Source organism: Oncorhynchus nerka, linkage group LG22 (assembly GCF_034236695.1).
Source record: "Oncorhynchus nerka isolate Pitt River linkage group LG22, Oner_Uvic_2.0, whole genome shotgun sequence".
Lineage (NCBI taxonomy): Eukaryota > Metazoa > Chordata > Actinopteri > Salmoniformes > Salmonidae > Oncorhynchus > Oncorhynchus nerka.
In genome coordinates, this window is record NC_088417.1 from 38,453,789 (window position 1) to 38,597,967 (window position 144,179).

Sequence of the window (144,179 nt, forward strand, 5' to 3'; positions counted from 1 at the left end):
AGAACATCTCCCATTCCTCACTTCCCTCATCAACTCATCCCTGATCACTGGCTGCATCCCCTCAGGCTTCAAAATGGTCGAATTGCTCCACTCAAGAAACCAACACTCGACTCCTCTGACATCAAACACTACAGACCGGTATCCCTTCTTTCTTTTCTTTCCAAAACTCTAACCAACTCTCACTCTCACACTATCACTCTCAGAATGATCTTCTTGACCCTAACCAGTCAGGCTTCGAGAAGGGTCACTCAACCGAGACTGCTCTGCTCTGTGTCACTTAGGCTTTCTGCACTGCCAAAATGGACTTTCTCTCCTCTGTTTTCATCCTCCTACTGTGACAATACAGAGGCGGATGCAAGATGCAAGCAACGATGGTTTAATGAATACAGTTTACAGCAGCAACAGGACAGACAGACAGTACTCAGACGGAATCCGACCCAGGGACTAGGGCGCATCTTCCGATGATAGCGTGCTGAGAAATCCAGGGGAGTGTGTCCGGATGGGTAGGAAGGAGCACAGCAGATAATCCACACGAGGGCGGCGAGAGATGAGCACGGACACACGACACAACCTCAGGGAAGTAACAACGATCTGACAACAATAAACACTGGTTACAGAACATATAAAGGGAAGATAAGTGATTCCAGCTGGCGCAGACAATCAGGCCGAGATTGGGAACCACGCCCACACAAACACGGGAGAGAGAGAGAGAGAGAGAGAGAGAAGGAGGCAGTGGATTCATGAACCGTGACAATACCTCCCCCCCTAGGAACGCCTCTTGGCGTTCCCAGGCGAATTTACCTGTCGATTGAAATCATCGATAAGGGAGTGATCCAGAATGTCCCTAGCAGGTACCCAACTTCTCTCCTCCGGGCCGTAACCCTCCCAGTCCACCAGGTACTGGAATCCGCGTCCCCTCCTTCTAGAGTCCAAAATACGATTGACAGAAAAGGTGGGTTCCCCATCAACAAGTCGTGGCGGCGGGTGAACCGAGACCGGCGGGTTAATGCGTGCCTGAAACACAGGTTTTATTTTAGACACATGAAAGGTAGGATGAATTCTCCTATACGCCGGAGGAAGCTTGAGCCGGACCGCCACCGGACTAATGATCCTGGTGACTTTGAACGGGCCGATAAATTTGGGGGCAAGCTTGTTCGAAACGGATCGGAGTGGAATGTTCTTAGTAGAAAGCCACACTCTTTGGCCAACGACGTATACCGGAGGCTTCGACCGGTGGCGATCGGCCTTAGCCTTGGTGCGCGCCCCCACCCGGAGAAGAGTCTCACGGGCTCTGCTCCATGCGTGACGGCACCTCTGGATGAAAGCGTGAGCGGAGGGAACAGTGACCTCGGACTCCGTACTGGGAAAGATAGGTGGCTGGTAACCTAAACTACACTCAAACGGAGAGAGACCCGTGGCTGCCACTGGCAACGAATTGTGAGCGTACTCAACCATAGAGAGTTGTTGACTCCAGGAAGAGGGATTCTTAGAAACCAAACATCGCAACACTCTCTCCAAATCTTGGTTGGCCCTATCCGTTTGACCGTTGCTCTGGGGATGAAACCCTGAAGACAGGCTAACACTCGCTCCCAGTAACCTACAAAACTCTTGCCAAAACTTGGACACAAATTGGGGCCCCCTGTCAGAAACTACGTCCATCGGCAGGCCATGTAAGCGAAAGACGTGATCCACGACAGTTACCGCTGTCTCCTTGGCAGATGGTAATTTAGGCAAGGGAATAAAATGAGCCGCCTTCGAGAACCGGTCCACCACGGTCAAAACAACCGTCTTGCCCTGGGAGGGCGGGAGGGCGGTAACAAAATCTAGCGCGATGTGGGACCAGGGTCTCGAAGGGACCGACAGCGGTTGGAGTAACCCATCTGGGGGTCGATTAGAAGTCTTCCCAGTGGCACAAACCGAGCAAGCCAAGACAAAACTGTGAATGTCACGAGCCATCAGTGGCCACCAAAAGCGTTGCTTAACCAAAAGCTAGTGCGGCTGACTCCTGGATGACACGCTACGTTGGAGCAATGCCCCCACCGAATAACATCGGACCGACACCCCTCCGGCACAAACAACCGATTAGGCGGGCAACCGGGCGGAGGCGTTACCCCTTCTAAGGCCGTTTTCACCCTCGATTCAACCTCCCATGTGAGTGTGGAGACCACTAGGGTCCCGGGTAGGATGCACTCGGGAGTGGATGGGCGTTCGGAATGGTCAAAAATGCGAGAAAGGGAATCGGGTTTGACATTCTTGGAACCCGGGCGATACGAGAGAGAGAAGTCAAAACGTCCGAAAAAGAGTGCCCACCGCGCCTGCCTGGAGTTGAGTCGCTTGGCGGTTCTGATATATTCCAATTTTTTGTGATCGGTCCAAACTATAAAAGGTACCCCCGAACCCTCTAACCAATGGCGCCACTCCTCCAGTGCTAACTTCACTGCCAACAACTCTCTGTTGCCAATGTCGTAGTTGCGTTCCGCAGGTGATAACCGATGGGAAAGGAACGCGCAAGGGTGCATCTTGTCGTCAGAAGAGGAACGTTGGGAAAGTACCACACCTACCCCCACCTCTGAAGCGTCCACCTCCACCACGAACTGACGCGAGGGATCGGGAGCTATGAGGATGGGAGCGAAACAAAGCGGCTCTTGAGTTTGGCGAATGCAGCCTCGGCTGTATCGGACCACCTGAACGTCACTCTGGGGGAGGTTAAGGCGGTAAGAGGAGCGACTATCTGGCTAAAGTTGCGAACGAAACGCCGGTAGAAATTGGCGAATCCCAGAAACCTCTGTAGGGCCTTACGGGAATCTGGGCTTGGCCAATCCACCACAGCCTTAACCTTGTCAGGATCCATGCGAATACCTTCAGTCGAGACGATGTAACCTAGGAATGGAACGGATTGTGCATGAAAAATGCATTTCTCCGCCTTGACAAAAAGTCCATTCTCCAACAACCTCTGAAGCACTCGTCTGACGTGCTGAACGTGTTCCTGGAGAGAAGAAGAAAAAATCAGTATGTCATCCAGGTAAACATATATGAACTGATCAATCATATCTCTCAGCACGTCATTTACGAGTGCCTGGAAAACCGCTGGGGAGTTGGATAGCCCAAAAGGCATGACCAAATATTCAAAGTGCCCTCTGGGGGTGTTAAACGCGGTCTTCCATTCGTCCCCCCTTATGCGAACCAAATGATATGCATTACGTAAATCCAACTTAGTGAACACGGATGCTCCCTGTAACCTTTCAAAGGCTGAGGACATCAACGGTAAGGGATAGGTATTCTTCACTGTGATGTTATTCAACCCACGGTAATCAATGCAAGGACGCAGAGATCCGTCCTTCTTCTCCACAAAGAAGAACCCGCCCCCGCTGGAGAAGAGGAAGGACGAATGAATCCAGATGCCAGAGAACCAGAGATGTATCTCTCCATAGCCTCCCTCTCAGGAACAGAGAGTGAATATAACTTGCCTTTAGGCGGAGACTCACCTGGCAATAATTCTATTGCACAGTCATAGGGACGATGCGGAGGAAGAGAAGCAGCACGGGACTTACTGAACACCTCCTTCAGGTCGAGGTATTCAACGGGCACGTTAGACAAATCCACCGCCTCCTCTAGAAACACAGAATCAGACACAGACGAACAAGCAGACACTAAACAGGACTCAAGACATTTGTTACTCCACATGGATATAGAATTATGACCCCAGTCAACTCTGGGGTTGTGTTGGGTGAGCCAAGGGTGGCCGAGAACTAATGGTGCAAGGGGTGAGTCCATGAGTAGAAATGATAGTGTCTCTGTGTGATTGCCAGAAGTGATGAGTGTGATAGGTTCAGTGGTGTGAGAAATGTTGGGTAGTTCTTGACCATTGAGAGCGTTGACGGATATCTTGTACGTGAGTGAGGTGATAGGAATCTGGAGTTTGTGAGCGAGCTTGAAGTCCATGAAATTACCCTCTGCTCCTGAGTCCAGTAAGGCTTGGGTGTCGTGCGTGTGGTTGGCCCATCTTAGTCTTACCGGGAGGAGAGTAGATGATGAGGTCTTCTCTGTGGTGACACCACCCGATAGTAGCCTCATTCTTACTACCGGGCCTAATCTTTTACCGGGCAGGAGTGGATAAAGTGGCCCGCTCTACCACAGTAGAGACAGAGTCCTTGGGATCTCCGCCTCTCCCTCTCTTCCCGGGAGAGGCGAGCTCTCCCAGCTGCATGGGTTCGTGAGCGGAGGCTGAACTGGCCGTGTTCCCGCCGCTGGCATGCCAGCCCTCCGTGTCGTTATACGGTCTGTTAAGGCATGCTCGGCGGCCAACACGACTCAGACGAGCGTCGACCCTCAAGGCTAGTTCCACTAGTCCATTTAAACTCCTGGGAAGGTCCAGAACATAAATCTCCTTCTGGATCCGGTCCTCCAGCCCATGCAGGAACATGTCCCACTGCGCCTCCTCGTTCCACTGACACTCTGCGGCCAGAGTGCGGAATTGGATGGAGTATTCCGATACTGAACGGTCTCCTTGGCGAAGGTCAGCGAGTAGTCTGGCCGCCTCCCTACCCGCCACGGCCCGATCGAAGACCCTTCTCATCTCCTCGGAGAGTGTCTGGAAAGAGGTGCAGCATGGGTCCTGGTTCGCCCACACCGCCGTTCCCCAAAGAGCCGCTTTGCCTGATAGCAGTGTGAGTACGAATGCTACCTTAGACTGTTCACGGTTGAAGGTCCGTGGCTGCAACGAGAAATGCATGGAACATCTCGTAAGAAAAGCTCTGCAATAGTCAGGATCACCTGAATAACCCTCTGGTGTCGGTAGCCGTGGCTCTAGCTGGGAATCCGGCTCTGGCGGGGCGGGTTGAACTGCCGGTGTAGGTGGCGCAGCGAGACCCCTCAGATGTTGTAATTGTTGGGTCAGCTGGGATACCTGCGTCGCAAGGGCTTGTACTGCCCGACCTGTGCTGGAGATGTTCTCCTCTTGTTGATCCATTCTCGTGATACTGCGGGAAATGAATTCGGTCAGACTCGTTGAACTCGCTGCATCCATGGTCTGGTCAGATCGTTCTGTGACAATACAGAGGCGGATGCAAGATGCAAGCAACGATGGTTTAATGAATACAGTTTACAGCAGCAACAGGACAGACAGACAGTACTCAGACGGAATCCGACCCAGGGACTAGGGCGCATCTTCCGATGATAGCGTGCTGAGAAATCCAGGGGAGTGTGTCCGGATGGGTAGGAAGGAGCACAGCAGATAATCCACACGAGGGCGGCGAGAGATGAGCACGGACACACGACACAACCTCAGGGAAGTAACAACGATCTGACAACAAGAAACACTGGTTACAGAACATATAAAGGGAAGATAAGTGATTCCAGCTGGCGCAGACAATCAGGCCGAGATTGGGAACCACGCCCACACAAACACGGGAGAGGAGAGAGAGAGAGAGAGAGAGAGAGAGAAAGAGAGGAGGCAGTGGATTCATGAACCGTGACACCTACATCTATCTGCTGCCTTTGACACAGTGAACCATCAGATGTTCCTCTCTACCCTCTCTGGGCGTTGCTTCTCAGGCTCTCCACACTGTTGGATTGCATCCTACCTATCTGGGTCAGATGATTTAGACCCTTCGTTAAGGTCGCAGCCCCTAAAATCGCCAAGCCTTTCTCTAACTTTTTTAACCTGTCTCTCTTATCTAGGGAGCTTTCCATTGCTTGGAAGGCAGCCACGGTTTGTCCTTTCATTAAAGGGGAAGATCAAGCTGATCCTAACTTTTATAGGTTGTTTTTAGGCTGTTTATCGAAGGTGTTTATCACAACTTGTCAATAATCAACTGACTGGCTTTCTTGATGTCTATAGTATTCTCTCTGGTATGCAATCTGGTTTCCACTCAGGTTATGAATGTATCACTGCAACCTTAAAGGTCCTAAATGATGTCACCATTGCCTTTGATTCTAAGTAATGTTGTGGTGCTATTTTTATTAACCTGGCCAAAGCTTTTGATACGGTAGACCAATCCATTCTTGTGGGCCGGCTAAGGAGTATTGGTGTCTTGTAGGGGTCTTTGGCCTGGTTTGCTAGCTACCTCTCTCAAAGAGTGCATTGTATAAAGTCATAACATCTGCTGTCTCAGCCACTTCCTGTCACCAAGGGAGTACCTCAAGGCTCAATCCTAGGCCCCACGCTCTTCTCAATTTACATCAACAACATAGCTCAGGCAGTAGGAAGCTCTCTCATCCATGTATATGCAGATGATACAGTATTACACTCAGATTGCCCATCCCCAGATTTTGTCTCTACAACAAAGCTTTCTTAATGTCCAACAAGCTTTATCCGCCCTTAACCTTGTTCTGAACACCTCCAAAACAAAGGTCATGCGGTTTGGTAAGAAGAATTCCCCTCTCTACACCTGTGTGATTACTACCTCTCAGGGTTTAGAGATTAAGGTAGTCACCTCATACAATCACTTGGGAGTATGGCTAGATGGTACACTGTCCTTATCTCAGCACATATCAAAGCTGCAGGCTAAGGTTACATCTAGACTTGGTTTCCTCTATCGTAATCACTCCTCTTTTTTACGGACTGTAACAATCTGAAAAGTTTATCTCCATCTCTTCATTCAAAGACTCAATCATGGACACTCTTACTCCTGAACCCCCCACTCTTACTGACAGTTGTGGTTGCTTTGTGTGATGTATTGTTGTCTCTATCTTCTACCCTATGTGCTGTTGTCTGTGCCCAATAATATTTGTACCATGTTTTATGCTGCTATTATGTTGTGCTGCTGCCATGTTGTGTTGCTACCATGTTGTTGTCATGTTGTGTTGCTACCATGCTGTGTTGTCATTTGTTGCTGCCATGCTTTGTTGTTGTCTTAGGTCTTTCTTATGTAGTGTTGGGGTGTCTCTCTTGCTACTGCAACTCACGGATGGCTTGGCTCCCTGCTTCTGCCATCAAACTCCTGCAATTTATCCAGAACTCTGCATTCTTGGGAAGGTGTTCAACAGTCAGGTGTTCAACCTTCCCAAGTTTTCCAATGTCCCCCAACTCCTCCGCACACTCCACTGGCTTCCAGTCGATTCTCCCATCCATTACAAGATCATGGTACTTGCATACGGAGCAGCAAGAGGAACTGCCCGTCCCTATGCAAAAATCTGTAGTTCTGCCGCTGAGCAAAGTCTGTTAACCAACTGTTCCCAGAGCGCCGAAGACGTGGATGTCGATTAAGGCAGCCTCCTGCACCTATCTTATTTAGAGGGGTTGGGTTAAATGCGGAAGACACATTTCAGTTGAAGGCATTCAGATGTACAACTGAATGCCTGTCCCTTTCCCTACTTTCAGGCCATGCTCAAATCTTACACCCCAATCAGAGTACTCAGTTCTGCCACCTCTGGTCTATTGTCACTCACTACCTGGACAGCAGAGTCCATACCCATCTTCCAAACACATCTGAAACCCTACCTCTTCAAAGAGTATCTTATAGATACACTATGCAGAAATTGCTCCTCCATTTCCTGGTTGCTAAAATTATAATAGTTTGCCTAATTTCAGTTTGTGACAAAACAAGCAAGTATAGTGTAGAGAATCATTGTACCATCTAAACCGCTGTGAAATATATTTTCCATTACCTAAAATATTATATTTTTAGCTGTTTGCAGCTGGTGTATAAAACCGAAAGTAAATGATACAAAAACTAAGAATGTGGAGCATAGAAATAGTGCCGATAGAACAGAACTAATGCTTCTTAGACTTGCTTTCAATGAAAATTAAGCTTACTAGCTCTGAATTTGCTCATAGCTACTTTATTGAGGAAACATGTACTTACTATGGCTGATATATGGTTGTCCCATCTAGCTATAATGTCATGAATAGTCAAAATCATGTTTTTATAAAATGTGATGATATTTGAAGGAAACCAGATCCAAATATCATGACCAAAACATGAAAAAGAACTGTTGCTTCTAAATTGATAAAATTTGATCTTAAAGTTACTGGTCCCCTCCCCCATGTCAAACACTACGATTCATTATTAAAGGGACAAGGTCACCACCCCTTAACTCTCATTTTAATACACCAATTGTGACATGATACTCTTACCTCGTTTAAATAAGTATTGCCTTCTAACCAACCTCAAAGGCGTGTTTGCAGAGGGGCGTGGTTCACATAGCTAGATAGCTACTCTACTGGTGCCAAAATGTAACTTCAGAGTGTCAGAAAATATCATTAAAAGTTTCCCTATTTTTCTATGGCAAAGATACTTCCCATTTCATCTAGTCTGGTGTTAGTTACTGGCTAGCTAGGTCTTCAGCCAGCATGGAACAAAAGGGGGTGAAGGGTCGTTCAAAACTCAGAGTCAACCCATCCGTAACTGCTGCTGTGAACCGAGTCACAAGAGACATGCCAAACGCGAGATGTATAAAAACAATTTTTTTTGATGCCATTGACACAAAATCGATGTTGTTTGAGTTGCTTTGTGTATCACCAAATTTGCTTGAGATTATTTGATTGTAACACGGCTCACAGCCTCCAAGTTGCCTGACACGTGTGTATCAAAGAGCTGTCAGTCAAGGAGAGCTCATGAATAGAAGCTCCACGCCCACTCAGTTTGTCTTTTCAAACTTCCTGGTAGTTAGCCACGAGAGAAAAAGTACTTTCAGAATGACTGTTCAGGACCTTTAACTGAAGATTGTCTGCTAAATGATTAAAATGTCAATGTAATTTTTAGTTGAACCCTGTTATTAAACCCTTTGGAATGACTTTGAAAGCAACAGTGAATTGATGTAGTTAATAAAGGGATACCAAGTACGCAGTCTATGGACAATCCATGCTTTGGTTGCGTCTCTCTGTCACTGTTTCCACATGCTAATATTTTAGCATTTGGAGCACAAATCCCATTGAAGTCATGGGCTAGATAGAAGCATTTTTGCACATTTCATTTTTAAATAATCTATAAGTAGCATTGTGGAGCTTCCCAATCAATTGTAGATACTTTTTGATGATTTGGACAATCTAATATCGGTCCCATGGCTTCAATGGGATTTGTGCCACAAATGCTGAAAATAGACTGCTTACAGGGTGAGGAAACCAATATGTATTTTTGTAATTTGGGTGAACTCTCCCTTTAAGAGATTTCTCACCCATTCTCACCGCAGCACATTGGTAGTAGTCAGTAACCAGGTTTCCATCCAGCATTTTCATGCGGGTAATGTACATGTTGGAAATAAAAACACATTAATTACAGGCCTGATGGAAACAGAAAATGTGTCGGTAAACTTTCGAAATGTCGACAAAACAAAATACACTAGAAGAGGTGGGATTATTTTGTGTTATTAAAAATAATGATGCGTCGGCGGAAATGTCGGCGGAAACGCTTTTATGCGCAAATATTGATATAATCATCGAATCTAAGTACATTAAGAGTTAAGTGATGATATGCTGTGTGGTCCTCCCACTACGACTCGTTGGGAAAGCATGCAGTTTATTCTTGTTATTAGGTCAGATTCACTTTACAGGGTGGTGAAAGTGCAAGGTGATGAGTTTGATGCTCCATTCCAATAAATATCGAGGGTTTTATTCTGATCACATGATCATCGATGCTTGGCTGCCGTTTGACATATACACATAATGTCACTATTTTGTCCATAATAATCTCATCGTGTAGGCTATATGTATCTGCGAGCTGTTGGCTAGAGCGTACAGGCAAATACCAGAGTGGGCACATTCGCTACGTATATAACTGATCATGTCAATTTGATGGAATCCCATTTTGGGTGGGAAAATGTGCTTATTGTTTTGAAAATCTGTCACCAATTCGATGGAAACCTGGCTAGTGACAAATATCAAAGTCACGCAAGACTGGACGTGAGGCCAGATGAATAGCTGTAGATAGATCAACTCTCCAGTAGGAGGTGTTGCCCAGCCTTTTTTTTTTTTTGACAGTGGATATTGTTTCAAAGGTACAAATTCAACATATCTCATACAAGCTTTGTCTCTGTTGAAAATTTGTTACCATAACGACTTAATCATGTGGCTGATTTTTTTACCCTCAAAACAACAAATTATTACTTTCTTCAAATCCAATGTATTTTCCACTTTTCCACAAATGATGTTGAAAAAACGTTGATTCGACCAGGTTGTGCCCTGTTGGTGGCCTAACATGAAATCAACCAAACACAGTAGCAAGTGATTGATGCTGGCATATGGCTTTGATAATAATGTTATAAATACTGGGGGTAATCCTAATAAAGCATAGTTTAGGCATACATGTATGCATTAAGTGGGAACATGAATTAGGCTAATGAAAACTGCCAAGCCACATCGTCACTATTTGTGATCATAGTCCTACATTTATACACCTGGGAAACCGGTTTTATTTGATCAGTACTTAGAGTGGGGGTGCAAACCAAGTGACTACATACAGTAGTAGGCAGATGGTCTGGTCCCAAGGTGCCTAACCCATTCCGGGTTTTCCACAATGCCGTGCTCAGCCCAAGCGCAGTTCCATGCGATCTGTGATGCCGCAGCAGCTCACAGACGGTCAGGTACAAGCAGCCAGTATAGACTGGGACTTGACAACCAGTGGACCTCCTGTCGAGTTTCCATTGGCAGAAGAGAAAGCTATTATTCAAAGACGGTGAATTGTATAGGATTATACCAGGGAGTGCTTGCTGTTTTCTACCAACACACCATAAGGTACGTTAAATGCGCAAATTAATCAATCTGAGTTTGGTTTGTTTAACTCTAAGATATTTATATAGTTGTAGGCTATATTCCTAATTGTCTACAATATACATTGAGTGTACAAAACATTAGGAACACCTTCCTCATATTGAGTTGCACCTCTTTTGCCCTCAAAACAGCCTTAATTTAGTCGGGGCATGTGTCGAAAGCGTTCGACAGTGATGCTGGCCCATGCTGACTCCAATGCTTCCCACAGTTGTGTCAATTTGGCTGGATGTCTTTTGGGTGGTGGACCATTCTTGGTACACATGGGAAACTGTTGCGCGTGAAAAACCCAGTAGCGTTTCTGTTCTTGACACACACAAACCGGTGCTCCTGGCAGCTACTACCATAGCCAGTAAAAGGCACTTACATATTTTGTTTTGCCCATTCACCCTCTGAATGGCACACATACACAATCCATGTGTCAAGGCTTAAAATCATTATTTAACCGGTCTCCTCCCCCGACTCCAATTGAAGTGGATTTAACAGGTGGGATCATAGCTTTCACCTGGATTCACCTGGTCAGTCTCATGGAAAGAGCAGGTGTTCCTAATGTTTTGTACACTCGGTGTGTGTATATGAATGGACTGTTACTATTGACTGCTGGCTTCTCTGATTTATAAGGCTCGGCTACATTACTTTATGTTGCATGTTAATTAAACACATTTGTGGGGCATTTTCTATGGCTGATACACATGCAAGATACATTTTAGCTGTTACAAATATTAAAACTAAGGGGTTAAGCAAATAACGCATTATATGAGGGTTTGCTTTTTGCAGTTATAACCCATGATATAACCGATTTGTTGACGTCGAGTCCATCTGTTCACACCTATAAGTGCATCAACCCTTTTCAAGTAACTGTCAAGTTTACCATTTGGTTGAATTGCTTGTTTAGTCTGCTTGTTTGGTCTATTGAGTGAAATTACTTGCCTATCAAGTAATAGTAGAGTCTGTCCGCAGCGTCACTGACGCCCCACGATGTAATGTATGAGATATATGAGTGAGCCGAGCGCAGCGTTATGGGTAGCGTTACGAGGCAGCCTATGCATTCAACGTGCTTGGTTGGGAAAACCTGTGGGATACACATGGCTTCAGAGTATTCCAATGTAGACCCTGTATTGTCGATTAGCTATTTTGTTATTTCCATCATTGAGCAAGTACAGTGGTGTAAAGAAAACTTTCCTGAACCAACACTTGCACGTTGCTGCCAGCTACTTTATTGAGGAAAAGTGTAGTTACTAAGAGTGTGACATGTTGTTGTCCCACCTCGCTATCACAAGATGAATGCACTAACTGTACAGTAAGTCGCTCTGGATAAGTGTCTGCTAAATGACTAAAATGTAAATGTGTAAAGTAACTTAAGTAAAAATATTTTGAAGTATTACTGAAGTCGTTACAGTATCTGTACTATTTATCTTTTTGAATACTTTCTCTTCTAAACCCCAAGGCATTTTTTAAAACTCAAATACTTCTAGTAAACTGAACTCGAGGGTCAGTGGAAAGTCATTATTACTTCATATGTTTATCTGGCACTGACTCAAAACTATATATGTCACATCAACAACATTTTAAACGTTATGATAACAAATTACGTTCAATTGAGCACCTTTTCTATTAATGGCGGAGTGCAGTCTAAATCAATTTTTTCATTTCATGTATGCACTGAACAAAACTATAAACGCAACAATTTCGAAGATTTTGCTGAGTTACAGTTCATATAAGGAAATCAGTAAATCATTAGACCCTAATCTATGGATTTCAAATGACATGGCAGGGGCGCAGCCATGGGTGGGCCTGGGAGGGCATAGCATAGGCCCACCCATTTGGGAGCCAGGCCCAGCCAATCAGAATGAGTTTTTCCCCACAAAAGGGCTTTATACTACTCAGCTCATACTACTATTTTATTTCAGCTCATGAAATATGGGACCAACACTTTGCATGTTGCGTTTATATATATTTTTCCACACTGAGGTTGGAATAATAATGTAAACTTGTGAAAATTATGATAATTCCCTTTTAGTGTAACAACTGTTTGAAAAGACCGGCTGAAATTTCAGCCTGTTGTGGTGGGATGGAGTTTTGGCCTGCCCGGGCAGACATCACCAGGCAGTAAATTAGTTAATAGACCAATAAGAAAGAGAGTTCCAAACCTTTCTGCCAACAACTGCTAGTTTTCAGTTTTCCCCATCCCCACTCAGACCACTCCCAGACAGTCCTAGCAAAATTCTTGCTTGAGAAATTGCACTTTGCTAAGAAGCTTTTTTTGATTTTACTTTTGATAATTTTAATTGAAAACAATCACAGTAATGTACTTAATTGTCACACAGAAATGATTTGATATTGAGATAAAAGCTGTTGCATTGGACATTCAATGTATCTTTACTTTTACTCAAGTGTGACAATTGAGAACTTTTTCCACCACTGAGCAAGTGGCGATCAAATAGACATTGTAATAATGGATTGTAGGGGCCATGCAAGGACGAACTGATATTAGATAGACCGCATTGATAAAGTAATTGATAAACACTCTGACTGACATTTTACATTCTCCCAACCAATTGTGCAAGTTTGTAATTTTTTGGGGGCGTTTTCCGTAACTTATTTTTTTAACTTATTGTGTACATAATGTTGCTGCTACTGTCCCTTATGACTCAAAAAAATATATTCTGGACATCAGAAAAGCGATTACTCACTGCAGACTGGAAGAAACTTCCCTTTAATTGGGATAGGGGGCAGGTTGCAGAATTTTGGATGAAAAGCGTGCCCAAAGTAAACTGCCTGCTACTCAGGACCAGAAGCTAGGATATGCATAGAAAACACTCTAAAGTTTCCAAAACTGTTAAAATAATGTATGTGAGTATAACAGAACTGAAATGGCAGGCAAAAACCTGAGGAAAATCCATCCAGGAAGTGCTATTATTTTGAAATGGGTGTTTTTCCATTGAAAGCCTATCCACCATTTAAAGGGATAGGACCCAGATTCCGTTCCCTATGGCTTCCACTAGCTGTGAACTGTCTTTAGACATTGTTTCAGCCCTTTATTCTGAAAAATTAGGGAGAATGATCAGTTTCAATGAGAGGCCAGTGGAAAGTCCCCAAACTGTTTGGTGCGCAACCCCGAGAGCGCGCCTTTCGTTGTTTTTCCTTTATATTGACGACGCTATTGTCTGGTTGTCTGCCACGCTGATCCTCAACACTCGGGCCCCTCAGGGGTGTGTACTTAGGCCCTTCCTGTATTCCCTGTTCACCCACGACTGCGCGGCCAAACACAACTCCAACACAATAATTAAGTTTGCTGATGACACAACAGTGGTAGGCCTGATCACCGACAACGATGAGAAGGCCTATAGGGAGGGAGTCTGGCAGTGTGGTGCCAGGACAACAACCTCTCTCTCAATGTGAGCAAGACAAAGGAGCTGATCGTGCATTACAGGAAAAGGCGGGCCGAACAGGCCCCCATTAACATCGACAGGGCTGTAATGGAGCGGGTTGAGAGTTTCAAGTTCTGGTGTCCACATCACCAACGAACTATCATGGTCCAAACATACCAAACAGTCATGAAGAGGGAATGACAAAACCTTTTCCCCCTCGGGAGACTGAAAAGATTTGGCATGGGTCCCCAGATCCTCAAAAGGTTCTACAAGCTGCACCATCGAGAGCATCCTGACCGGTTGCATCACCAGCTGGTATGGCAACTGCTGGGCATCTGACCATAAGGTGTTACAGAGGTAGTGCGAATGGCCCAGTACATCACTGGGGCCAAGCTTCCTGCCATCCAGGACCTATATAATAGGCAGTGTCAGAGGAAAGCCCATAAAATTGTCAGAGACTCCAGTCTACCGCACGGCAAGCGGTACCGGAGCACCAAGTCTAGGACCAAAAGGCTGCTCAACAGCTTCTACCCCCAAGCCATTAGACTGCAGAACAATTCATCAAATTGCCACCGTACAATTTACGTTGACCCCCCCTTTTGGACACTCCTGCTAATCGCTGTTGTTTGTTACCTATGCATAGTCACTTCACCCCCACCTACACGTACAGATTACCTTTACTAGCCTGTACCCCTGCACACTGACTCGGTACCGGTGCCCCCTGTATATAGCCTGGTTATTGTTATTCTTATTGAGTTACTTTTTATTATTACTTTTTATTTTAGCCTACTTGGTAAATATTTTCTTCTTCTTGATCTGCACTGTTGGTTAATAAGGCTATGCGTACCGCTAGCGGGACAACTTCCGGTGAAACTGGAGCAACTTCCGGTGAAACTGGAGTGTGTTCAATTCAAATAAATAATCATACAAATTATGGATATTAAACATTTATGTACATACAAGTGTCTTATATCGGTTAAAAGCTTAAATTCATGTTAATCTAACTGCACTGTCCGATTTACAGTAGGTTTTACAGCGAAAGCATGGCATGCGATTGTTTGAGGACGGCTCCCCACATCAACATATTTTTCCACCAGCATAGGTTTCATAAATTCACAAATAGCGATTAAATATTCACTTTTTCAAAATCTTCCTCTGATTTGTCATCCAAAGGGTCCCAGCTACAACATGTAGTGTCGTTTTGTTAGATAAAATACTTTATCCTTTTCTTTATATCCAAAAAAGTCTGTTTAGTTGGCGCCATCGATTTGAGTAATCTACTCGTTCAACATGCAGAGAAAGATATCCAAAAAGCTACCATTAAACTTTGTTAAAACAAGTCAAAATACATTTCTACTTAATCCTCAGATACCCTAAAATGTAATTAAACTATAATATTTCATACGGACAGTAGTATGTTCAATAGGAAACCGATATTAGCAGGTGCCTGTCCTCTTCGTAGCTCACACATACACAAATTTCCAAGTCTATGTCCCTGTACTAAAACTTATTATTCTTCCTCGTTTTGGAAGAAACAAGCCTGAAACCTTGAACAAAGACTACTGACACCCAGTGGAAGCCATAGGAATTGCATACTGAGAGCTAGATTTAATTTTTCCCTTTACGTTCCATTGGAAGAGCATAGGCTCTCAAAAATAAATTCTGGTTGGTTTTTCTTTGGACCTCTCTTACCATATCTATTGTGTTACAGTCTCCTACATTATTTTAACATTTCTACAAACTTCAGAGTGTTTTATTTCCAATTGTACCAATTATATGCATATCCTGGCTTTAGGGCCTGATCAACAAGCAGTTTACTTTGGGCACGTCAGTCAGGAGGAAATTGGGTAAAATAGACCCTAGCCTGAATAATTTTTAAGAGCTTGTAAGTAAGCATTTCACGGTCAAGTCTACACTTGTTGTATTCGGCGCATGTGGCAAATAAAGTTTGATTTGATTTGAAGTCAAGAGGTCTTGGTGCAGTTGATTTGTTTAGGTGTTTCTTTACTTATATTGAATGATTCCATTTGTATAGAAAGAACAAGTCAATTTAGTTTTGGAATAAACATAATGAATTATGCAATGGTAGTGTGAGGGTTGCTTTTGTATCAATACGTTTAGTCTGTTTTTCTGAACAGCAGCAAACAAACTATGAGAGTTTAGGACCAATTGCACCTTTAAAGCTACCACAGCATGTGAAGCCTACATAAACTAAATTTACAGAAGTATGTGGACACCCCATCAAATGAGTGGATTTGGCTATTTCAACCACACCTACTGCTGACAGGTGTAGAAACTTGAGCACACCGCCATGCAATCTCCATAGACAAACATTGGCAGTAGAATGGCCTTACTGAAGAGCTCAGTGACGTTCAACGTGGCACGTCATAGGATACTACCTTTCCAACAAGTCAGTTCATCAAATGTCTGACAGGCTAAAGCTGCCCGGTCGACTGTATCATTAAATTTGAAGACTGTTATTTTACCAAATCAATTCTCTAGGTTGACTTATTACATGATTAAACAAATCATTTAAACATTAACTAGGAAGTCGGGGCACCACGGAAAATGTTGATATTACAAAGTTAGAATTTTCCGAATATAACTCTTCAGATATTTTAATATCTGATCAATTAGTCTTCTATTAATGAATTATTATTATTACCTCAATTCTCATTACTGAACATCGCAAAGCCTTGGATATCTGCACGAACCCTAGCCAAAATCACGAATCAGCGATATACAAATTGGCTTCATTATTTATTTACTAACTAACAAAATAATCACACAGAATTACATAACAAACAGTAGATATTGGTTACTAACAATGATAGAAAAGTCCCTAGTGGGGTAAGCCGATATGACGGCTTGGTAGAGAAAGGAAAGGATTGGGGACTGAGACAGAGCAGGAAAGACAAATTAGATTCACTACACACAGTCTATAATTATATTCATTGAAATGATAATCCTTTTTCACATTATCGGCCGCTCATTTGAGAATAATTGCAATTTATATATTTACGCCCATATGTCGATGTTGTCTTCTCTGTTGGAATCCTCAATCGTCCTGTAGAGTTCATCAGAGTCTCTGGATAACTTTCCCAGAAGTCACAATGTCTTTCGTTGTTAGTGGTTAGGATGGATACTTCAGAGTACCATTCTAAAAAACATCTCATAGAATAGATGCTTCGGCGGTTGTCAGTATTCTCATTCTTAGCTTCTAGAATTTTCTCTAATTCTGTAGTGATCGATAGTCTCAGAGTTGAACCATTTCTAGCCATGTAGCTAAAACTACAGCTGTCTGGTCTCTGTGGCCTATAGAATTGTAGCCATTCCAATGAGGGGACTCCTGACTCGGTGTCCTCTGACTTCTTAACCATTCAAAACATCTGGCTTACCGTGGGTCTCTTTGGCATGAAATGTAAGTTTCGCTCACGGGTGATTTTGTACTCTGGAGTAGAAAAAAGCGGTTCCATGATGCCGACGTGGGCGTGGCCACTGACTAGTTCATCTTTATTTGAAAATCCATACTCTCCTTTAGAAGGTTAACATCACATTACATATTTTCACAAATAGTTTGGCCAAGACCAAAGAGCTGTCAAAGGACACCAGAAACAAAATTGTAGACCTGCACCAGGCTGGGAAGACTGAATCTGCAATAGGTAAGCAGCTTGGTTTGAAGAAATCAACTGTGGGAGCAATTATTAGGAAATGGAAGACAAACAAGACCACTGATAATCTCTCTCGATCTGGGGCTCCACGCAAGATCTCACCCCGTGGGGTCAAAATGATCACAAGAACGGTGAGTAAAAATCCCAGAACAACACGGGGGGACCTAGTGAATGACTTGCAGAGAGCTGGGACCAAAGTAATAAAGCCTACCATCAGTAACACACTACGCCGCCAGGGACTCAAATCCTGCAGTGCCAGACGTGTCCCCCTGCTTAAACCAGTACATGTCCAGGCCCGTCTGAAGTTTGCTAGAGAGCATTTAGATGATCCAGAAGAAGATTGGGAGAATGTCATATGGTCAGATGAAACCAAAATAGAACTTTTTGGTAAAAACTCAACCCGTCGTGTTTGGAGGACAAAGAATGCTGAGTTGCATCCAAAGAACACCATACCTACTGTGAAGCATGGGGGTGGAAACATCATGCTTTGGGGCTGTTTTTCTGCAAAGGGACCAGGATGACTGATCCGTGTAAAGGAAAGAATGAATTGGCCATGTATCGTGAGATTTTGAGTGAAAACCTCCTTCCATCAGCAAGGGCATTGAAGATGAAACGTGGCTGGGTCTTTCAGCATGACAATGATCCCAAACACACTGCCCGGGCAATGAAGGAGTGGCTTCGTAAGAAGCATTTCAAGGTCCTGGAGTGGCCTAGCCAGTCTCCAGATCTCAACCCCATAGAAAATCTTTGGAGGGAGTTGAAAGTCTGTGTTGCCCAGCAACAGCCCAAAAACATCACTGCTCTAGAGGAGATCTGCATGGAGGAATGGGCCAAAAATACCAGCAACAGTGTATGAAAACCTTGTGAAGACTTACAGAAAACGTTTGACCTCTGTCATTGCCAACAAAGGGTATATAACAAAGTATTGAGATAAGCTTTTGTTATTGACCAAATACTTATTTTCCACAATTTGCAAATAAATTCATTAAAAATCCTACAATGTGATTTTCTGGATTTCTTTTCCTCATTTTGTCTGTCATAGTTGAAGTGTACCTATGATGAAAATTACAGGCCTCTCTCATATTTTTAAGTGGGAGAACTTGCACAATTGGTGGCTGTCTAAATATTTTTTTGCCCCACTGTAAATGGAAGGAAGACCCAGCAGCAATTTTCCAACATCTAGAGGAAAGCCTTCCCAGAAGAGTAGAAAATGTTATAGCAGCAAAGGGGGGACCAACTCCATATTAATGTCCATGAGTTTGGAAAGAGATGTTCGACTAGCAGGTGTCCACATACGTTTGGTCATGTAGTGTACAAGTAGCTTACTTCATATCAACATGAAGTCATTAGTACAACAAATATAAATATGCTGTACATATATGAACCAATTGTTCCCATTCTGCTTTATCCAGCCAGTCAGTTTGGCCTCTTTGTCAGCGTACAGAGTTTTGTTGCACTAATCCTGCCCCCAACGACCAGAGATGAAGATCGAATAAGACTATCGGAGTGTATGGGGAAAAACATTTTCAGTGGCCGAGGGTCCTAAGGGCTCAACCCCCCTCTCTATAGCCCGGGCATGGTGCTCTATGGGGCTAGGGGGTGCTTTAGCCATGTCACAAATCTGCATAGCCCCAGTTAAGCCCCCTCAAGCATTTTAGTATTCTTTTTTTTTTAAATAAAGAAATATGTAGAAGTTAATAACCAGCCATTCTGTTCCCAATCCGATCCCTGGCTGAGTGCTCGTGTCGCACGTGTACCCTATGATGTGTGTGTATTTGTGGAGGTCTCTGGTGTGTGTGTGCACGTTAGGCTATGTTATGTGAGCTAACTTCTAGCTAGCTAGTCGCCCATCTCACTCCGTTGCGATGGACCGGTTTCTGATCAAGAGAAGAGTGCTGGTAGAAAATGAAAATCCAGACCCTGTCTCCGTGGGGGCCAAAGAAGAAGCGGGAGATAAGAAAGATGAGTTGGAGAGAGAAACTCGTGAGCCACGATGTGAGGGAGCACCAGAGCAGTACGTCGCTGATAGCTGCTCCACAGCCATCGTTAGCTGCACCGTTAGAACAGCCATAGTTAGAACAGCCTCTGATTTAAGACAGTCACCTGTTGAGGAACCAAGGCACCTTCTTCTTCGACATTATCCAGCCACAAAAGTTGGACAATCGTAGATGGTATGAGAATTACAAATGGCTGGAATATTCTCTTTCAAAGGACTGTGCATGCAAGTGTGGTGCATAAATATTCAATGACAGCGTGGAACGAGTGGACCATTCGAAAATAGTCAGAGAGAACAGAGTATATGAGAGCAGTTGTGGAGTCATTGCGTTACGCTGCCTACCAGGGATTTTCACACAGAGGAGACATAGAAAATAACATGGCTGTCAACCAGGTCATGGGCAAATTCGACAAAACAGTTGCACAGGAAATCTCAGATTGTCCTAGAAATGCGAAGTACACGCATCACGATATACAGAATGGAATACTAGACATTATGGCAAATATGATCAGGGATCAGATAAGTGGTGAAACACAAGATGCTGAACTATTTGCATTGATGGTAGCTGAGAGTAAGGAGCTCAGTAAAACGGAACAAGTGTCTGTGGTGGTGCGCTACGTTAAAAATGATGTAGTTGTGGGGGAATATCCAGGATATCCAATATCCAGGGTCCAGGAGAAATTCAGTGAAGAGGTCCCTCAGGCAATCTACATTCATTGCCACGCACACAGTCCGCCAATCCAACGGGTTCAGTGCACCAGAATTGGCTGTGGGGTTTAGATAACAGGAAGACTACGGGAGCCTTGAAGTGCCCCCTCCAGCAAAATGTAAAGACTTAGCAGCTAAAGAGAGAGAAAGAAAGAAAGAAGAGAAAAAAAGAAAGAGAGTGAATACACTAAAACAAAGGGTGTCAAGTCCCTTTACAACGCAACACTCAGAAGGAACAAGACGCACAGGGACTCAGCGGTCCCCACCAAACATACATGATTAATCAAATGCTGTGTCACAAGAAAAAAGAACACAGCGTGGGATCTACTTAGAAGTAAAGTGTTGCAGTGTCACCAAAACAATCCAGACTCTGTGGAGGTCCAGTGTGGCTAAGTTGGCACAGCATGGCACTATCAATGCCAGGGTTGTGGGTTTGATTCCCGCTAGGAACACCCACATTTAAATGTATGCACGCACCACCGTAGGTTTTCTGAGATAAAAGTGTCTGCAAAACGGCATATCTTATTTATATCACTATTGACTAGAATGTGAAGAGGGCGTGTACAGTAGAGAAGCCTTCTTTCCAAGATGACTTGACCTTTGACCTCATCATAGAAGCCAGGAGTGACATGTCATGAGTAAAGGTTACAGGCATTCCCTCCGGACACATCGTTCTTCTTTAATAGTATGTCATTTTATATTGGGAGATATAGACCCCTCAGGGCCTGACCAAGTAGTATACATTTTACAGTATAAACTTTACAGTAAAGGTTGTTATGATATCACTGAGTGCTGAGCACGAATATTACCCACATACAGTTACACAAATCAGCAACCATTTCTATTTTACGTCATCGCTGGCTTCGGAAACGAGCACAAAACCCTTTAAATAAAGTGCGTTAACACATTATTACGCAATACATTATTCTGGAGTGAAAACAGCGAGACCAAAGAGAAACGAAAGAGCGTGAAAGGGCAGTAGCTGTGGAAGATGAAATATATATTTTTTTAATATTCAAAATCTCCCCTCCAAAGCGTTCTCTGCAATCCTTTTGCATCGGATATTTTGGCAGCACAGAAGACACTCAGGTTACCAGTTGACCACAGAACGGCTGGTGAATTTAACTACACACTCTTAACCTAAACACACCCAGGGTGTCTTCAGACATAAACTTAGATTAAACTCGGATGAATGCAGGCAGCTTAGCTATCGAAATATTGATATTTATTCAATGTGTTGCATTGGAGACATAAGAGTGTGCAGTGTCCACAGACATCAACCACAAACCCCTTTCTAATCAGGATAGGGACCTGGATGCACACAACCATCCTCATATTCCTGATCAGTGTTTAGCATAGAAGTGTAGCTGGCCAGAGACAGACGGATTCTGATTCCACTCTAGCTTCCTTTCCTGATCTCGATCCCAAAGGGAGATTCTCTGCTCTGTGTAATGCTGCCCCGTTGATTGCTTCTCACAGGCCTGATCCTAGACCTGTTATGGAGTGCTCTGTCATGATGACACTGCAAAACATGGAGGATGAAGAAACAGAACAGCATTGACCCCCAGAGGACCTTCTGTGACAGTTCTGTTTTGTCCTTTAACACCACCAGTAGTTGTGATGGTAATAGCGCCCATTGCAGCAAAACAGCCCATAGGCCTACACACACAATGCAAGCAGGATGAACGGAAGCTATTGGGAAGCATGTAGAAGACCATAGAGAGGAGGTTTCCGACCCAGTGCGTCATTAACTGATAAGCCAATAATAAGATAAGATAATTAACTGACAGGCTCTGATCAGGCCCTACACCCAAACAAGGGCACTGCGTTCATCCACCTCTGGCCTGCTCGCCTCCCTACCACTGAGGAAGTACAGTTCCCGCTCAGCCCAGTCAAAACTGTTCGCTGCTCTGGCCCCCAATGGTGGAACAAACTCCCTCACGACGCCAGGACAGCGGAGTCAATCACCACCTTCCGGAGACACCTGAAACCCCACCTCTTTCAGGAATACTTAGGATAGGATAAAGTAATCCTTCTCACCCCCCCCCCCCCTTAAAAGATTTAGATGCACTATTGTAAAGTGGCTGTTCCACTGGATGTCTTAAGGTGAACGCACCAATTTGTAAGTCGCTCTGGATAAGAGCGTCTGCTAAATGACTTAAATGTAAATGTAAATGTAAATAAGCCAGGCAAGACGAGAGGATGAGGAGAGTGGGTATTTGCTACATGCTACATCCCATGATGCCACAGCAGACAACAACATGCAGTGAGTGATAAATGAACAGACGAATGTTCCTTAACGGGGGAAGTAGCTTGTGCCTAGTGCTTAAGAGTGTTGGGCCAGTAACCAAAAAGTCGCTGGATCGAATCCCCAGGACGACTAGGTGAAAAATGTGTCGATGTGCTCTCGGGCAAGGCACTTAACCCTAATTGAGTGACTTACAGGCAGGCAGAGCAGGAGGATTCCACAGATTGTTGGGGGAATTGGTTTGCTGCTCTCAGAGATTTTCTCATTCAAATTTTTTTTCACCTTTATTTAACCAGGTAAGCTAGTTGAGAACAAGTTCTCATTTGCAACTGCGACCTGGCCAAGATAAAGCATAGCAGTTCGACACATACAACAACACAGAGTTACACATGGAATGAACAAAACATACAGTCAATAATACAGTAGAAAAAAAGAAAACAAAGTCTATATACAGTGAGTGTAAATTAGGTCAAATAAGGGAGTTAAGGCAATAAATAGGCCATGGTGGCGAAGTAATTACAATATGGCAATTAAACACTGGAATGGTAGATGTGCAAAAGATGGATGTGCAAGTTGAGATTCTGTGGTGCAAAAGGAGCAAAATAAATAAATACCGTATGGGGATGAGGTAGATAGATGGGCTGTATACAGATGGGCTATGAACAGTGAGGGAGATGGGAATCTCCATATAAGAGACTGTTAGGAAGGCCTGTGTTCTGCTAGCCGCGTAGAGAGGCGAGCTGGGGTTAATGGAAATAATTGAAAATATTATTAAATATGCTACTTGTTCTGGGCCAAATGAACTCAAACCGTGTGCAACCATGTGAGTGACAATACGGCTGCTGTGTCACGCACTTCTTCCTCTACGTGAGTGCTCACTGTTTCTTTATAACAGACACTGCGAAAGCCCTGAATAACTACTGTATATGCATGTGACTGTTTGTTAAATTTCGCTTGATTTTGTTTCCCCCTTTCTATGTGCTTATCTTTTGAGATTTTATCTGACATCCTGCTCTAGATTTTATCCATCCTTTAATTTTGTTTCATGTTTTCTCTCCTCATTGTCAAAATAATATTTCCTTCCTCTGGGTTCAGTTCTTCCACTTAACGCATGCTGCCCTTGCCACTCAGGCTATAGCAGGCACAATGCCAGGATTTATTCTCTCCTGGTGCTAAGGGGGGGCTTGACAAATACGTGGGGGTGCTAAGAAAACAGTCGAGTTTCATGACTTCAGAGTAATAAGGAAGTTATCGTTTTTTCAATAAAAGCAGATATGGCACAGGACACATTCAATATAAATGTATATTTTAATTGAATTTGGCCGAAGAATATTCAACAAAATGTGGCTCACCACCTGAATTCGGTCTTATGTCGCAACATTTGAATTTCTGTTTTTTACATTGGACAAAACTAGAGACTCAGAGCTACAAAATGGTATATCACACACTGCATTTGACAATGAGAAAGTCATTTTGCTTTGAAAGTTGATCAACTTGTAAACTCATTTTTGAGAAAACCGCCTTTCAATGTTTTGGTACTACTATTGGAGAGCCCTTCTTTGTCAACACCCATTAAGCATTGTTCACACCCTCTTAAGCCTTAGCCCCAGCCATCTCTTTAAGGGTTGATCCGAGCATACTCTACTAACTTGCCAGCTACTTCCAGACATCTAAGAGAGAGAGAGAGAACAGCTCACTGAACAGCTCACAGAGCCAGCTGTTACAGTGTGTTATCCAGAGCGTTGGTGACTGCAACTGTGTTGTCAGATTGTCCATTCGTAAATTCAGAGCGTTTCGCTTCAGAGTGCACACCAGACACTCTGGCCAATAAGTAGAGTTGTTCCGAAAGCTCTGACCTCACAACAACAGTCAAGCACCCAAGCTAACTGGATAACATTGGCTAGCTACTTCCAGACAGATAAGGAGAGAACACCCCACTCTGGCCATTTTACTCACCCCAGCAGAGCTGGTTAGGCAATTTTCATGTTATCCAGAACATTGGTGACTGTAACTGTGCATCTGGCGACCATTGAATTATGCTTTGTTGCCGACGTTTACTGACACAGGACATATTCAACGGGTGTTGAGCATTCAAACATTCATCAGTTATTCTGCGGTCTGGCACACTAACACAAGAGTCTTTTGTTAAGAAATGTAGCTAGATAGCTAGCTATGTAAACAATGAATCCCAACACGTGACGTAACGTTAGTTAGCAAGCCAGCCAGCTAACAGTACACTAACTTGAAATGAAAATACTTGGTAAAATTAGAGTGGAGTCTTTTGTTAAGACATGTAGCTAGCTAGCTAGCTAAACAATGGACTTTTATCACAACTCATGACGTTACTACCCTGCATGAATTTGCATGTACCTAACCAACCAGGTTATATGACTATAACTAATCAAGCAAATGTGTTAGAGATACGAAGAATAAGATCATACACATAATGTTAACTAGCGACCCAGCCAGCTAATGTTAGCTAGCTAACAGTACACTTGAAATGAAACCACTTTCTGTCAAAATTAGAAACGTGTAATATCTGAAAATGTTGCTAGCTAGACTATCTTACCAGTATACACCATGATTGGACGCATCTCCTGTGTGATGCCATGCATGGTTGCCCTTTGTTTGATGAGGTAATCCAGACGGGTGTTTTCTACATCTCATTAGCTATCATACTTGAATTCCACTGATTTCAAAACTCCAGAAAGTGGAGAGCATACACATAACATTAGCTAGCGAGCCAGCCAGCTAACGTTAGCTAGCTAACAGTACACTTTAACTTGACATTAGGTTTATGCAGTTTTACTACGCGATACATAAAAATAAAAAAAGAAGCTGTGTTTGGCACTATTACTTAGACATACTGACCAGCTCCGATAGACAGATGCGTGCTATATGGCAGACCAATCTAAACTCATCTCTCAGCATGTCCAGCCCACTCATTATCTCAGCCTATCATGGCTAGGGGGAAGGTTGCTTACTTTTTCTGTGGCTAAACCAACTAGGCTCGTAATTGAACAGTTTTATTCATATTTACAGATTGCATACAAATGGATTATTAAGGAACATGAAAGTTCACATGTTCGAGAACGCATTTCTGGCCAAAAAAAACATTTTGATTTAAAAAATGTTTACCTTCAAACAGCTCTCCTGTGACTTGCGACGAGTTTCCTGAATTGGGTCACAAATAGCTATAAGGCTAATACAAGGGACCACAAGGCAATGACAAAAACGTCTTTCACGTGCAAAAGTGAAAGACTTCAGCAGTGGACAGCGCTCATGCACTGTATGGACACTGTCCGGTGCTGAAGTCTTTCAGCAATAACAAAACAATACATCCAAAATGCGACAACGACAAGAAGTGCATTTATTCCATATGCATAATAAGACAACTGTGCATTGATAATAATGTTTCTGTTGAAATTGTTGTTACAACATCAGAAATGCAATTAATAATATCCAAAGTGCAGCCACAACGAGAAGTGCAATGCATTTAGCCTATGCATGTTAACTGTAAACACGCTTGTAAAACAAACTGGCTATCATCACAATCTTAGTGATTATATTTCTATAGCAAACTAAATTAACTTGTAGGTGTCACGGCAGATTTCCTCCTCTTCCTTTGAAGAGGTGAAACAAGGATCGGACCAATACGCAGCGTGGTAGGTGTCCATGGTTTTTAATAAGAAAAACTCAACATGAACACAAATACAATAAACGTGAACTAACACTGACACAGGAAACGTGAACTAACACTGACACAGGAAACGTGAACTAACACTGACACAGGAAACGTGAACTAACACTGACACAGGAAACAATCACCCACAAAATACCCAAAGAATATGGCTGCCTAAATATGGTTCCCAATCAGAGACAACGATAGACAGCTGCCTCTAATTGAGAACCAATCTAGGCAACCATAGACATACAATTTACCTAGACAGGAGCCAGCCCCATAAACATACAAAACCCCTAGACATGACAAACACATAAAACCCCCATGTCACACCCTGACCTAACCAAAATAATAAAGAAAACAAAGATAACTAAGGCCAGGGGGTGACAGTAGGCCGACGATATACAGTTGAAGTTGGAAGTTTACATACATTTAGGTTGGATTCATTAAAGCTCGTTTTTCAACCACTCCACAAATTTCTTGTTAACAAACTATAGTTTTGGCAAGTCGGTTAGGACATCTATTTTGTGCATGACACAAGTTTTTTTTCCAACAATTGTTTACAGATAGATTATTTCACTTATGATTCACTGTATCACAATTCCAGTGGGTCAGAAGTATACATACACTAAGTTGACTGTGCCTTTAAACAGCCTCGAAAATTCCAGAAAATGATGTCATGCTTTAGAAGCTTCTGTTACGCTATTTGACATAATTTGAGTCAATTGGAGGTGTACTTGTGGATGTATTTCAAGGCATACCTTCAAACTCAGTGCCTCTTTGCTTGACATCATGGGGAAATCTAAAGAAATCAGCTAAGACCTCAGAAAAAATTGTAGACCTCCACAAGTCTGGTTCATCCTTGGGAGCAATTTCCAAATGCCTGAAGGTAGCACGTTCATCTGTTCAAACAATAGTAAGTATAAACACCATGGGACCACGCAGCCATCATACCACTCAGGAAGGAGACACTTTCTGTCTCCTAGAGATGAACATACTTTGGTGCAAAAAGTGCAAATCAATCCCAGAACAACAGGAAAGGACCTTGTGAAGATGCTGGAGGAAACAGGTACAAAAGTATCTATATCCACAGTAAAACAAATGCTATATCGAAATAACCTGAAAGGCTGCTTAGCAAGGAAGAAACCACTGCTCCAAAACCGCCATAAAAAAAATGCCAGACTACGGTTTGCAACTGCACATGGGGACAAAGATTGTACTTTTTGGAGAAATGTCCTCTGGTCTGATGAAACAAATATATAACTGTTTGACCATAATGACCATCGTTATGTTTGGAGGAAAAAGGGGGAGGCTTGCAAGCCGAAGAACACCATCCCAACCGTGAAGCACGGGGGTCGCAGCATCATGTTGTGGGGGTGCTTTGCTGGAGGAGGGACTGGTGCACTTCACAAATAGATGGCATCATGAGGAAAGACAATTATGTGGATATACTGAAGCAACATCTCAAGTCATCAGTCAGGAAGTTAAAGCTTGGTCGCACATGGGTCTACCAAATGGTCAATGACTCCAGGCATACTTCCAAAGTTGTGGCAAAATGGCTTCAGGACAACAAAGTCCAGGTATTGGAGTGGCCATCACAAAGCCCTGACCTCAATCCTATAGACAATTTGTGGGCAGAACTGAAAAAGTGTGTGCGAGCAAGGAGGCCTACAAACCTGACTCAGTTACACCAGCTCTGTCAGGAGGAATTGGCCAAAATTTACCCAACTTATTGTGCGACGCATGTGGAATGCTACCTGAAACATTTGACACAAGGTAAACAATTTAATGGCAATGCTACCAAATACTAATTGAGTGTATGTAAACTTCTGACCCAATGGGAATGTGATGAAATAAATAAAAGCTGAAATATTATTCTGACATTTCACATTCTTAAAATTAAGTGGTGATCCTAATTGACTTAAGACAGGGCATTTTTAAATGTCACGAATTGTGAAAAACTGAGTTTAAATGTATTTGGCTAAGGTGTATGTAAACTTCCGACTTCAACTGTATGATAAACAGAGGAGCAGCAGCACACTGTACATGCTGATTGTATGTGAGTGTGTGTGTGTAGAGTCTGTTTAAATGTGTATGCATGTTATGTGTGTGTGTGTGAGCAAATTATGTGTGTGTGCTGGAGTGTCAGGAGTGTTGAGTGTGTAAAGTCTTGTGAGTGTGCATAACAAATTAAAATACAAGGGTTAACTCAGAAAGTCCGTGTAGCCATTTTGTTAGCTATTTAGCAGTCTTATGTCTTTGGGATAGAAGCTGTTCAGGAGCCTGTTGGTGTCAGTCTTGATGCATCGGTAGAGTTTGGCGTGTGGAACCGGAGAACAGTCTATGGCTTGGATGGCTGGAGTCTTTAAGAATTTTCCAGGCCTTCCTTTCACACCACTCGGTATAGAGATCCTGGATGGTAGGGAGCTGGGTTGTCCACGCCACCCTCTGTAACGCCATTTGATCGAGGTCGGTGCTGTTGCCTTACCAAGCAGTGATGCAGCCAGCCAAGATTGTCTCATTGGTGCAGCTGTAGAGCTTTTCAACCTCTGTCGCGCCTTGTTCACGACTGTGTGCGTGTGGACCATTTTAAGTCCTTAGTGATTTGGACACGGAGGAACTTGAATCTCTTGACCAGCTCCACTGCAGCCCCATCGATGTGGATAGGAGCGTGCTTACTGTAGTCCACAATCAGCTTCTTGGCCTTGCTTATGTTGGGGGAGAGGTTGTAGTCCTGGCACCACACTGTCAGGTCACTGCCCTCCTCCCTGTTATTCTACCACCATCGTTTCGTCAGCAAACTTGATTATGGTGTTGGAGTTGTTCTTAACCACCCAGTCAAGGATGAACAGGGAGTACAGAAGGGGATTAAGCACACACTCCTGTGGGGCCCACGTGTTGACGGTCAGCGTGGCGGAGGGGATGTTGCCTACCCTCACCACCTGGGGTCAGCCCGTCAGGAAGTCCAGGATCCAGTTGCAGATGGAGGTGTTCAGTCCCTGGGTCCTAAGCTTGGTGACAAACTTGGAGGGGACAATGGTGTTGAATGCTGCGCTTTAGTCAATGAACAGCATTCTCACATAGGTATTCCTCTGATCTAGGTGGGTGAAGGCAGTGTGGAGTGCAATTGAGATTGCGTTGTCTATGGATCTGTTGGGCCGGTATGCCAATTGGAGTGGGTCTACGGTGTATCTGGGATGATGGAGTTGATGTGTGCCATAACCAGCCTTTCAAAGCACTTAATGATTACAGATGCATTAGTCATTGTCTTAGAGTTCTTGGGAAAAGTAATGATGTTGGTCAGCTTAAGACATGCAGGGATTATATACTGGAACAGAGGGAGGTTGAACATTATTGTGAATGTGCCTGCCAGCTGTTCTGTGCACTCGAGCGCAGTGGAAGTCTCAACCTATTGTTCACCCATCTTGGAATACCTGATGGTCAAATGCAGACCCTTCTACCTCCCGAGGGAGTTTTCAGGTGACTGTTGTATACATTCCCACTCAGGGCAAGAAAAATAACAAGCTGGCACTCAAGGAACTGTACAAGGCTATAAACACGGAGGAAAACTTTTCGAACTGTACTGCTTTTCTTGTTTGCCGGCAATTTTAATTCCACGCCATTAAGTTGTGATGCCCAACTTCCATCAACACGTCACGTTTGAATTGTTGAACTGAGTTGAACTTGTTGTGAACTTGTTGTGAACCCTGTTCACAAAAAGACATACAGACTGCTTTGATAGTGGAGTAAACCATCGCCTGTGAGAGTAAAACTCCCCCTAGCCCAGCAGATCCCATCAAATCCATTCTATATAATATTTACACACTGTTAGGTTAATACTCAATTCCCTCTGAGGTTGTCAGTCTGTTTGTGAAGACTGAGCTTGTGGAGATCAATGCACTTCAGCTCTCTACGCAGTAGTCTGTAGACTTGCTAGGCAGTAGTCAATAGGCGCTCTAGGCAGTAGTCTGTAGACTTTCTAGGAAGTAGTCTATAGGCTCTCTAGGCAGTAGTCTATAGACTTTCTAGGATGAAGTCCCTCTCCGACCTCTAGGTCACCAGGCTGATCATTATGGCATTCACCTTTCACCATCGTTACGCGCACCTGCACGTCGTCAGACTCACCTAGACTCCATCACCTCCCTGATCACCTTCCCTACTGTATATATATGTCACGCCCTTTGGTTCCTTCACCAGGCGTTATTGTTTCTGTTTCATGTCTGTGTGCTGTTAGTGTTTCTGTTTTGTAATATGTTCCATTTATTTTATTAAAACACTCACTCCCTGTACTTGCTTCCAACTCTCAGAGCACATCGTTACAGTAGTCTATAGGCTCTCTAGGCAGTAGACTTGCTATGCATTAGTATATAGGCTCTAGCCAGTAGTCTATAGACTTGCTAGGCAGTAGTTTATAGGCTCTTGCTACTGTAGGCAGTAGTCTAGTCTTTCTCTGTGCTGCTGTAGTGAATCCACAGGCTTTAAATCACTGTTATTAAATGTCACTGTAAAGAGCTTGTTTACAGTCTCTGCTTCCCCTTAGTGTTCCCAGACAGACAGTGAGCTTCTGTGGGAGTCGCAGCTGTTTTCCGCCTACAGGTCTGACACGCCGGAGGCTGACAAGGCCCACAGAGGCCACAGAGATGCTATGACATCGTAGCGTAATCACATTCAAAAGCTACTATGACAAGTGAACTGGAAAAGTGGTGTTGTGTTTTGTTCTAATGCTCGTCTTCAATTACGCGGCTATGCTAATACCTGCACATCGTCTGAGTTCTCTTTCAACGCTGGCCTCTTCACAATGGTTCTATGATGAATCGTGACACTGGTTCTATACTGAACAAAAATATAATTCCAACATGGAACAATTTCTAAGATTTGACTGATTTACTGTTCAGATAAGAAAATAATTCAATTGAAATAAATTAATTAGGCCCTATTCTATGGATTTCACATGACTGGGAATACAGATATGCATCTGTTGGTCATAGATAGCTTAAAAATATAGGGTCGTGGATCAGAAAACCAGTCAGTATCTGGTGTGGCTACCATTTGCCTCATGCAGCACGACACACCTCCTTCGCATAGAGTTGATCAGGCTGTTGATTGTGGCCTGTGGAATGTTGTCCCACTCCTCTTCAATAGCTGTGCAAAGTTGCTGGATATTGGTGGGAAGTGTAAGAACCTGTTGTGCACGTCGATCCAGAGGGTGACATGTCTGGTGAGTATGCAGGCAATGGAAAAACTGGGACATTTTCAGTTTCCAGGAATTGTGTACAGATCCTTGCGCCCTTGGGGCCATGCATTATCATACTGAAACATGAGTTGATGGCGTGGATGAATGGTACGCCAATGGGCTTCAGTATCTCGTCAAGGTACCTCTGTGTATTAAAATTGCCATCGTTAAAATGCAATTGTGTTTGTTGTTCGTAGCTTACGCCTGCCAATACCATAACCCCACCGCCACCATGGGACACTCCGTTCACAATGTTGACATCAGCAAACCACTCGCCCACACAACGCCATACACATGGTCTGCGGTTGTGAGGCTGGTTGGACGTACTGCCAAGTTCTCTAAAATGACTTTGGAGGCAGCTTATGGTAGAGAAATTAACATTAAAATCTTTGGCAACAGCTCTGGTGGACATTCCTGCAGTCAGCATACCAATTGGACGCTCCCTCAAAACTTGAGACACCTGTGGTGTTATGACCAAACTGCACATTTTAGTGGCCTTTTATTGTCCCCAGCACAAGGTGCACCTGTGTAATGATCATGCTGTTTTTAATCAGCTTATTGATATGCCACACCTGTCAGGTATCTTGGCAAATGAGAAATGCAAACTAACAGGGATGCAAACAAATTTGTGAACAACATTTTTGAGAAATAAGGTTTATGCTTGTGAAACATTTCTGGGATATTTTATTTTCAGCTCATGAAACATGGGACCAACACATGTTGCGTTTATATTTTTGTTCAGTGTACTTCCACGTACAGTACCATTAATGTTAAAGCATGTTCGGCGGAAATGCAATCATTTCTGAGAGGTGGCTTTGTTGTTTTTTCCCCCCACAAATTAGGCCACTTATTTGTTGATATGAAGACATAAGTTTGCAGTGCCAAGAGACAATGTGATTTCTGTAGGGAGAGAAAGAGAGGATAAATGGATGTTTGTTTGCCTTCCAGCCATTGGAACATGCTCTGACTGTGAAAGGGCATGGCCATTGTTTTGTAACCTAATCGGTCAGCGAGGCCTTTGGCTGTGCCTAGACGCTGGGGAAGAAGGCTGCCTTAATAACCTCCTGGACTCCCATTCTTTTTCTTAAGATACATCCCAAATGGCACCCTGTTCCCTATATAGTGCAATACTTTAGTCAAAAGTACTGCACTATAAAGAGAATAGGGTATCATTTGGGACACATCCTTAGGCATGTCCTCTACACACTATAGCATGCTTACTGAGTTGGTGTGCAGCGTTATCAAGGATGTTGGATCTACTGTAGAGCAGCTTTCCGTCTAGATATCAAGGTTGATGGGAGAACTGGGATACCACTGCAGATGACACAAGTTCCCAGACACATTTGTGGTTCGTTTTTACTGTATTTGTTTTTTAAAGAACTTTCAGCTGCATCTATACTGGTGCATTATGGGATCAAATCCAGCCCACTGCTATTTCAGCACACCCTTTACTCTATCTCTATTTTATCCAATAAACATAGAAAAATAGGAACTGCCCTACTCCTTATAAAATCTAACATGGATAGTGAAGGCAGAAATGTACACAGAACCCCCAGCACATCAGAGAGAAGGTACTGTACAGTACTTCCTTGCATCAGCCAACCTCGGGAATGTAATAGTACCTAGTTTCACCCTGTGGCAGAATTTTAAGCTGTAGAGCAGTGGTCACCAAACTTTTCTTAGCCGAGATCCCTTTCTGAGTCAAAATGCAGGCCGATATATATCGCTCGGAATAAAAAAAATACATTCCTTAGGAAAACATAAACCTATACAACATGAACCTAGTTAAAGCGGTTCTGTAGCAATGGGATTTGTGTAGTAGGCTACAGGCCTAATACATTAGCGCTGCAAATATGCTATGCTTAAAATGTCCTGCCAATGCTGTTCTTATCAGACCAAATTATGATTCAAAACTTTAGGTATATGATCACACTGGTAATATGTCATCATTTGTTGCATTACTTGTGAGGCACAGCTGAGGGAGCATAAATTTTAAATAACTATCTTTCTTTATTTTACTGGACTGATGGTGCCTGCATCTGATGGTCAGTCTCAGCGGCGGGAGGGCATCAGAGGCGCCGCCTCTCACCGTTGGACTGTCCCTCAGCTCTCCCCCTCCACTAAGACTGACCAAAAAGCGAACCCCCGTCGTCTTCGAGCTGACGGCAAAACCTGGGTCACATCGCATTACTTCTGCCTCTTGCACAAATTCATGTTATTACTCCTATGACCAGAGAAAGTCAAATACTCCTCGATATTAAACAACACACATCTGCCAATGGTAACAGCGCAAGCCTATCGATCCACTTTTGCTACTCATTCATTGAAGCTGCGGATGCTGGTTGCAGCAGGAGTGTAGAATTCCATTTCACAGCGTGGAAAAGTGTTGACTAAAAAGTGTCGACGGTGCTGAATTAAAAACTCAAACATGAACTCACTCATAAAAACAGCCGCCATTTGCTGTGTTCATTGACAGTCTCTCCAGTCGTGTTTTTAGACGTTTCAAAGTCACTGTAGTATCAACTTATGTTGCTGTGCTCTCAAGGAAGCTGCAGACTAACACAGTGATCTGAGCAATCCGATTGGACAACGGTAGGTCTATATGTGCACTTCCTTTGCGCTCTCCGGGCATGCCAAGTAGGCCGGAGTTTGTACATTCAGACACATGAAATGGCAAAAAATTGGGATGACTTCGCCTACCCGGTGCGCAGGGCAATTGAAAGCTGTGTGCCTACTGCCAACGGCAAGAGACAGACAAAATTAGGAATGCAAGGCTTTATTATTATTATTATTTTTTATAGAAATGTTTTGTGATCGACTAGGAATGCCTTGGAGATTTTTTCCGTGGTCTTTTAGTCGACCACTGAAATAGAGAATGATGTGTCTGGGACCCTGTGGTATGTGAATCAGTCAAAGTAATGCCCCTCCTGACTGTTTGCAGACACACACAGACATATTCTCAAACGTTCGATTGCTTGCAACATCCTAACCTCAGGCAATACACATGCTGGACCACATGCAGAGTCAGTTGCAGCCTGATCAGTCAATGATCTGACAAGAAGTGTCATTTTTTTCATTTTTTATTGCCAACAGTGCTCTTTCACATCTATAAAAGCCCGATCAGATTTAATCGGCACTCGAAATATACCTTTCCAGGTCATGCCATGAATGTTGTTGTTCATAAACGATTCACAGCACGCTCTTCTCTCTTATGATTCAATTGTCTTTATGTTAGAAAACCACCAGAGAGCTTGAGAACAATCATTGCAGTATGGCTTGAGCTTCAACGTATTTGTGTGCGTAATTTTTTAAACTATTATTATTATTATTATTATTGTTGTTGTTGTTGTTGTTGTTTTTTCATATACAACGAAAACCTTTCATTCAGTGGGCCGCACGTCCGTCTGCAATTTTGCAATATGGTACAAGATAGACACGCACGGGTTGAAATTGTGAAGATTTGTAACCACAGGGCTTTATGTCGTCTACGCTCAAGACAAAACATGGTGTATTATGTCTGTTTGGCCCATGGCGGACTTTTTGTTGATGTAGGCCTATAGTACAGCTTCCGAGTCAGTCAGCAGAAACACACACATCAGCATTCAGTGCAGGGCTGTTAAATCTGTGTTAGCCTGCCCACGGTAAGGTCAGACTCATGCTGAGGAGAAGGGTCAGGGAGGAAGCCTATGCCCTCATTGCTGGCAATGTGGGAGGGAAGATCATTTCATGCAAACAAAGATTTAGAAGAGACCGACTTGTCGCATGGATGATCTAGCATTCAAGGCCGCTGCCGCCAGCACACGAGCCTGGTGTCAGTGTGGGTTCAAATTCGGCCCACTGCCTTTGTGACACACTATCTCTCCCACGGTCTCTCCTCTATCCGATAAAACATGTAAAAAATATACAGTACCTGTCAAAATTCTGGACACACCTACTCATTCAAGGGTTTTTCTTTATTAGTGAAGACATCAAAACTATGAAATAACTCATATGTAACCAATTAAAAACATTTATTAAACAAACCTAAATATATTTGAGATTTTAGATTCTTCAAAGTAACCACCCTTTGCCTTGATGACAGCTTTAAACACTCTTGGGATTCTCTCAACCAGCTTCATGAGGAATGCTTTTCCAACAGTCTTGAAGGAGTTCCCACATATGCTGATCACTTATTGGCTGCTTATCCTTCATTCTGCCATCCAACTCATCCAAAACCATCTCAATTGGGTTGAGGTCGGGTGATTGTGGACACCAGGTCATCTGATGCAGCACTCCATCACTCTCCTAGGTCAAATAGCCCTTACACAGCCTGGAGGTATGTTTTGGGTCATTGTCCTGTTGAAAAACAAATGATATTCCCACTAAGCGCAAACCAGATGGGATGGCGTATCGCTGCAGAATGCTGTGGTAGCCATGCTGGTTACCTTTTAACAAGGCACACCTGTTAATTGAAATTCATTCCAGGTGAATACCTCATGGAGCTGGTTGAGAGAATGCCAAGAGTGTGCAAAGCTGTCATCAAGGGTGGCTACATTGAGGAATCCCAAATTGAAAATATAGTTTGACTTTTTTGGTTACTACATGATTCCATATGTGTTATTTCATTGTTCTATGTCTTCACTATTATTCTACAATGTAAAAATACAGAAAAACCCTGGAATGAGTAAATGTGTCCAAACTTTGTACTGGTACTGCATACAGTGGGGCAAAAAAGTATTTAGTGAGCCACCAATTGTGGAAGTTCTCCCACTTAAAAATATGAGAGAGGCCTGTAATTTTCATCATAGGTACACTTCAACCATGACAGACAAAATGAGGGAAAAAAATCCAGAAAATCACATTGTAGGATTTTTAATGAATTTATTAGAAATTATGGTGGAAAATAAGTATTTGGTCACCTACAAACAAGCACGATTTCTGGCTCTCACAGACCTGTAACTTCTTCTTTAATAGGCTCCTCTGTCCTCCACTCGTTACCTGTATTAATGGCACCTGTTTGAACTTGTTATCAGTATAAAAGACACCTGTCCACAACCTCAAACAGACACACTCCAAACTCCACTATGGCCAAGACCAAAGAGCTGTCAAAGGACACCAGAAACAAAATTGTAGACCTGCACCAGGCTGGGAAGACTGAATCTGCAATAGGTAAGCAGCTTGGTTTGAAGAAATCAACTGTGGGAGCAATTATTAGGAAATGGAAGACATACAAGACCACTGATAATCTCCCTCGATCTGGGGCTCCACGCAAGATCTCACCCAGTAGGGTCAAAATGAACACAAGAACGGTGAGCAAAAATCCCAGAACCACACGGGGGGACCTAGTGAATGACTTGCAGAGAGCTGGGACCAAAGTAACAAAGCCTACCATCAGCAAGGGCATTAAAGATGAAACGTGGCTGGGTCTTTCAGCATGACAATGATCCCAAACACACCACCCGGGCAAAGAAGGAGTGGCTTCGTAAGAAGCATTTCAAGGTCCTGGAGTGGCCTAGCCAGTCTCCAGATCTCAACCCCATAGAAAATCTTTGGAGGGAGTTGAAAGTCCGTTGCCCAGCAACAGCCCCAAAACATCACTGCTCTAGAGGAGATCTGCATGGAGGAATGGGCCAAAATACCAGCAACAGTGTGTGAAAGCCTTAACTTACTTACAGAAAACGTTTGACCTCTGTCATTGCCAACAAAGGGTATATAACAAAGTATTGAGATAAACTTTTGTTATTGACCAAATACTTATTTTCCACCATAATTTGCAAATAAATTCAATAAAAATCCTACAATGTGATTTTCTGGATTTTTTCTCTCTAATTTTGTCTGTCATAGTTGAAGTGTACCTATGATGGAAAATTACAGGCCTCTCTCATCTTTTTAAGTGGGAGAACTTGCACAATTGGTGGCTGACTAAATACTTTTTTGCCCCACTGTATATATATATAAAAAAAAATAGAATAAGTAGTAGAGGTGGACCAGACTCGTAAAGGATTTCAATAGGCCCAACTGATGAACCAATAACCACCCATTTCCTGGGCCCCTGAACACCTTACTGATATGTCCTTAATCTTCCTTTAGACGTAGAAGTCTCATATGTTCATATCTTCCTCTTCGGATGTCCAGATGAATTACCCCAGTTTGACGTGATTGATGCGTCGCACACGCAGACGTTTATTGCTACAGTGAGTCAACGAGCGAGAGAGGAAAGGGGCAGCTATCGCCCATCACAATGACCCCGTTTATCTTCACAGTCCACAGGATTCGATGAGGACGGGTGTCATCCAAACGGAATGCATGACAGACATAACAGGCATCTTTCCATTGTATCCCAATGTATATAATAAAGGCCTAATCATTTATTTAGAATGGATAGAATAGATATCTGTGTTAATTGTGTATGGCTGGAGTCATACCAGTTGTATTTTAAAGGGTAAGGTTCCATCATGACACCCTAGCATGTCTGTCCATCCTTTTGACTGAAGCAAAACTCTGCAGTCCATTCTAGGGCCCATATTCATCAAACATCTCAGAGTTGAGTGCTGATTTAGAATCAGTTTTGCCTTTTTGATCACAATGAATAAGAATAACATTGACAGGGGGAACGTGTTCCTAGATCCCACTCTGAGATGCTTGATACACTCCATGACCAAAAGTATGTGGATCCCTGCTCATTGAACATCTCATTCCAAAATCTTGGCCATTAATATCGAGTTGGTCCCCCCTTTGCTACTATAAAAGCCTTCACTCTTCTGGGAAGGCTTTCCAGTAGATGTTAGAACATCTGAATGGAAGCAAGTCGGGGACTTGCTTCCATTCAGCCACGAGCGTTAGTGGGGTTGTGCGTTCCAAATCATCCCAAAGGTATTCAATAGGGTTGAGGTCAGGGCTCTATGCAGGCCAGTCAAGGTCTTCCACTCCGTTCTCGACAAACAATTTCTGTATGGACCTCACTTTGTGCAAGGGGGCATTGTCATGCTGAAACAGGAAAGGGCCTTTCCCAAACTGTTGCCACATTGGGGCAGGTAGTGTTCTCCTGGCGTCCGCCAATCCTAGATTTGTTCTTTGGACTGCCAGTGTGATTCATCACTCCAGAGAATGGTGGCTGCTCCAGAGTCCAATGGTGGCGAGCTTTACACCACTCCAGCCGACACTTGGCATTGCGAGTGGTGATCTTAGGCTGCTCGGCCATGGAAACCCATTTCATGAAGCTCCCGACGAACAGTTCTTGTGCTGACGTTGCTTCCAGAGGCAGTTTGGAACTCGATAGTGAGTGTTGCACCTGAGGACAGACGATTTTTATGCGGTCCCGTTCTGTGAACTTGTGTGGACACCCCACTTAGCGGCTGAATTGTTGTTGCTCCTAGACTTTTCCACTTCACAATATCATCACTTACAGTTGACCGGGGCAGCTCTAGCAGGGCAGAAATTTGACTGACTTGTCGGCAAGGTGGAATCCTATGACGGTGCCACGTTGAAAGTCTCTGAGCTCTTCAGTAGTAGTTGGTGTATGGAGATTGCATGGCCGTGTGTTCAATGTTATACACCTGTCAGTAAAGGGTGTTTCTGAAATAGCCAAATCCACAAATGTAAAGGGGTGTCCACATAATTTTGTATATATTGTGTTAATTTGGCCGCCAGACTGAAATCCCATGCTTCAGACAGGGACAGCAACAGAGTTGGGTTAGAACGGGTCTCGCTTCCTCCTGCTAGTCCCTTTAGTCAACAACATGTGCAGTCAGTGCCCTATCAGCAGCTTGCCTCTCTCCTTCCCTCCCTTCCCCTTTTCTCCTCTCTCCTCTCCCTCCTCTCCTCTCCTCTCCTCTCCTCTCCTCTCCTCTCCTCTCCTCTCCTCTCCTCTCTGTGCCTGTGACATGAGCGAGTGAGAGAGGATCAGTCAGGAGAATAACATAGATGCCCGCAGAACAACTCTCCTTTCTGAGGTCCTGTCACGAAGTAGGAACTCATGAGCACAATTACATAGTAGGCTTTAATAATGGAGCATTTCGCTTGAGTTGAGAGATCATTGTTTGTTTTGACGCTTGTACCGGAGGATGAAGTTTCTATTCGGCGATAGTGTTTAGTGTAGATCCTACAGTGGGTCAGGTTCCCCAACTGGCGGGAAGAGAGTTTTATAAATTGTTGAACGCAACCCACTATAAAAACACCTGCAAATCCGCTTCCATTTTGGAAATCTGTTCAAAAGTATTCCATAACAGAGAGATATACTGTATATGATTTATTCTGGCTGGTAGCCTAGTGGTTAAGAGCCTTGGGCGCTGGTTTGAATCCCTGAGCTGCCTAGGTGAAAAAGCTGTCTGTACGCTTGAGAAAGGCACTTTACCCTAATTGCTACTGTAAAACACTCTTGGATAAGAGTGTTTGTTAAGTTACACAAATGTATACAAGGTCAGAAGTTATAATGTTTCAGTCAAATATGATCTGTTTGGGCTTCTTGCGGTCAATTTGCAGTCTACTAATTATTTGTAATTATGTTCCGGCCCCCTGACCATCCACTCACGGAAAATCTAGTTGCAGAATCTAGTTGATGATCTCTGCCCTGGGTAATGTGCTGCCTATGGTAGGTAATGCCACCCATGGCTATTTTAATGTGTGAATAAACAGACAGAAATCTGGCCATATTTTATTAACACACTCATAGCGTTGCACGGGTCAGTTTTTTTTGGAGCTGCAGCCGTCCCGCACCTGCCACATCAATTCCGATACCCACCCGACACCCGACATCAGGACTGATTGTTCTCTGTGAACCGACCCACCCGCATATCATTTTTTCCCGAGAGCCGATCCATTACTCGCCAAATTGCATCAATTTATTTAGCTGATTACAGTAATCCTTTTCCCTGCGAGAAATATATTTGTCAGCATGTCTATTCAACAGTTGGATAAAGGAAAGCATGTCAAGAAAGGTATATTTGTATTTTAACAATGCATCACATCATAACTCAAATCGCTTTGAAAAAGAGCCTTCTTAGCTTTCCTCCCTAATGAAAGGCTTAGCCTAGACCTACATAAAACAACAAGATTCTCGCGTTATTTTGATTATCGCATAGTTTAACTGAAATTTAAATAAAGAATTGCCAGCATTGAATATAGCCTGCAAAAATACTCAAACCTTTACCAGTCTTACTGGTCAAACGCTAATTATATGGCCAGTGCAGGTGAAAGGAAGTCTGAATTGTGAAAGCTTCTGCTCGTGGACAAATTAGAACGCTTCAGCACCAATAACAGACTCCACACTCTCTCGTTGCGTGGCTAGGTCTATCTGCTTCAATGCTCACAAAATGGAATTTGCAACACAAAGCTGTTGGGTTTGTGAAAATTGTATTAGCGTGATTTAAAACATTCATGAACTGCTGTGGGCCGACCCACAAGTTCAAGACGGTTTTCATTCCACCAGGCAGCTGATTCTTTTTGCAGGTCAACTGCGTGAACCATGGTTACCCAACCGATTCAGGACTCTACACCCACAGTGGCCAGTTTATTAGGTAAACCACCCCATTCACGAAAATGGTTCGCTCCTACAGATAGAGAGTCACATGGTCGTGGCTTACTATATAAAGCAGGCAGACGGGCATTAAGGCATTCAGTTACAGTTCGATTGAATGTTAGAATGGGCAAAACGAGTAACCTAAGTGACTTTGAGCGTGGTATGATCGTCGTTGCCAGGCGCACCGGTCCCTTGATACCAATTGAGCAACATTTAGATGCCCTGAAGAATTCAGGCTGTTCTGGAGTCAAGGGGGGGGGGGGCTTTGACCGTGTACTACTAGATGGGTGTACCTAATAAACTGAGTATATATCATACTATAACATAAAAAAAACTAAATGTGCAGCTAGACTGAAACTAGTTTATTTTCCTCAAGTATTGTCTCACATGTACTGTACTATAGGGTGACCTCTGACCCTTATAAAGTGGACTGTAATTGGTACATCATATGCTGTGGGTGACTGGTCAGGTGTCGTCCATCTGTGTTCCAGGGGATCCCACTCACTCCCAGACAGTGTAGTCTGCCTGTCTGTCACTCACTCAGGGAGACGTGTCGTGCGAGCCACTCCCGGGTGCCTTTTTTTCAGCCAGCAGATTTATTTAAGAGCCCATTACACAAGATTAGCCGTGGAGTTACGGCTATAAATGGAACGAAGGCTGCCTTGCTTTAAGTGCTCTGTCTGGCTAAGTGATGAATAGAACTTAAAGGGAGAAGTGTGGCTTCTTTTACAATGGATCCTGTAGAGGCTGATAATTGGCAGAAGGATTCTTAAATGATCTCATTATTTAAAGTAGACAGTGGATATAATGGCTAGTACCTTACGTCCTTCATCAAGCTCATCCAAAACGAGCCCACGGTTGGTGATGCCCAAACCATTCTGGGAAAGTATTAGATGGATGAAAGCTGTCTGGAGGACATTCACCCTAAACAGCCAGTTCACTCCCAGTCTCCATCTTTTCCTTTTGCTGAGGAGAAGTTCTCCATACCACTGTCAAACATGTGAGAAATTCTGATTGGAAGATCAGAAGAGAATAAGCAGGAAAACTGGAATCCTTCATCTGGGATTTGTTTAATAAAACCTGGACATTTTGGGAAAGTAAGCAGAATTTCGCTACCCTAGTCACATACAGTAGGCATTGGCCTTCGATTCAACATGGACTGTGACAACTGTGACAGTCAGACTTCAATGAAATTGTTGACTGGAACTGGTTAGCACTATGAATGGACCAGGGGAGAACGACTGCCCCCTCTCATTGAAGCCACAGAGCTTCAAGGCCAACTGTGGTACTACAGGCATTGTTAGCAGAAAACAAGATCCCCCATTATAGTGAATGGAAAAATGGAAATCTTCGTGGTCAATCTTCAATGAAATCAAAATAATTCTAAGACAATTATGATACCAATAATTTATTCTAATACACCAGATGTATGTTCGATTGAACCGAGTATTTAAAAATTGCACACAGAAGAAGCTATAAGGATTAAATACTATAGTTGCTCATGGCAGCCTGCAGTACCCTGATTGGCCTTTCATCTTGAGTTACTTAATGAGAAGGGACAGCCCTGAGCTAGCCTGCGTCTTCATTTCCTGGAGTAACTTAAACTGCGAATGTTATGTCTCCTTTGAGACGCCATCTTAACCCGACTTCATTTGGCTTCAATGCGCTATTGAGTCTCCAATGGCTTTGTCCATTCATATATACAGTCATTGGGATGGACAGTGATGGAGAAAACAAAATGACCACCGCCAATCAGAGAGCTTCTTCATATTCTCCACGGTTTTGACTAGAATGGATACGGTTTTTGTCAGATTTGACTTTTCATAGCAGGTTAGGAGAACTTACACAGCAGGTAAAGGGAATTAACATGGCAGGTTAGGTGAATTAGTTTGTTAGGATAAGCGTTAGAGTTAGGCTTAGCTAAACATTTTCATGAAGCTGGATCCTTTCTAGCCATTACCGTTCTCCACCCTCTCATCTTGAGTTTAATTGAGAAATCCCCCCCAAACGCAATGACAATCGTCACAGAAAAGGAATCCTACTGGGAATGCCTGCAGTGTAAATACTCATCCTTCTGTGACCGTGATCATCCCACACGCTGCTCTCTCTCATTGCTGTGAAAGTCAGCATTTTATTCATTAGAGGAAACATGTAATCTTGACTTCATGACGTATGGTGTGTGTGATGGTGACCATGGACAGCTATGTGTGTGTTTTTCACAGTTTGTAACCTCAGCATGTTGTATTTGAATGTTTTTGAAGAAAAAATAACATTGTATTTTGAAGTTTTTTTCATTTTTGGGCTGTTTACAAAAAGTATCCATTTGCATGTATTGCTTTTAGAGGTTATGTTGCATTATACATTATACATCTTTCATTTTAAACTTATCCTTATGTGCATATTAACCCTCAAGCTACCATCATATTTTATATACATCGATTACCAACTGGAGTCATTTTGACCCCAAGAAGAAACTATTGGAAAGAGTAACAATCATAGGAAATTATCAACTTTATTTCGTATAAAAACATAATTAGACAAGTAATTCATGTTTTCTGAAATACAAAATGGCCAAAACAGACTGTTATTGGAAAAAATGTGTTAGCACCAAAGTAAGGTAATTTTGGTTTTGCACACAGTCACATGATACGTGGTATAGAAAAGTACAATCTTAGGTGAGTACATGGGGAGCTATCAAAATCTCTCATACTGGTCCCCCTCCGGTGGTATGGGTAACTTGTAATGATGTCTCCAGAGAAACCTTTAAATAAATGTCCTATTTATCTAATTACTATTAGGTGGAATTAGGTGTTTTGACCCCAAAGGACTTGATTATTTTTAAATCCCATATTGATACAGAAACACTAAACAATGATTTAGATTTATTAAGGAAGTTGATTGCCAAAATCGTAAAATATTTGAGGATTTAAATGAACTACCTTATGGGCTAGGATAAAAAAATATGCCTCTGTTGTCAAAATTACCCCCGGTTGGTAGCTTGATGGTTAATTAAGAGAAGGACAATTGAAGTGATATACAGTACAGTGCATTCGGAAAGTATTCAGACCATTTCCACATTTTGTTACGTTACAGCCTTATTCTAATTTTTTTTTTTTTAAATCCTCATCAATCTATACACAGTACACCAAAATCAAAAATCAAGCAGGTTTTCATGAATGATTTTTTAATTTTTAATTTTTAACTGAAATAAGTATGCAGACCCTTTGCTATGAGACTTGAAATTGAGCTTGGGTGCATCCTGTTTCCATCCTGTTTCCATCATCCTTGATGTTCCGAAAACCTGACTGGAGTCCACCTGTGGTAAATTCAATTGATTGGACATGATTTTGCACACATCTGTCTATATAAGGTCCCACAGTTGACAGTGCATATCAGAGCAAAAACCAAGCCATGAGGTCGAAGGAATTGTCCGTAGAGATCCGAGACAGGATTGTGTCAAGGCACAGACCTAGGGGAAGGGTGCCAAAAAATGTCTGCAGCATTGAAGGTCCCCAAGAACACTGTGGCCTCCATCATTCTTAAATGTAAGTTTGGAACCACCAAGACTCTTCCTAGAGCTGCCCGCCCGGCCAAACTGAGCAATCGGGGTAGAAGGGCCTTGGTCAAGGAGGTGACCAAGAACCCAATGGTCAATCTGACAGAGCTCCAGAGTTTGTGGAGATGGGAGAACCATCTCTGTAGCACTCCACCAATCAGGCCTTTATGGTAGAGTGGCCAGACGGAAGCCACTCCTCAGTAAAAGGCACATGACAGCCTGCTTGGAATTTTCCAAAAGGCTCCTAAAGGACTCTCAAGACCATGAGAAACAAGATTCTCTGGTCTGATGAAACCAAGATTGCCTGAATGCCAAGTCTAGCGAAAACCTGGCACCATCCCTACGGTGAAGTATGGTGTTGTCAGCATCATGCTGTGGGGATGTTTTTCACGGCAGGGACTGAGAGACTAGGCAGGATTGAGCGAAAGATGAATGGAGCAAAGCACAGGGAGATCCTTGATGAAAACCTGCTCCAGAGCACTCAGGACCTCAGACTGGGGTGAAGCTTCACCTTCTAACAGGACAATGACCCTAAGCACACAGCCAAAACAACCCGGGAGTGGTTTCGGACACGTATCTGAATGTTCTTGAGAGGCCCTTCCAGAGCCTGGACTTGAAACTCTTCGAACATCTCTGAAGAGTCCTCCAACTCTCCCCATCCAACCTGACAGAGCTTGAGCGGATCTGCAGAGAAGAATGGGAGAGACTCCCCAAATACAGGTGTGCCAAGCTTATAGCGTCATACCCAAGAAGACTTGTGACATTAATCACTGCCAAAGGTGCTTCAACAAAGTACTGAGTAAAGTGTCTGAATGCTTACGTAAATGTGATAATTCCATTTTTTTGGTTTATAATACATTTGCGAACATTTAAAAAAAAAATGTTTTTGCTTTGTCATTATGGGGAATTGTGTGTAGATTGTAATCCTTTTTAGAATAAGGCTCTGGAAAATGTCAAGAGGTCCGAATACTTTCCTAATGCACTGTACATTATGTGGTTGTCAGTTGTAAAAGCTTCCCGCCACCACTTGTTGAGTAACAGGACTCAGTAGTACAGTTTGTCAGTACAGTAAAGGCATCCGCATGCTTCCCATTCGTAACAGTTTCGGAGAGTTTGTGCATATATTATGAAATTATTTGACGTTTTTTTTATAGTTTTGGACTCTCTCAATGCCAGCCGAAGTTCGGGAGCTGAAGTCTATGCCCATTTCATCGGTGATTGGTCAACAGTAGGGATTCTTCAATAAAGTCATTAAACGAGAGACGACTCATTTTCATGCACATTTCTTCATTGATAAATACCGATACGGCATCTTAGTTATATGTAAAATTGCGCGACTAAGATCTCCTCTGCAAAAATGTCACATTTCTTGAGTTGTCTTAGATTCCTTTAGACTATTTTGAGGAAGTTTGAGACTGGCTGTGGCGTCTCAAAATGGACAAATAGTACTATTTTTCTTGTTTTTCAAGCGAAGGTCTTTTAAGGGAGTATGCGAGCATACAAGTTTTGTTCGCCAAACTGACGTCGGCTAGCGGTCAGCCGAACTGAAGCATGACACCTTATGAGTTACTGAAGGTATCCACAAGGCACAGTCCTATTTATATAAATCCCTTTAACTGGCACACAATATTAGAACAATTATTGTTCTGCAGTGTATGTGTATTCAGCCTCAATATTGGCCATAAAATTCATGATTTTGGTTTGCATGACCTTAACTTTTGATAAATAATGCATCGCAACCATCTCAACCAGCCGATTGAGTTGCCTAATTTAGCGTAAATACATTTTGTATTGGAATATGCATAGACTTCTTGCATCATCTCGAAAATGATACATTCATTTGCATTATGTCTGCTTTTATTTATTTATAATGGAAGATAGGCCTAGTTAAACAGGGACTGGTATCAATATTTATCAAATATGATACATTTGGGTGTCAAAATATGAATACTCAAATACAATGCGTTTACAGTTATCCCAGGTGAGGACATGTTGAACAATAATTACTGTATATATTAACACACACCGTAAACACTTCCATCCAACCTTTTTATGTGAGTAAAGTAAATGTGTCACGCTCGTGATAATGGACGGACTAAGGCGCCGCAAAACCTGAAACCAAATGGGGAGGATAGGGGGGTGACTAGTGTCGGTGGCGGCTCCGGTGCGGGTCGTAGCCCCCGCCCCAACCACGGATCCGGACATGGAGCTGGGTTGGACGCTGCGCCCGGACTGGGCACCGGCGGCCAAGGAAGGCTCCTGCCATGGAGCGGGACTGGACGCCGTGCTTAGACTGGGCACCGGCGCAGAGGAAGGCTCCGGCCTTGGAGCGGGACTGGACGCCGTGCTTAGACTGGGCACCGGCGCAGAGGAAGGCTCCGCCCTTGGAGCCGTGCCTGGACCGGGCACCAGCGCAGAGGAAGGCTCCGGCCTTGGAGCAGGACTGGATGCCGTGCTTAGACTGGGCACCGGCGCAGAGGAAGGCTCCGGCCTTGGAGCCGTGCCTGGACCGGGCACCGGCGCAGAGGAAGGCTCCTGCCTTGGAGCGGGACTGGACGCCGTGCTTAGACTGGGCACCGGCGCAGAGGAAGGCTCCGGCCTTGGAGCCGTGCCTGGACCGGGCACGGGCGCAGAGGAAGGCTCCGGCCTTGGAGCCGTGCCTGGACCGGGCACTGGCGCAGAGGAAGGCTCCAGAGGAAGGCCTGATGTGTGGAGCCAGCACAGGTGGCACTGGACTGGTGACATGCACTTCAGGGCGGGTGCGGGGAGCTGGCACAGGACGTACCGGACTGGGGAGGCGCACTGGAGGCCTGGTGCCTGGAGCCGGCACAGGTGGCACCGGATTGGTGATTGGGGCCTGCTCTTCAGCACGCCTGCGCTACAGCATACTCCTTTTCTCTCCGGTTTCCCTCATTGCACTCCTCCATCGACTCCCATTCGGGCTCTGGCACTCTCCGCTGCTCAGCCGGCAGCTCCATATGCCGCCCCCCCAAAAAATCTTGGGGTTCCTGTGGCCGCGTCGTCGCTGTCCTTCCCGATTATTCTGCGACACCCGCCAAGGAAGGGTCTTGCAACCTCCAATAATTTCTTCCCAGGTCCAACTCACTTTTTCCCCCGTTGTACGCTGCTTGGTCCTTTCGTGGTGGGATATTCTGTCACGCTCGTGATAATGGACGGACCAAGGCGCAGCGTGATTTGAGTTCCACATCCTTTTATTAAGTGAAAACTTCTCAACAAAACAATAACCGCGCAACGAAACGTGACTTACGTGGTGCAACAAGCACAAACACAAACAATATCCCACAAAGCAGATGGGAGAAAGGGCTTCCTAAATATGATCCCCAATTAGAGGCAACGATTGCCAGCTGCCTCTAATTGGGAACCATACAACCCAGCCACATAGAAAATCAATGACTAGAACACCCCCCTAGTCACAAAATGTCAGATAAATAAATGTCAACGCATGCCTAATGGGAACAGAAAATTTGTCTGTTAACTTTCCAAATGTCGACAAAACAAAATAAAATACGCTAAGCAAGGTGGGATCTTTTTGGGTCTGTAAAATGTATTATGTGAGAAACGGCGATGGAAACGATTTCATATTGATTTAAATATTGATTTAAACACCATCATATCGAAGTAAACTTCGAGTTGCGCGATGATATGGTGCGTGGTCCTCCCACTACGACTCGGGAAAGAATGCAGTTTATTAGGCTACAGAGGAAGTAAGTTATGATTAACAGGAGGCTGAAACTTGACCGCACGTGGATCTTCCGGACCCCATTGTATTAAAAGCTTCACACTGTGTCCGTTAAACAACAGTTTTACACGCTCAGCAGAAAAAGGCACACAGCCCTGCACGCTGACAGAGACCATGTTCTGTCCGGGGTCGCCCTCTGTTTCCCGCCTGGATTGATCACGTCCTCTCGTAAATAAAGGCGTAAAAAAGGGAATGGGGCCTCTGATGCAGTCATAACATAAGCCCCGTAGATGTGTGTAGGGCCTGTGTACTGAGCAACGAATGGCCGTGCGACACGACCCTAAACAGGGCCCTAAAACTTTGCCAGATTTAATTTCACGCTTGGCCAAGCACGGCCTCAGAGACGGTGACATTTACATGGCAGTCTGTTGCACAGCCAGTCGCTACAAGCCCACGTCACTGGCTAAATCAGGCAGCACCACGGCCAGTGAATGGAGAGGGGGAAAAGGCGGGAGAGATAGAAAGGTCGAACGAAAAAGAGGGGAGAAAGAGGGAGAGCGGCTAAGAAACACATGGAGAGAGGGCAATAAAAAAGGAGTGTGGAAGAAACACAGAATAAAAACACAAGGAGAGAGAGAGAAGGAGAGAGTTGTTTTAGTAGAAGATTGCCCATATGATATTAGCATCATCTTTCCTGCGAGGGAATTTCTTTGGAAGTGTCCACAGGTACCCTCCCTCTCAGTCCACTACCTCAGTCTAGTTTTACATATACATTATGCCAGGATTCATTAGCTGCTGGCAAATCATTGAAGCTGCTGCTTACACATTCTGCCACCATCTTGTGTTTCCCATAACAGAGGCTAATGCGCCAAACCACTAAATTATGCAGTGACAATTCATCATCACTCTCCCAGTGCCATCGCTCTGAGACGATGCCGAATACGGGCTGCAATATTGGAGCCACAGCCAAGACCCTTAGCAAATAAATTGCTGTAAACTCGTTGGCGGCTTCTCGCTTGTAATTACACGTGTGTACGGGAAAGGATGTTGTCGCTCATCATGGGGGACATGGGGAGGGGGGATTGTTTGTCATTCCAAAGCCAGTTTTTCCAGAGATTCCTGCAAAATGGCATCTCAAATGGTGCCATATTTCCTATGGGCCCTGGTCAAAAGTAATTCACTAAATTGAATAGGGTGCCATTTGGGACCTGGACAGATAGTGGCCTCGCTACTCTGATGATGTCACTGTGGCAGTTGGACAACCCGCTGACCCCTTCCCCATATCTGATTAAGAGCCCGCTCTGCAAATTCGATGTACTTGTAGTGTACATTGTTGGAAACAGTATGTCCAAAAGGGTGTTTTGACATATTGGTATTTGTAATGTTGAATAAATGAATGTGGAACAAAATTGTATTTCAGAATCTAGAATTATTTTTTTTTGAGCACACTGTAAGGAGTATTATGACACCGAGATGTTTGTGTCTGTGCTGTTCACAGGAGGAATGTATAGGTCTAAAAGAAGCTTAAAAGGGCCACTTTCATCATGATTATCTCAAAAATGGTTTGTTGATACAAATGTACAAAGCATATCAAGCATCCGATGAAGTTTCAATGTGAGAATTACCAAAACAATCTGAGATACCAAAAATCTTTTTGGCCCGTGCTGGCGTGGAATTGCCCAACTGGCATCCTATTCCCTTTATAGTGCACTACTTTTGACCAGGACCCATTGGGCTCTGGTCAAAAGCAGTGCACTATTTGGGCGACAGGGTGCCATACGGGCAATTCCATGCCATCGCGGGCCAAAAAGATTTTTGTTATCTCAGATTGTTTTACAGTCTTACAGCTTTCACGAGCCCTCCAATGAACTTTGCAAATTGGGTGAAAACAATGCATTTATGCCATACATAATCAGAGTAATTCAAATAATCCCGCCCCCTCACCCTCTCTTCTCTGTATCCGGCTCGCTGAGAATAATCCGCTGCGTTGCCAGATTGGCCAGAGTTCTCTGTAGTTAAATCCAGCAGATTTATTTTGTTTAGCTTATTCGGCATCCGCTATTCCTGTGAATTGTCTACACTCATTGTGTAGACATAGCAAGTGCCAAGGAGTACAGATGGGGCCGTGAAGCAGGGCCTTGTACAATATGATACTGTGCCTTTACTGCACTTGTCAACATTACAGAAAAAGGGAGGGGCAATTCCAGTGTTACGCATGTGACATTGGCATGCAAAATCACAGACTACACGTCTCATAGGATGGACAAACAAAACATCAATTCCAAAGCTCAGGTTGACATTCCCGTACAATTGGGAAGTTGATGGATTCTCGTGGCTTCGCAAACATCATAACCACTGCATGGGGGAAGGGAGAGATTGAGAGAGAGAGAGAGAGAGAGAGAGAGAGAGAGGAAAGGGAAGGGAAGGGTCGATGAATGATAGGTAGTGGTATAAAAAGGAGGATTGAGAGAAAGAGCGAGAGAAGTATCATCGCTACAGCCCAGGGATCGTATTCATACAAGCGTCTCAGAGTAGGACTGCTGATATAGGATCAGTTTCCCCCTGTCCATGTCATCTTATTCAAAAGGGATCTACATCAGCACTCCTATCTGAGACTGTTTATGAGTACGATCCAGGCCTGGCTAGTCTGGGTGAGGCTGTGTTATGATGACTCAGTGGACCTGTCAAGCTGATGACTCTACTCTGCCGCGGCAACGTCCTAGTGTGCTAACAGAGTGTCTTATACAGCTGCCGTGACCGAGCTGGTCAAGCACCGTAACGAGGTGGTAACCAAGTTATGGAGTCACTAGTATGTGTGCGTCTCGGCATGGCAGCGAGAGAGGGAGTTGGAGGACAGATGGTCCTGGCACGTGTGTGAGTGTGACGCCAGTGGGCAGGACGATTGTGTATTATGTATGAAGTGCTTGGTGTGTCAAAATGGAAAGACAAAAATGAGATATGATGATTAGTGAACTAAATGAACTAATGAACTGAACTAATTAATGAAATAGCAAAATGTCCGTCCTCCTTTCAAGCTCAAGTCATGATGATGTTGAGAAACTAGAACATTTTGATCTAATGCTCACCACATTAAATTCGTTTCATGATCGGTAATTTGGCTCTGAGTCTGGATTGTACCATCGCTGGATGAAAGCTATGTCTGACGTGAAGAGAAAGCAGGTTGTACTGGGTTTATATATTATTTATAGTGTGGATGTTTTAGTCTAGTAGTTTAACTCAGTTTCCTCTTGTGAAAGAGGTTGAGATATGATGATGAGCCTGCCAAATCTTTCACGTTGTGTTTTTTGTTGTTTTGTTGTTTTGTTGTATTTTGATCCATGCCAATCCATTCCTCCTCATCCTGGTGACGTTTGTATCATCCTTTCACCATCCTCTCATATTTGCGTGTGTGATCATTTAAAATGCCATGGTTCAATCACATTTGTATCTGAATGAACTCAGTTCCAACAATAACTCAAATGGAACTCAACCGAATGTCACCTTTGCGTTGATTCAAGGATTATCTGGGCTTTCAAATGACCATTTATTAAACCTAGAGTCAGTCAAATGTAAGTTAACTAGAACAAAATGAATACTCCTACTTGTGCAAGGTTTAAGTTCTGTCCATTAATCAGTGTGCTTGTGAACTAGCTACAGGCTAGAGGAGGTGCGGCGGTGGGGATCTCACTGTGCTCCGAAGCCAAAGCATGTCCAGTGCCGAGGTGACCGGGCAGGCGAGGAGGAGAGAGGCAAGGAGGAGAGAGGCAAATGCTATTTTCTAATGCCCAGGATGGATGGATAAATGGAGGATGGAGGGTTGGAGTCCGAGCGATGGATGGATGGAGGGATGTCGTGGATGAGAAACACTTGTTTTCAGTAACACTTTACATTAAGTTGCCCCATTACTATGTAACTAACATAGTAATAACCTTTTCATTTAAATCTTATTTTGTTTATGTTGTGTTAACAACATAGTAGTTACATAGGTTTTATGTAATTACATGGTAATACAGCTGCAATAACCATCAGCAAGTGAATATGTAATTACTTATTCCCTGTTCCAAATGTGTAACTGATTCCACAACTCTATTACCATGTAAATACATAGGTTTTACGCTAACTATGTTATTAACATTGATTACTGTGTTAGTTACGTAGTGATTAGGGTAAATTTCATGTAAAGTGTTACCTCGTTTTCTGTTGTGAAGTCTTTTCTATGTTTTTCACTAATATATACAACTCTGGTTCAGGTCTCTTTCTGAGTGTCACAGCTGGGGCAGGTGTCTAATCTGGTGGTCTTAAAGGCACATTTTTGTTGTGCTGTGCGTGTGTGTGTGTGTGTGTGTGTGTGTGTGTGTGTGTGTGTGTGTGTGTGTGTGTGTGTGTGTGAGGTAGGGTAGGGGTCGTGTGCAACAACCCATCAACGCGTCACACACGACATGCACCTGAGATGCATACTCTATTACTGAGTGGTGATTGGTTTTTCACAAGTGTTTACCAACTGTTTTAAGTGCAAACTCAAAAACATACCTGCCCAACTGTGCTGAATCGAGCATCTCCCTGAAGCCTGCTTCCATTCCCAACAACGACGTGGGGTCAGAGGGAAAGAATTGGTTTCCCTTCTAATGCTGTTTCCCAAGTGGCACCTTATTCCATATTTAGTGCACTACTTTGACCAGGGCCTATTGTAAGTGCACTATGTAGGGCATATGGTTCCATTGATGAAGACTCTTGTGTTCTCTGTTGACCCTCGCCCCTTGTCAGAGGTTGATATCTTGATATCTGGATGAATTAGTCATTTCATTAGTGGGAAGGGAAAGGTCGTGTGAGGTGAGGTTTGGCTGTGTTTGTTGCTAATTGAGCACAAAATGAGGAGAGAGCTGGAGGACGGGCGAGTGTGTGTGTGTGTGTGTGTGTGTGTGTGTGTGTGTGTGTGTGTGTGTGTGTGTGTGTGTGTGTGTGTGTGTGTGTGTGTGTGTGTGTGTGTGTGTGTGTGTGTGTGTGTCCTAAATCTGAGTGATGGAATGTTGTGGAATTAGCCAGCTTTAGATTGAATGATAGGGCAAAACAATTATTTCCGCCTAAATAGACATACCCAAACATGTTGGTCATGTTTCATAGTTTTGGAACGGTCTCACCTTTCTGCTAAATTATTTAAGAAATTGCTGAGGTGTAGTCACTTTTGAGGACACAAGCTCAAGTACATAGTACAAGTATTATGGAAATATGAAAAATGATATAATTTCTTCTCCTTCCTTTTTTCTTCTCCTTTTTCTTTCTTCTTTGTTTTTCTTCCTTCTTCTGTGGACTTTATACGGCGGTTGGCCAACTTTAAGGTGCATTACCGCTACCAACTGAACTTGAGTGTGGACCTCAGTTCATCGTTCAATCACCCACGTGGGTATACAGTATTCTCATAAAAACCAATGAGGAGATGGGAGAGGCGGGACTTGCAGCGCGTCAAAAATAGACCCAAGTTCTATTTAAGCTCCTGGTTATGCAGACGCTCCCGAGCAGTTTGGATGAAATGATTGAAAAACATGTACAGTGGGGAGAACAAGTATAAAATGCAATAAAATGCAAATGAATTACTTAAAAATCATACAATGTGATTTTCCGTCTCTCACAGTTGAAGTATACCTATGATAAAAATTACAGACCTCTACATGCTTTGTAAGTAGGAAAACCTGCAAAATCTGCAGTGTATCAAATACTTGTTCTCCCCACTGTATGTGTACATTTATTTTGCCACGCTCACGGGTGGTGTGGTCAGCACGTTTGAATGCAAATTTAATTTGCCGGGCATTTGTTTCAATTTACCACCTGTACCTGTTTTTCCTAGCTCTGACACATCAGCAATGTACAGAAGGTGTTCATGCAGAAAACAACGCTACGGGCATTGCCCCGAGACACGTTATTTAATCAGCTGGAAATACAATACCTGCAAAGCTTCCAGGTTTGATTTCCTCTTATCTCTCATCCTTTTTTTTTTTTTGCTTACATAAAACAAAAACACAGCGGAATGCAAACAGACACATTTCGGCGGATGCACGGCAGATCAGAAAGCAAGTCTAACGCCATTGCCTCATTTAGAAAATCAATGTATTATGGACGGGAAGCACACCTTTGTATTGTCTAAGCGCGAAGAAAAGGGTCTCTGCTCTGTTTCCCAATGCTTTCCACGCTATAGCAGAGAAAGCAGACTGTGAAAGCCTGTGTGTCGAAAGCATGAAATACTGACAGTGGTACGGACACCCAAATCTCTTCAGTGGTGCTGGTAGAGACTGGGAGAGTGAGTGCACAGGCAACAGGAACAGGCTTAGTCAGGGTCGTCAGTATATTACTATGGGGGAGCACTGACATGCCAGGGCTTTTTTGTTTAAGGTTGCGCCCCGAATGGCACCCTATTCCCTATTTAATGCATTACCTTTGACCAGAGCCACAGAATATGTTGTCATTTGGAACACAGGTAGAACCATTTTTGATTCCACGTAGACCCCTTTTGGGTTCCATGTGGAATCCTCTGTGGAAAGGGTTCTACATGGAACCAAAAATGATTCTTCAAAGGGTTCTCCTTAGGTTCTAGATAGCACCATTTCTTTCTATGAGTGTACTTGATAAACCTAATCAAATTCACCTATCCGACCGAGTATGTTAATATTCAATAGGCCACAGTTATACATATTTACTCAACCACAATGAATCCATTATAATTACTTTATAAATGTTTCTATAGAAGCAAATGTATGGAGATATATGACATATCTATCTAAGATAGATACAACTATCTTCCAGAAATGCTGCCCAGGTAAGCTGTATGAGGAAAAATGCAGCTATCGGAAAAATAACTCTATTGTTGACTGCTGGCATAAGATTACGGTTTAATGTGACGGTAAGCGTGTATGATGTATTTTGACTGTTGTGGAACCCAGTCACCCGAAGTACAACAGATTCATTCCCTTGCTGACATGCATTGTTCAGTAAAACATTGTGCATTTTTTTGTGCAGTGAAAGCATTAATGGAGTGGGCTGGGCTGGGCTGCTAGGCTAGTCTGTCCTGCCCCCCCTGGAAACGTGTGTGTCTATGTGTCTAGTCGTAGTAGCAGTTACAAAAAAAAGTAATTGTTCAACCTTAATATGTAATAACTATGCAACTCAACAGATGAACATTTACTTTCACGGGTGACTAAAAATAACTAATATCTAAAAGCCACTCCTGTTCTAAACAACCTCTATCTCAATAACCAAGCACCAATGACCCAGCACCCAGCATCAATAACCAAGCACCAATGACCCAGCACCCAGCATCAATAACCAAGCACCAATGACCCAGCACCCAGCATCAATAACCAAGCACCAATGACCCAGCACCCAGCATCAATAACCAAGCACCAATGACCCAGCACCCAGCATCAATAACCAAGCACCAATGACCCAGCACCAATGACCCAGCACCCAGCATCAATAACCAAGCACCAATGACCCAGCACCCAGCATCAATAACCGAGCAGATTTGAAAGGAAAACAACCCTAATAAGTGACCCGTCAGTTCAATTAAGCAACCCAGCTTCTTTTTTTTTGTCTGAGCGAGTCAGCGACACATTTCAATTTGTGCCCAAATCAAAGTGAAAGAAAAGTTATTTTGCAAATTCAACAGGCTTCTCACGTAACATCCAAACGGTTTTACCTACAAAACTACTATGGCCATTCTATAAAAAGATCAGTCTCTCCGTTTGGCTTTGAGAAAGGTATTTTTGGTCACCCATGAGAGTAAATGTCATTCCTGTTCATCATGTTATGTTTGTACACTAGGAATTCAAATTTTGCTTCAATATTTTTGCACATTACATATTTTAATAGTGGTGGAAAAAATACTAAATTGTCATACTTCAGTAAAGGTAAAGACACCTGTCACACCCTGACCATAGTTTGCTTTGTATGTTTCTATGTTTTGCTTGGTCAGGGTGTGATCTGAGTGGGCATTCTATGTTGTGTGTCTAGTTTGTCTGTTTCTGTGTTTGGCCTGATATGGTTCTCAATCAGAGGCAGGTGTTAGTCATTGTCTCTGATTGGGAACCATATTTAGGTAGCCTGTTTGGTGTTGGGGTTTGTAACAAGTACATTTGGGTGTCAGGGAAAATGTATGGAGTTAAAAGTACAATATTTTCTTTAGGAATTTAGTGAAGTAAAAGTAAAAATATAAATAGTAATATAAATATAAATAGTAAAGTAAAGTACAGATACCCCAAAAAGTATTTTAATATTAACAACATCATTTTTTAATAAATAGCATATCATAACAAAGTGGTAACTATCCCAACGTTGGGATATACATAGGAACTTGAGGAATTCATCTTGTGTAAGCCTCATTAAGCTACAAAAGTGTCAGTGATCAACCTTAAAGGTCCTGAACAGACATTCTGTAAAGTACTTTTTCTCTCATGGCGAACTACCAGGAAGTTTGAAAAGACAAGCTGAGTGGGCGGAGAGCTTATATTCATGAGCTCGCCTTGACTGACATTCTTTGAAATGTCAAGCAACGTTGAGGCAGTGAGCAGTTTTTCAGTAAAATCATCTCAAAGCAAATTTGGTGATACACAAAGCAACTCAAACAACATTGAAATGGACATGTCTCTTGTGATACAGTTCACAGCAGCACTGACGGATTTGTTGACTTGACAACTGCATCAGAGTTTTGAATGACCCTCTCCCCCTTTTGGTCCACGCTGGCTGAAGACCTAGCTAGCCAGTAACTAGCTAACACCAGACACAGATGAAGACCTAGCTAGCCAGTAACTAGCTAACACCAGACACAGATGAAAGGGGAAACATATGAGTATCTTTGCCATAGATAAATAAGGTACACTTTTAATTATATTTGCTGACCCTATACAGTCAAATTTTGGCACCAGTAGACTAGCTATCTAGCTATATAAACCACACCCTCTTCAAACACACCTTCTCCAATGTTGTTTACAAGACGGTACCTTTTTAAATTAGGTAATAGAATATTATGTTACCATTGGTGTAGTAAAATGAGAGGCTTGTGCCCTTAATAATGAATCCAAGCGTTTGACAGGGAGGGTACCAGTAACTTAATGATCAACCTTTGACAATGTAGAAGCAACAGTCATTTTCATACTTTGGTCATCATACTTTGATCTGGTTTCATTCAAACATCATCACATTTCATGAAAAACATGATTTTGACTGTTCATGACCTTTAAGTCATACTAAGGCGTTACTGTATGTGAAGTTTAAAGTGCGTTCTGTCATTACTATTTTTTTGAACTCACAATTTATTTGTATTAATACAATATTTTATCAGTTGTCTTTCACAAATGACGGGTATCCTACGAAGCAGGTTTGAGGAGTTAGAAAGGTAACTTCGGTCAACTCGCAGTTCAATGTGGGATAACAGGTCATGATACAATCTTTGCAAGAGGGAGAAAATCTTATTTAATTTGTCCTCAACTCATGGCTCAGTCATTTCATTTAGGCTAAGTGGAGTTAGCCGCGACTTAGCTTGCCCCGGAGCAGGTAAGTTCTGAAGGATTTGTTGCCATAGAAATGTACCTGGCTTAAAGGTGAGCCACTTTCTTATGACCGGTTATCCCGAATTGAACTGCGAGTTGACCGAAGTTACCTTGCTAACTCCTCAAACCTGCTTCGTAGGATATCCTTCTGGAATAGAATGCCAGCTCTGAGTCACTACAAGCCCCATACACACAACTGATGTACAAGGCATTTGGTACAATGATTGTGATAACGAATCCAAGTGTTTGACATGAGTGAGGGAACCAGTAACTTTATGATCAACCTTTAATCAATGTCGTAGCAACAGTCATTTTCATACTTTTGTCATCAGACTTTGATCTGGTTTCCTTCGAATGTCATCACATTTTAGGAAAAACCACATGATTTTGACTGTTCATGACCTTTAAGTCATGCAAAAGTGTTACTGTATGTGAAGTTTAAAATGTATTCTGTCGTTACTAAATGTGTAATGTCATATATTTTAACATGAATATTTTTTAACCCACAATTTTCTTTAAATGAATTAAATATCGTATCAGTTGTCTTCCTCAAATGAAGGGGATGATAACGCAGTCTTTGCAAGAGGGAGAGAATCTTATTTTATTTGTCCTCAACTCGTGGCTCAGTCATTTAATTCAGGCTAAGTGGAGTTAGCCGTGATTTAGCCTGCCCCGGAGCAGGTAAGTTCTGAAGGATTTGTTGCCATAGAAATGTACCTGGCTTAAAGGTTTCACTTTCTTATGACACTTTCTTATGACCGGTTATCCCGAATTGAACTGCGAGTTGACCGAAGTCCTCAAACCTGCTTCGTAGGATATCCTTCTGGAATAGAATGCCAGCTCTTAGTCACTACAAGCCCCATGCACACAACTGACATACAAGGCATTTGGCACAATGATTGTGGTAGAACTGAGAATTGTTCTGCCCCCGAGATAATAACACAAGTGATGTGGAGGCACTGCACAATGTTTGTGTAGAAGCATGTGTGTAGATTAACGTTCTCTTGTATTACACCAATCAGACTACCACAAGCATTGTGATCACACTGTATCTGCACGATTAGGGAAAAAAGGTGCTACATAGAAAGAAAGATATGGTTGTTCGGTTTGTTCCCATAGGGCAGCGGTGGGCAATCATTTTGGCTCAAGTGCCACATCTGGATGTGTTTGTCAAAAGCAATTTGCAAGGCTATAAGAAATCCATTCTGAACATGTTCTGTCTAGTCTAGATGTTCAAGAGCAGCCTGGAGTGTTTTTTTAACCTCCGTGATGTTTTATACTCAAACATCCTGCGGGCCAGATTGTTTTGGGCTCGCGGGGCCGGATCCGGCCTGCAGGCTAGATTTTGATTCCCAGATTGATTCCCAACTCTGTTCATAGATTCATTCATCCCAAATCTGAAGTGTTAGTGCTATAGGGTTTACTGTAGCTCTCAGCTTTTTTTGGACAGGATAATGTCATTGATACATTCACTGAAGTCTCTGATCTAGTCTAGGCTGTCAATGGCAAATAGAGACATAGACCTTTTTTTCCATCTCCGTGAAAGACACTTCACTCATTCACGGTTACCATGCTATACTATGCCTGAAGGAGAAAAGACTCTGGCGTGACTTAAAGATTAGTGACAGAAAAGTAGAAAGTCCAGATTTAGGGCTCTGTTCAATCTGCATCGCGGATGTTCAGCTTTACGACGTGATTGGAATTTAAAGGCAACGTTCTCGCTTTAGCGGAGGCTGCATTCACGGTAAACGCTGCATATGTCGGCTCAATCGGGAAATTACCTTGACATTTCTATCGTGGAATTTGTAACACTTCAGCTTTACAGATTGAATGGAGCCCTTAAACTGTAACAGTGCTGCTGACATAATCCAGAGGTCTCCTCTTCATCACAAGGGGCTAATGTGAACAGGGATCATCGATCACCCACTGGACCGGGGTCACATTCACAACCCATGCACTTAGACAAAGACAGGTACTATGTCCCAAATGGCACCCTATTCCCTGTATACTGCAGTACTTTTAAACCAAAGCCCTGTGCTCTGGTCAAAAGTAGTGCAATATATAGGGGATAGGGGATAGAGTGCCATTTGGGATGCTAACAGAGACTACAGGGGAGACTACAGGGGATGACCCTGTCACTTCAGTCAAGTTGTATTGATTTTCACCACTAACATTGTCTTTATCTGAAAGTACTGACCCGTTCCGTAAAGTGTATGTCTCAGGATGCTGATTGCCTTCGTACAGAATCAACTGTTGGTTTTGTGTTTCTTCTAGTCAAGTTATGTCAAAACAAACGTTACATGATTAAAAAGAGGTACTAAAAACACACCAACAAAATGCTGCTATATAGTGCTTTATAAGGGTTCTTTGGCTTGACCATAGTGGATCCCTTTTTGGTGCTATACACATACTTTTCTGGAAGGTTCTATAAAGAATCATGCTCCTAAGGTTCTAAATGAAACTGTTATGGTGCTATAAAGAACCCTTTCCTAAGGTTCTGTAAATAATCATTAATAAAAGGTTATATATAGCCCCGAAAAAGGGTTCTGCTGTGGTTGCAACTCATTTGTGTGGCTATATAGAACCCTTTTTATGGTTATTTATAGACCCTTTATGGAGAATGGTTCTATAAAGAAGCTCCCTTGATCTCAAAGATTCTTTGTAAATCCTCTTGAAATCATACAGTATGGCCATACACAGTGAAACATGTCTCCTAGACTATGATGGGGAACAAGATGAGTTTGTATAAGCTGTGTGTATGCTGTCGCTGCACTTAGAGCCTAGTGTCTGCTGTTTTTTTTTTTTTTTTACGACCTAGACAACCAGGTTGTCACGATGTGCGCAACTGGTTGAAGGTAAGTCAGATGCAGGAGAGTAGAGATGGGTGATAACAGGCGCACTTTATTCATGCCCAAGGAAAACAGCGATAACGCCCAAAGTACACAAACGGTACAATAAACAAAACACTGGTCAAACACATACCTGGCGCAAACCAGCCTGATGCGAACCACACGAAAGTGGAGTGGCAAGATGGCTAGAAGACCGTTGACGTCAAATGCCGCCCGAACAAGGAGAGGGACCGACTTCGGCCGAAGTTGTGACACAGGTGCACTAATTAGTGACCTTAATTCATCAATCAACCACAAGGCAGGAAAGAAAACCCACAGACACTCTGCCCACCGTGGAATGAGTTTGACACGTGATAGTGCAACACCGAGTGGAGACTTATTAGTGTTAGCTGGAATAGAAACAACCTTTGAGGATCCACTCTTAAAAATAAAGGTGCAACTTGGAACCAAAAATGTTTATAGGGTCTGTGAAGAACCATAAATGGGATGGTTATTTGAAGAACCATACAAAAAATGTTCTTCAAATGTTTTAGCCCTCCAAGACTGAATTTGAATTGCCCTGTTATAGGGTTTTATTTGCATATTAACCAGGGTACCTTTCGAGTGAATTAGAGTTACCAGCAGGAAAGGGAGGAGATACCTAGTCAGAGGAGATACCTAGTCAGTTTCAGAACTGAATGCTTTCAACCAAAATGTGTCTTCCGCATTTAACCTTTCCCCTCTGGTTTTGGTCAACTCTGGATATTAACACCAACACTGAGGTTCTTTTACACAACTGAATGTTAATTTAACTCCTGATTCAACACATAAGTGTTACACTGATTTGTGTGCTATGAAAGGGACTTGCATACATTTCAAGAACCTTTCAAGAACCTTTTAGAATTCTGAAGCACCGTAGATGCCACATCAAGAACCCAACACTTAACTCAATGTTCTTTATTGGGCAAGAGCTCTCCAACTAACCTTAAGAGATGAGGAAGAACCATTTAAGAACCTTTATTTTTGTCAGTGTACATAGATAGTGCTTAAAATGGAATTTAAAATGTGGATTTAAAAAATCTGCATTACATTACTGTGTGTGTACTGTAAGTGTGTACGCACACATAACCCTTTTTTGGTGCTGTATAGAACTTTTAAAGTGTGTACACACACTTATGCACGCACGTACATACTGGCTGCTTTACACACACACACACTCGCACACACGCGCGCGCACACACACACACACATTATATGTGCATGCACGCACAAACATATTGTAGGGTGTGGCGTACCGCAAATCAGCACTCTAGGCCCTCTACTCTTTTCTATTTTTACCAATGACCTGCCACTGGCATTAAACAAAGCCTTGTATGCGGATGATTCAACCATATACGGGCCAGCAACCACAGCTAATGAAGTCCCTGAAACCCTTAAATAAGGAGTTGCAGTCAGTTTTGGAATGGGTGGCCAGTAATAAACAAGTCCTGAACAATTCTGAAAAATAATTATGTTGTATTTGGTACAAATCAATCCCTAAACTCTTAGACCACAACTGAATCTGGTAATGAATGGTGTGGCTATTGAACAAGTTGAGGAGACTAAATTACTTGGTGTTACCTTAGATTGTAAACTGTCATGGTCAAAACATATAGATTAAATGGTTGTAAAGATGGAGAGAGTTCTGCCCTTACTAAAGAGATGCTCTGCTTTGGCACCACACGCCACAAAGCAAGTCCTGCAGGCTCTAGTTTTATTTTATTTTGATTATTGTCCAGTCATATGATCAAGTGCTGTAAAGAAAGACCTGCTAAGAAAGACCAGCTGCAGCTGGCCCAGAACAGAGTCACATGTTTTACGCTTCATTGTAATAAGAGGGCTAATATTAATACTATGCATGCATGTCTCTCTTGGCTAAGAGTTGAGGAAAGACTGACTGCTTCACTTCTTGATTTTATAAGAAACATTAATGTGTTGGAAATTCTAAATTGTTTGCATAAGCAACTTACACACAGCACTGACACACACACGTACCCCACCAGACATGCCACGAGGTGTCCATTTGTTATTTTTTGAAAAAGTCAAGGGGTCTGAAAACTTTCCAAATCCACTGTATGTGTAACTGATAGACCAAAAAAGTGTTAAACAAATCACAATATATTTTATATTTGAGATTCTTAAAAGTAGCCACCCTTTGGTGGTCTGTACATAATAAAGAGATGGTCTGCTTTTTTGACACCACACTCCAAAAAGCAAGTCCTGCAGGCTCTAGTTTAGTCTTATCTTGATTATTGTCCAGTCATGTGGTCGAGTGCTGCAAAGAAAGACCTAGTTAAGCTGCAGCTGGCCCAGAACAGAGTGGCACGTCTTGCTCTTAATTGTAGTCAGAGGGCTAATGTAAATACTATGCAGTCTCTCTTGGCTAAGAGTTGAGAAGAGACTGACTACATCACTTCTTTTTACAAGAAACACGGATGTGTTGAAAATGTCTAATTGTTTGCATAGTCAACTTACACACAGCTCTGACACAGACACTTACCCCACCAGACATGCCACCCGGGGACTTTTCACTGTCCACAAATCCAGAACAAATTCAAGAAAGCATATAGTATTATATAGAGCCGTTATTGCGTGGAACTCCCTTCCATCTCATATTGCTCAAAACCCAGATAAAGCAACACCTCTCCCCTATTTGACCTAGATAGTTTGTGGATATGTATTGATATGTAGGCTATGTGTTCCATTTTTAAATGCATGTAGTTCTGTCATGAAGCTGTTCTTGTCTGTGAATGTTCTGTATCATGTCATGTTTTATGTTGTGTGTGTACTAATGTGTACAACTAATGGAGATCCTAATAAAATATCAAATACCAATACACTAGCACACACGAAGACACACTGGAAGCTTTACATGTTAGAAGCAAGATGTGCAAGATCCCGAGATGTGATTAGTACCTACTCCATGTTTATGTCATACCTATGGAAATCACAGAGGGACGATGGAGCATCACACAATACTGAAACGCCATCCTAATCAGATCCCCCCCCCCCCATGTGCCGCTGTGAATGATTAAGTACAGGCTAATGAGCTGATAATAGATTTGTAAACGGTACACATGACTTTAATGACTTAATATTCTGCTCTCCATTAGGTCCCTCTGTGATTTAGCTAGCGTCTCAACCAGATGGAACCGAAAGTGTTCCGGTGTCTCTGATCCAAGCCTGGATAAGGACATAATCTTGGGATTTTGTGTGGAACCGCAACTGCTTGCCGTCTGACATGGTTTATTTTTGGTTGAGTCATCGATTGATTTTGTTCTAAATTGCCATTGATTAGGGGCCGTTCGATAATCACTGGGAGTCGTGAAAATACAAATATTACAGTATGTGACCCACCCCTTTTGCTTGAAAGACATTGCACTACACTCCCGCTTCATTGAATTATCATAGAATAATTACGACCACAGTAAATGTCTTTTCACACAAACTCTGATGCATTTTTTTATCCCCACTTCGCATAACGTTACAAACATTGTCGACGTTCGTGTCATGCTCTTTTCAGCTGTATCAATCGTTCCCCCTGTCTCATTAAAGAGATGGTCCCCAGATAGGCTACTTGACAAAAGAGCCAATCGCATTTCTCCTTTCCTAGGTCTACACAGCACAATCAATGATGCACATTTAACTCTGAAAGTGTCAAATGTACACTATTGTCAGTGAACATATGAGTCCTATTAGTGATGGGAAACCGAGGCTTTCTGAATGCTTTCGGACCTTCCCCCATATTGTGCCAAAAAAACGGTTCATTACTCAAAGCTTCATTGTCGGTTCACAATGCCCTTTCATTTTGTCAGCTGCTCAGCAATAAATAGCAGCGTGTGATTGCAAGTCATTGGGTTTAATAGCCAATAATCAGTTGTAACACCAGGTTTGCTTTTGACGTAATGCATCCCTTTTTTTTACTTTAAGTTGAATATTTTTCAAAAATGGTATCTATGGCATTATTTAGGATGCTTAAGACTAGCCTTATACTATACTAAATAAAACAAATGATTTTAATAATATAGTGTGCCTTCAATGGGATTCAACCTCATACCCTCAGGTCCCTGAATGTTCCATAACTCCCTACTCCACCTGCTAAGCTACCAGTCAGGTGAAACTACATGTACAACATCCGAACTATATAAGGTGTCCAGTAGAGGTTTGTGTTTGAAAGCAGTTTGGAATCGAGTAAAACACAAAAACCACAGCAGAATCATTGGGCTCGTACATTTCGCAAACACACGGTTTGAAAAAGCACATGATCAAACAAAGCTTCAGACATCGTTGATGACATACTTCTGACAAAGAGAAAGCCGCATCGGCACACTGCTTCGAAGTTAGCTGCTTAGCGATTCCGATGCGCGCTTTGGAGCTCCCGTATCAAGCGTAACATAACTAGTGTACTGGTGTTAAAATAACACTTTTGAAAGTGTTAAAGATTTAACCCCTTTGCTGTGTTTCCCATGTTTCTCTTTAAGTGTTCAAAGGAACTCGATTGTGGTGTTTGCATAGCTCTACTGTAAAGTAATATGCAACATCTACAGTGTAAAACATAACACTTGATTTAGAGTAAACTGCACTCACTTTGCTTAGTGTTAACTCTGTTAAGACATTTTATTCATTCGTTTTACAGTAAAACATTTTGGATGGTGTTTTAACCAACCCTAGCTTGTCACAACACAACTGATTGGCTCAAATACATTTAGAAGGAAAGAAATACCACAAATGAACTTTTAACAAGGCACACCTGTTCATTGAAATGCATTCCAGGTGACTACCTCATGAGGCTGGTTGAGAGCATGCCAAGAGTGTGCAGAGCTGTCAACAAGGCAAAGGGTGGCTACTTTGAAGAATATCAAATATAACATATATTTTGATGTGTTTAACACTTTTCTGGTCTACCAGTTACACATACAGTGCATTTGGAAAGTTTTCAGACCCCTTGACATTTTCAAAAACAATTACGTTACAGACTTATTCTAAAATTGACAAAACAATTGTTTTCCCTCATCCATCTACACACAATACTACATAATCACAAAGCAAAAACTTATATATATATATTTTTAGAAATGTTTACACATGTATTTACATAAGTATTAAAGACCCTTTGCTATGAGACTCGAAATTGAGCTCAGGTGCATCCTGTTTCCATTGATCATCCTTGATGTTTCTACAACTTGATTGGAGTCCACCTGTGGTAAATTAAATTGATTGGATATGATTTGGAAAGGCACACACCTGTCTGTATAAGGCCCCACAGTTGACAGTGCATGTCAGAGCAAAACCCAAGCCATGAGACAAACTATTTCATGCATTTTGGAATAAGGCTGTAATATAACAAAATGTAGAAAAAGTCAAGGGGTCTGAATATTTTCCATATGCACTGTACATGTCAGTAGATGCACACAACAAGTAGGTCACATGGGGAGAGGCACGGGGTGTTGCTTTATTATTATTTTCAAACCAGGTTTGCTGTTCACTTGCGCTATATAATATTGAAGGGAGTTCCATGCACTCAAGACTCTGAATAATACTGTACATTTCCTGGAATTTGCTCTGGACCTGGGGACTGGGAAAAGACCCCTCGTGGCATGTCTGGTGGGGTACGTGTGTGTGTCAGTGCTGTGTGTAAGTTGTTTATGCAAATGATTTGGAATTTCAAACACATTAATGTTTCATATAAAATCAAGAAGTGAAGCAGCAGTCAGTCTTTCCTCAACTCTTAGCCAAGAGAGACATGCATGCATAGTATTAATATTAGCCCTCTTATTACAATGAAGCATAAAACGTGTGACTGTTCTGGGCCAGCTGCAGCTGGTCTTTCTTAGCAGGTCTTTCGTTGCAGCACTTGACCATATGACTGGACAATAATCAAGATAAAATAAAACTAGAGCCTGCAGGACTTGCTCTGTGGCTTGTGGTGCCAAAGCAGAACATCTCTTCAGTAAGGGCAGACCTCTCCATCTTTACATCCATTTAATCTGTATATTTGACCATGATAGTTTACAATCTAAGGTAACACCAAGTAAATTAGTCTCCTCAACTTGTTCAATCAGATTGAGCTGAGGTATAGAACTTACGGAATGTTTTGTACCAAATACAATGCTCTTTGTTAAGAGATGTTCAGGACCAGTTTATTACTGGCCACCCATTCCAAAACAGACTGCAACTCTTTCTTAAGGGTTTCAGTGACTTCATTAGCTGCGGTTGCTGATATCTTTGAATCATTAGCATACATAGACACACATGCTTTGTTTCATGCCAGTGGCAGGTTATTGGTAAAACATAGAAAAGAGTAGAGGGCCGAGAGAGCTGCCCTGAGGTACACCACACTTGACATATTTGACATTAGATACGCTTCCTTTAAAGAAAACCCATTAAGTTCTATTAGATAGATAGTTCTGAATCCACGATATGGAAGAGTTTGGAAAGCCATAACACATAAGTTTTTTCAACAACAGGTTATGGTCAATAATATCAAAGGCTGCACTGAAATCTAACAGTACAGCTCCCACAATCTTATCAATTTCTTTCAACAAATCATCAGTCATTTGTGTCAGTGCAGTACATGTGGAGTGCACTTCTCTATAAGCATGCTTAAAGTCTGTCTGCCGATTTTCTGTAATTTTTATCATAGGTACACTTCAACTGTGAGAGACGGAATCTAAAACAAAAATCCAGATAATCACATTGTATGATTTTTAAGTAATTCATTTGCATTTTATTGCATGACATAAGTATTTGATCACCTACCAACCAGTAAGAATTCCGGCTCTCACAGACCTGTTAGTTTTTCTTTAAGAAGCCCTCCTGTTCTCCACTCATTACCTGTATTAACTGCACCTGTTTCAACTCTTTACCTGTATAAAAGACACCTGTCCACACACTCAATCAAACAGACTCCAACCTCTCCACAATGGCCAAGACCAGAGAGCTGTGTAAGGACATCAGGGATAAAATTGTAGACCTGCACAAGGCTCGGAAAGCCACAGGACAATAGGCAAGCAGCTTGTTGAGAAGGCAACAACTGTTGGCACAATTATTAGAAAATGGAATAAGTTCAAGATGACGGTCAATCACCCTCGGTTACAGTTTGGGCAGTTTGGTAATGCTAATCCTGTCTGAATCGTCCAGTGGAAAAATGACATGCTGGAGTAATAATTACATAATCTAGTTTCTATAGTAATCCCGTACGAATAGGGCTTAAGCCTGTCTCTGTGCTTTTGTGGGCACAAAAACAGATTGGTATTTTTCAAAAATACAGTTGGCACTTAAAAAATAATTTAGCTGTTTGAAAACCAATTTCTCCAGAATTTAACTTAAGAATGGAAGGTTGGAGATGGGCCGAAAATTGATAAGAGCTGAAGAATCTAGATTACTTTTCTTCAGAAGGGGTTTCTCCATAGCAGTTTTTAATGCAGTGGGGAAAGTGCCTGTGAACAGGGAGTGATTAACAATAGCTTGCACTTCTTCAGATATGCAATTTAAAACTGTTTTGAAGATGGTGGTGGGGATAGAATCGAGAAGGCAGGGAAGGCTTCAATTGTGATATAACTTTCCTGAGCATGTCTGTATCAACCATGGAAAATAAATCCGTAGTGCCTTTGCATGGTTGGCTAGGGCTCATATCGTCACACTTTTCATCGGGTCTTTCTTGACCTATACCCAACCTAATGTTTGTTATCTGATCTCTGAAACATGCCACAAACTCGTCAAATTTAGATGTGGAGGAAAGTTCACACCGGTTTGAGGGGTTAGGATTTATCAGGCCATCAATGGTTGAGAAGAGCACTCTGGTATTACTCTGATGATGAGTGATCAAGTTAGAAAAATGATTCTGTCTGCCATTTCTAATTGACTTGTTATATATTCCAAGTTGCTCTCTCAGAATATCATAATGGACCTGCAACTTTCTTTCTCCGTTGCCACTCTGCCATCCTGCAATTTCTCTTAAATTGATTAGTTTCCTGACTCATCCAAGGGGCTCTCTGTTTGGATGTGGCCCTTTTCATTTTCAACTTTACTGGAGCTATGGCATCAATGGTTATTAAAGTTATCATCTAAATCATCACAAGAGGAAGGCAGCATATGAAAAGCTGTAGTTTGGAGTGAGGCTTCAACAAGAGTGGCACTACAGTCTGAAGACAGCCATGTTCCAGTGAGAAACTTTGCGCTCAGTGATGAGGTCATTCACAAGAAAGTTTTTACTCACTAGAAGGCGGAGTTAAAGGAACTTAATATTAGGTTACTCACAATAACCATTGTGCCAGTTGATATGAGTTGATATGATATGCTTTCCAAGTCCTCTGTTGCTTATTCTGACAGGGAAAACTGGAGCACTAACAGACCCTGTCCGTCAGGCTCTAAACGACGATGTTGCTGGAAATAATCCTGGAACCCCTGTGGTTAGGGTGAATCCTGTCTCTTTTCAGAAGTGCTGGTTGCTCCCACAACAAATCAAAGTTGTCACAAAACGAGACATTCCTGACATTGCAAAGTTTCTTCAGGTACTCGTTTAGGGCAAAGAATCATCTGAAATGTTCCGAACCCCTTCGGTAGCACGGGAGGGGACCAGAGATGATTATTCTCTTACCTGTGCTAGTGAGGGTGTAAAAAAATGTGTCATGGGCAGTTTGTTGTGGGACTGGGGGTTCAGAGCCAGGGAGGAGCGATCAGAGGAAGTAAAGGACTGGGGGGTGGGGATAATAGTGAGGGGCCTAGGAGGGGGTGACGGTTTCTCTGAAGGGATAGGGGGTTTTGCGGGTTTTGTTTGTTGGCGTTAGGGTTTTGGTGCTGGGGTGGTCTTCTGGTCTGGTCTCTTGTTGGTCTGTTCTTTATCTGGTCTTTTCCCAGAAATGTTTGTCCAGTTTGGGTCATCATCTAAGAACTGGAGTTGTGAGGCGAAGGGTTCTTCCGGCTGTATGGTCTCTCTTGAAACCGCCTCCCCTTTGACCAGGGGTTTGGAGGGGTGGAGGTGGCTTGGAAAGGGTTTGTGGAGGAGGCAGAGGTGTGGAGCGGCCGACAGGGGTGGGGGCTGTTTCTGGGACATCTTGGGTGGTTACAGGGGAGGGGGCCATTTCTGGGACATTTTGGGTAGTGGGTTGGGTGGTGCCTGTGTTAAGATCGGGGCCTGGTTCTAGGTCTTCGTTGTTGTTGTCTGGTGGGGGGTTGGGATTTGGGATTGTGGTGTTAGTATCGTTGGCCCTTGCCGTTCCGGCACAGGAATTGTCGCAAGTTTTAAAGCGGTGCACCCCTTTCCCGCACAGGTTGCAGGGTAGTGTGGAAGTACAGACCGCAGTGGGATGGTCCCCTTTACAGATTCTGCAAATGATGGCTGTGCAGGTTGAGGCCAGATGGCCTGTTGGCCACAGTTCCTGCACAGTTTGAGTATGCTGTAGTAGTGGACTGAGCCCCTGTTGTTCTCCAGCGAGATGGTACTGAGGAGATGTTTGATTCTGCCCACTCCTGTTGGGTCTGGTCTTAACTGCACCTGCAATTTTCGTGCCCCAGTCCAGACGTTGCTTTGTCCAGGACCCTCCTAGGGGGTGGGGAAATGGTGTAACCAAACTTCTATGCCATACTCTTGGATGCTTTTGTTGTGGAATTGGTCTGTAACAACTTTTGATTCTGTGTCTGAGAGTGAAATTACTGTGAACTTGTAAAATGGGACCTTTACAATTTCTGTATTTGAATCAAAACCGTTCTAGTAACTGGGTGGTCTTGAAACTCGCTTCAAATCGTTCTTATGGCCCTGGGGCTTGCACCAGGCTGTCCATGTCCGATGGCACAAAGCCCATACCTCTCTGGAGAACTGCCCTGCTGAATTCCAGGCGGGTCATGGTTTCTGCTCTGGCGGTTGTTGTCGCTGCTCCCCAACGATTGACGGCTCCATCTTCGGCAGCCTCCTCTAGTGAGAGATAGGGTAGAGGGAGTAAATAGAGGGACACAACCCTAGAAATCTACACCACGCAGGGTTGTGGGTAATGAAGAGAAACCAGAGTTGTGTGTTAATTTTAGGGATGCCCATGTTGGCTGACGACAAACATAATTGTTCCGGGGCTCTATGTTCACTATATAAAAATGAAGGGTGTTGTACAAAACAAAGTATTCAATGATTGGATAATCTATAACCATTCAGAGTATCAAAGCCAATGGCGAATGTTCAAAACGCCAATTTACCCATGTGTGTTCTAGCTCTGGTCCAACCCATCGGTTTCTGGGAGTCAATCAGAATGGGGCAGCAGGGTGGCCTAGTGGTTAGAGTGTTGGACTAGTAACCGGAAGGTTGCAAGTTCAAACCCCCGAGCTGACAAGGTACAAATCTGTTGTTCTGCCCCTGAATAGGCAGTTAACCCACTCTTCCTAGGCTGTCATTGAAAATGAGAATTTGTTCTTAACTGACTTGCCTAGCTAAATAAAGGTTTAAAAAAATGGTTAGAATGTGTTTGGGTTCTAGAAATCATCATGGAGGTACTCAGATCCAGACTCATTGGGAGTGGCATAGAGTTTGGCCGGAGCAAGGAGTTTGGATCGGCAGGGAAGCAACCATGGTGCTGGAGATCAGAAGTGTCCAGTGAGATAAAGGCAGGTTGAGGTTCCCATGATCAGAGCAGGACAGAAGGTACTGAAGAGAGTAGTAGAAGGAGATGGGTCCAGGGCAAGGGAGGTTTCCTTGTGAGTAGGCCGAGGCCAATAGAGAGTGATAAGCATAACATACAGATCCTCTATTCACCTACTCAACGTCTCACAAAGACATGGCAGTTGGAACCAAAAATCTCAGATTTTGGTGTTCTTTAGAAGTGGTTTCTTTGCAGCAATTCGACTATGAAGGCCTGATTCACGCAGTCTCCTCTGAACAGTTGATGTTGAGATGTGTCTGTTGAACTCTGAAGCATTCATTTGGGCTACAATTTCTGAGGCTTTTAACTCTAGTTAACTATGGGTCTTCCTTTCCTGTGGCGGTCCTCATGAGAGCCAGTTTCATCATAGCACTTGATGATTTTTGCGACTACACTTGAAGAAACTTTCAAAGTTCTAGAAATGTTCCACATTGACTGACCTTCATGTCTTAAAGTAAGGATGGACTGTCGTTTCTTTTTGCATATTAGAGCTGTTCTTGCCATAATATGGACTTGGTCTTTTACCAAATAGGGCTGTCTTCTTTATACCATCCCTACCTTGTCACAACACAACTGATTGGCTCAAATGCATTAAAAATGAACTTGTAACATTGAAAATGAATTCCAGGTGACTACCCCGTGATGCTGGTTGAGAGAATGCCAAGAGTGTGCAAAGTTGTCATCTAGGCAAAGGGTGGCAACTAAGAAGAATCTCAATTATAAAGTATATTTTGATTTGTTCAACACTTTTCACTATCATTCTACAATGTAGAACATTTAAAAAATAAAGACGAACCCTTGAATGAGTAGGTGTGTCCAAACCTGTCAGTGGTACTACATATTAATACTGTTACAATAACCAAACAGTTCGACAAACAAATAATTTGTCAAGCCATGATGTGATATATGACAGAATTGGATGTTGCATTCAATTTCACTTGTTGTTTGAGTTGCTTTGTTTATCAGCAAATTTGTTTGAGGTAAGGGGCAGATTAGATTTTGTTGAGCCGTGGTACACTGGTCTATTGCCTCTGACGTAAACTGGCGAAGGTGGTGAGGGAAGAGTGCCCTTCTCAACTCGAATAGTATCAGCGCCACTCTGTTATGTTGTCAAAAAGGCAGTATGGTGCATCGTCAAGAAACATAGAACAATTATTTTCAATAAAATATACACTAATATACACTACTGTTCAAAAGTTTGGGGTCACATAGAAATGTCCTTGTTTTTGAAAGAAAAGCACATGTTTTGTCCATTAAAATAAGGAAGATGGCCAGCATCCCAGAGTCGCCTCTTCAATTTCTAAGTGACCCCAAACTTTTGAACGGTAGTCTACGTTTGAATTCTCAAAGTAGATTTAATTGGGAAAGCAGATTAATTAAGTGTTTTTATCAAATGCAATCACTAGCTCAATCACACTGTACAGTAGTATCTCACTTGCTGGGCTGATATAGTAGTAAAGGCATTCTCTGGGTTTTTGTCCCAAATGGCACCCTATTTCCTATATCGTGCACTACCTTTGACCAGAGTAGTGCACTCTATTGGAAATAGGGTGCCATTTGGGATGCAATGTGGGTTAAATGTGTTGGATCAGATGGAAGCTCAACATATTCCAGCCAATGTAGGTAGCGGTCTCTCTTTTCTTTTCCTCCATACATTTTCCCTCTTCCCATCTGTGTCCCTTTGATATCTCACTCCATTCCTCCCTCCCTCCCCATCTATCATTGTTTTTCTCTCCACGTTTCTCTCTCATTAGTCTCTGTCCCTGTCTGTCTCTTCTCCATACCTTAGTTATATAAATCCAAACACGGACATAGGCAGTAAACGCTCACACACCGTTCAAAATCGAAGTGGACTCAATTGAATTTGGAGAATTACTACCAAACGGAAAGGAAGGCGTACTTTTGTCTTGTATCAATGGTGACTCTCTCTCTCTCTCTCTCTCTCTGTCTGTCTGTCTGTCTGTCTGTCTGTCTGTCTGTCTGTCTGTCTGTCTGTCTGTCTGTCTGTCTGTCTGTCTGTCTGTCTGTCTGTCTGTGTCTCAGGGGGATATGAGTTATATAAGAGATTTCATAATAACTGTAACTCGGGAGAATATATAAATTCTTTCATGATTGTACTGCTTCAAATTGACAATGAGAGACCAAGCTTAGACTTGCTCACTGTCTGCCCCTCTCTCCATCTCTCTCTTCATCTGTCATTTTCCATCCTCTCCACCACCCAGCCCCCCTCTCTCTCTCTCTCCATCGATATCTCTCTCTCTCTCAATCATTTTCCCTCCCTCACTCCATCCCTTCCTCCACCCTCTCTCTCCCTCCGGTCAGATTGCTAATGAGCACTGTGAGCCTCTACCCACACAGAGGCCTGTGATGAAATGCATGGTCATGACGCTGTCTCTCTATCTATGACACATCATCACGCGCTACGGCAGAACAGAGGGGGAGGAGCGCTAGCGCGGAGAGAATGCTAGCGCATTACGGTGCAGGAGAGGCCCCATCATATACACCTTTGTGTCCCAATGGGGTTGCTGCCGTTTTACGGGCTCCTAACCAATTCTGCTATTCTATGAGTTTTTTTGCATTGTTTGTAACTTTCTCTGTACATAATGTTTCTGCCACAGTCTCTTACAGTTTTTCTCAGTCGCTTTGGTGCATTTGTTAGATCAAAAGTGCAATTCTTGAAACTACTTGTACAAATTCCAAATCATCTAGTCACTTGTGCACATCATTAAAGCAATTTCTTATTCCTTTAGAGCAAATTGCAATTGATAATGTACAAGTGTCAGCTTTTTTTCCACATTATCAATTGCTCATGTCATGTTGATCAAAATGTAGTAGATTGTTCTCTGTTGAATAGTCTTACCCCTCAAAACATCTAGGCATTAGTTCCTTGCATAAGCCATTACATGCAAAATTGTTGAACTATTTGTCATAAACTGTCAAGCATAGTTTTACACATTTCTATTAGACCTTTTGTACAAAAACATGAATTGATGAATCGTGCAGGTGAAATTGACCCTCACTCATGAAGGAATGTAAAGTGTTAGTTCAACCAACAATCAACCAGTTGTCTAAATTTCTCAAAGGTGCATCTCATGAAGAATCAATTGGCAAGCATATATAGACAGACCAAAAACACAGAGTTGCAATTTTCCAATAATGGATGGACCAGGAAATGAACAGGGTCAACAGCCAAGAGGAGGAGGAAGAAGAGGAGCAAGGATGCATGGTGGAAGGCAAAACAGAGGAAGAGGCAGAAGAGGAAATAGGCTACACCTGGCACAGCCAGAAGAGGACTGGCCACCCCACATAGCCTGGTTCCTCTCTAGGTTTATAATCTCCACCCGGCACAGCCAGAAGAGGACTGGCCACCCCTCATAGCCTGGTTCCTCTCTAGGTTTATAATCTCCACCCGGCACAGCCAGAAGAGGACTGGCCACCCCTCATAGCCTGGTGGAAGGTGGAAGGAACATGCAATATATGTACATGTTATGTCAATCTTCCTTACCAAAACAAATTCAACTGTGTGTTCTGGGATATAGCGTATAATGGAGTTGGAATCAAGTTAACCCTCCCACATGCAGAAGACGGGGTCGGAATATCATCGGTCACAGGAAATATCACCATGTGTGCTGCTATTTCGGAGCATGGTGTCCTAACCCATATCCCCCTTATAGGGCCATACAACACCCAGCATCTACTCAACTTTTTAGAGACTCTCTACAGGGCTCTCATCCCTGATGATGAGAGGGGTCTGTTTAGAGAGGATTTGCCAAAGTATGTGGTCATTTGTGATAATGTGAGTTTCCATCGATCAAACATAAGACAATGGTTTGTGACCCACCCGAGGATGCTCATAAAATTCCTCCCACCTTATTCACCATTCCTTAAGCAAATTGAGGAGTTATTTTCAGCATGGAGGTGGAAGGTGTACGATCGTTAGCCACACACATAGATGACCCTGCTGGCTCCAATGGATGCAGCATGTGAGGACATCACAGTAGACGCCTGCAGAGGATGGATAAGGCATTCCAAAAGATTCTTTCCACGTTGCATTGGAAGGGAAAATATCCGGTGTGATGTGGATGAGAATATGTGGGCCGACAGACAGGAACGTCTGGATGTGTAGAGACAGCACAACAGTGCTGCGGGCAAAATTGTGCCTTAGGGGTGGTTTCCTGTGTTTCTTTCTAATTTAGTTTTTTTTCCTTTGTGCCTCTTGGGTTGTCCAGTCTCTTTCAATCAATAACCCACATACAGTAATAAGTAAATAGCACTGTTAAAATTGATATATGCCATAGAAGTGCAGCCTTGTGCATTTTCAATACAGTAGCTGTCATCCAAACTGTAGCCTAAGTTTACATCAGGTAATACTGTCAAAGTACACAGTTACATTGACAACATGCCTAAACATTTTGACGACCTTGTTCGTGAACAATGACTCAATGACTTATCATTCTGATGACACTGACATGATCATTGGCATGAATATTTACTTTTGAGAGATGTACTAAGGATTTTTAGTGACTGACTAGCTTTAGAAACATATCTATTGTATATTGCAATTTGTACAAATTGTTCTGAGAAATGCACTTATTATTTTGCACATGTTAGGGATGATGTGAAAAATGCACCAAAGCGACTGAGAAAAACTGTATGACCGAAAAGAGCTTCTGGACATCAGAGCAGTGATTACTCCCCTCAGACTGGACAAAGATTTTTTTTGTCTTTAATGAATTATAGGAGAAAGATTTACAGCTCCTTCCGGACTAGGGCCAAATCATTTGCATGAAGAGGAGACACCGATACAGTGGCTGCATATCCGGGTGTTTGGTGAGAATTCGTCGGCAAGTGAATAATCCGCCTTTACCATCCATCCTACTGGTGTCACGCCCTGACCATAGAGAGCCTTTTTATTCTCTATTTTGGTTAGGTCAGGGTGTGACTAGGGTAGGTGATCTAGTGCATTTATTTCTATGGTGGCCTGGTATGGTTCCCAATCAGAGGCAGCTGTTTATCATTGTCTCTGATTGGGGATCATATTTAGGCAGCCATTTCCCCACTGGGTTTTGTGGGATCTTGTTTCTGTGTAGTTGCATGTGAGCACTGCTTGAGCGTCACATTTCGTTTGCTGTTTATTGTTTTTGTGAGTTTCCTTTATTAAACATGTTGAACCCAAATCACGCTGCACGTTGGTCTGAGTATATTTCCAGTTAGTACGACGATCGTGACAACTGGCAAATGTGCAACCACTGGAGAATAACTGGATGAGCTCTGTTCGAGACTATCCTTCCAACGGGACATTAAAAACTGTAATATATTATTTCACAGAGTCCTGGCTGAACCAGGACATACAGTGGGGAGAACAAGTATTTGATACACTGATGATTTTGCAGGTTTTCCTACTTACAAAGCACGTAGAGGTCTGTAATTGTTTATCATAGGTACACTTCAACTGTGAGAGACGGAATTTAAAACAAAATTCCAGAAAATCACATTGTATAGGTAATTAATTTGAATTTTATTGCATGACATAAGTATTTGATCACCTACCAACCAGTAAGAATTCCAGCTCTCACTCATTCCAGTTCTCCACTCATTACCTGTATTAACTGCACCTGACACCTGTCCACACACTCAATCAAACAGACTCCAACCTCTCCACAATGGCAAAGACCAGGGAGCTGTGTAAGGACATCAAGGTAAAATTGTAGACCTGCACAAGGCTGGGATGGGCTACAAGACAATAGGCAAGCAGCTTGGTGAGAATGCAACAACTGTTGGCGCAATTATTAGAAAATGGAAGAAGTTCAAGATGACGGTCAATCACCCTCGGTCTGGGGCTCCATGCAAGATCTCACCTCGTGGGGCATCAATGATCATGAGGAAGGTGAGGGATCAGCCCAGAACTACATGGCAGGACCTGGTCAATGACCTGAAGAGAACTGGAACCACAGTCTCAAAGAAAACCATTAGTAACACACTACGCCGTCATGGATTAAAATCCTGCAGCGCACGCAAGGTCCCCCTGGTCAAGCCAGCGCATGTCCAGGCCTGTCTGAAGTTTGCCAATGACCATTTGATGATCCAGAGGAGGAATGGAAGAAGGTCATGTGGTCTGATGAGACAAAAATATAGCTTTTTGGTCTAAACTCCACTTGCTGTGTTTGGAGGAAGGAGAAGGGTGAGTACAACCCCAACCCCAGGGTGAGAACACCATCCCAACCAAGCAGGTGGAAACATCATCCTTTGGGGATGCTTTTCTTTAAAGGGGATAGGATGACTGCACCGTATTGAGGGGAGGATGGATGGGGCCATGTATCGCAAGATCTTGGCCAACAACCTCCTTCCCCCAGTAAGAGCATTGAAGATGGGTCGTGGCTGGGTCTTCCAGCATGACAACGACCCGAAACACACAGCCAGGGCAACTAAGGAGTGGCTCCGTAAGAAGCATCTCAAGGTCCTGGAGTGGCCTTGCCAGTCTCCAGATCTGAACCCAATAGAAAATCTTTGGAGGGAGCTGAAAGTCTGCATTGCCCAGCGACAGCCCCGAAACCTGAAGGATCTGGAGAAGGTCTATATGGAGGAGTGGGCCAAAATCCCTGCTGCAGTGTGTGCAAACCTGGTCAAGAACTACAGGAAACATATGACCTCTGTAATTGCAAGCAAAGGTTTCTGTACCAAATATTAAGTTCTGCTTTTCTGATGTATCAAATACTTATGTCATGCAATAAAATTCAAATGAATTACTTAAAAATCATACAATGTGATTTTCTGGATTTTTGTTTTAGATTCCGCCTCTCACAGTTGAAGTGTACCTATGATTAAAAATGACAGACCTCTACATGCTTTGTAAGTAGGAAAATCGGCAAAATCGGCAGTGTTTCAAATATTTGTTCTCCCCACTGTATATACAGTTGATAATATACAGTTGGCTGGGTTTTACATGTATCGGCAAGACAGAACATCAACCTCCGGTAAGACAAGGGGTGGTGGTCTGTATCTAATTAAATCTGTTTTACCTCAATTCTACCAGCATGTCATGTGCAACTAGAGGGAAAAAAACTTGAGACCAACTCTCCCCCACCCTCCTTTTGGCTTATCTGACCATAATCTAAACTCCTGATTCCTGCTCGCAAGCAAAAACTCAAGCAGGGTGTACCAGTGACTTGCTCAATACGGAAGTGGTCAGATGACGTGGTTGCTAAGCTACAGGACTGTTTTGCTAGAACAGACTGGAAAATGTTCTGGGATTCATTTGATGACATTGAGGAGTATGCCACATCAGTCACCGACTTCATCAATAAGTGCATAGATGACATCGTCCCCACACTGACCGTACATACATATTCCAACCAGAAGCCATGGATTACAGGCAACATCCACATTGACCTAAAGGCTAGATTGAATTCTACTACATGGGATCTGAAGCTTGTCAGATGTGGCAGGGTTTGCAAACTATAAAGGATTATAAAGGGAAACTCAGCCGCATATGAGAGCACCAGCTGTTCCGGACGACTGTGTGATCACACTCTCCTTGGGCGATGTGAGTAAGACCTTAAACACGTCACATTCACAGGGCCAGATGTATTACCAAGATGCGTACACAGAGCATGTGATGACAAACAGTGTATCTACCAACATATTCAACCTCTCCCTGACTGAGTAATACCTGCATGTTTCAAGCAGACCACCATAGTCAGTGTGCCCAAGAATGCCAAGGTTATCTGCTTAAATTACTACCATGTATGTAGCCATGAGGTGCTTTGACAGGCTGGTCATGGCTCACATCAAAATCATCATCCCAGAAACCATAGACCTTGTCACGTTTGTTGAATGGAGGAGACCAAGGCGCAGCGTAATTTGAATACATCTTCTTATTTAATGAATCGAAGAACACTTAAACAAACTTACAAAACAACAAAATTAACGTGACGCTATATATGATACGTGCAGACACAGGCAACTAATACATAGACAATAACCCACGAAATACCCAAGGAATATGGCTGCCTAAATATGGTTCCCAATCAGAGACAACGATAAACAGCTGCCTCTAATTGAGAACCAATCTAGAAAACCATAGACATACATAACACCTAGACAGGGAAAAACACATACATCACCCATGTCACACCCTGACCTAACCAAAATAATAAAGAAAACAAAGAATACTAAGGTCAGGGCATGACAGTACCCCTCCTCCCAAAGGTGCGGACTCCCGGCCACAAACCTAAGCCTATATGGGAGGGTCTGGGTGGGCATAACTCTGAGGTGGCGGTTCTGGCTCGGGACGTGGACCCCGCTCCACTTCTGACTCGTCACACTTACTTAATGTCTCTGGAGCGGGAACCCTCACCGCCAACCACGGACTAGAGGACGCCACTGGACTGATGGTCGAGTCTGGAGAGAGTGGCGCCTCTAGATTGGAGGGAGACTCTGGCGGATCCGGACTGGAGGGAGACTCTGGCGGATCAGGACTGGAGGGAGACTCTGGCCGGATCCGGACTGGAGGGAGACTCTGGCCGATCCGGACTGGAGGGAGACTCTGGCCGATCCGGACTGTGACCCGTCGTGGTAGGTTCCGGACTGTGACCCGTCGTGGTAGGTTCCGGACTGCGACCTGTCGTGGTAGGTTCCTGACTGCGACCCGTCGTAGGAGGTTCCGGTCTGCGGCCCGTCGTAGGAGGTTCCGGTCTGCGGCCCGTCGTAGGAGGTTCCGGTCTGCGGACCGTCGCCGGACGCTCTGGACTGGGTACTGTCGCCGGACGCTCTGGACTGGGTACTGCAAATGCAGGGGGCTGGCACAGGACACACAGGGCTGTGCAGACTCACAGTACGCAGACAGGCGCAGGATATCCTGGTCCATGGAGGTGTACTGGAGACCAGGAGCGCTGAGTCAGCACCCTCCTTCCTGGCTGGATGCTCATTCCAGCCCGGAAAATGCGAGGAGCTGTAATAGAGCACACCGGGCTAGAAATGCGCACTGGAGACACCGTGTGTTCCACCGCATAATACGGTGCCAGACCAGTAACACGCTCCCCACGGTAAGCACGAGGAGTTGGCTCAGGTCTCCTACCAAAAATTATTGGGGCTGCCTCTCGGGCTTCCGTGCTAGCCGTGTACCCTTATATCGTCGCCGTTCCTCCATTCTCCTGTATCCCTCCTCGCACTGTTCCATAGAATCCCAAGCAGGCTCTGGTACTCTCCCTGGATCGATCGACCACCTCTCTATCTCCTCCCAGGTTGTTACCCACTCATCCTTCTCCCGGGTCCATTCTTCCACAAAACGCTGTTCCTCCCTTTCACGCTGCTTGGTCCTTGTTTGGTGGGTTATTCTGTCACATTCGTTGAATGGAGGAGACCAAGGCACAGCGTAATTTGAATACATCTTATTTAATGAAACGAAGAACACTTAAACAAACTTACAAAACAACAAAACGAACGTGAAGCTATATATGATAAGTGCAGACACAGGCAACTAACACATAGACAATAACCCACGAAATACCCAAGGAATATGGCTGCCTAAATATGGTTCCCAATCAGAGACAACGATAAACAGCTGCATCTAATTGAGAACCCATCTAGGCAACTGTAGACATACATAACACCTAGACTAGTAAACACCCATAGACATACAAAACCCCTAGACAGGGCCAAAAACACATATATCACCCATAGCCGACCTAACCAAAATAATAAAGAAAACAAAGAATACTAAGTTCAGGGCGTGACAGACCTACTACAATTTGCATACCGCCCCAATAGATCCACAGATCATGCAATCGCTATTGCACTCCACACTGCTCTTTCCCACTTGGACAAAAAGAACACCTACATGAGAATGCTGTTAGTTGACTACCACTCAGTGTTCAAAACCATAGTGTCCTCAAAGCTTATCGCTAAACTGGGACTAAACACTAGGCAACAACACATCTGCCATGCTTATCCTCAACACGCGGCCCCTCAGGGGTGCATGCTTAGTCCACTCCTGTACTCCCGGTTCACCCATGATTGCATGGCCATGCACGACTCCAACACCATCATTAACATAGGAAGGAAACCTGGCAGTGTGGTGCCAGGGCAACAACCTCTCACTCAACGTGTGCAAGACAAAGGAGCTGATCATGGACTACAGGCCGAGCACCCATTCCGTTCGACGGGGCTGTAGTGGAGAGGATCGAGAATGTCCACATAATTAACAAACTATCATGGTCCAAACACACCAAGACTGTCGTGAAAAGAGCACGACAATGCCTATTTCCCTTCAGGAGAATGAAAAGATTTGGCATGGGTTACTCAGATCTCAGACTTGGTCCATCACCGCTTGGCATGACAACTGCTCGGCATCCAACCGCAAGGCGCTACAGAGGGTAGTGCGTATCGCCCAGTACATCACTGAGGACAAGCTTCCTGCCATCCAAGATCTTTGTACGAGGCGGTGTCAGAGGAAGGCTCTAAAAAATGTCAGACTCCAGTCGCCCAAGTCATAGACTGTTCTCTCTACTACAGCATGGAAAGCGGCACCGGAGGGCCAAGTCTAGGTCCAGAAGGGTCCTTAAGCCATACTGTAAAACTGCTAAACAGTTAATCAAATGGCTACCCAAACTATTTGCATTGACCCCATTTATTACGCTGTTGCTACTTGCTATTTAGTATCTATGCATAGTCACTTTACCCCTACTGTACATATTACCTCAATTACCTTGCCTAATCTGTACTGGTACCCCCTGTATATAGCCTCGTTACTTTTTAAAATATTTTATAAAAAATTTAAAAAATACAAATATATATATTTTTAAACACTGCATTGTTGGTTAAGAGCTTGTAAATAAGCATTTCACGGTAAGGTTTACACCCGTTGTATTCGGCACATTCAACAAATATAATTAGATTTTCTCATCAGATTCCTGTTTCCAGCTCTCCTGTATGATCGCTGTGATTGGTCCGATCTATGGCAACTCTTAAAGACTGACCAATCGAATCAGCATAAAAGAGCTAACTAGGCAGTGTAGCCTAGTGGTTAGAGTGTTGGACTAGTAACCGGAAGGTTGACAGTTCAAACCCCCCCAGCTGACAAGGTACTAATCTGTCATTCTGCCCCTGAACTGGCAGTTGACCAACTGTTCCTAGGCTGTCATTGAAAATAAGAATTTGTTCTTAACTGACTTACCCAGTTAAATAAAGGTAAAATAAAAAATATGTGTGCATTCCCAATGGCATCCTATTGCCTGTATTGTATAGTGTACCATAGGGCTTTGTTCAAAAGTAGTTCATTAAATAGGGATTAGGATGCTGTTTGGTATGTAGCCTCTGTGAGCGAAAAGAAATCCTCAAATTTAAATTTTTCCTTTGAGTTAGTTGCTTCTCTCTATTCTCAATGAGAAGGAAATGGATTGGAGACTGAGAGAAAAAGTGAATTAAGCCTCATAATTGGCAGGCATGGTGTTTGTTAGCATTGATTCGTCCTGATTTGCAAATGGCACCCTCGTCCCGACAAAGTGCACTACTTTTGACCAGAGCTCTCTGAGCACTCGTCCAGAGGAGTGCACTATATAGGGAACAGGGTTCCATTTGGAACTCACACTGTTTCCACTCAATCAGTGAGCCTGCCTTCTCCTTCTAACAACAGTATTTGCATGCCTTTTATAATACCAGCTGCTAGTCATTTAGCTACATGCTGCATGGCAGGCTGAATTTGCATGGAGACTATTTGCCTCGTCTGCTGACTGTTGGTGTTGGTGACTGATCCCACTGCAAGCCTCACACAGCCTGACACCTAAACGTGGGAATCATTCTTGATCATTCAATATGGGATCTGTAAATCGGTTCTAGTGCAGCCATATGGGAGAGAGACACTTCAATGTGACTGTTTGCTTTCCGACCCTTCCCCGGTCTCCATATTAAGACTAAGCATACCGCATCCTTGGTGTTGAGGGGCTGCAGGGTAGCCTAGCAGATGCTGGTCCATCCATCTGACACCTGTTCACCAGGTAGGGTGGCCAGCCACGGGACGCTGACACAGGTCAAGGCCAGGTCACAGAGACTCAGTGGGGGGATGCTCTTTAATCGCCAACTATTGTAGAATATGATTTGAGAAACATGGTGGTGCTATAACTTACTCTATGTACAATGTACAAGATTATGTTTAATCATGAACTTACTAGCAGCCACAAATATTATAAAAAGGTAACTATCAACATTAGGATATGCATAGGAACTCATACTCTTGTGTAAGCCAATAATAACTATCTGTCAGCCACGCCCCTACTAAGATGTGCCTCTTGTTTTCTAATCTGACCTGGTGGATCATAGCTCAGTAACCCAGGATCAACAACGCAATTTAAAGAAAACAAGGGGTTGTTTGTGACCCTGCTGGCTGGGTATAAATAACGCAACGTGTATTCTGTCCAATATTTATGCAAATTGGCTTGTTTTTAACCCAGCATTTTTAAGAGTGTGTTAGTTTACGACTGCAGCGCTCCATTTCAAGGGCAGGACTTTGAATAATTCATCACTATGCAAATGTTTTTTATTTTTTATCTGTCTAAGGGGGAAATTACTGTGACCTTCTATGCAAAACGAGAGAGTGAGGGAAGTGAACAAGTAGGGAAGGATAGGGGAGAGAAGGAGAGAAAGAGAATTGAGAGAGAGAAAAGGCTTTACATAAAAGTCGGAAAATCTCAGCCTTTGAAAAAATGACCATATGTTTCGATGTGATATGGAATCAAGGCCCTTTGCTGTATTCATGAAACTATTCACAATCAATGCAAGCACGATCCAGAAAAGATTAAACTAAGTTTGACCTGTGAGCTGGGACTTCTGGGCTGCCCAGTGTGTCTGAGCCGAGAGGAGATGGCCATTTAGACTCTTTGAAGTCGCGTCGGCTACCGATGGGACCTGGATCAGACCTTGCCCCCAGCTGCATTAACCCCCTAAACCCCAGTTAGGCTACGCCAACATTGAGTCAGGACAACTAAGCCTGAGCCTGCATCCCTGCCTGCCTTGATAGCTGGCTAGCTCCATGCTTAATCTCCCCACTGTACAGCCATGGGCTCAGCTCCATTATTCACACACGCATTATTCAAACTTTAGGATTTGTTAGCACTGCATTTTATTATGTTCCTATACTTGGGATAAATTGACGTTGGAGGGTACATGTTAAGGTCTATGCTGGGGTACTCAAAGTCCATTTACTAAGAATGTAGGGGGTGCTGAGCACGTTATCTCCTTGGTTCCTCTGCGTTTCACTGTCTCTGTCTCTGGTTGTCTGCTGCATATTTACCCACATATAGATCAAAATCACAATATGAAAGTTATCGGACACACACACACACACACACACACACACACACACACACACACACACACACACACACACACACACACACACACACACACACACACACACACACACACACACACACACACACATTTGCCTGATTGTTGGAGGCAGCTGTTTTGGTGATGAAAAGAGGCGAGTCAGAAAGAGGATTGGCAAGGCTGTGAAAAGCAGAGAATTGTTGACAGGAAAGGGGGTGAATTTAGATTTAGCCTCTGGCCACCCTAACAGGCTTCTCCACTGGCAGCCCTTTTCTATGATGACCAATTAAGGTCATTTTAGGGCCCGGGTGAAAAGTAGTGTACTAAATCAGGAATAGGGTGTCATTTGGGATATAGATTATAATGACATTACACGGCCTATCGGAAACTACCTGTCTGTGAGTCACCAAGGGGAGTATTTTCAATAAAGCCTTATCCTATCAGTACATGGGATAAAATGAGACTAATACTGCATAACTCTACATGGAGAAAATGTCAAAACAAAAATCTGATTCTAAATACACTATATCCAAATCTCTGGTGATTAAAATAATTCCAGATTTGTATAAATCTTTGGTGATTAAAATAGAATGACAGTCAGAACCAAGGCAGCAGTCCCATAACTCTATTTCAACTGCAGATGAGAAGTCAGCAAGGTCAAATCCATGGTTTAATCATATAAAGAATTGCACTGTACTATTCAACGTGCGCATTATAATTTATTAATAGAACTTGAAGATATTGAGGTTATACAAATTCTTCAGTATTAAAAACCTCTTAGGGATCCCTTCACCCCATTCCCGCTCGGATCCCGTTAACGGGATTGATTTGACAACATCCTGTGAAATTGCAGTGCGCCAAATTCAAAAACAGAAATACTCATTAAAATAATTCATTAAACATACACGTGTTATACACCAAAACACAGTTTAACTTCTTGTTAATCCAGCCACATTGTCAGATTTCAAAAAGGCTTTACGGCGAAAGCAGACCATGCGATTATCTGAGGACAGCACCCCGCATACAAACACATGAAAATCAGATTTCAACCAGGCAGGTGCTACACAAAAATCTGAAATAACAATATAATTCATGCCTTAACTTTGAAGATCTTCTTCTGTTGGCACTCCAAAAAGTCCCATAAACATCACAAATGGTCCTTTTGTTCGATAAATTCCTTCATTATACCCCCAAAATGTCAATTTATTTGGGGCGTTTGATTCAGATATACACCGGTTCCAACTCGCCCAACATGCCTACAAAGTATCTAATAAGTTAACTGTAAATTTGGTCCAAACATTTCAAAGAACTTTCCTAATCCAAAACGTCAATAATCAATCAAATTTAAGACGGAATATACTGTGTTCAATAGAGGATAAAATCAACGTGGAGCAAGTTCCAGGTCGCGCGAACCAAACAAAAGAGTCCACTTGGCTTGACACTCAGACTGAACAGCCCTACTTTTTAATTTCCCAAAGGAAAAACATCAACCAATTTCTGAAGACTGTTGACATCTTAGTGGAAGCCATAGGAACTGCAACCAGGTGCCTCATAAATCTAGTTTCCCATAGAAATCTAATAGAAAACACATTGAGCTAAAAAAATGTTCGCCTGGATGGATTGTGCTCAGGGTTTTGCCTGCCAAATCAGTTATGTTATACTCACAGACATTATTCAAACAGTTTTAGAAACTTCAGAGTGTTTCCTATCCAAATATACTAATAATATGCATATCCTAGCTTCTGGGCCTGAGTAGCAGGCAGTAAAGAGGTTTTAAAGAGATTGAACGGTACTTTGGCATCTAGTATGCATTTTTTAAACCTCGTGCTTTGAGCTGGATGTGTCAATGTGTAGTTCATACATGCATAATCTACACGCAGAAATACTGTTTTAAATTAGCCACAAAATTCCTAAATTGAAAGTTACTGTTTTTTTGGAACCTGTGCAGAGGCATTTCCCCCACATTTGTGCATTTTGAGGTCGGTTTGGCTTCGTTAAGATTATGAAAAAAGTCTGTAATTTTTTTAACATTCATGTATAATAAAATAAAACTATTATTAGAGATTTTGCATTGCAATTCCAAAGCTCCAAAGCTCCAAAACCCAAAACAAAATATTCCATTGTCTCTGTCAGGTCCACATAGTAAAATAGGAAATTACTATGAAATATTACAAATATTTCAGTTGTGTATATTACTTTGTTTTATTTGATGACTTTATAATTTTTAATTCCTTAAAGTCATCACCTCATCCCAGTGTCCCATATAGGTCTCCTCTTCATTTCCCTTGTGAATTATTTTATTTCTCTCTAGAGAAACGGCGCTTTGGGCTCACAAAAACAACAGAACTAAATGGAATTCAAGTAATTGAACCAACCTCGGTCAATTACTTGTTTAATATCTGAACAACTGACATTTTGGTTAATTGCTCAGCACTATAAAGCGAGGACTTGGTGCACCTATCCGCACGTGGCAGACAGTACACAATTTCTGGGGACCACTTTCATTCGTGAGCGCTACATTCAAAACTACTGGCTGAAACTATACAAAAGTTTGACAGTGCATCTGTCACAGTGTGAATTCAACCTAAATGTACTCAAGCCTTTGAATTATGGACACTATGACAGTTCAACAGCAGTTGGGTCTTATTTTTGAGTGCAGGACTGAGCCATCATGTACATTAACAGAAGAGTATATTTGCAATGTAGATACAGGGCTTTAAGTTTAGTTCTGGCACTGTCGGACCACCACCTGGCGTAGCAGACCCCTGAAGGGCACACTTAATGAAATCACATGCTGTAATGTGAAACCCACATACTCACTGACAGGTATTCATTTGGCCCCAGGAGATGTGTGAATGTTTGTGTATTAGGGGTGGAGGGATGCAGATTCTAAGCCTTTGTCTCGTAAAGTTAGCCCCTGACCATCCCCTTCACCTTCTAACACCAGTTTGCATAGAAGTGTTTGCATCCCAAATAGCACCTTATAAAGTGCACCTCTGGTCAAAAGTAGTGCACTATACACTGAGTGTACAAAACATTAGGAACTCTTTCCATGACATAGACTGACCAGGTGAAAGCTATGATCCTTTATTGATATCACCTGTTAAATCCACTTCAATAAGTGTAGATTGGGAGAAGACAGGTTAAAGAAATATTTTTAAGCCTTGAGACAAGTGAGACATGGATTGTGTATGTGTGCCATTCAGAGGGTGAATTGTGTTGTGACATGACTACTATTAATGGGATGACTGTTATTTTATCAAATCAATTAACTATGTTTAGTTATTACGTGATTCAATTAATCACGTAACAATTAACTCATGAGTTGCGCAGTGGTTTAAGGCACTGCATCTCAGTGCTTGAGGTGTCACTAAAGACACCCTGGTTCGAATCCAAGCTGTATCACAACCGGCCATGATTGGGAGTCCCATAGGGCGGTGCACAATTGGCCCAGTTCAGGGTTGACCGGTGTAGGCCGTCATTGTCAATAATAATTTGTTCTTAACTGACTTGCCTAGTTAAATGAAGGTAACATTTAAAAAAATGCAATCTTGGGGCACCACGGGAAAAGTTATTTAACGAGTTACTATTTCCCAACTTTAAACTCTAAAGATATAAATATATCTTACATTAATAACAGTCAACTTTTTTATTATATTTACATCATATCAGTCTCATTCTGAACGTTGTTGACTTCAAATCTGCACGAACCCTAGTCTAAATGGTGATTCAGCGATACACAGACTGGCTTAATTACTTATTTAGTAACTAACTAAATCATCACACAGAATTACGTAAACACACACAATATAGGTTGAATTGATTACTAACATAATGCAATGAAAAGTCCCTAGTGGACTAACCCGATATGACGGCTGGATACACAATGAAAGGGGTTGGGGAAAGAAAGAGCGGGAGAAGGAGAGATAAGGGAATTCAACTATTGTACATACAGTTGAATAATAGCACCCTAACAACCGATCATTAGGATTTAGTAATGCAACAACATTTTACGCTTAGATGTATTTGTCTGTCGTCTCTCTGTTGAAACCCCTCGATCCGTCTGTGACGAACAGTTTGACAGAAAGTCTAAGTCTCTGGTTGTCCACCAGAGGTTATATTAGGGAAAGGGGATTACCTAGTCAGTTGTACAACTCAATGCCTTCAACTGAAATGTGTCTTTCACATTTAACCCAACCCCTCTGAATCAATGTCCTTAGTAGTTGTAGTAGTAGGCTTTATTTGTTCTGGAAGTGTTTGTTAGACTGGATACATCAGGCATTTGATAGGGAAATGTTCTTCTTTTCTCGTCACGTTACATGCAGAGCTTCAGCCAGTGCATGTCTATATCTAGTCTTCTTCTCTGTTGAGTTTCAGAGGCTCTTACCATTTCGTAACATTCAACTCGGTCACGCTGCACGGTCAAGTAGTTTTAAACCATTTTACACGCCAGTAGCAACCCGGCAATGTACTGGTCTTGTAGTTTTTAAACCATTTTGTAAAGTGTGGACCAAATCCTCACGTTCTCATGTTTTGGTCTAATGTAAATTTCGTTAGTAGTCCTTTTATGCCCTCACCTTGGAGGGTAGTTCCATCACATTGCCACAATGTCTGTGCTCATATGGGCATGGCTACTGACTTGGTAAAAGTCTATATGAAAAATAATTATCTCATTTAGAAGGCTAAAATAACGTTTCATCTTCTCACAAATAGTTTCATATTTAACCATATAAGTTCCACAACATTTAGATGAAAATATGAAAAACTGGGACGTATACATTTGTAGAGTTAATGTTATTTCATTATACCGTCCTTAATGATATCACAAAACAACAACTGATTTGACATGATTATTGTTTGGATGCCCAGCAACAATTTCCCACATTTTTTATGTTCGAAATATTGTTTCAATGCTCAATCTTTTGATGTTAAAATACTGCAAAGTCTCTCTCTGTTGTAAACACTCAAACATTACATTCTCCAAACTGCAAAAGGCCAGAGAAAGAAAGTTTATGACCGGTCATTAAAGTCATCAAACCGGCCCCTCTCTTTGATCCTCAGCCAGGAGGGAAAGTCATGACAATTGGCAAGACAAAAGATTGAAGTGCCTTTGAACAGAGTATGGTAGTAGGTGCCAGGCGTACTGGTTTGTGTCAAGAACTACAACTATGCTGGGTTTTTCACACTCAACAGTTTCCTGTGTGTATCAAGAATGGTCCACCAACCAAAGGACATCCTGCCAACTTGACACAACTTTAGGAAGCATTGGAGTCAACATGGGCCAACATCTCTGGAAAGCTTTCAACACATTGTAGAGTCCGTGCGCTGAAAAAATTGAGGCTGCTCTGAGGGCAAAAGGGGGTGCAACTCAATATTAGGAATGTGTTCCCAATGTTTTGCACACTCAGTGTAAGCTCCCCGCCCACTTCAAACTTTCTGGTAGTTAGCTATGCGAGAAAAAGTACATTATAGTGTGACTATTCAGGACCTTTAAACATCTTAAGTGGAACCACCAGTTCACTAACGGGTGCAATAAGAGATTGGAATAGTTTATAAAAATGTATGTAATTTATATTTGAGAAACATAAGATTGATTAATCAATGCAAAAACATATATATTGAAATCAACCTCAACTAGAAAATGCTGGGAAATATGATAATGACGGGCGTGGTGTTGGTTCAACTCTGGTTATTAAAACTAACACTATAGTTATTTTACGCCACTGAGTGTTAATTTAACTTTTGAATCAACACTATAAATTTAACTCTGAAAAATCAACACCAATTAACACTGGTCAATTTGTTGTATGCTATGAAAGGGACATATCTACAGGTTTCCATGCATTTAAAAAAACGTTGATAATTCCGAAGAACTGTAGATGCCATGTCAAGAACCCTACACTTAACTCAAAGGTTCTTTATTGGGCAAGAGTTCTACAATGAACCTTAACAGCTGAGGAAGAACCATTTAGGAACCATTTTTGTAGTGTAGGGGATAGAGACTGAAACTAAGAGCAGTTCCTCAAAGAGACCCCAGGACCCCACATGTGACGATATTTCAAGGAGCAGACATAGGCTTAAAATGAAATGCTTGCTCTTATCTTCTCCATTTATGGGGGGAAGACGGATTCGGTGCATGTTTCCTCACAGCTTCCCAAAAGGACTACGTTTGAGATGAGAACTGAGACAGTGCAGCTTTGAATTTTCGCAGAAACAAACTCTTCTTAGCCGAACACATAACAATATTGAATGTCTCTTCAATCAATCATTTCTGGTTTGAGAGTCTCTAACTGAGCACTTTGCCTTACAACAAGCTTATTTAATTATTTTGGTTTTTGGTTCAATTTCAACATCGTTTTTTCTCTATCCTGTTCTGTTTTTAGTAAAGACTTGCAGTTGCATGGAGGACAACAGGTGTGGATTTAAGGACCGGTGAAGTCATGACGTTGAAGAGGAGACAATAAAGTGGGTGAGTTCATTTATACTTGCTTTATAACTGTGTTGCACTCCCCAGGGCTACATTTTTGCAGGCGAGAGAAAAGATGCAAATTCTCATTTGAAGGCTGGGCTGCAGTACTGATACCTTATAGCATACTGTCTTCCTATGAACAACTTACATATTCTGTACACACACGTTTTGACTGGGTCACACCGATTCTATTAACACCGTTGGTATGTTAGCCATGATCTGGTCTGTCCAGGCTGCGTCCGACTGTCATCATTATTCACACCGACACACGGGTTTATTTTTTTCATTCAACTTTGACCTTTTCTGACTGAACACTGCATGTGATGGCCACAACCTTGCCATAACCCCAGTTAGAGTCAATTAGTCAAGACACGCATGGACAGAAACTCACTGGAGTGTGGGAGTCTGTCAGGCAGAGATGGAGGGAGAGATGGAGGGAGAGAGAATGAGAGGGGGAGAAGAATAAAGGATCGGAGTCAGACAGGGAATGGGAGGCAGAGATGGAGAGAGGGATAAAAGAGAGGGAGAGAGAGACTGGGGGAAAGAGTGAGATTGGGGCTGAATCATCCATGTGCTCTTTGTGTCTGTCGTCTCAGCAGCTCTCCAGTAGCCATGACCTTTTTCTACACGGTTCAGAACATTTAATGATATTTGGTGGCACAACAGATGTTGGACCCGAGATTATAAGAGTTTAAACTCCAAAGAAAGATGGAAAAGTGTTTGTTAGGAGATAAAAAAGTGCTGAACTTGTTTACTCTCTGCCAGCCATATTCAAACCAACGCTCGCTATGCTCTGAGAGATTGAGAAGAGATTTTTTTAAGTCACATTTAAGTGCTCAATTCTATGTGTTGTAGACTGTCACATATGCCAAACTTGCCAACTGCTCTCATGAAAGAGGACCACAATGGAAAAAAGTTGTGAAAAAATATGTGTTTTTTGCATGGAACATTGATTGGTTGATTAATTGTACGCTACACAAAGATAGATAACATCCCATTTTCTAAATTAATCCAATCTATTAGTAATTGGATGTATTGTACCAACTGCTTGTTCCAGTCTAGAGGACTGAGGTAGTCTCGGTATTCCGTCTTCCCTACCCTGGCTGAATGCAGCTTGTGGCTGATTAAGAATTCCACTTGTTGGCTATCCTTACTCCGTCTGGATTCCGAAAGAAAGAAATGACTTGGCCTGTAAACCAGGAGATACTTAACACCACTATGTTAGGATATAACTATGCCCTCAAAGAAAGGCCTTGTGATATATGCAATGCATTGTCATAAACATTTAATTTTGAAGGCTAATGAGGCTGGTGGAACTGCTCATAGAGGGTTCTAGGAAGAACCCTCCAAAGATAAATGGGTTCTCGCTAGAACCCATCGTAGATGGTTCTATGAAGAACCTTTAGATGATAAAAAGGTTATTTGAAGAACCCTACATATAGGGTTCTAGATAGATCCTCCTCAAAGGGTTCTACCCAGCACCAAAAAAAGATTCCACTATAGGGACAAACCAAAGAACCCTCTATGGTTCTACTCAGCACCTTTTTTTTAACAGACAAAGTACCGTCACCTCAAATGTTCTAACTCTTGAGTCCTGGCACATTCTTTAGAATCAGCCTTAAAAATTTGATGAGTACTGTCACCCAAAAATGAGCATTTTATTTCAGTCCACTTCAAGCACTCTGTGAGTGTGTGAGTTGGTGTGCATCATAATGCTGTAATCCAATGGGGTTGGCTGTGAGTCTTAAACCAGCTTTTAGGTAGCTAGCTGGAGAGTTCAGTGGGTTCAGAGAGTTAGAGTAGAGAACATAGCAGCCAGCAGAACAGGCCTAACAGCCTCTGGCAACATTCCAAATGGCACCCTATTCCACTTATAGTGCATTACTTTTGACCAGGGTAGTGCAGACGAAGTAGTGCACTATAAAGGGAATAAGATGCCATTTGGGACACCCAGAGAACATTTTAGGCTAGCAACAGGACTCTGGGGAGGGGAGCGTTACTGTTGTGTACTGTGTAGTTGGTTGTTAGTGTTCCTATGTCAGATTTAGGTACAATTCTGTTTGGATGCACTTTGACTACCAAAGTATTGGACAATTTTTCAACTGTCAGATAAATATATATTTTCAATCTGAGCCTGTTATTTTGAGTGACGTTAAAACCTCTTAAGACTACAGTGCACTAGATTTATGGGTAATTACTGATAATATGTTTAAATCAGGCTTCATCCAGTGGCCGGCTGCGTCGTTGCCATCCATTTTATAAACTCTTTGCCACGCCAGCCTTAGAAATCTGATCTCCTGGTCGACTCGCTCACAACAAATGTCACTAGATTCCTATCGAGCAGGCGGTTCTAAATATATAACTTTCATAGCTGTAAGTTTTAAGAATGCAACCTACCCACTTCCTTTAACCTAAAACAATGAAAGAAGTCATTTTGTGTGGAAGTAAAACACTTTTGTTTTCACGTCGGAGACAGACGCTAAGCACATCAATAGAACCAAGAAAAAGTGCCCTTTTCACAGCACACCTCCCCTTGTCGGTAAGGTGAACATGCTGTATAAAGGACCAAAATGTTGATTAAATGTTCACAAATGTCATGATCTTTTGGGTAAAGTAAAGTTTTGGGAAGATGTTCCTACATTCTTTAAAATATTGCCCTCTTGCTAGATTGATTAATGTGCAAAATGGCTGTCAGCACAAGTGGATTTATTAAAAGTTGGAATATGTGTGACAAATCGGAAATAACAATATGAATTCAAATTAATTTGGCCTAAGTACAAACATGGCTTCAATACTATTAAAATAGATAGGTTCCACTGCATTAAGAATGTGAACACTAGTGGTGCGTTTGTCAGCTGTTTGTTCACACGCTCAAACCCGCAGTTGCTAATAACCCATCTGGCAATCGCAGTGGTTGGTAGGTGATCAAATACATATGTCATGCAATAAAATGCTAATGAATTACTTTAAAATCATACAATGTGATTTACAATTTTTTTGTTTGTTTGAGATTCCGTCTCTCACAGTTGAAGTGTACCTATGATAAAAATTACAGACCTCTACATGCTTTGTAAGTAGGAAAATCTGCAAAATCGGCAGTGTATCAAATACTTGTTCTCCCCACTGCATGTGATAAAGTGAAAATCTGAGGACGGCACCCGAACCTTACCCAATTATATAAAAAATCCACTCCAGCATTGTCTTGGCTGTGTGCTTAGGGTCATTGTCATGTTGGAAGGTAAAACCTTCGCTCCAGTCTGAGGTTCTGAGCATTCTGGAGCAGGTTTTCATCAAAGATTTCTCTGTACTTTGCTCTGTTTATCTATCTCTCGATCCTGACTAGTCTCCTAGTCCCTGCCGCTGAAAAACATCCCCACAGCATGATGCTGCCACCACCGTGCTTCACCGTAGAGATGGTGCCAGGTTTCCTCCAGACATGACAATTGGCATTCAGGCCAAAGAGTTCAGTCTTGGTTTCATCAGACCAGAGACTCTTACTTCTCATGGTCTGAGAGTCCTTTAGGTGCCTTTTGGCAAACTCCAAGCAGAGTGGCATCCGTCTGGCCACTCTACCATAAAGGCCTGATTGATGGAGTGCTGCAGAGATGGATGACCTTCTGGAATGTTCTCCCATCTCCACAGAGAAACTCAGGAGCTCTGTCAGAGTGACCATCGGCTTCTTGGTCACCTCCCTGACCAAGCTCTAGGAAGAGTCTTGGTGGTTCCAAACTTCTTACATTTAAGAATGATGGAGGCCACTGTGTTCTTGGGGACCTTCAAAGCTGCAGAATTGTTTTGGTACCCTTCCCCAGATCTGTGCCTCGACACAACCCTGTCTCGGAGCTCTAAGGACAATTCCTTTGACCTCATGGCTTGGTTTTTGCTCTGACATGCACTGTCAACTGTGGGACCTTATATTTACAGGTGTGCGCCTTTACAAATCATGTCCAATCAATTGAATTTACCACTCCAATCAAGAAACATAGAAACATCTCAAAGATGATTAATGGAAACAGGATGCACCTGAGCTCAAATTTGAGTCTCATAGCAAGGTATTTCTGTTTTTAATTCTTTATAAATGAGCAAAGATTTCTCAACCTGTTTTAGCTTTGTCATTATGGAGTATTGTGTTTAGTGAAGGGGTGAAGGGTTCTGAATACTTCTGACCAGAACCCTTAGGGCACTACATATGTAGGGAATAGTGTGCCATTTGGTACACAGCCCAGGAATTGTCTTGGGGTGTACATGCAGCTGTCTTGCTTCCATATGTATATCATATAATGTATGCTGAAATTTGGATTCCTGTGTGACGTAAAAGACACTGAATCTCACTGTAGTTCTTGGTTCAAATCCAGATGCATCACATCCATCAGTGATTGGGGTTACCATAGAGCGGCGCACAGTTGACCCAGTGTCGTCTGGGTTTACCTTGGGTAGGCCGTCATTGTAACTAAGAATTTGTTCTTAACTCACTTGCCTAGTTAAATATATGAACTGAATTTGTCTGTTTTTGATGAACTCTCATAGGACATTTTGTATTATAGCCTATGGTATTCATTTGTATGTTGGATGAATAGTGAGAAATTGTATGCTAATGAGATATGTTTGAATACAGTGGATAGTTTAATGCAACATATAAGTACGCTTCAAATGGTTATCCCAAATGCACACATCATTTAATGTGCAGGTCATTATAAAACAATAGAACATTGTGAAATCTGGATGTCATGTAAACATTTGGCACCAAAACGTTCAGTATAGTATAAAAGCCACTATTTGAGCACTCACTGTTAAACTGAAATATGCAAGAAAACCATCTGTATTTGACAATTTAAGGGACTGTATGATAATGAACATTTATTATAATACTCAAACCATTAGAAACTCTATGCATAATGCAACGGGTTTGAATTAATCTATGATTAAAGTATTAATGAGGTCGTAGTAAGGTTTTTTATTACAAAAACACCAGGAGACACCTAGTAAAAAGGCCTTTTGGCTTAAAGCATCTCTGTTCATTAAACTGAAATAATTACCTAATTTGCTAACGTCGATTAACTACATTTTCCCCCCTTCCTCCAGTATTTTTTTCGGTCTTCAAATTATCATGTTATGTGCAAAGGTGCTTGCTGTAATAAACTTTAGGTTTTGAGGTCTCGGTCTCGCATCCTAAACATGGTACTTAGTTCTAGTTCTAATTTACCTGGAATATACTCAAAGATAATATGATGTTAATTCTGCATCCGTCCGCCGCGCTTGTATGATAATTCACAGTAGCCGCGTTATTTGTACCTACGCTTTCTCCCATTCTCCTTTTCGCTAGTCTGTGGCATGGTATTGGCTAGTTGGTTTTTGAATGGATACAGTCCAAAACGGCACCCTATTCCCTAAATAGTACACTACTTTTTGAGGAGAGCCCTACTTTTGGGCCCTGTCTGTCTCTCTGTTTTACCCTGTCTGTCTCTCTGTTTTACCCTGTCTGTCTCTCTGTTTTACCCTGTCTGTCTCTCTGTTTTACCCTGTCTGTCTCTGTGTTTTACCATGTATGTTTCTGTGTTCTCTGTGTTTTATCCCGACACATCAAAGGTCACCCACACTAAACGTTTTCTACTTAAATTTCTCCCAATTTTCATTTCATTTTCTTATGCAGAGAGTTTAAGAGGGCTTGGATGAGAAACAATCCTTCAGTTGGAATGAAGATGAAAACCAGAGCCCTCTTCAGCTCTGAGAACAGGAGACTTTTAATTTGGCTCTATACTCACGCATTTTGGATTTGAGATCAAATCTTTCATATGAAAATGAATGTAGTCCTGCATTGTGGCACTTCGGGAAGCCGTCATGTTATACTGATCGTACTATACGTATGTGTACATGTACATTTGGTTTTCCTTCTTCGATTGAGCCTTCTTTAGACTTCTTTCAATGATGTTCCTATCGGCGGATTCCATGTCCCTCTCCCAAGGTGGGCTATTTTGAAAGGGAGGCGGACACAACACGAAACTTAAAGAACTGACCAGACCGCAATGGGATAAGATGATTCCTCTTATCAACACAAATTGGAGAGGGCAGGGTGAGAAGATAGGGAGAAAAGGGTGGAAGCGGATGTTCTGTTTGAATCAGAAGGCATGTTGAGAGATGGGAATGAGAAGAATTTGATTACAGTGGAGAATATGATAGGAAATAAGAGAAGTAAAGTGGTAGTGGAATCTAGTACATCCAAGCCTAGTTCTGATTATTTTTGGGACGGAGTAAGGCTTTTAGATTGATGTTGTTACCTGGGAGATCCGATTGAATTCTCTACAAAATTGTGGATGTGTTGGATGAGATGGTGTCGATGAGAGTGACGAGAAGTCGGCTTATTTTGTTTTTTTTGTGTATCAAATTATATTTGTCACATGTACCACAACAGGTCGTACCTAGTTTCGCAGTTATCCTTACCACCCTCCCGGGTGGCGCAGTGGTCTAGGGCACTGCATCACAGAGCTAGCTGTGCCACCAGAGACTCTGGGTTCGTGCTCTGTCGCGACCAGGACGTCCAGGTGGATAGGGATGTCTGGGTTAGGGAGGGTTTGGCTGGTTGGAATATCCTTGTCTCATTGCACACTAGGGACTCCTGCACTGTGTTTCCTCCAATACATTGGTGTGGCTGGCTTCCGGGTTGGGTGCGTACTGTTTTAAGAAGAAGTGCGGCTTGGTTGGGTTGTGTTTCGGAGGGCTTCGACCGTACGGGAGTTGTAGTGATGAGACAAGATAGTAACTACTAACAATTGGATGCCACGAAAAGGGGGTAAAATACTCCTCTTCCTTTATTTCAATACCCCGTACAGTATGTGGCATCAATACACCAGTAGGCGTGATCTGCCATAAAACCTTAAAGATGAAGAAAGAAGAACACAAATTCAACGCAAAACTTAAAGAACTGACCAGACCGCATTTTTCTATGTTCTCTTAGCTAGCTACATGGAGATATTCAACCATATGCTTCAAACGGAATATAGCGAAGAGGATTTGAAACAAAGATTTGGATTTAGCTACCAGCTCAGCTACAGCCGATGCCAGCACCAAGAGGGCAGATGATAAATAGCTAGCTAAGTAAGTTATTTTTTATACAAGCCATCTAGCTTGCTAACTTTAGTGTATCTACTGAATTGCTGAATTGCTGTGTGTATTGCTGGCTAACATACATTGGGGAGAAATCGAATTGTTAGCTAAAGTAGGTAACTCAGCTAGCTAGGTAGTTAGCTAAGTTAGCTAAACAGTTAGCCATATGTATGACTCAAAGTAGAAGAGGTTTTTACAATAGGAGATCTAGTTATTGTATCTTGATTGTAAAATGTCTTCTATTTTTAGTCATAGATATGGCTACAAAACAGCAAGCTACTAATGTTACAACCAGCCGCCTAAAGCTAGGTTTACCAGCAAATATTACCACATGACTGGAAATGGCTAGTTTGCCTGGCACCTGCTAACTTGCTTGGTGCCAAGCCTTACATTTGTAACTTGTTCGCAAACATGTCTCACATCAACCACTGTAAACTTAAATAATTTGACAAGTTAGTTATCAACATAATTGATGAGGATTGACATATTGATTATGATTATGACAGTGGATGCTTTTCAATTTTGCAAAATGGCTATCCAGCAAGCTAGCTAACTAAGTTTACTAACAGTGAGGAGAACAATAACACAACCATTTACTGCTGCAAATCTCTGAAGCTGATGATCTGGTTATACTAGAAAAAATGTTGGCCTAAGTGTGGCTGATAGACGTGGCTGTGGCTAGGTAATGTGTGTCTAGCTAGGTTTGTGCTGTTTGGTCACTGTGCAAAAGTTAAGGGTTTTGCCACATTTATTTCTATCAGGATTAAATGTAATCTCTTCCTGTGCACATGTGTGCCATGTTCAACTATCCTACCCTCATTGTGATGTTATGCTGGCACAGTATGATTTTTATTGAATTTTTTGTCTTACAGACAATGTCGTGTGGTGCCTGGGCTTCTTCCTGGAGAAAAATTGGATTATAGATGAGGAGAACAGAATTCCTTTGCCTGCATGTGTCATTGGAGCAGAACTGTATCCCTTGAACTGTATCTATCTCACGATGGTTTGGACATCATGCTTGATTTCAAGCAGTAGATGACTCAAGAGGAGCTGAATGGCAGTTTGATCATGACAACACCCCTCTTATCATTTGCTCTACAATAGATGTCTGTACCTTATACTAAAGACACACTCACACACAACACATCAGCTGCTGCTAAGTTGAACAGCTGTACAAGTATTCCATGAACATTACTACACTGATCATACTGTATTTTCTTACCATTTGTGTCTTTGTAAATGGCAAGTTCACCACTTCTCCCATCAACTGCTGATCACCAGTTCCCTGCGCTCTACTCCACATAAGTCACACTCGGACTACACTGTTCATACTGTTACCATTTAACATTCTAGTTGAATACCCAGTTCGATTTTTAAGTTAGCATTAGTGTACACTCCCATTGACCAATTAATTGTTTGGATATAGCTGCATGTCTGACATCTGTTTGATGCTAAAGAGCCCTGTACAGCTTATATAAATATATCCTGTGAATCCATACAGGTAGAACATTTTTGAAGATTGATAGAAAATATCCATATTTTATTGTGGTTCTACACCACAAGCCCGAATCAGGCGAAACAAATTCCAGGTTTTGCTTATTTATTACCGTGTCCTAATCCCAGGAACCAATATAATACTTTCAGCTAAGAGTTACGTACTTCTAGTTCTGCCTGTTTCAGCATAGTTCTCCGATTATGGTTTTCTACTAGAAGCATGCCAAACGAGGCAGAGCAAGAAGTATGCATCGTACGGAATTAAGGAATTAGACTGTTGGTTCTGTGAATCGGACAATGAATAGATGCCCACACATTTTATTACAGTTTTTAAAAAACACAGTAGTTGTTCAAAGTGCGACCTTTCGCTGTACAAAAATCTGTCAACATTTAGAAATACAAAGGAATAGCATTATTTACATACATACAAACAGTATCAGTTTGAAAACCCTGCACTAAATGCTACAATAATATCTGCATAAACACTACACATTTTTTACCATAGTCAATACTACAGTATTGAATTTGCATGTATCCTTCTCTCCCCCATGTCCCAATTTGGGCCACCCATAAGTGAGAAACCTACATGCCAATATAGACCGTATTGTGTTCCATAGAGTTAATAGGAAAAAGTTAAAGTGCTGAACTTTCTCGGCAGAGCCCAGGCTTTATATTACAGTTTCAGAAATGTTTTATTTACTATGGCTGTGATATGTTTTAATCAACCTTAGTTTATTGCAGTGACTGTGAATGGCTACTCTAATGAGCTTTGCCCTCACACTATTTGTATTTTGATCTGATTTGGCCTAGTTTGGGTTGGCACTCATTAGAATAATACCCAGCACTGTGCTTTGCCAGTGTTAATTTTTACATTTACATTTTGTTAATTGAGCAGATGCTCTTATCTGGAGTGACTTACAGGCAGGGCATTAAACTAAGTTAGTTACTGTTACGTTACTGTTACAGAGAAGGTTGTTGTAACTAAGCGGGCTACTTGCAAGTTTATTTTTGTATTAGGAAATACAAAATACGTTAATTCTAATTCAACTGTTACACAATATATACATTGTAGTTCAGGTCAGTGAAATACAAATGACAGAATCGGTATGGAAACTATTGAAATATATAAAATACATGTAACTGAAATACTGCCTAACCTTGGCACTAGCTGCCTGCACTGCAAATCAGTTTAGTAACCACTGTTCTTCCGGTAATGCACTGTACATTCTAGAAATACAGCATGTTGCTGTACTCAGGTGTTACAGTAATATGCTGTAAATTTGTGTTTCCGTAAAGGTCCTGTAAATCTAAAGGAATTTACTGGTTTCTGTGCTGCCAGTGTTTCACTGGATATTTACAGTAACCTACTGGCTACTGTGCTGCCAGTAATTTACTGTAAATATTACAGGATTTTTTTTGTGTAGTGCATAACTTTTGATCAGGGCCCATAGGGCTTTTCTGTAGGGCTAAGGCCACATGTGTGCTCTCATCCCTAAAGAACACATTGACTTAGGTACAGAGATGGGCAGTATTTCTGTTACTTCTGAGTATTTTGTTCTGTAATTTGTATTACACTGGGCTGAACTACAATCCAATGTATTTAATAATAAGATACTTTTGAGAGCTGTAATTTATATGCTCAAAATAAAAAATACATTTCTATACTGTTTTTTTTATAGCGTTTACAATTTTGTGGCCCCCTTTAACCCTGCATTGGTATCACACTATGGTGTGATAAGACTAGGGCTGTGGCAGTCATGACATTTTGTCAGCCGGTACTTGTCATGCGTTCTCACTGTAATTAACCGTTAATTAACATAAACATGTTTAACCGCCATTGTTACATCTACATTTGAAAAAGTTGAAAAGTCCATTTAATATAGCCTTCACCATCACCATCACTTGCGTTTCCAGCAGAGAGAGGCAAATGCATTGCTGCTATGCTTGTGTAGCAAGAAAGTTAGGGGATATCTAATCAATGGAAGATGGAATTAAAATGACAGAATTCAAATTGAAATGAGAAAGAAAGACTTCAATGACCAAAAGCCAACAAGTAAGTAGGCTGCTATTGACGTTATAATCTGGATAGAGTAATTGTAGAACGGCGAGAAGCACAGTAGCATTATAGCTTGCCTCAATTAGCCTAGTTTAGCTTCTCTTGGTTTGATGCAGGCAAGACAGGTACTATGTAATGGGATGGGATGATAAATAACTAACTAGCGTGAGATAACAGTGGTTGCTGTCTCTCCTGCCGTGCCTGCCCTGAGGCTTGTAGTGCTCTGAGCATCCAGTGTCTCACACATTCACACTTGCACTTCGTTCCCTAATAGCCTTCAGCTGCTCGCTCTTTGCTACTCTTTGCCGCTCTCTCTCTCAGGATATTTACCATATCCTGACAAATTCTGAATCCAGATGATATTGGGATTACACATGGTCATTTTCTATGGCTGGAAATGGACTCATTCAATATCCTGAGATATGTGACATCCTATTTTCTCTTTTCATATTGACAAATGCTGAGTGTATACATTGCATATCTGTGTTTTCTCAGCACAATCCAGATATGAAGCTATATTGATTCCAGAGTAGCTAATTTGAGATGTTTTAATTATCTTGTTTAACTAGAAACAAGAACGTAAGCTAATTTGTCCAGCAGCCAGTAGGGCAAACTAGCAAGGCATGATAGGGTGATAAAAACTAACTGGTAGCCTAGCTAGCTAACAAATAATGAAATTGCCTTCCCTTCGTGGAAAAACATTTTATGAAGCCTCAATGTGATGGATAACCATTAAAACGTTTAGTATTGCTGGTTAATATAAGATAGCTACCTAACTTAGCTAGCTAGCTAACTAGCAACTTGGCGAGCTAGCTAGCTTGTTCCAGTTAGGTTTCGCATCATGAATGACACAGGTAGAGTAGCTACCTTGTGGTATGGTTATGTGAAATGACAGTACTTTCTTGCATTTACATTACATTTACATTTAAGTCATTTAGCAGACGCTCTTATCCAGAGCGACTTACAAATTGGTGCGTTCACCTTAAGACATCCAGTGGAACAGGCACTTTACAATAGTGCATCTAAATCTTTTAAGGGGGGGGGGGGGGGGTGAGAAGGATTACTTTATCCTATCCTAGGTATTCCTGAAAGTATTGCAATATCGACACAAATTTGATTAATCATTTTATGCATTGACTGTTTGGAGTGGGTCACAGAACCAACACTACCACCACATTGGGTCTGGACTGCAAGGGACCACCACTGATGACCCAATCTTCACCCATCACTTCTGTCGTCCATAACAACCAGGGAAGGCAGACCTATTGAGAGTGTGTCTTTTATTTTCTGTTAAATAAATATACATTTTTAGCAAAGATTGGCCTACCTTTGCATCTTTGCATGAAACATGTTGTGATTGGAACTGTGCAATTTTTAAACAGAAATGAAAGAGATATGCTTTGGAAATAGCAACTTGGATTAAATATGATGACATTTGTCTTTCCGTGCCTTGTAAACTTCTACTGAATATGGTGCAAATATGGTGCAAATGTATTCTCAGATATGTCCCGGGAGGCCCTAATATGGCTAACTATTTTTATATTTTTTTCATTGGCAAGATTAGCAAACTTAGGCATGCCATGCCAGCAAAAAAAACGCTGACTCTACACATCCAAGTATGTGAGCGTGGATGAGGTGAAAAAAATGTTCTTGTCTATCAACAATGACAAACCAACTAATAACTTGGATGGAAAATAACTGAGGATAATAGCAGACGATATTGCCACTCCTATTTGCCATATCTTAAATTTAAACCTACTAGAAAGTCTGTGCCCTCATGCAAAGGTTATTCCGCTATATAAGAATCGTAAAGCCCCCTTTACTGGCTCAAATAGCCAACCAATCAGCCTGTTACCAACCTTTTGTAAAGTTTTGGAAAAAATGGTGTTCGACCAGATACGGTGCTATTTTACAGTAAACAAAATGACATCAGACTTTCAGCACGTTAATAGGGAAGGACATTCAACAAGCACAGCACTTACAGAAATGACTGATGATTGTCTGAGAGACATTGAGGGTAAAAATATTGTTGGGGTCTGCTGCTGTAAAAATGTATGTTATTGCTTTACATCCCCTGCTATATTGTGTATAAAGAGTTAACTGTCTAACAGAACACAGAGGGTGTTATTTAATGGAAGCCTCTCCATCATTCCAGGTAGAATCATAAATTCCACAGGGCAGCTGTCTAGGCCCATTGCTTTTTTCAATCTTTACTAACCAGATGCCACTGTCTTTGAGTAAAGCGAGTGTGTCTATGTATGTGGATGACTCAACACTGCAGTTAGTTTCAGAATGGGTGGCAAGGAATAAGTTAGTCCTAAATATTTAAAAAAACTAAAAACTTTGTATTTGGGACAAATCATTCGCTAAACCCTAAACTTCAATTAAATATTGTAATAAATAATGAGGAAATTTAGTAAGTTGAGGTAACTAAACTGCTTGTAGTAACCCTGGATTGTAAACTGTCATGGTCAAAGCAGCCAACAAGTGCTCAGCATATGTGGGAACTCCTTCAAGACTGTTGGAAAATGATTCCAGGTGAAGCTGTTTGAGAGAATGCCAAGAGTGTGCAAAGCTGTCATCAAGGCAAAGGGTGAAACATTTGAAGAATCTAAAATATGAAATATATTTTGATTTGTTTAACACTTTTTTGGTTACTACATGATTCCATATGTGTTATTTCATAGTTTTGATGTCTACACTATTATTCTACAATGTAGAAATAGTCCAAATAAAGCAAAACCTTTGCTCAAGTAGGTGTCCAAACATTTGACTGGTACTCTAGTTTATACCGTATACCGGGGTATTTTGAAATATCGATGGTCTGATTTTCAATACCTAAAAAACCTAACAGCGACAACATCGGAGAAGGTGTGTTTGCAGAGTGACGTGGTTTACATAGTTAGATAGCTAATCTACTGGTATAAAAAATGTACTGTAAGGTGTCAGCAAATGTAATGAAAAGTTTACACTATTCATCTATGGCACATATACTGTACTTATATTTTTCCCCTTTCATCTGTGTCTGGTGTTAGCAAGTTACTGGCTAGCTAGGGCTTCAGTCAGCATGGATTAATGGGTTTTTCAAACTCTGACGCATTTGTCATGTCAACACATCTGTCAGTGCTGCTTTAAATTGCATCCCTAGAGACCTACCAAATTGGAGATGTAGAAAAGAGGCACATTTTCAATTTTGTTTGAGTTTCTTTGTGTGTAGCAAAATTAGCTTGAGATTATTTTACTCCAACATTTCTCACTGTGTCTGATTTCTTGACATAGGCATTTCAAAGAGCTGATAGTCAAGGTGAGCTCATGAATGTAAGCTCCCTTCCCACTCAGCCTGTCTTTTCAAACTTCACTGTAGTTAGCCATGACAGAAACAATACTTCCCCCCAAAAAATTGCATTCCTAACAAATATTATGGGTGATATTTTAGTCACTCAAAAGGCTATTTTACATGGGTATCTGCATGATTGCTTGGGACCTTTTAACATGTTTTGACAATACAACAGAACAAATCAATCTGAATGACATTTACTCTCATGGGTAGGCGTAAATAACTATCTGAAAAATAACTATACCTCCAGTATTCTGTTCAGACCAGGTGGAACATAGCTCAATAACCCAACTAAATGACCCACTTCCTGGGTAAAAAGTAACTCAACGTGTGTTCTGTCCGCTACTTACCCAGCGCTGGGTTGTTTTTTTACCCAACGCAGGGTTGTTTTTAACCCAGCATTGTTTTCGGTAATGTGGTGTTCTACATTATGGATGAAACCTACCTGACTCCCCATTTTGACATACCAATTTTACCACGGCTCACATCTGAATAGACAGAATGCAGCCTGACACCACAGTTTTCACTGAGGAAAAGCGGCTTGTAATTTCTGTCAAGTTAGCATGCCTTTATGCCCCAGACATAGACGTGGCAGACGGTAGAGGAATCCTAACTTGACAGGAGACATAATTGAGTCTATTTTTGATTACATAACGTAAGCCCTGCTGATGCCAGTTGTTTGGTACTTCTGGACTTTCTGTAACTATTCCATAGGGCTGGGTTTCCCAATCTCGTTCCTAGGTGCAAGTTTTGGTTTTTGCCTAATACAACACAGCTGATTCAAAAAAATCTAAGCTTAATGATGAGTTGATTATTTGAATCAGCTATGTAGTGCTAGGGCAAAATCCACCAAAACGTGCACCCAGTGGGGGCCCAAGACAGAGTTTGGGAAACTCTGCCATAGGGGACTACTTTAGACATGGCCCTGGTCAAAAGTAGTGCACTATATTGGGAAAGGGTTTATATTTGGGATAAAGACTCTGTTCTAATCTGAGGTCAACTGGGAGTGAGCTGCTAACCTGGTCTGGTCTGACCTGACACCTGCTCACTAGCAGCTCGATGGGTTGGTATCAAAATCTCCAGTGTGTGATGGAGAGTGGGAGTCATGCCTCTCAGTGTGTGCGTGTGTTTCCGGTGTGCGCCGCGTCTTAACTGCGTCCGCCAGACCCGCCTGAGTGGACTCTTCTCTCCAGTTGCTCAATCCCTTCTCCCCCAGCCATCAATTGTCTGTCTCTAATACGACAGGGCCGCAGAGAATGGACAAGATAGAGAAGAGGACGAAGCAATACTTGAGTCCCAAATGGCACCCTATATAGTGCACTACTTTTGACCAGAACATTACGGAATGTAGGGAATAGGGTGCCCTTTGGGGACGCATCCATAGTCCGACTTGTTCAACCTCTGGTTCCGCGCGCGCACACACACACACACACACACACACACACACACACACACACACACACACACACACACACACACACACACACACACACACACACACTTACACTTACACTTACACTTACACTTACTTACTTACTTACACTTACTTACTGACTTACTGACTTACTGACTGACTGACTGACTGACTGACTGACTGACTGGCCGGCATGTGAACCCACTATGCCCTAAGATTCTCAGAGGTTAAGCCGATAGCCCAGTGTTAGTCTCAGCCATGGAGTATAGAGGAAATCGCATCAAAGCCTCAGTCAATTGAACCCTTGCAATGAAGAAGCATTATGTGCTGTTTGAAGAATTCTGATACTGTCGAATGTTTATACTTTTTGGGAGTGTCATTATTGAAAGATCATGTCATCACACTTCTCTCTTTCAATTATACTTTATCGTTTTTTATTTTATTCTTATTTTTATTCATCAAGTCTATCTTATTGTTTTTCAAAACGCACGTTTATGGTTCTTCATCTGTAGGATTCAATTGGTGGCTTGGTGGATGTGGACCATTAGGGTGAGTGCTGATTCCCAGAATGTTTAATGCCTATTTCTTGCAATGGGGATTGCTTTTGTTATTGCTTTGTTTGTCATGTGTTTTTATTCTATTTCCTCCCCTTTATGATTGTTTCCCAGCATTAGCGTGACTAAACCACAGTTTTTGGCTTTAAATAATATAAATCTAAAGAAGGCCACGATATAAGAGATTGACCCAAACAGAAATCCACCATAAGGCCGTGGTGACAGCATATAGGTCAAAGCTTAAATCCTTGTATGGAGCTATTCTTTTTTTTTAAATGATGGGGGGCATTAGTACCATATTTCAGGAGGTCGCATTTAGCTGCTACGCATTTGAATGTGTCTCAAATGGCACCCCACAACCACTCCTTAGTAAAAACAGTAACAATAGCCTTTAGGTGCCTGTAAAAAAACAAACCTGCTTTCTGGATTTTGTGTGTTTTTCGGGAATTTATAAAACACCTCTTGTGATTCTATAAAAGATTTCATGTTTTCATCCACACAATGTTTATAATGTTAATAAATTGACTAAGCCACATATTAAATTGTCATTAATTCATTATCATTAATATCAGCTAGTACTGCCTACTCTACTACCACTATCGTACTATACTGATAGTGGTATTGTGATGTATCTGGATTGTTAGCAGATTTTTCCCACATCTAGGTCATGGCCTAGGATGATGAATGATACCGCCATGTGCTATATAAAACACGCTAATGTAATGGTAAAGCACCCATTGGTAGCTAACGACGCTAGCTAACTCCCAAGGGCAGACTGTTTCCTTATCTCAGCACTTCTCTACGTGCAGAAAAAGGTGTCCCAGATATAGCTGTCATGTTCTGACCTGAGTTCTTTTGTTATGTCTTTGTTTTAGTATGGTCAGGGTGTGAGTTGGGTGGGTAGTTTATGTTCGTTTTTTCTATGTTGCGTTTATGTGTTTTGGCCTGGTATGGTTCTCAATCAGAGGCAGGTGTCGTTCATTGTCTCTGATTGAGAATCATACATAGGTAGCCTTTTCCCACCTGTGTTTTGTGGGTGATTGTTTTCTGTTGAGTGTTTGTATCTGCACCAGACAGAACTGTTTCGGTTTCGTTCGTTCACTTTGTTGTTTTTGTTCAGTGTTCTATTACTTTATAAAAAATATGGACACTTACCACGCTGCGCATTGGTCCTCACCTCCTTCCACCGCCAATGGCCGTTACAATAGCCTGATTCACACACCTGAGTCCCACCTCAAAAGGAATTGTTAGATATGTGTGTGTTAAGTTGAAAACAAGTAAATACTTAAATAATCCAGTGCCTTACTTTTTGTAGGTCAGTATCCTAAACTTAAAAGGCTCAAATAGATTTTTTGAATTTCAGTGTATCTCACTTTTGGAAGAATTCTTGGAATACAAGAATGAAATGACTGGACTCATACACACAAACACCCACCACATAGTTTTTAATCTCAAATCCATTTGGGTTAATATTTTGAGGTTGTTGATTGGTTTTTGTTGTGGTGTTACACAATTATTACTATTACTTGTTGTGAAGTAATAGTAATAACTTTCCTATATACAAATATAAAAACTTAATCCACTGCGTTGTTAAAATGCAAATTTCTGATTGGTTTGAAGGGCACTCTAGAGGGTGCATTATTTCCTTATAATGCACAGCAATATTCAATGGCTCTGTTATGCATCGTAGCACACACCTTCCATGCCGTGCACAATATTCCATAGACTGCATAGCGCATAGTTGATTAACCCATACGTATTTCCTGATCTTTGGCACTTCTTGTGTAGGGATCGACAAAATTGTATTTGTCACCATATTCTCTATATAGTGCACTGCTTTGGACCAGGGCCCATATGGCACTGATCAAAAGTAGTGCACTATGTTGAGAATAGGGTGTCAATGGGGCTGTGATCAAAAGTGGTGCACTATGTAGGGAATAGGTGCCATTTGGGATGGAAACTGACTGTGATGCCTTTCAGTTCCTGAACAAGGATAAACATTTGAATGCTAGGGGAAAAGCCTGTCATTTAACATGGTTCTCATGTGTGGCCCACTTGAAGAGAATGTCAGGAGTGGCAACTTGCATGTTAAACCACACATATTATCCTGTTGGTGGTGGTCCCAAACTGCAAATCACTTTTCACAGCTGCACATTAGTATGAGTTGAAAACGCATGGTTCCTGTTAGGCAAATCCATGGTTTCCATGGTGATGCTATCCCAGCTATATACACTGATTGTACAACACATTAGGAAATCCTTCCTAATTCTGTGTTGCATCCCTTTTTGCCCTCAGAACAGCCTCAGTTCGTCGGGGCATGAAATCTACAAGGTGTAGAAAGCGTTCCACAGGCTGGCCGATGATCACTTCAATGCCTCTCGAGTGGCGCAGCGGTCTAAGGCACTGATCTCAGTGCTGGAGGTGTCACTACAAAATCCCTGGTTTGATTCCAGGCTGTATCACAACAGGCTGTGATTGGGAGTCCCGTAGGGTGGCATACAATTGACCCATCATTGTCTGGATTTGGCTGGTGTAAGCTGTCATTGTAAATAAGAATTTGTTCTTAACTGACTTGCCTGGTTAAATTTAAATTTAGAAAATCCCACAGTTGTGTCAAGTTGGCTGGATGTCCTTTGGGTGGTGGACCATTCTTGATATGCACAGGAAACTGTTGAGTGTGAAAAACCCAGCAGTGTTGCACTTCTTGACACACTCAAACCGGTGCGCCTGACACCTACTACCATGACTTGTTCAAAACCACTTCAATATTTTGTCTTGCCCATTTACCCAGTGAATGGCACACACACACAGCCCATGTCGTAATTGTCTCAAGGCTTAGCAATCATTCTTTAACCTGTCTCCTTAAGTAGATTTAACAAGTGACATTAATACAGGATCATAGCTTTCACCTTGATTCAGCTGGTCAGCCTATGTCATGTAGATGGCAGGTGTTCCTAATGTTTTGTACACTCAGTGTATAATACACTGTATAGCTCCCAGTAATCAATTTAAAAAAAATCTTAGATCAGCTTTAATATTGTATATAGATTGTGGCTTCTATCAATGTAATTATATGCGTCATTTCCAATCACCCATTTTTTGGTTAATATATTTTTGTTAATGTATTTTCCTTGTTTATTGTTTTTTCCTAACCCTACCATCCCTCCCCTAATTGGAGTAAACTCATGAACAACATACATAGGTTTCTACTTCCAGTTTGTAAATACTACATACATTTTACGGACACAGTATATTTTTACATTAGTTACCTTTTATTTTTTGTATTTTTTGTCCCACCCTTCTGCTTCCCTCAACACCTCCCATCTATCTCTGAATATTATAAACGTTTTATTCATATTTGCCATATATCTTTTAACTGTGGTGTGATATTTCACAAATGTTCGTTCTGAACTTTTCTACTCTCACAGTTTCTACAGATTGTAAGTTAAAGATAACATTTTTTTTGCTAACAGAATTATTATATTATTGATCGATTAACTATGACTTTCCAAATCACCCAGCAGTGCTAGTAATTCAGTGTTTGCTTATCCACCCAGGCTTGGAGCTCACAGCTGCATGGTTCGACAGTCTTAACATTTCACAGCATGAGCAGTGACAGCTCTCCTGCTCAAGACAGACGACTGCCTCTTTCTCCAGACTTAATGCACTCGCTAATTTGTTTACCTTTGTCAAATAGTTCCGTCACAGAAGGAATTTGTCTCAACCCACCATAACTCACTCCCAGTCACTCCATTTGTCTGGGGAAGCGATGACAGTCGCACTAATTAGGTTGGTGGGTGACACCAGAGCTGTTACCTGGGAAATGGGGAGATCAATGTTTTTATATAACACAATGAGCTAGAGGCAGATTGGAAACATGCCTGTTAACGGTCAAGCACAGTCATCCTATTTCCCATGTAAAAATAGCATTTGAATGACCAAAATGTCACCCATGATATTTTTACACTATTGAAATGCTCAGAATTGAATAAATATGACCTTTTCTCTCATTTCTAACTATCAGGAAGCTTGAAATAACAAAATGAGTGGGCGGGGAGCTGATATTCATGAGCTCGCGTTAACTGACAGCTTTTTGAAAGGCCCTTGTGGTCATTTGACAAGGTAAACAATGGGCCACATGTCATTCCGAGCCTAAATCATATGCCTCAACCCATTTTCTCAGCAAAATGTTCTCATAGTCAACAGAGCTGATCATGGACTGTTGGATATCAGACAGCAGCAATATACATTTGCATTTCTATTGTGTGTAGCTAATTACAGAATACAGTTCACTGATATACTTCTTCACAAGAATAAGTAAAGACTGAGTCCCCCTTAAAGCTTACATGCTGACCACAAGGCATAAGCGCCTTTGATTTGTCCGTTTTATGGTAGTACATATTTAAATGAGCTAAGATGATAAGATGCTACCGTTGATGTATTAATTTTCCTGCTTTATGTGACGTTGCATAAAGCCTGAAGTAAATCCTTGATAAATGCCTGCCTCCTGAATCCAAGTGTTTGACACGGGGGGAGGGGACAAGTAACTTTATGATCAAACTTTATCAATGTACAGTCATTTTTCACACTTAAAATATATATATATTTATAAAAAATGTTAATAACATTTTTTGGGGGGGAATATCCTAAACATACAATATACTTGCAGTGAAGCCGCTCAACAACGACACCATGGCAGTCATCCAACAGACTCCCGTTCAGAGCGACACACAGAAGCATCCAGTGGCAATGCCCTGCTCAAGGGCACGTTGACAGATCTCCCACCAGGCCAAAAAACGTGAAACCGAACCCTCCAAGATCCCCCCCCACAGTTCCCCAATAGCTGTCCCTCAACCATTCGAGACCCTTCCCCCACTTTGATCAAATAAAAACCAGCTTACATATCATACATCAGCTTTGTCAGGAATAACTTCATACAGTTTTGTGCACAATGCATTGTCCCGGACACCCTGTCATTTTGTAATGTGGAGATAATATATTGCTTAGTCTCTTATCTGTTTGTGTTCAGATTCATAAATTAGCCCGTTGTAAACCCACAGATCTCTTAGAGATGAAGTGGGACCTCTATAGAAATGGATGGAGCTGGCGGAAGATTTCTTCAATTGTTCCCTTTTATGTGCCATTTTTATGCCATATATCACTTTTGAGGGATCTATATTTTATGAATATCGTCAACACTGTTATTCATAACAGCAGTAATCGGCATGGTCTTGAAAAAAACGTGTTTCCAGAGTACTCAGTGAAGGGATTAGAGACAAGTTTCATGGCAAATGGCATCCTATTCTCTATCATTTTAGTAAATATATATATATTTTTTACCTTTATTTACATTTCTTTCTGATTTCTTAGGCACTATCTTTGAAACTATAGGCTATTTTTTGCAAAACCCTACACACGAACCACAAAACCTTACACCAAACCAGCAAAGCATTATACATCTCTTGCAAAAGCAAACAATTCTTGTAAATCTCTTCAAACTTTTTTTTTTTAAAATTGTGCTTTTGCATCAATACAGTACACAGAATTTGAATAAGCACACGACGCGCCAACTACGCACTGATAGTTTAAATTAAAAACACTTTTTCTGTGTGCAGGGCATAGCAGTTTGCAATAAAGTTTTGTCGTATCTGTAGTAAACACTCATTCAAACAGGTATCCAAATGTGTAAAGTATGGATGTGTATTCCAAACATAACACACTACCAATACAAATAAAGGGGAAAAGTTTTTTTTCTTCTCAAAATGTTCTAACACTCCTCAAACAACAAAAGTGCAGTAGAAGAAAACAAAAACATTTGTGCTAGAAAAAAAACCAGAAGAAAATTAGGCTACATCTCGCCTTCTTTGTGGGTCTGGCCATAAGACTTCATCCGCATCACATGTGATGTTGTCTTGAGCTAGGCAGTGTGGAAAGTATTGCCTGGAGTGCCGTATCCAGGCCTGGCATGACCCCTGATCGATGTCTCCACAAGCCTGTAGAACGGGTATGCGTTGGTGGGGATGGCGATCATACACCTTCCAACGCCATGCAGAGAAGAATTCTTCAAAAGGATTCAAGAACGGAGAGTATGGGGGAGATTGAGTGCGATGAAAAGTGGGTGACCTGTGAACCAATTGCGGACCATAGCAGTCCAGTGGATACTAACATTGTCCCAGATGATAACATACCTGGGCTGCTCTGGCCCCTGGTCATTAGGGGTTAAAACGTCTGTTGTTGAGGGTGTCCAGAAATGTGATAATGTTTGCAGTGTTGTTTGGGCCTAGGATTGCATGATGGTGAAGGACGCTGTTTTGACTAATAGCCGCACACATTGTTATGTTGCCACCACGTTGTCCAGGGACGTTGATGATGGCACGGTGTTCGATGATATTTCTGCCGCGGCCCCTTGTTTTTGCAAGGTTGAAACCTGCCTCGCCCACATATATTAGTTCATGATGCACTGCATCTGCTTCTAGCTCCATGACTCTCTGAAAAAGACAAGACAAAACAATGTAGCACAGTACAAAAAGACAGGGGTCAGTCAATATTATGTAGCACCATACACTTCCAGATCCAATACCAATGATAGGATAGTAAAGCTTACCTGCACAAATTCATATCTCAGTTGCTCTGGGGTGAACAGTCGACCTCTTCCACCAGATACTGGTTTTCTTGCAGTTCTGTAAAAACATTTGAATGGTTTTAGTGAAGATCCTTCTCATTATGAAATTACAGTACATATTACTGTACCAGTAAGACTACAGCACTTACAGTTACTTACCGGTTCTCATTTCGAAATATCCAGATGATACCTGCAACAGTATAGCGGCTCAGATTTGGCTGAACCCGTTGCCCAGCCTCCTTCATTCTCATCCCATGGTTGACAACATGGTCAACCACAGTCACTCTGATTATTTATTGTGTTCCTGACTCCCCTTCCTCTCCCTCTTCCCCATCCTCTCCTTCTCTCCGTCCAACTTCACCTCTTCCTTCTCCTCCTCCTCTTACTTCTTCACCTCCTCCTCATCCTACTCCTCCTCTAGTTCTCGCCCCTCTTAATCTCTGTCCAATATTGGCCTCCATTGTTGTCCAAACCAAATGTTTACCTGTGGACTGTTTATAGTGCTCAAGCTCTGGTAAGTGAACTCATTATCTAAAAGTGTTTTCACATGTGTCAATGTGGAAAGGCAACTCTTATTTACAATGACAGCCTACCCCGGGCCAATTGTGTGCAGGGCCAATTGACACAGGGCCAATTGTGTGCTGCCCTATGGGATTCGCATTCACAGCATGACATGATTCATCCTGGATTTGAACCAGGGACTGTAGTAACACCTCTTGCACTGAGATACAGTGCCTTAGACCACTACACCACTCAGGAGCTGTCAAAAGAAGTGCACTTTGGTCAAAGGTGGTACACAATGTAGGGAATAGGGTTCTATTTGGGAGTCAGACATATATTGTAATAATCTGTCTTTCATGAGTGTTTTAACAGGCAGACATCAACATTTGATGGCGTTTAGCCCATAAAGATAAAGCCTGTCTTTGGAGGGCCCCAACAGCCACAACCACCTCAGCTCACTCAAACTAATCCCACCAGCCCTACAGACTATCTGACCATGTCAGGCTGAAAATGTCATGTAATCTAATTCTCAGTGAGCCTCTTTTAAAGCCACCTCTACTCTGGTTACATTCCAAATGGTACCATATTCCCTACATAATGAACTACTTTTGACCAGGGCCAATAGATCTCTGGTCAAAAGTAGTGAATCGGGTTCTATTTGGCCTGTATTCTCACACACTTTCTCTTGCTGTCGTGGGCATGTTCCTCAGCTTACTTTATTTGGAACATCAATGTTTCAAGATTTTGCTGATAAATTATTAAGATATTTGTGGTGGTTGAAAAACAAGTTTTAATGACTCCAACCTAAGTGTATGAAACTTCCAACTTCAACTGTATGTATGGCGTGCACCAAGCTTATAAATCTCTATATTTTTGCACGTGCACAGACTTTTCATAAATGGCGCACGCAGAAATTTAGTGTGAAATTCACACAATGGTTATGAGGCCTCTGGGATTTAACCTCACAATCTCTTGATTCACAGCATTCAGATCTTCCTGCAACACCACCATGTCTCTGTCAAATTAAAACAAACTTTATTTCTCACATGCGCCGAATACAACAAGTTTAGACCTTACCGTGAAATGCTTACTTACAAGCCCTTAACCAACAGTGCAGTTCAAGAAGAGTTAAGAAAATATTTACCAAATGAACTAAAGTAAATATAACATATAACATAACGAGGCTACATACAGGGGGTACCGGTACCAAGTCAGTGTGCGAGGGTACAGGTTAGGTTTAATTTGTACATGGGAGGTAGGGGTGAAGTGACTATGCATAGATAATAAACAGCGAGTAGCAGCAGTGTACAAAACAAATGGAGGAGGGGGGGGGGGTGTAGTCTGGTGTCCATTTGACTAATTGTTCAGCAGTCTTATGGATTGGGGGTAGAAGCTGTTAAGGAGTCTTTTGCTTCTAGACTTGGCGCTCCAGTACCGCTTGCCGTGCAGTAGCAGAGAAATCAGTCTATGACTTGGGTCACTGGAGTCTCTGACAATTTTATGGGCTTTCCTCTGACACCGCCTATTATATAGGTCCTGGATTGCAGGAAGCTTGGCCCCAGTGATGTACTGGGCCGTATGCACTACCCGCTGTAGCGCCTTATGGTCAGATGCCGAGCAGTTGCCATACCAGGAGGTGATGTAACTGGTCAGGATGCTCTCAATGGTGCAGCTGTGGATTTTGTTTAGGATCTGGGGACCCATGCCAAATCTTTTCAGTTTCCTGAGGGGAAAAGGTTTTGTTGTGCCCTCTTCATGACTGTCTTGGTGGACAGTGTTTGGACTGTGATAGATCGTTGGTGATGTGGACACCAAGGAACTTGAAACTCTCAACCTGATCCACTATTCATTTATTTTATTTAACCTTTATTTAACTAGGCAAGTCAGTTAAGAACAAATTCTTAACACTACAGTCCCGTTGATATTAATGGGGGCCTGTTCAGCCTGCCTTGTCCTGTAGTCCACGATCAGCTCCTTTGTCTTGTTCACATTGAGGGAGAGATTGTTGTCTTGGCAACACACTGCCAGTTCTCTGACCTCCTCCCTATAGGTTGTCTCATCGATGTCGGTGATCCAGCCTATCACTGTTGTGTCATCAGCAAACTTAATGATGGTGTTGGAGTCGTGTTTGGCCACGCCGTCGTGGGTGAACAGGGAGTACAGGAGGGGACTAAGTACACACCCCTAGGGGCCCCAGTGTTGAGGATCAGCGTGGCAGACATGTTGTTGCCTACCCTCACCACCTGGGGGAAGTCCAGGATCCAGTTGCAGAGGGAAGTGTTTAGTCCCGTGGTCCTTAGCTTAGTGATGAGCTTCGTGGGCACTATGGTGTTGAACGCTGAGCTGTAGTCAATTAACAGCATTCTCACATAGGTGTTCCTTTTATCCAGGTAAGGAAAGGGCAGTGTGGAGTGCGATTGAGATTGTGTCATCTGTGGATCTGTTGGTGCGGTATGTGAATTGAAGTCGGTCCAGGGTATCCGGGAGGATGCTGTTGATGTGAGCCATGACCAGCCTTTCAAAGCACTTCATGTCTACCAATGTGAGTGCTACGGGGCGGTAATCATTTAGTTAGGTTATCTTCGATTCCTTGGGCACAGGGTCTGCTTGAAACAAGTAGGTATTACAGACTCAGCCAGGGAGAGGTTGAAAATATCAGTGAAGACACTAGCCAGTTGGTCCGGGCATGCTTTGAGTACACGTTCTGATAATCCATCTGGCCCCGAGGCTTTGTGAATGTTGACCTGTTTAAAGGTCTTGTTCACGTCGGCTACGGAGAGCATGATCATACAGTCGTCAGGAACAGCTGGTGCTCTCGTGCATGCTCTGTGTTGCTTGCCTCGAAGCGAGCATAAAAGGCCTTTAGCCTGTCTGGTAGGCTTGCATCACTGGGCAGCTCGCATCTGGGTTTCCCTTTGTAGTCCGTAATAGTTTTCAAGCCCTGCCACATCCAACGAGTATCAGAGCTGGTGTAGTAGGATTCAATCTTAATCCTGTATTAATGCTTTGCTTGTTTGATAGTTCGTCTGAGGGCATAGCAGGATTTCTTATAGACGTCCGGATTAGTGTCCCGCTCCTTGAAAGCGGCAGCTCTAGCCTTTAGCTTCGATGCGGATGTTGCCTGTAATCCATGGCTTCTGGTTGGGATATGTACGTCTGGATTAGTGTCCCGCTCCTTGAAAGCGGCAGCTCTAGCCTTTAGCTCGATGCGGATGTTGCCTGTAATCCATGGCTTCTGGTTGGGATATGGATTAGTGTCCCGCTCCTTGAAAGCGGCAGCTCTAGCCTTTAGCTCGATGCGGATGTTGCCTGTAATCCATGGCTTCTGGTTGGGATATGTACGTATGGTCACTGTGGGGACGACATTGTCGATTCACTTTTTGATGATGCCAGTGACTGAGGTGGTATATTCCTCAATGCTATTGGACAAATCCCGGAACATATTCCAGTCTGTGCTAGCAAATAAAAGCAAATAACAGATTTCACCTATATTCCTACTCTTTAGACTTCAAAGTAAAGCCCTGCTTAGTTAAGACCCACTACCACTCTGCTCTGTCCCCTATATACATTTAACTGACAGGGAACTACTACCACATGTCACTTAAGTACAGCACTCTCACCAACGGGTTCAAAAAATATTCTCATTGTGTCAATGGTTATGGTCAGATGTTTCCTGTGCTGGACGAGCAAGTGACTTTACCAGGAAAAACTGTTGGCCCTTAACAATAATGGCCACAATTGTATGACCAGAGCGAGAGGATGTGATAATCCCTCTAGCATACAGCCCTATCCCACCAGGCAAAAATACATTGAATCAATGTTCCATCAACGTCATATTTCAACAGACTGACGTTGAACATCAAATGGATTTTATACTCATATTTGCAAAAAGTACACAGTTTAAGTCTCATTTTAACCTGATTTCCACCGCAAATTAACGTTGAGATTTCCAGGCATTGTTCATTCATAATGAATTCAACTTTTGGTTGACAACGCAATGAAATATACATCAAAATGAAATGTGTATTTGAGGTTATGCCAGGTTTCTGCCCAGATGGATAGTAATAGAAGTATATATATTTTTGATTTGTACTGTTTTAAACAAACAAAACGACTAAATCATTTGTGTCTGTTCACTGCTCAGCAAAGTTCAAAGCACCTAGACCCACTTACAGTAATTCCTGCCTTTTTGCTCACTTTAGATTATTTGGCTTGCATGTAATCCTAGGTAATGTCTGTGCCTATGTGCCCGCCTTGCCCTCATACACATTTCTGACTAGAATAAAACACGGTCAAAGTACTATAACACACATACATGTTTGTTTTGTGCAGTATTGGAGATGCAAAGACAATTTTGATGTAAGCAGACAAAGTAACCTCTCAAAAGTAAATGTTTAGATTTGTCCCCTAAAGGGGTACAACTGCTTGTCACTAGGGTGATACCCTGTAAGGTCCCATTATGTGCTTTTAGTTATAGGTACATAACTGTAGCCTAGTTCATACCTCAGATAGTACCTTTCTCTACATACACAAAATCATCCTTTGTACCTTTGCTTATATTAACTTCACAGTGTCAAATCCATGTGTTCCTTGTACAGTAAGTAGCACACATGTACCTTTACCATACACCAGTTAAACTGGTTCAACCATTTAGCTAAGTAACTAGCTGAAATACATGCCCCAACTAAGCCACACCACCAGTATAATTTCCCAGTGTGCCTTGCCTTTTCTAGGGAATTGTAGAGTGTACACCCATGACTGTATTTATTAGTGTTAGAGACATGGTTGTTGAATTCATTCCTCTTGTGGCCTTCATTAAGTGAGTTCCTAGGCATGTATTATCAACTTAATTATAGTCTTTATGATAATAAATTCTACCCAGAATGGAGGAAACATTAAGACCACCTGCTTTTTCCGTTACCTACTGATCAGGTGAATGCTATGATCTGTTATTGATGTCACTTGTTAAATCCACTTCAATCAGTGCAGCGGTCTAAGGTACTGCATCTCAGTGCTTGAGAAATCACTACAGACACCCTGGTTTGAATCCAGGCTGTATCATGATTGGGAGTCCCATAGGGCGTCCGGATTTGGCCGGTGTGGGCCGCCATTGTAAATTAGAATTTGTTCTTAACTGACTTACCTAGTTAAATAAAGGTAAAAAATAAAGACTTTTCTGCCTTCAGAGACAATTGAGACATGTATTGTGTATGTTTTCCATTCAGAGAGTCAATGGGCAAGACAAAATATTTAAGTTCCTTTGAATGGGGTATGGCAGTAGCACCAATTTGATTGCTGCAATGCTGCTTGATTTTTCACGCTCAACAGATTCCCGTGTCTATCAAGAATGGTCCACCACCCAAATTGACACAACTGTGGGAAGCATTGGATTCAACATGGGTCAGCATCCCTGTGGAATGCTTTTGACACCTTGTAGAGTCCTTGCCCTGTCAATTGAGGCTGTATTGAGGGCAAAACGGGTTGCAACTCGATAGTAGGAAGGTGTTCCTAATGTTTTGTACACTCAGTGTCTATCATGAAGCCTTATTTTGAGGACAAGATTTACTCTAATACAGTGGCCTGTAACGCATGGTTTTCAGGTTACACCAGGCCTTCAAATAGGCTTGCAAAAGTCCAGTAACTTTCCCCAAATTACCCAAACATGTCTTAATATGGAATCCTTGTTAATTTCCTCCCACTTCCAGGAATCTTCGAACCGGGATTTCTGAAAAACCTGGGAAAGTTATCAGAAGTCATATTATGCTGTTTTGCAAAGTGATTTGTAATTCCAGCCAGCATTAAAATATCCAACAGATACTCACCCAACCTGCATGCATAGTGACTTGCAGGGTTAGGAACATTGTAAGTAGACTACCTAAGCCATTTCAGTAACGTGTGCAAAAAAATCGAACTAACTGATTAGATTAGGTGCATATTATTTATTTTTGTGTAGCATAAGATTAATCAATCTATCAATGTACATATAAAAACACACACGAAAAACTATTCTAAAATGTTTAACCTGCTGTAGAGCATGCTGGGAAATATGATGATGCTAATAATTTTGGTGCAAATTTGCCTTTTTAGGCTACCACCCCAGTGGTGGGTATTGAGGGTACACAAAATAGATGTGTAAAGTGGGAAAGAGAAATGTGCCATCACATTGTACCCCTTTTTTGAGAGTGAGAGTGTAGTGATTGTACCTTTTTATATTCAAAATATTGGGTACAAACATTTACCATTATAGTCTTTAACCACACAAATACCCTAAAAGTTATTAAACATGTGAGATCATTATCTGTACCTCTGACAGTATATTATGTGCATTTGATTTTTTTGGTTAAATTTTTTATATATATTTCCAAGAGTGTAGGAACTTGTCTCATCATATCCTCGGTTGGAAAAAGCAAATGTCTTATTGGGCGTAACGTAACTGTCCATCAGTACTACTCAGTGCACCATACCAACATGTTTCAAGGTAACCTGCCTAAATGACTACCGACCCGTAGCACTCACGTCGGTAGCCATGAAAGGCTGGTCATGGCTCACATCAACACCATTATCCCAGAAACCCTAGACCCACTCCAATTTGCATACCGAACCAACAGATCCACAGATGATGCAATCTCTATTGCACTCCACACTGCCCTTTGCCACCTGGACAAAAGGAACACCTATGTGAGAATTCTATTAATTCACTACAGCGCAACATTCAATACCATAGTGCCCTCAAAACTCACACTAAGCTAAGGACCCTGGGACTAAATACCTCCCTCTGCAACTGGATCCTGGACTTCCTGACAGGCCGCACCCAGGTGGTAAGGGTAGATAACAACACATCTGCCACGCTGATTCTCAAAACGGGGGCCCCTCAAGGGTGCATGCTCAGTCCCCTCCTGTACTCCCTGTTCACTCATGACTGCACGGCCAGGTATGACTCCAACACCATCATTAAGTTTCCTGATGACACAATGACACAACAACTGATCACCGACAACGATGAGACAGCCTATAGTGAGGAGATCAGAGACCTGGCCGTGTGGTGCAAGGACAACAACCTCTCCCTCAACATGATCAAGACAAAGGAGATGATTGTGGACTACAGGAAAAGGATGACCGAGCACGCCCCCATTCTCATCAATGGGGCTGTAGTGGAGCAGGTTGAGAGCTTCATGTTCCTTGGCGTCCACATCACCAACAAACTAATATGGTCCAAGTACACCAAGACAGTTGTGAAGAGTGCACAACAAAACCAATTCTCCCTCAGGAGACTGAAAAGATTTGGCATGGGTCCTCAGAAGGTTTTACAGCTGCACCATCGAGAGTATGTACATAATTACCTCAATTACCTCAACACCGGTGCCCCCCGCACATTGACACATTGATTCTGTACCGGTACCCCCTGTATATTGCCCCGCTATTGATATTTACTGCTACTCTTTAATTATTTGTTATTCTTACCTCTTACTTTTTAAAGGATTTTCTTAAAACTGAATTGTTGGTTAATTGCTTGTACGTAAGTATTTCACTGTAAGGTTGTATTCGGAGCATGTGACAAATAAAATTAGATTTGATTTGAGTATAATACTCAGTATTAAATGCAGTACATTCAACAGGTGTAATGAGGTCTGTGTGTAGCTTGTGTAGAGGAGTCAGGCGCAGGACATCAGATATGAGTAAATAAACGTAATTTACTCAAAATTAGACAAAATACAATACAATAAAACGAGCCCACATAACGGACCGTATTACATAAACAATTACTCACAAACAAACATGGGGGAACAGAGGGCTAAATAATGAACAAGTAATTGGGGGATTGAAACCAGGTGTGAAGGGAACAAGACAAAACAAATGGAAAATGAAAAGTGGATCGGCGATGGCTAGAAGGCCGGTGACGTCGACCGCCGAACGCCGGCCGAACAAGGAGAGGGACCGACTTCGGCAGAAGTCGTGACAACAGGTGACTACACAACTTTCCAACACTGAAAGGTTCACATACATATCCATCAATGGGGCCAAGCTCCCTGCCATCCAGGACCTCTATACCAGGCGGTGTCAGAGGAAGTCCCTAAAAATTGTCAAGGACAACCACCCAAATCATAGACTGTTCTCGCTGCTATCGCACGGCAAGCGGTACAGATGCATCAAGTCTGGAACCAACAGGACCCCCAAACCATAAGACTGCTAAATAGTTAACCAAATGGCTAACCAGACTATCCTTTATGGAGTGATTTCAGTGCCAACAGACATTGTATTTACATTTTTTGTTTGTACTAGGATATTGAAATTGTTATTAATATTATTGATTTCGCAAGAAACAAATTGAGTCATTGAATCCTATAAATTGAACTTCTCCATTCTGAATGTATTATTTTTTTCCCAAGAATGTATCCTGTTACCTAGTCACTTTACCTCTACCTGTATGTACATATCTACCTCAATTACTTCGCACACTTGCACATGGACTCGGTACTGTTACCCCGTCTATATGGCTAAGTTATCGTTATTCGTGGTGTGCTTATTCCTTGTTACTATTGTTCTCTTATTTTTCTATTTTTCTCTCTGCATTGTTGGGAAGCTAAACATTTCACTGTTATTCTTCACCGGTTGTTGACAAAGCATGTGCCAAATAGAATATGATTTGATTTGACACAGACACACACACACACCGGAGACTTCTCCTGCGATGGTGGTCTTGCCGTTGGAGGCAAGCTAGTGGCAGCAAAAAAATGTGCATCAGGATGGAGCTCCACCACTCCAGTCAGATGACAGGCGGGAAGGGACTCAACTTCAGATCCACAGTATCCTGAGCAAGCTTGTAACTGTTAGACACTGTATCAGAAACTGCCTGGCTACAGCCGCGAGACCCTCTCTAGCTCTTATTTAGGTCACATTCTGTGCTCCAAAGGCGAAAAAAAAAAGGAGTCTCTTGTCAATCGACTGCAATGAATACCTTCAGTTGGCCACGGTCCAGTGTATAAAGTGCTCTCTGAGCTGTGGCGGCTGCTGTGTGTGTGCGCACGTGTGTGTTCTCATTTACGTTTGTGTGTTCAATCCCTTGCAAATACAGGGGTGGTTTTTGGGATTGGGTTGAGATATTCATATTGTGTTTTCAATACAAATGTAGAATATGGTGATGTAGGCCTTTGTGACTCCCAGCGATATTTGATCCCTCTGCCGAAATGGAAATGTCATCCGAATTTTCACAAACAGTTCAGTCCATCTTCAATTACTGTAGCCTCCACACATTCCTCATGCAAAACAATATACACCTTGTCTTCGTCCCAAATGCCATTCGGTTCCCTACATAGTGCAAAGGGCCCCCATGTGGGCCCTCGTCAAAAGTAGTGCACTATGTAGGGCACAGGGTGCCATTTGGGACGCAAACCTGTGCATAATGTATGTACTGTACACAGACACTAATACATTTATTTGATAGAATTCCATTCCTCAGTTCTCTGTGTTTCAGGTTTATCTGGGGTCATTTAATTTGTTTGGTCCAGTACCCTTTACCTTCCTCCTTTACCTTCCTCCTTTTACTTGCTTTTATTTACCACAGTGGCCTTTGGTTGTGTGTTATAAATTGCTGCAATGAATTCCCTCTGCTGGCTAAGCCTCAGTGTTCTGTGTAGCTCTGTTAGAGCTCTGCTTTGGGTGCTTGGACCCTTGTTATTGTCTCGTTATCCTCACCTCCCAGCCTATTGGACTAGGTGACAGGTGCGGATTCAGCATTCTGATGAATATTTTGAGCTGTGTGTGTGTGTGTGTGTGTGTGTGTCTAAAGTACACAACGGTTCACCTGGCACAAGACTTAATCCAAACATTAAACTGTTGATTTTACACGCATTTTACATTTACTGTACTTTTCAGTGCATTTGTTAATAATTGCTAGGTTTTGACAAACAAAGTAAAAACTAACGGACAACTAAGAAAGGCGCAAACCAAGTTGATTCACCCAGAGGGTCAAACAGCTGAAACAACTAAGACACTGGTATTTAAACCTTCATCCTATGCTGAGTCTCCTTACACATCTGGACAGCCAATACATACATCTCTGTTGCTAGACAGGATTTTAGTGATTCCTGTTCTCTCTCACTCCATCTGAACCTGACCTCGGCCCAAATTCCTTATTCCTCCCCAACTCATGGTTGTCCTGTTGACTTGAACCAGACTGTGGCCCTTCTCCTTTCCATAGGATTCCAGATATCTAACAATAACATGTTCTGAACAACAACAACATGTTCTGAACAACACACATTTTCTGCCTTCCCCTCTTTCCCTCAGTGACATAAATAAGTTCAGAGGTTCTGCCTTCAAGTTTAGAAGAAGTCAGAACCCATCGTTCCTGGAAAATGTGGGGTAGGTGCCACACAGGACAAGAACATGACAAGGGTTTGAGTGAGAGGCTCTAACTGGTGTCTCCAGGTGGACACACACCTCTCCAATGTCTGCACAGTTCCTTAGTCTTCAACTATAAGGGGCTTTTGTTGAGCTCACCTAGCTGTGCCATTGAGTAACGACAGCAGGCACACTTGTCGTTGTTTCGTTTGGGACCACAGCCCATGCGTCCTCGCCGTCGCACAATTACTGATGTTATTCACGCAACAGACGGTCCAATTATACATCACAATCTGGGTCAGGGGGCATCATTTGAAAGCTTGTTCTGTTGCCGGCATGACGAACTACGTCATAAAATCAAATACTACAAGTGTTAGGCTTTCACAATGCAATTCAGGGAAACAGATACTAATTTTCCCAGTCCGTGAAAGACAGCGGTAATGAGTATATTCAGGTGCCTGTGCACCAGTTCCTTATCTTCACAATAGATGAATGGCGGCAGCGTGGCCTAGTGGTTAGGGTGTTGGACTAGTAACCGAAAGGTTGCAAATTCAAATCCCTGAGCTGACAAGGTACAAATGCCCCTGAACAAGGCAGTTATCCCACTGTTACTAGACCATCCTTAAAAATAAGAATTTGTTCATAACTGACTTGCCTGTATAAATAAAATATGCTCATTCTGTTCAGAACAGCCCAGGCATGTCATATTGTAATGGCTTTGAGTATAAAGGGCCATTGGCCCTGTTGGATGCCATTGTTTTCATGTCACCATGTGAGGCAAGGCTTTTATTGGCTGCTGGCTGCAGTGGCCCAGGAGCTGTCAGCTTGTTTTAGAGGGAGTGGAGAGGTAGAGCCACCAGACTCTTGTCAACAGCCACCTCACACCTTAGATCAGCTCAAATGACTGGCAGTACTAGGATCAGGGCTCTTATTCTGAAAGTGTTTCAGAATAGGAGTTCTACTCTAAGACAGGTTTTCCCTTTTATGTGATAATGAATTAGATGATATGGATAGGGAGGACCTGATCCTAGATCAGCACTTCTACTACATTTTGTGAGGTTAGGTGACTATTCCTGACTGTTTATTGGAGCTTGCTCCCTCTCTTTCTTCTTAGCGGAAATAAACCCTTAAACAGTATTCAATTCTTTCAAACTCAACCCCCGGTTTCCCCCCCATCTTTTTTCTCTCTCATGTAATCAAATTCACTAGATCAAACATAAATGTCGGAAGACAAGCTTGTGGAGCGATCGGAAAGTCTTGAAATGCATGCCAAATAAACTGACTGCTATTAATTTAGATAACCTTGAAGGACAGAAGAAAGAGTTGAATAGGCCTACCTGTGTCAACATCACTGTCTGTTCTCGTCTGCTTAGGGGTGCCAAAAGCCATTCTAATCAGCTTTAGACAATGCCTATGCGTGCTTAAGTAATTATCTCCCTCTCTCTTCTCTCCCTCTCTCTCTACGTCTCTCTGTTTGTCTCTCTGTTTGTCTGTTCTGGGTTTGTGTGTCCACAGAGCTTATTTAGCGTCAGTAGCAGTTAGATGTGTCTGTCCCCTCGTCCGTGACGATGACGATGAAGGGCTTGTCGAGTAGCCGGAGGCACCATCACATGGTGACCTGTGACCCCTCCTATGACTCCATGACCCTGGGGCGCCAAGCCCGGCACTACCCGCTGAACCCGGGCAATGCCCACCCGGCGGACCACCCTTACTATGCCCAGCGAAGCTCCTTCCAGTCTGAGTGCGGGCCCTACCCTGACCCGGCTAGCAGCACCTTCCCCCGAAGACACTACAGCTCACACCATGAACTGAAGGATGAGTGTGCTGTGGTGCCTTACACCGGAGGCCAGGGGGGAGGCGTTAAAAACAACCGCATCCCCCCCAACCTTCTGGAGCAGTTTGAACGGCAGGCGCCGGCGCGCCATGACGGCTACCACACACTGCAGTACAAGTGCACAGCGGTGGCGCACCAGCGCAGCGACAGTCCTGGGAGGATCCGGCATCTTGTCCACTCGGTCCAAAAGCTCTTCACCAAGTCTCAATCCCTGGAAGGCCCATCCGGGGATAGGATGAACGGGGGCAAGGCCAGCTCTGACGACCCGCCCTCCCACTCGGGTACCCTGAAGCACAGCAGCAAGCGCAGCAAGAGCAAAGACCGCAGCAGGTCGGAGCCCAAGATGCGCTCAGCCATCTCAGGCTACTGGAGCTCGGACGACACCCTGGACCGCGAGGTGTGCCTGTACCACCACCACAGCCCCATCCCGGGAGGCATGCCCTCGGGGGTGATGACCATGGGCCGCCACCCAGGCAAGTCCCAGTCACAGTACTTCATGGAGCAGTACAACACCATCAGCGCCCACTCGCTGAAGACGTCACGAAGCAACAACGACGTCAAGTGTTCAACATGCGCCGGGTTGCCGGGACTGGGCACGGGGATAGACGGGACTGGCCAACTGCTGAAGAAGAGCTCGTGGTCATCAACGCTGACGGTCAGTAGGGCCAGGGAAGTCTACCAGAAAGCATCGGTCAACCTGGACAAAGCCCCGGTCAAGGCTGATACCTGCCAGCGGGGGGGACGCCAGATCTATCAATTCCTCCAGGTATGACAACAACCCTTCTTCACCTCCAAACCTCCATCTTCACACCTCCATCCCATGTCCTACCAGAGATTCATATGCCTGTGTGGAGACACCTGGCCCACTGCATGTCCACTGTCCCTTGAGGCAGAGAGAGAAGGGTAGAGGAGGGGCAGACGTACTCTCTCTCTCTATCCATGTCCACGCAGACTGATATCCAGAGGCCCCTCAATGTCCACTGTCACTTATGGCAGAGAGAGAGGAGGAGACAATTAGCAGACTTACTTTCTCTCTCTATCGGCCACTCTTAGGGGACATGTAAGACGTCCTAATAAGTGTTGAATGTGAGACAAATATTTATTGCAGATCTTAATAAAGCAGGTGCAGCAAAATGCTTTTGTTCCTAGCTTCAGTAGGTCAGTAAATGTCTAACAGTACAATACTAATACACAAACAATCCCAAGAAAAAAAATATATATAAACAGAGATTACAGTTTTTAACAATCTTTTACACACTAAAAGTGGTACTTGAGGCACACTCAGTGAAACCATTAACTCATGTACCTCAACTTCAGACCAAGTCTGCAAAACTGCCAGCCCATTATCTGCTTTACACTCAGTTTGCAATTGTAAAACTTTTGCTAAACACTAAACACAGTTCTCTACATTAGACACATCATTCAAAACGAACAGGTCTTGTGTTTCGTTTGGAAAACACTGCCATTCCAAATGCCACACGCATTTACCAAGTACTTATACCCAGTGCTCACGTGTGAAAATGAATTTCTTCACTTAGACATCAGAGCTTGAGCAGTATAAATAAGCTTCAGGTTGGCTTTCTTGGTTTGGACAACAATGGAGGCCAATTTTGGAGAGAGAGATAGAGGAAGAGGAATGAGAGTAAGAGGTGGAGGAGGAAGAGGACAAAGACGATGAGGAGGACAAGGACAAGCCTATTGGTTTATCTTCTACTGTATTTGTTTTGTCTGTTACTGTTCATCCCGTAATCTGGATGAAAATACAATTTCTTGAGAAAGAAACGCATTTTATTGTCCCTCCCTTTCATGTTTGTTTAGAGTGTAAATGTACACTGAATATGCATACATACTGTATATATTTGTGCACATACATGTACGTGTGAGTGCTATGACAAACTGCTGTGGACTCCACTGCACACTGAACATGCAAAAGACATGCGTGTATAAGAGCCAATCATTTGATGGATTGTGTGTAGACGTTTTGGGGCAAAAACACCATTTTGAGAAGAGTTATAATAGTTTTGAATGAAGTATTTGGTTTTTCAAGAGATGTGGGACGTTTTGCATGTTGTGTGTGTGTGTGTGTGTGTGTGTGTTTTGGCGTTTTGTGTGTAGAGTCTAGAGAAAAGGAGCCATAGTTTTAGAAATCATGTGTAAGCAATTGTCAAAAACTGTAAACCATATCAAAACGAGCAATGTCAGAGTCCGGGATATACAGTGCATTCGGAAAGTATTCAGACCCCATTACTTTTCCCAGATTTTGTTACGTTGCAGCCTTATTCTAAATTGGATGAAAGAAAAAAAAATCCTTGTCAATCTACACACAACACCCCATAACGACAAAGCAAAAATGATTCAAAATCAAAACAGTAATACTTTATTTACGTAAGTATACATAATCTTTGCTATGAGACTCGAAATTGTGCTCAGGTGCATCCTGTTTCCCATTAATCATCCTTGAGAAGTTTCTACAACTTGATTGAACTCCACCTGTGGTAAATTCCAAAGAAGTTTGTGACCACCAAGAGTCTTCCACGGCTGGCCGCCTGGCAAAACTGAGAAATCGTGGGAGAAGGGCCTTGGTCAGGAATGTGACCAAGAACTCAATGGTCACTCTGACAGAGCTCAAGAGTTCCTCTGTGGAGTTTGGTGTACCTTCCCGAAGGACAACCATCTCTGCAGCACTCCACCAATCGGGCCATTATGGTAGACTGACCAGACGGAAGCCACTGCTCAGTAAAAGGCACATGACAGCACACTTGGAGTTTGCCAAAAGGCAACTAAAGATTCTCAGACCATGAGAAACACGATTCTCTGGTATGATTGAACTATTGGCCTGAATGCCAAGCGTCACGTCTGGAGGAAACCTGGCACCATCCCTACGGTGAAGCATTGTGGTGGCAGCATCATGCAGTGGGGATGTTTTTCAGCGGCAGGGACTGGGAGACTAGTCAGGATCGAGGGAAAGATGAACAGAGCAAAGAGATCCTTGATGAAAACCTGCTCTCAGACTGGGGTGAAGGTTCACCTTCCAAAAGGACCACGATCCTAAGCACAAAGGCAACACAATGCAGGAGTGGCTTCGGGACAAGTCTCTGAATGTCCTTGAGTGGTCCAGCCAGAGCCCGGACATGAACCCTATCGATCATCTCTGGAGAGACCTGAAAATAGCTGAGCAGCGACGCTCCCCAACCAAATTGACAGAGTTTGAGAGGATCTGCAGTGAAGAATGGGAGAAACTGCCCAAATACAGGTGTGCCAAGCTTATAGTGTCATACCCATGAAGACTCGAGGCTGTAATCGCTGACAAAGGTGCTTCAACAAAATACTGATTAAAGGGTCTGAATACTTATGTAAATGTGATATTTCAGTTTTTTTTATATGCATTATCTGTGACGAGAATACAGTATGCACATATAAAGTGAGTAAATCAGTGAGATCAAAATTGCATTTCATCAGAATAATATTGCAGGAATGCTAATCCTATCTGTTCCTAACTACAGAAACTATTTCAGAACAATAAACATTGTTCATTTTATTACATTTGTGTCAAACGTGAGACGTCCTCATTTGTGTCAAACGTGAGACGTCCTCATTTGTGTCAAACGTGAGACGTCCTCATTTGTGCCAAACGTGAGACGTCCTCATTTGTGTCAAACGTGAGACGTCCTCATTTGTGTCAAACGTGAGACGTCCTCATTTGTGTCAAACGTGAGACGTCCTCATTTGTGTCAAACGTGAGACGTCCTCATTTGTGTCAAACGTGAGACGTCATCTTCCTCACTTGTTAACATCATTCATCCTATTCCATATCGTCCCTGGTTGTGGACCCCATTCCATTTGTCTACGGTCCTTTAAATTGTTATGTGTCTGTGTGTTTGTAATGTCTTGTGACAGCTGATTTGGTTCTGGCTCCCGAGTGGCGCAGTGGTCTCAGGCACTCCATCGCAGTGCTAGAGGAGTCACTACAGACCCTGATTCGATCTTGGGCTGTGTCTCAACCGGTCGTGATCGGGAATCCCATAAGGCGGCGCACAATTGGCCCAGCGTCGTCCGGGTTAGGCCGTCATTGTAAAATAATGATTTGTTCATAACTGACTTGCCTAGTTAAATAAAGGTTAATCAAAAAAATGAATTAGTGTGTTTGTGCTTGTAGATTTCCATGTATAATGATTACTTGTGGAATCATTACTTATGTATACCTACTAAATTAGCATTGAAGCTGATCTTTTACAGTTACTGCATGCGGTATATTTACATGGAAATCAGCATTATCCCATGCATACACATTACCAGTAGCCTCTCTTACACAGTAGCTGCCACATTCACATAATGGTGTGTCTTAAATGTCACCTTATTCTCTATATAGTGCACTATTCTTGACTCGATACCTATTGGAATCAGGTGCCATTTGGAACACGAGCATAGTGTGGAAGAGCTGGAGCGTTAGAAGGGCTCCTGATGTGAGATGAGAGAGGGAAAAACAGAACTATTGAAAAGAGGAGAAAAGCCACATATCCCCGAACCTGGTGGCTCCACTGTGCTCTCTCTGTTTGTTTGGGTGAAGATGGAAGAGGAAGTGATTCAACTTGGTTACATCCCCTCATCTGACTTGGTGAGCTGCAAACAGAAGCCTGGGGGAGAGAAAGAAAGAGAGGGACTGAGAGATAGCAGGAGAATGGGGACTGAGCGAGAGAGAGCAAGTTAGGAAGAATGTAAATGTAAACATATGTTAATGTAAACATACTGTATGTCTCCCGTGCCAATAAAGCCCATTAAATTGAAATTGTATTGAAAGGGAGAGAGGAGAGACGGACTGAGAGGGAAAGAGAGTGAAAGTGAGAGAGAGACTGGGGGAGAGAGAAAGTAAGAGGGACTAAGAGAGAGATCTTTGCAGCCACGTAGAAACATTCCTCCTGTCCCAACCTGAAAAGAGCTGCGTTCCTCTTTCTTCTACAGAGAACAAAAAAAATGGGTCACCGTCAAAAGAGGAGGACATGATACTTTTAGCCGGCGAAAAAGAAGCCAAACTTCTTTCAATTTGGAGGAGTGACGTGTTGTTTTATTCCCGTGCTGGGATGTAAATCTTGTTTTCTGCCCCTCGCCATTCACTCACACTTCCTGTTGTTCCCGTTCACACAAACACACGCACGCACCAACCTGGACTCATAGTTACATAGTAAATGTAAATCCGGGGCACTCAATTATTAAGATTTGTTACGTTTCATATGGTATGTATTAATTTGTGGATGTCCATCATCCATCTTGTATGATACGTTACGAATTACAATTCATATGATATGTTACAAATTGGCAAAAAAACATGTTTTATTTATTTAACTAGGCAAGTCAGTTAAGAACATATTTACAATCACAGCCAAACCTGGCCGTCGCTGGGCCAATTGTGCACTGCCATATGGGACTCCAATCATGGCCGGATGTGATGCAGCCTGTATTCAAACCAGGGACTGCAGTGATGCCTCCTGCCTTGAGATGCAGTGCCAAAGACCCCTGTGCCACTTGGGAGCCCAAGTCTGATATGTGAAGAATTCCAATTTGCTGTGACTAACGTTAGGTAGGTGGCTAATGCTAACATTAGCTAGGCTAGTTATAGGGGTTTAGGTTATGGTTAGGAGTTAGGTTAATGTTAGGGTTTAGGGCAAGGGTTAGCTAAACTGCTAAGTAGCTGCAAAGTAGATAACTAGCTAAAGTTATCCGTGAAGAGATTTGAATACGCAACCTTTGGGTTGCTAGACATTTGCATTATACGGTGGCCCATCCACCCCTACCAACCACTCTACTTTCATTTTTTGCCTTCAGTAATCTTCTGTCATATGTAACCATAGGAAACGTTTATATCATACTAATTTGAGTGTCCCGGATTGACGTTTACTATGTTACATCTAGTCTATGAGACCAGGCTACACACACACACACACACACACGCACACACTGACTTTCAGCCAGCCAAACACCTCCTAATGTGTCTCGGCTTTATTTGGCAGGGTGTTCTTTTAGGTTCTGTTTTAGTTTCTGTTACAGATGATGAGAGACGTTGATGTAACACTGGCGTCATTCAAGTCCTCAACAGACCCTAGATGTTCTCTGCCTTCGCAGTTTTTTGCTTGTGTGCCCCTGACGTCAAGGACGAGTTGTCTCCCTAGCTACCGGCCTGTTGAGCGATTCTCCTACCTTTGATTATTCAGACTCTTTGTCGCCATCCCAAATGGCACCCTATTCCATAGTGCACTACTTTGAGACGAGCGCATTATGGGCCTTGGTCGATAGTAGTGCACTATAGAGCGAATATGGTGCAGTTTGGGATGCATGTCTCTCTCTGTATGTCTCCTCTCTCCCTTTCACCTCCGTGTTTCACCTCCCCTAAAAGCCACTCATATTGGAGACCAGCGCAGTGTTGGGGCGGAACAAAAACCTCCTTTGTTTTTCTCTCTCTCTTTCTTGTGGCAGCGGAGAGAGGGAGATGGCTTCTTTGCTTGCCTCTTTTTTTTTTTTTTTTACACGTTCATTAGTGTGTGAAAAGCTCAACACAACCACTGCACAGACAGACAGGGTTGGAGAATTCAGAAGTTTCAGACCAAACAATTCACTCCTCAGTTTGATATGCGTCACTTGGAGGGAGCAGCACAACGCAGGGCCTCTCGTCTCTACACCCTGATGGTATGGTTCTAATGCACCATATTCAGGTGAACATTAGCACTTAGTGGTGTGGCTTTAGCAGCTTGGTGTATATAGAGCCTTGTTTGGATGGTGACCTGAGGCTGGGCAAGCGTTCAGCCAGGGGTCAGAGAGAGGTCATAGTGTCTAGTCGGGTGTTTCATCGCTCTGACATAAGTTACCGCCCTGTTCTCACGGTCTCCGCCCCACAGGTACCCCAGGACGAGTGGAGTAGGGGGTTCTTGTCCGTGGGGAAAGACGAGGAGATCCCATGCAGGCGTATGCGCAGTGGCAGCTACATCAAGGCCATGGCGGAGGAAGACAGCGGCGACTCAGACTGCAGCCCCAAGCCCTCGCCCAAGGTGCAGGCGCGCCGGGCAAGCTATCTGAAGGCCACACAGCCATCGCTCACCGAGATGACCACCCTCAAGTAAGTAGATATGTAGACTGAAAGACGCTTCTGTAAATTCAACAATAAAACACAGTAGAATGCACAGTAAAATATCTTAAATGTGTTTTACAGAATTAATTATGGTGCATTGTGGGGAAATGTTGTGGATGTGGAAAGAGCCTCTGGCTCATTAACATCTTTTAAGGTGTGCCTTGTAAAAGGCTCCGTTTGTCGCACCCCTGAGTGAGAATGCTGCACCCCTACAGAAAACACACTACACTCAATTTTGTGAATTCTACAAACCTTATCCTGAAAATCTATAGTAATTTACTGGACATTTGATTCCAGTAAATTACTGTAATTCAGAATACAGTGTCATAATTCATTTTTTGGCACACTAAACAAGCATTATTGGGTGTATATTTGGGCATTGGAATCATTAACATATTTTTAGGTGTCAGGCGTGTGCGTACTTGAGGTGAAGTCAGGTGCAGGAGAGCAGAGAATGAACGGGCGCACACTTTATTACGGCAGGAGAGAGATACAGAGTCAAAAACCTCCTCCAGCCAACAAGGCAAAGTGTATAGCGCGCACAATAGTCACACAACATAAATGTTTAACAATAGAAATAATCTTAGTGAAAATACATGGAAAATAACAAACGCTTAGCCTAGTGCGTACAACACTTAACACACAAATAATTTCACACAAAGGCATGAGGGGGAACAGAGGAATAAATACATGTAGTGTGATTGGGGGAATGCAAACCAGATGTGAATGGAACAAGACAAAACAAATGGAGAATAGAAAAATGGAGCGGCGATGGCTAGAAAGTCGGTGACGCCGAACGCAAGGAGGGGGGCCGACTTCGACGGAAGTCGTGACAAGGTGTGTCTTATAAGAGGCTAAATTTGTTCCACCTGTTAGTGAAAATGCTATACAAATTTCACTGATATGTGGTAGTGGTTCCCGGATAATTACATTTGCCTTCGGAGAGTATTCAGACCCCTTGACTTTTTCCACATTTTGTTACCTTACAGCCTTATTTGAAAATTAACAACTAAAAAAATCCTCAGAAATCGACAAACAATACCTTATAATGACAAAGCAAAAACTGTTTTTAGAATGTTTGCAAATTTATTAAAGAAATTACAATAAAAATACCTTATTTACACAAGTATTCACAAGTATTCCTTTGCTATGAAACTCGAAATTGAGCTCAGGTGCATCCTGTTTCCATTGATCATCCTTGAGATGTTTCTATAACTTGGTTGGAGTCCACATGTGGTAAATTGAAGTGATTGGACATGTCTACATAAGATCCCACAGTTTACAGTGCATGTCAGAGCTTAAACGAAGCCATGAGGTCGAAGGAATTGTCCGTAGAGATCTGAGACAGGATTGTAAAAAGGCACAGTGGGGAAGGGTACCAAAAAATATCTGCAGCATTGAAGGTTCTCAAGAACACAGTGGCCTCCTTCATTCTTAAATGGAAGAAGTTTGGAACCACCTATACTTTTTCTAGAGCTGGCCGCCAGGCCAAACTGAGCAATCGGGGGAAAAGGGCCTTGGTCAGGGAGGTGACCAAGAACCCAACGGTCAGTCTGAAAGAGCTCTAGAATTCCTCTGTGGCCAGATGGAAGCCACTCCTCAGTAAAAGGCACATGACAGCTCGCTTGCAATTTGCCAAAAGGCACCTAAAAATTCTCAGACCATGAGAAACAAGATTCTCTGGTCTGATGAAACCAAGATTGAACTCTTTGACTTGAATGACAAGCGTCACTTCTAGAGGAAACCTGGCACCATCCCTATGGTGAAGCATGGTGGTGGCAGCATCATGCTGTGGGGATGTCTTTCAGTGACAGGGACTGGGAGACTAGTCAGGATCGAGGGAAAGATGAAGAGGGCAAAGTACAGAAAGATCCTTGATGAAAACCTGCTACAGAGAGCTCAGGACCTCAAACTGGGGTGAAGGTTCACCTTCCAACAGGACAACGACCCTAAGCACACAGCCAAGACAGTGCAGGAGTGGCTTCGGGACAAGTTTCTGAATGTCCTTGAGTGGCCCAGTCAGAGCCCGGACTTGAACCCGATTGAACATCTCTGGAGAGACTTGTCAGAGCTTGAGACGATCTGCAGAGAAGAATGGGAGAAATTCCTGAATACAGGTGTGCCAAGCTTGTAGCGTCATACTTAAGAACACCGAGGCTGTAATCGCTGCCAAAAGTGCTTCAACAAAATACTGAGTAAAGGGTCTGAATACTTCTGTAAATGTGATATTTCAGTTTTATTTTTTTTTTTTTTATAAATTAGCAAAAAAAAACGAATTCTGTTTTTGCTTTGTCATTATGGGGTACTGTGTGTAGATTGATGAGTGGACAAACAACAATTTAATCAATTTTAGAATAAGGCTGTAACCTAACAAAATTTGGAAAAAGTCAAGGGGTCTAAATACTTTCCGAAGGCACTCTCACATAGGTGACAGATCAGAGTGGCAGCAAGTCTCAAACCTTTAATGGTCGAGTGGCTAGCCATATCCTTTTTATTTGATTTATTTCACCTTTATTTAACCAGGTAGGCCAGTTGAGAACAAGTTCTCATTTACAACTGCGACCTGGCTAAGATAAAGCACAGCAGTGCGACAAAAACAACAACACATGGGATAAACAAACATACAGTCAATAACACAATAGAAAAATCTGTATACTGTACAGTATGTGCAAATGAAGTAAGGAGTTAAGGCAATAAATTGTCCAATAGTGGCAAAGTAATTACAATTTAGAAATTTACACTGGAGTGATATATGTGCAGATGAGGATGTGCAAGTGGGAATACTGGTGTGCAAAACAGCAGAAAAACAAAAACAAATATGGGTTTGAGGTAGGAAGTTGGTTGGATGGGCTATTTACAGATGGGCTGTGTACAGCTGCAGCGATCGGTGAGGTGCTCTGACAAGCTGACGCTTAAAGTTAGTGAGGGATATATGTCTCCAACTTCAGTGATTTTTGCAATTCGTTCCAGTCATTGGCAGCAGAGAACTAGAAGGAAAGGAGGCCAAAGCAGGCCACTGGATGACCAGTAAATTTAACCTGCTGGAGCGCTTGCTATGAGTGGGTGTTGCTATGGTGACCAGTGAGCAGAGATAAGGTGTACCTTTACCTAGCAAAGACTTATAGATGACCTGGAGCCACGAATTTGGCCACGAATATGTAGTGATGACCAGCCAACGAGAGCATACAGGTCGAAGTGGTGGGTAGTATATGGGGCTTTGGTTACAAAACGGACCGCACTGTGATAGACTACATCCAATTTGTAGAGTGTTGGAGGCTATTTCGTAAATGACATTGCCGAAGTCAAGGATTGGTAGGATAGTCAGTTTATTGAGGGTATATTTGGCAGTATGAGTGAAGGAGGCTTTGTTGCGAAATAGGAAAATCTGTAGTCACAGTTAGTTTAGAAGCCTTTGTTAAGACCTAAAGTGCAACTGATATAAAACACCACATTTCAGTTGGTATGCTGTAATACATAATTACATATTCATTATTAGCAATTGATGAATATTTCAATACAATTTAACAATTGCATTGCTGTTTTGGTGTATTTAAATGCTTAATGCAGCATACTGTAAATGATGATGTATTTGTAGTGATGTGGAAACTAAACTTCCGGAACATTGAGGCTTTCCAGACAATTGTATCAAAATGTTTTAATTACTCAAGGCTTTGATCAACACATTGCACACTAGTGGCACCTGCTGGTCAAAGGAATGTAGAACAGACACATTATTATAGATGACGTCCCACACGCTATAGCGCGTGTACAGAGTAGCCTTTTTGTGTTCTATCAAAACCAATATTAAATCAGGTGGTTGTTCGACAAAACTTCAGAAATCTATGTCCATTTGATCTGTTTTGTTGTGTGATTATGGCCAGTTTGGAAGCTTTTATTTAGGCCTCCATAAGTGCAAGTCATATAAAACACCAAGTATTCATTGATATGCTGTAATATACAGTACAATTGCCTAGCAGCCAGCCTGCTTGCTCCAATCCCTTGTCATTACAGTAAAATATTGTTAAAATAACTTTCTTACAGTTTGTTAGTTACTTTTACAATATCGTACTGTGTTTTATTGCTTTGACATTATAGCAATTTACAGGACACTTTCATCAAGTTACTATGAATTTCTCAGTAATGCATTGGCACTATCCAGAGATGGTCAGACATATCATAAGATATCTTGCTGTAATTACAATAATTTTTGAAGACCAGTTTGTCCTAGACTAAACTATTTTTACATTAACAGTGATGTTTTTTAACCTTGGTTTATAGACTAACACCAACTACAAGTTAGCCCCTAGATCAAATGTAGACTGAAACTAAAACTTGCAAAGAACACTGGGTAATATGTTACTGGGTAATTACAATAATATGCTGTAATTGTCATTTGTACTGTAAATTCGATCACAGTAAAATATTTGCTACTGTGGAATGAATTACAGTAACTTACTGGCCAAATGCTGCCAGTAAGTTACTGTAAATTTGACAGCAAACGTTTTATAGTGTACCAGGGAAATAACGTATGTCATGGCGTGTACATTTGTTTGCGTTGAACAGTTATTACAAATTATTCATTATTACTTTTACATTACATTGTACATTAAGTTTACATTATTTCCAATGACACAGCATGTTTTTTTTGTGTGTGTGTGGGGGGAGTAGGGGAGATGATGGGTGGATACTTTGTGGTTAGATCAGGTGATTCAAAGTGGTTGCCTCATACGGCATAGTGCCTACGTTCTAAGTAGCACATTCCCTCGTGCAGTACTTTTGACCAGAGCCCTATGGGCACTAAATATGGAATAGGGTGTCATTTGGGACACAGTCAGTATATGGAATATGTTTGTTAGTATCCATGACCCTCACTGACCTGAGCTCTAATTCCATGGTTCATGTTTATGCTCAGTATGTATATTAATTTGTATGGTTGGATTCTTCTTCTTCATGGAAAGCAATATAATTGAAATGACAGATTTACAGATTCAGACCCTCATATGTCTGATAGTCTGTCAGGCAGGGATCAACCTTTTTTTCCATCAAGACCCCCACACTGGCCCATTTCTTTCTGTGAAGCCCCCCATTATTTACCAAATAATGATCATGTGCAAACCCCCCTATTTAGACAGGCCCACTGGGCTAAAGATGGACCAACCCATGGCCAGTTTGTTTCTGCTGTCAGGTGATGTGTATTACAAGTAAATTAATTAACCTTCCCTACAAGAGATGTGTTAACTTCCAAGGTTTAAAAGTTGACTTTCATCATTTTCAAAATTGTCCTGTATCGTGTCTGTTGAGACTTTCATTCATGGCGCAACAGCAAATTCCTTTCAGTGCTGGAAAAAGTACCCAACTATCATAATTGTGTAAAATAGAGATACCGTAATAGAAAATGTCAAAATAAAAGTCACACAGTAAAATTCTACTTGAGTATTAGCATTTGGTTTAAAATATACTTAGTATAAAAAGTAAATGTAATTGCTAAAATATACTTAAGTATCAAAGTAAAAGTGAAAGTATAAATCATTTAAAATGTCTTATATTCACCCTCTACAGGATCTGTATCCTTAAAGTTGTTGCTCAATATGCGATAATGTGACTAGAATGACAACAGCCAATTTCGGGAAATAGACATGTCTTATGGTCAGAAGGCTTAAATTCTTGTTAATCTAACTGCAACTTCAATTTACAGTAGCTATTAAAAGAAAGTAAAGTAATTCTTCAATGGATCAGTCTGAAACTTTGCACACACATCTAAATTACACCTAGAATCATCTCAATGTATGGTCTTTCTCTTGCATTTCAAAGATGATACAAAAAAAAAAACATGCATTTTCTATTATCTTTTACCAGATCTAATGTGTTATATTCTCCTACGTTTATTTCACATTTCCACAAACTTCAAAGTGTTCTTTCAAATGGTATTAAGAATACACACATCCTTGCTTCAGGTACTGAGCTACAGGCAGTTTGTAACGGCTCTCGTTTGTTGAGTGGACCAAGACGCAGCGTGGAAAGTGTTGATGATTTTAATATTCAAAAACACTCAAACAAAATAACAATAACGTGAAAATGAAAGCGAACAGTTCTGCCAGGCAAAAAAACACTAAACAAGATCCCACAAAACCCAAAAGGAAAATGCAACTTATATATGATCCCCAATCAGAGACAACGATAAACAGCTGCCTCTGATTGGGAACCACCCTCGGCTAAAAACAAAGAAATAGAAAATAGAGTCACACCCTGACCTAACCAAACAGAGAATAATAGGGATCTCTAAGGTCAGGGCGTGATCAGGAGCGCTGAGCCGGCACAATCCGTCCTGGCTGAATGCCCACTCTAGCATGGCAAATGCGAGGAGCCGGTGAGCGCACTGGCGTGTGAATGCGCACTGGAGACAGTGCGCATCACCGCATAACACGGTGCCTGACCGGTCACACGCTCCCCACTGTAAGCACGGGGAATTGGCTCAGGTCTAAACCCTGACTCCGCCCCCCCCCCAAAAAAATTGTTTTGGAGTTGCCTCTCGGGCTTCCGTTGTTCTAATTCCTCGTATCGCGCCATTCCTCTCTTGCTGCCTCCATCTGCTCCCTTGAACGGCGATACTCTCCGACCCGTGTCCAGGGTCCTTCTCCATTCAGGATTTCCATGTCCATTCATCCCAGCCACGCTGCTTGGTCAGTTTTTGGTGGGATCTTCTGTAACGGCTCTCGTTGGTGGTAGGGAGAGTGGACCAAAGCGCAGCGTGGAAAGTGTTCATGATTTTATTTTCAAAAACACTCAAACAAAAATAACCAAAGTGAAAGCGCACAGTTCTGTCAGGTACTGACACTAAACAGAAAACAGATCCCAACAAAACCCAAAAGGAAAATGACAACTTATATATGATCCCCAAACAGAGACAACGATAGACAGCTGCCTCTGATTGGGAACCACACTTGGCCAAAAACAAAGAAATAGAAAACATAGACTTTCCCACCCCAGTAACACCCTGACTTAACCAAACATAGAGAATAATAGGGATCTCTAAGGTCAGGGAGTGACACAGTTAGATTTGGGTAATGTCATTTTAGGCGAAAATTGATGGCAGATGGCAAACCAGATGGCACCATTTTCTTGTTTTTTTAATTTACGGAAAGCCAGGGGCACACTCACACACTCAGATATAATTTACAAATGAAACATGTGAGTTTAGTGATTCAGGCAGATTAGAGGCAGTACGGATGACCAGGGATGTTCGGTTGTTGAGTGCAATGAATTTGACCCTTTTCCTGTCCTGTTAAGCATTGAAAATGTAACTTTTAGGTTTCACAGAAAAATGTATGGAGTAAAAAGTACAATATTTTCTTCACGAATGTAGTGAAGTAAAATAAGTCAAAAAATATAAATAGTAAAGTAAATTACAGATACCCCAAAAAACTACTTAAGTAGTACTTTCAAGTATTTTTTACTTAAGTACTTTACACCACTGTTTCACTGTACGTGTTCATGAAAAATTCAACAGTATAGAGAAACATCTGAAAGGAATCATGTAGTTGCTGCATTTACAAGATAAACACAGAAAAGTTGCTCACACAGATACAGGACCACCCATCCTATTAAGTAGACAAGAGATTGTCAATGAAAGCCTTTTACTGCATATCACAATGATGTCATCTTGATTATGTACTTCATTTTCATGCATTTCATGTCTCGTATCTTTCCCAACACTGCCTACATCTGTTGAGGGCACATATTCTGACATCACAAGATCCCCTAGTTTGTAGTCTCGGCACAGAAGCAACACGTCTGTCAGTGGTGGCTGGTGACACTAAATCGGAGGACGGGCTCATATTGAATGGAACAGTATCATGCTTGGTACCAGTCCATTTGTTTGGTACCAGTCCATTTCAATCATTACAATGGGAGGTAATGGTGTCTGTCCATTATCTCCCATGTAACGGTCTGGTGAGCTCATTACTACTACTACGGACGTATACCTGCTTGCGTGTGTGTTCACTCGCTATAAAACACCACAGTGATACACACGTATAGCCTATAGAAGAAAAACAGTGTTTGTTATCTCTCCCACTGAAGTCAGTGAATAATGAAGTCTGTAATAAACAAGTTTCTATGAGGTGAATATCAATGAATCTCTCTCTGGATGCTCCGTCATCATTACGGAGAGAGCTGAGCACTGTGCGATGCCAATTATGTAACGGTGGTGCAGCACAGGGGCAGGTTAATGACTTTAATAGGCCCATACACGTGCACACACACACACCAAATTACTTTAAAGCTAGAATCCTTAATTGAAACAATAACAAAACGACACCCCACCTCTGTTTCGGTAAAAAGCTGTGGGATGGGCCTGTAGAAATGCTGGAGAAATGTCACCACTTAAATTCATAGACAGAGCTATGGATGGCAAAGACTGACCATCCATTATATACAAAATAGAGTTTTAATCATGTTTTGAGGATATACAGTATATCTTTACATTTACTTTGTTTACAAACATTGGAGTAAAACAATCTTATATTTTGGGTTCTGATGAGGTATGAAAGTTAAACTAAGCTCACAAGGTATTTATATATATATATAAATTATTTATAAGTCCAAAAAATGGATGTGGCAACAATGGATTTTAGCATTAGTAGTCTTGGGGACTTCCATCAACTCCTGATAGGACATCACAATACAAACAGAAAGGTAGCTAGCTATTGCTGTTGGGTGGAGAAAAGAGGGACACAGGGATTAGCTGTAAAGAGGGACACCGGGATTGGCTGTTGTCTCAGTAACACTCCATCCTATTGGGTGATGGTAAAAGCTCCTTTCAGAATATCGAATATAATGTTTGCGTTGCAAGCCGACAACATTGCAGACATTGCATTACTCAACGGTTGTGTGCCACGTCATCAGATTGATATATCACAGAATGTAGTTGGCTGATATTTGAAACATCTGTCCAGGCGCTCTGATATCTGGTATAGGTCTGCAATGTAGTCAGTCTGGAATGCAACCATAATCTAGTGCACTACTTTTGATCGGAGCCCTACGGATCCTGGTCAAAAGGAGTGCACTAAGTAGGGAATATGGTGCCATTTGCGACACAGACTCTTTATTCAGTTGATATGTTTACTTCCAACCAGAACACAATGTCAGTGTCTCCGTTTATTCAAACCCATAAATAAAACCAGTCTAAATTGTGAGGATTATTATTTTATAGCCAAAGAGAGAAAACAGATGTTTAGTGAAAAATAATGACATCCATTTTGACAACAAAAAACTCCCACTGTCTGTATTGTTTGAGTCAAACTAATTTGTTCCTGGCCTAGATTTCAAATTTCTTCATCAATTCTATTTTGACAGAAACAGACTAAATGACTGCGTTATAATAACAACATAAACTAATCACAGAGAGAAGGATTGATTTTTTCACATAAAGTGTGGAGACATCCAAACATATGATGCTGTAAAGTCTCAAAGCATCATTTTGCTTGTTTGCAACGTATGCTGTTTAAAAGGATGCTGTTTGTATGCTGTTTAAAAACATTGGGATGCTGGACACACGCAGGCATGATGAGTGCAATCAGGATGAGGTAGTCGATGTATCAGCAGTGGGCACAGAAAATGACGTGTTTGACTGATTCAATCGGAGAGGACTTCACTTTATCCATATGAACGCACTGCTGCCGAAATTAGAGGAATTAAAAGTCCACGCTTCTAACACCCGGGCTGCAGTAGTTGCTGGGAGTGAGACTTGGCTCGATGGGTCAATTGAGGACAATGAGGTTGAGCTACCGGATTATGGCATTCATAGAGTGTGTTTTTACTAGGAATGATGTGCATTTTAACCCTCGTTCAAATCTGAAAATGGATGGTCTTGAGGTTGCATGGGTAGACATACTGATTCCTAAATGTCGTCTTATACTTGTTGGTGTGTGCTATTGGTCTCCTAAGCAGAATAATTTATACGATTTACTTGAATCGATTGCTGAGATCACAATGTATTTGCTGATAAGGAATATATTCTGCTTGGCGATTTTAATACAAATGTGCAGTTATCACCCAAGAAAAGTACACTAGTAAATGTTCTGTATAACTTGAATATGTTATTTGGACTGAAGCAACTGATTGTTGACCCAACCCGGGTGTGTATTGACAGTAAATCAACTTTGGATTTGATTATTGTATCAGACCAAGAGAACCTCTTTCAGTCAGGAGTCTTAAATATTGGTTTTAGGGATCATATGGTAACCTATTGTACCTGTAAGAAATCCAAAATACTACTAGAGGCAGGTAATAACTGCATGAAGGTATGGTCTATGAAAAAAATACTCAAAGGAACGTTTTGTAGAAGTGCTTTAAAAGTTAATAAACTTGTAAACTCACTTTTGAGAAAATGGCCTGTTTTGGTACTACTACTGGAGAGCCCTACTTTGTCTACACCCATTCAGCATCGTTCACACCCTCTTAAGCTTTATCCCCACACAACTCTTTAATTAGGGAAGTGCTTCCCCTGTGGGAATCGAATTTGCGGAAATTTCAAGTGCTTCACGCATAGTTTATGATAAAAATCAAAATTTCATAAAAATTGACATCCAATATACCAAATTAAAGCTACACTCGTTGTGAAT

The 144,179-nt window shown here is 42.3% G+C and overlaps 1 protein-coding gene and 1 long non-coding RNA gene across 2 annotated transcripts in view; both read left to right on the forward strand.

Moving 5' to 3' along the window:
- Positions 1–10,499: 10,499 nt before the first annotated feature.
- On the forward strand, positions 10,500–101,484 carry LOC135563881 (uncharacterized). The gene is made up of 3 exons (XR_010460623.1): positions 10,500–10,672; positions 91,101–91,186; positions 99,160–101,484. It is a non-coding gene; the product is annotated as an uncharacterized LOC135563881 (long non-coding RNA).
- A 24,649-nt stretch (positions 101,485–126,133) lies between these two features.
- LOC115105146 (disks large-associated protein 1-like) overlaps positions 126,134–144,179 on the forward strand; it is a 107,739-nt gene continuing 89,693 nt past the window's right edge. The window contains exons 1-2 of the mRNA XM_029626800.2: positions 126,134–127,206; positions 133,328–133,545. Of these exons, the coding sequence (XP_029482660.2) occupies positions 126,175–127,206; positions 133,328–133,545 (1,250 nt within the window). The 5' untranslated portion in view covers positions 126,134–126,174. The remainder of the gene's footprint in view (positions 127,207–133,327; positions 133,546–144,179) is intronic.